Raw genomic sequence first — 144,179 nt, forward strand, 5'->3', positions numbered from 1 at the left:
GCTAAGTATTCAAGCTGGGTTTCTCTCTGATAACAATAGTGGTAAAGTATCAATGCCCCCAATATGCCATACAGTTTTCTTCACTGTATCTGAGTCCCTCTTTCCACTTACCACTTATTATGATGATATCTATTTGCAATAATCAAAGGGAAACATATAAGACTCTTCTAATACAGGGAACTCTTTCTAAATTTTGGGGCAGGAACAGCTTTTCATATCAAAAAATGACATGTTTCTTAAACCACCCTTAAGTTGTCTTGGACTAAAACCAGTAAGCTAATCTTAAACGACTGTTCTTGGAAGGATATATTTAGATGTCTCTTTCTCCTCCACTGAGGATTCTTCCACGACTGGAACTATGACTTAAACATCTCTGTAACCAGACCACCAGGAAGATCTGAATAGGCAGCCTCATTACCATTTTTCCCATCCAGCACTATCATTATATCAACCCTACCTTTGGGTGTTATCTCCTTATTACAGATGAGAAAACAGGCTAAAATTTTAAAAACTGTCACGTACAGGAAACATATTACTCTCTCACATTCACCTAACTGATGTCAGATCCAGGAATTGAACTCTGTTCTCTCCAATACCAGCATCATGCTGTTGCTACATTTTATCTAAAAAGGATTTAATTTTAAAGAATTGTGGAATGAACACATGCCCATGATTGTAGTCTATATCTGTGATAACTACCTTGAACATTAAATTGACATAATATGTGAATTTATTTAATATATAATGCTGGATTGTGGTCACCAATTTCCTCTGAATTATTCTAAACTATCTAAAGGTTACACATGCCTAGCATATTCATAGAAGTTTTTAATTCACTAGAAAATACTGACCTCATACACAGAAGAATTCTTGGGTCTGGAGAGTGATTTGATTCTGCTCCCTGCTCTTTGAAGGGTCATCATAGGCAGCAGTGAGTCAAAAAAGTGAATGAACTGCATTAACTTCACAAACCTACAGGCAAACAGATCCTTCTCCACTCAAGCTGGGGATCAGTCCCCGAATGGCTCTTCCCCCTCACGCCATATCCAGAGTCTCCCTTTTGCCAGGAGATCCCATAGGAAGAAATTTCAAGAATGAAAGAGCTATCAAATTAGAGAAAGATGGTCTTTATAAGGACCTCAGGAGCTGCCTGATGAGTGCCTTCTCCCAGCAGAAAAGCAAATTCCTATGAGATAACTCTAAACAGCTGTGTCCTGCTAACCCTTGGTGTTCCTATTAGATAATAAATGGCAATTTTTTACAATCTAGCTTCACTCTTACTTCCCCAAAGGAATATACTTTTTTTTCGAATTCCCAATTTTAATAGCTAATATGATAAAATCTATCAATCAATATAACCAAAAGCAGTTCTCTCTGGGGTCTCAATAACTTCTAAGGACATATGGGGATCCTAAAATCCAAGATTTTAATACATAAGTGTTGCTATAAACAATGTTATTACAGCCCATGCTACTAGATCAGTGATCAAGTATTATGTGAGATCCAATATAGACCTTTGGATACGGTTCATGGTGGTTCTAATCTCCCAACTAAATTTTTTTCATCACCAAACCTGCACAGTAAGAAAGAAGTCTTCAGGAACGGGCTATCAGTTGGAAGTACACAGGATGGGCAATAATTTCAGTCCTCATTCAAGAGCAATTGAACCCCTAAACAGCTGTGGGACAAATCTTTACATAGGGCCAGAGTAAGGGAGAAGTGCTGTTAATGAATCATCTATGAGTTTGTTCAGCTATCATTTGCCAGTTACACAAAAATCATAAGGCTCAGAATTCAGACAGGAAAGGGGTTTCTGAATAATTACATTCAACAAAGCTACCACAGTGGTTATCAGGTTCAGAGCACAAGACTTTCCCTGGGTAATCTCTCTTTGGAGTTGCTACTAACCTGTGTGTGTGGTCACAGAAAATAATAACTTAACAGTAAGTGACTAAAGAAATACTACAAACCTTTATGAGTCTCTTCTTTTTAAAAAAAAATTATATAAAGGGAACAAATTTCATGTATTTCATACATACAGTTATAAGAGCATAATGATACTTCCCACCTTACCCAACCTCTCCTCGTTCACTTCCACCTTTATTACTTGGTAGAGTATGAAGATATGAAGTTTCTCTGATAACTGGCCTAAAATTGCTACCAGTATATTTACTGGCAGGCAAACTGTGGACACTCATAAGTGACTTACAACTTTTCACAATTAGTAGTGAGGCGAGAGAGCTGGGTAGTTTCAAGAATAACTAATTAAACGTACTTCTTTGCCTAGGAAGCTGTGTCAAGAGGGTGTTTCCAGACAAAGGCCTGCTATATATAAGGGGGTAAGGGAAGAAGAGTTGACCCAAGCAGGTGTTGTAACTGTCCTGCTTCATTTTTTGTTTGTTTGTTTATTTTCTTCTTGTGTCGCAAGATTCTAAATCACAGGGGAAGTCTGCAAAGATGCATTTTTTCTCAGGAATTCATCAAGAAGTTAAGAAAATCTGGTCTCTTTTTTAAGTAACTTCTGGACTAATAGAAAGATAGTCTGCCCCCAGAAAATACTTCAATAGATTGGAGAGACATTTTTACCATCATAGAAAAATGTGCCACAAAATATATGAGATTCCACAGGGGAAGGGTACAATTCAAATAGAAGCCTCTAAGGTACAGAAGTATAAGAAGATGCTCAAGTTGTTACGAGATATAAATGTGAAAATCTTGCATCCATGCCAAAGATTCCCATCTGAAGGGAACTGGTCCATGAATATAGCTGCAAGATGCAACACAGTCAGCAGAAACCCAGGCTCTTTTTAGTGCAAACCCCAGAGATTTAAGCCATTCATCAAATAAAGTCCGATAATCAGTTGATAAGCAGAGTACAATAATCAATTTTGATTAGTTTACCAGTCCTAGAACATAAATATTTTGAATGCCTTCCCTGGATCTGCTTATCCATCAAGAGCCAACACAACTTTAATTCAACTCAAAATATTTGGAACCAGACAGTCTTGATTCAAAACACAATTCTGTCATCTGTTCTAAGACCTCAGGCTAATTAATAACTACCAAGCTACTGCTCTTTTATTTTAATAGGGGAAAATAGTTGTATCTACTTTATAAGTTTATTTTGTAAAAATAAATGAGAATACCAAATATTAATCCACAGAAAAGCCTTACCACAAATATACTCTGCACTCAGTTATTTATCATTATTATTACTTATTGTTATTATTTGCATGAATATTATTATTTTTCATTGATTTGGCAAATCAAGAAATTTATCATTTAGTACCTAGTATGTATGAGATACTATGTTCCAGACATTGAAATGAAAGTTCACGGTTCAGATTAGATAAGGTAATTGTTATAATGTGGTGGAATGAGCAGGCATTTTTGGTTTTGTAATGATAAGTGAAGAATCCTGATGGGAGCATATACAAAAAGACAGTGAGAGCAGAGAAGAGTAGGATAAATGGGAATAAAAGGAAAAACCAGAAGAAGTTCATAGGGAGAGGTAAAACACTTTAAAACTGAATGCTCTGTGATAGCCAAATCAACAGAGTAGGAAAACTGCTAGTAATTCCACACGGATGGAGCCAGAGAAAGAGAAGCAAGAGGCTTTCACCAGACCATCTCAAGGACTCATAAGTGATGTAGGGGTTTAATATTTCTTTGGAAATTATGGTCTAGTTGGAAGAGTTTTTGATGCAGCAACCAGGTTTTTTGTTTTGTTTTGGTGTGGTGTGGTGTTGTCATTATTTGCTTGCTTTTAAGTTTATTTCTACAATTTGGATGCATTAACTCTAGATTAGCTGATTTGCTTCAGGCCTCATGCTCCTATTTCAGAACGAATTATGTTCAGCCTTGTAAGGATCTCTGCCCTAGAACTTGCCTTCCTATTTCTCAATGCAATATGACTATCCACATGAAGTACTATATGCATGAATTTTAAAGGTTATATAACATCAAAGACCAGTTATAAATAGTTTATATGTTCCATATCATTGAGAATTTTTACCTATATTTTGGCTACTATAAATAATACTATAATAAATGTTCCTGTGCTTAAAATGTGACCTGCATTTATGATATTCCCCTTTCAATAAATTTTTAGAAATGACATATTATGGACATTTTAAGACAATAATACACTAGAAGATCCACTTCAGAAAGCTCGTGTAAACATTGTAAAATAATGCCTAGTCCACTGTAACACAGCAACACAGCACTGTGTATTAGAAGTTTTGAAAAACACCTGCTGATTTAATAGAGAAGAATGTTTTACTGTGCACTGTAGTAAAATGCTGACAGTCAATAAATAAGATTTATTGTAAGTCCCTGCAGCACAATTTTCTTGGGTCTAATTCTTCCCTTCCTGTTTGGATTGCCAAGTTTGGGAAATATTAATATGAAGTCCAGTGATATCACAGATTGTGTGTTTCTCAGATAAAATTGTGTCAATATTGACAACTAGTAAAGTATGTTGCTATATAATTTTTAAGGAACATTACACTTAGAATTTCAGAAAGTGTAATAAAGTGACCAGCTTCTGTTCTGTGAGACTGATGCAAGAGTGAGGCAGTGAGAAAGGCCACATTGTGAAGCCCTGTGTACCAATGTGTGTCAGTGATTTGGTCAGTTCAGACTCCAGGTCCATGAGAATGCACTAGACCGTGGCACAGAATTTCAGTGATGCCACTACAGTAACTCTATTGCTCTGAGAAGAGTAACACTCTGTCAGCCACAGGAAAAATAGATGTGACCATTCTCAAACAGTTCCCAAGTAGAGTAGTCACAGCCCTAGAATCTGCTCCACCTGGTGGAAGAGATGATTTTATCTTCTTGAGAAGTTCACTCTGATGTGATTCAACAATGAAAAAGCATACGTATGTGCAAACAATATGCACACACAATGACAGCCTGGTAACATCCAGTCTGGCACATAAGCATGTACACAAGCTGTTGGGTTTATATGACTTGAGCGGGAAGCACTGTTTGATGGACAGATGTTCATGTGAAGCCTCTTTAAAAAAAATGAGCTCTGAAAATTGCCTAAGTGTCAAATAGGACAGCCTTTGAATACTGATTACATCATATACTAACCGAGAGACCTAGTTAAGTTACTTGAACCCTTTCATCTCTGGTAATTGCATGAGTCAAATTAACAATGGGTGTTTCTTCAAAATGTACTGTCTCAATGTTGTATAGGTCAGAAGCTGACATGGGACTCACTGGGCTAAAATCAAGATCTCAAGGGACTGTACTGCTTTACAGAAGGTGTAGAGGAAATTCAGTATACTCTGTTCTTCTGCCTGCATCCCAGGCTTGGGGCTCCCTACTGCCATCCTCAAAGCCAGCAACAATGGATCAGGGATCAGGTTCTTCTACTGTCATGCTTTTGGTACCCATGTCCTCTAACTGGGCCACCCCGATAACCCAACAAACCCCCCAACTCCAAAATCCCTTTTGCCATTTGACATACTCCCAGGTTCTAGGTATTAGGGTGTAGATATCTTTATGGGTCTTTATTCTGTCTACTACAAATACTCAGCACATTTTGGACATAGAATTTACAATCAAATATTATTGTTGTTTTATTATTGCTTTTGTTATATCATAAATAATAAAATATCTCAAGTCAAGATATTCTCAGTAGTAAAATATACATGGTGGCATAGGGGAAATAAAGATGAAGCAGAGAGAATTGTTAGTAAACTACTGCAAGTATATAAGTGAGAGATAATTCTGACTTCAATAAAGGTGGATTGTTCAAGATGTTGAGTAATTAAATTCATTTAAAGCAATTGACAAGAGTTGCATTGGACTGAATACAGATATTCAAATATGACTCAGAGTAATAAGGGCAATCAGATGCATCAGATGACATCACTGGACAGATCCATAACCCACCTATCTCAATCTCTTGGTAAAATACAAAGTTCTCAAACTTGAACCCAAATAAAGAGAATCCCAAATTATTTTTAATTTTTGTTCATTTGGACTTTCAAAATAGAAAATAGGTCAAGTTATGAAAAAGTAAGACTGTACTTTGTGCACACCTAATTTGTAGATGAGATTTTATCCACTATATTCATTAAGCCCTTAGTTCATGCCTCTAAGACAAGTTTAACACTGATCAATATGTAATTTATTGATTAACCCATCTTCTATACTAAAACCCTCAGAGCAATTGCCAGTGGCTATGAGTTTCTTTTTGGGATGATGAAAATTTTCTAAAATTAATTTGTGATATAGCTGATGCACAGCTCTGTGACTTTGCTGAAAATTATGGACTTATACACTGTAAATCAGTGAAGTTTCTAGTATGTGAATTATACCTCAATAGAACTATTTTCAAAAGCTCTTCAATGAAATGGCACAAGGACAAAAACTTACATCAGCCTATAAAGGATGTGGCCACAAAAGTACTTGCATAATGGAACAGATATAAAAAGACTGTGTCAGGCAAAAGAAGTCTTCTGGGAACGCCTACACCCTGGAGACACAGTGCATTACCACCACTGCAGGAGCTCCTCACAGCTCTGTGCCTGTCTACAAACTGGCTGGAATTAGTCTCCTCATAAGCTCAGCCCTCCCTTGGAATCCAAAGCCTCCTCGGCCTTTTGAGTCAGTCTGAGAGGGACAGTCAGGACTGCTGTATGGGCTCTGTAAGTAAAATTGCTTTGTTTGATGAAAATGCTTGGCTTTAGATAAGCTGCACTTTCTTACCCAACAGAAAGAAATTCATCACAATGTGCAGAATTACATTAGTGGGATAATGGGCTGAGGAGGATGACAGAATCATGCAATTATTATTCCCAGGAAATCTGTAGAGAAATGGGAATTTTGCTTTGCCTGATGGGGCTTGGATATCCTGTTATTAGTCAAATGGTTTAATCAGTGTGCTAACATATTTATCATCATAAGTGAGCCTCATTTGTTACTAAAATCAAAAATTACCAATTTTGAGCACCTACTGCATGCTAGGAACTATATTAGACACCATATATATCCTATTTTGCAAATGAGGAAACTGGATCAAAGAAAGTTTACATTACTTACAGGTTTCAGGAAAAGAACTGTTTCATGAGCATTGGAGTTAAAAAGAACTGGAAAGAGAATCTGAGTTCTGACATTCTCCAGTTGTGTGTGATCCTAAACATGTCTGGTAACCTCTTGAATACTCAGTTTCTTTATCAGAAAAATGAGTTTAAAGTGAATCTAAAGATACCTGCCGCATGGTGTTGTAGTAAAAATTAAAAGAATCCTTATACACAATAATGTGCCCAGAAAAAGTACATAATAGATGGTATGTGTTGCTGTGAGAAAAGTTTTATTGCTGTACTAGGAACTCAAAACCAGTCACTGTTTGCACATGGATATGAAGCCATGCCAGTCATACACTACATCATGCCACTGGCAATGGTTTGGAAAGCACTGACAATGCCATATGATCTACCTAGTTCCGCAGCTAAAGACAGCCACAAGTTACAACTCATAGCAGTGAAATCAAAAAGGAGAATTTTTTGCTGTAAATGAACAGCATAATTGAGAGAATGTAACTTATTTCACATAAGGGAAAATGAAAATATAAGTGCATCAGAGAGGATGGATTGGACAGTGTCGAGAAAAACAGCAAGCAGAATAGCAGGAGGAAATTCAGTGCCTCCCTAAATACTCATTCATCCCCCTCGGTTCTTTGATGTAAGAAGTGTTTTCAATGTCAAGTCAGAGAATGATGGGTTCCACCAGCCGTTACCAACAGATTGCTCTTACTGACACCACTCAAGTAGTCTACCTGAGGTTTCAGTTTTTGATATTTCAAAAGTAGAATTAAAAAAAGATAATGTTTGTACTATAGTACTTCAAAAAGTTCATGGAAAAGGAAATTAAAGGTAAGTTTATTTGTTGGAAAATGTTTTTTTTGAAATCCATATAAAGTTGGTTGGAGTTTTTGTTGTTGTTTTCTGTTTTTGTTTTTTGTAGTACGCATTTTCACAAACTTTCTAAGGACTCCTCAGACATAGGGAATAAGAGCAAGAAGGAGTCTGATGGTAAGGCGATAATTCTAATTAGACGATTACTAGAATGTGAGGCCATTTGCTAATAAATGAAACATAGCAGGAAGGACCCGGTTTAGACTGAGGATTGGGGTTGGGGGTGAGCTGTCTTTGACTCACAACTGAAGTTGGAGTGTCCGAGGGAAGATGGGTGGAGACATCCCTCGGGGTTGATGAGGTACTTTCTTCACTTTTTATCAATCAAAGCCGAGAGCTTTGATTTGTCCTCCAAATGGCTGCCAGTTAATTTCCTAAACTGGAAATTTGATCACCTAACTCTTGCCATGTTTCATGACTATCTTCAAGTTCAAGCCCAGAAACGTTGCCCCACTTTCAAGATGTTACTAACTTTTGAAATGCAGAACTCAGGAGATGCTATAATTAGGTTGCAGATTTATGAGTCATCTGAATATGCGTGCTATTTAAAGCCATGGGAATAGCTACGGTATCTCCAGGAGAGCACATGGAGAGCAAGAAAAGGAGAGGGACTTCTGGAAAGAAAAGTAAACACTTCTGGAACACTACAATTTAGAAGGCAGAGAACAAAAACATTAGTAAACAAGAAAAAAACAAACAGATTAACTATGCTTGAAACTAATCAAGGGTAAGGATTCAGAGAGGAAGTGGTCAACATCATCAAAATGTGAGATGAGGAAAAGAAAAACAAATCTGAAATTCAACTTCTGGACTAGTTGTTTACAAACTCATTGGTAACATTTGTTGGAGGCATTTCTGAGAGAAAGAATCCTAATTGAAAGTAAACAAATGATAAACCAAAGTAGACTGATCTTCAAATAAATAAAAATTTTAAAATAGATAAATGATTTCATAAAATATTGTAGAACACAGCAACAAAAATTACAACTCAATAATCATGCATGAAATAAAAGTTACAGTAGCCAAAATTAGTTGGCATATTGCAAAGCCCCTGCACTCCCATAATCTTGCTTATTAGTCATCATTGTGTACTAGATATTAAAATTGTTGAAAAACAGTTCTGATCTTTTTACCTCACTTGATTATAAACTCCTCAAGAAGGATTTTATTCATGTTATCCCTTAGCTTCTGACACAGCATTATGTTTACAAAAACAGAAAAGTACTCAGTAAGTGCCCCTGACACTGAAAATCAAGATCAAGGAAAAAAATACCACAGCAGTATTCTTGCTCAATGCTCTCACACACGCCATTCTGAAAGCCTTGGATTCTTCATCTCAGCTTAAACACAGCAATCTCTAAAGCACTGCTTTTTCTAAAAAGATTTCTCTAAATATTATAAACTTACTGAATACCAACTTTTTGTTAATTCATTCTTTGATTTTAAATTATTTCAATTTTAATTAACCAATCATTTTTATGAGGTACCATGTGGTATTTTCATACATATATATTCTATAATGATAAATCAAGCTTATTAGCGTATTCATCACCTCATTCAGAGAGAACATTTAAAATCATCTCCTTCAGCATTAACTATTAGTTCTTATTTCCATTATGAGAACTGATCATACATTTCTTCTTTGTATAAAAAAAGATTTATTTATTTGAAAAGCAAAGTTACACAGAGAGAGGGAGATATAGAGAGAGAGAGGGAGAGAGAGAGAGAGAGAGAGAGAGAGAGAGAGAGATCTTCCATCCACTGGTTCACTGCCCAGATGGCCACACAGTTAAGGGTAAGCCAGGTCCAAGCCAGAACCCAGTAGCTTCATCCAGTTCTCCCTTGTGGGTGCAGGGCCCAAGCACTTGGATTGTTTTCTGATGCTTTCCGAGGCACATTAGCAGGGATCTGGGTTGGAAATGAAGCTGCCAGGACTTGAACCAGTGTCATATGGGATGCTAGCGTCACAGGCAGCAGCTTAACCCATTGAGCCACAGCACTGGCCCCAATCATACATTTCTGGTATTAACTCATCAATGTCTTGAGGACACTCTCATTACTTTAAATTCCAGAGTTTAAAGTTACAGTTTACTTTTTTGGTAAATTTATGTACTCAACATTTCCTTTATTTTCTCTAGTTTTCTCTTAATTTAGGTTACACTAACAAATATTTTCCCATTTTTTTAAACTATAATTTCCCTAAGTGATCTTAGCAGTGACACTTTATCTAATGAATGTATGTAGTCTGAAAATGTTTGAGTTTTTCTCCATTTCCTCTTTTATCCTATACTTCCAATCAGCTACTGAATACCTTTCTTTTCCCCTAATTAACAATTACCCTAAAATTGATTACCTCTCACTGATTGTACCTTCTCCAATAGAGTTCTAATCTTTGTTTTTCCCCAAGTCCCCCTACCCCCTTACCCACACACATACCCATTTACCCAGTCTTCAATTCCCCACTCAGTAGAAAAAGAAACATGATGTTGGGATCAAGTCATATCTTCCTCTCCAAACAAAGCAATAAAATCCCATTAGATGTCTCCAAAGAAATACATCTTAACAAAATGAAGAAAATCTGTTCTGACTAACTAGTCTTCAAGCACTGAAGGACATATAATTAAACATGGCAACACATTGTACCAGCTGGAGGGCAGCATACTCAGTCCTTTAAGCCTGTTGTACATCACTGTTCTAACTCCCCATGTCTCCCAAATGCAATGCCCTGGGCTGCAATGTCAGAGTTTCTTTAATGGTTAGATGAAGTCACTTGCCTATAACTGCACTGGTACCTAAGCCATTTATTTGTTACCCTATGCATGTTACTCTGTATTATAATTATCTCTTCCTCATTATTTTCTGGCCAAATTACCAAATTGTAAGCTTCTCTACTGCACACAGTTATGACCAATGTAATATTGTTGCTGCACATCCCCAATTCATTGTTCTCTGTTGCCAATGATACGGAAAAATGAACTTTCTACCTCTGTATCACAATTTAAAAATTCCTGGAAAGCATGAAGTATGATTGGGCTATGATAAAGTGTACATTCTTTGACCATTTGTGGCTGGAGGAAAAGTGGCATGGTGTAAATATAAGCTAGCAGCTAAGGACTCCAGAGAAAAAAGACTGTAGAGCTGAGAAAAATGTTTTGAAAACAGAAACCTATTACAACAGCTGATATCACATAACTTTTTCTATCAGTTTAAATGAGCCACTTGTATTTTCATATATTGCATAGATATTCATCTTTGGTCAGTTTTCTGAAGAATACAACTAATGTCATTGGCTTAACTCACAAACAAAAATAGCTTTTTGTTTCAGACTTTCATCTTATTCTGTATTTTTAATCCAGCATTTCAACTTTCCAGAATATCACAACCTCTTCCATCATTTTCCTGCTGACGGGGGTCCCTGGGCTGGAAGCTTTCCACAGCTGGATCTCCATTCCCTTCTGCTTCCTCTATGTCACTGCCCTCTCAGGAAACAGCCTGATTCTCTTCGCAATCATCACTCAGCCCAGCCTCCACGAACCTATGTATTATTTCCTCTCCATGCTGTCCACCACGGACCTCGGGCTGTCCATGTCCACTCTGGTCACAATGTTGGGTATATTTTGGTTCAATGCCAGGGAGATCACCTTTAATGCCTGCTTATTTCAGATGTTCTTTATTAAGCTCTTCACTGTCATGGAATCTTCAGTACTGTTGACTATGGCTTTTGATCGTTTTGTGGCCATCTCTAATCCCCTTAGATATGCCACCATTTTAACTGACTCCAGAATAGTGCAGATTGGAGTGGCAATTGTTATCAGAGGTACCCTAATGCTGACACCAATGGTAGCACTTCTTAAAAGACTATCCTACTGCAGTAGCCATGTGCTTCACCACTCCTACTGTTACCACCCTGATGTAATGAAGCTCTCCTGCACAGACACCAGGATCAACAGTGCTGTCGGGTTGACTGCCATGATCTCCACTGTTGGTGTGGACTCAGTCCTCATTCTCCTTTCTTATGTTTTGATCATTAAGACCATCCTCAGCATTGCATCCCCAGAAGAGAGGAAGAAAGCCTTCAGCACATGTATCTCCCATATTGGGGCTGTTGCTATATTTTATATCCCATTGATCAGTCTGTCCTTTGTTCACAGATTTGGACAGCAAGCCCCAGCCTATGTACATACTATGATTGCTAACACCTACCTGCTCATCCCTCCTGTAATGAACCCCATCATCTACAGTGTGAAAACCAAACAGATACGCAGAGCTGTGATAAAAATTCTCAACTCCAAAGAAGCATAGGATTGTTGACTTCTAGAACTAGGGAACATTTAAGTTTGCCTCCTCAAGGTCTTGTTATAAATTTAAAAAAATAAGTACCCATTGAAGCTATGTATTCAATCATTTCATGTTAAAGCAGGAATAGACCTAGCTCATTAACTCATTTGATCCCTTTATTTAACAAATGAGGGGGCAGAGGGATGAACTGCCTAAAGCCCGCATCATCACTGGTTTGTTCTAAACTTTACTCACTTATGATGCCTGCGATAGCCTCTCTGTTCTTAACTCAACCACCTCAAATCAATTACAATGATATTTTTAAAATTCACTCCTTTGTGAAAAATAGGTAGTGAATTTTAACCATAATAATGATTTAAATTAATATTTATTATTTTCTTTGTTCAAAATGTTTTCATGTGTGTATATACATGTAATATTATATATAATATATATTATATTATATTACATACAAGTAATATTATAAAGTAGTTACTTCTACTACCAATGAAGAAACTGAGACATGAAATGTTGAGTAGCTTGCTCAAACAGCTAGTAAGAGGCAGAGCACATCCATGCTAACTATCCCAGGATTTCACTTCTTAATTTTAATCCTATATTGCTGAAAATACATAGACATACATACATGTAATTTGTATTGGGAGACATAAAGAAGTAAAATTAACTAATTAATTAGAAAACCATCCTCCAGAAATTTTAAACCAAGATGGGGAGAAAAATCTCAAATCAAAACCTTCAAACCTCACATATATATTCTACCTAATGATCTCTTAATCATATTTTTCCTCAGGCCTCCATCAATGTTCTGCCTCAGTAGAAACTGAAAATGAATATGAATTACAAGTTAATTATAATTTTTTAAACTTCAGTGTCATGTAATAGCTTGATCCAGAAAGTTAATTAATGGGTATTAATTCTCAAAAGTTTGAATCAGACATTTAAATGATACTTTGATTTCGCTCAGTTTAGGTGGTCTCTATAGCTGGCATCAGGTCCAGAAAGGAATTAGAAGTCATGATTCATATCACAGGGGATTTATTAGGTGACTACAGTACTGCTATTTAATAATAAGGATGATGTCGAAAGCCTCGGTATGTTTGACAACATTTCCAATCTCTATTACTGTTAGTCTTCATCTCCATGTGTTAGAATGCCCCAAGGCATTGCTCTTAGATCCTTTTTCTTTGATTATCCATTTCATCAAGTGTTTAAATAGCATCAATTTGCTGACAAATTCTAAATCAATATTTATAGTCCAGTCTCAGTCAATCATCTATGTATCAGTGTCTCCCCTTGAATGTCTCATAATTATCTTGGACTCTTCATGTCCCCCAAAATTGTATTTTAATATTCCTGCCAAGGAAGAAACATATTCCCTACCCCCAGTCTTCCCTATGCAGAAACTGTACCTTTCAAGTTGCTGAGACAAAACACTTAAAGTTATACCAGGTGCCTTTCCATCACTCCTGTTCTACAACCAACAACCTTTCGGAAAATACTGATATCTCTTTCTTGTAAGTAACACAAACGCCTACATCTAGAATCCAAGAACTTTACAATGCCTCTAATGCTACCACCATGATTCAATTTGCCACCATGGATTTGAACTTCTATACTAGCCTGCTGGCAGATCTTCCTTCATCTACCTTTTATTTACAGTTTATTTCCCCCTTGAACTCTGCTCCCCACACACACAGCAATTATTTTATTACACAAGATAGATAACATCACTTTCTCTGTTCAATATGCTCCAGTGTCTTCCTGTATTAGCCAGGGAAAATTACAGTCATTGTAATGGTTTATAAGAATTTGTATGATCTTGCTTCCCTAGCCCAGCTTCATCTCCTACTACTTTCCCATTGATTCACTCTACTGCACACACACTAGCCTTCAAATACTTCCTCAACTCACCAAGGATGTCCCAACATCAGATTTCACACTTTCCACTCTTCCTACCTGGAATGTTCTTTTTCCAGAGATCCACATGGTTTAGCCCCTTCATGCAGGCCTCTGCTTAGCACAGAGCCCATAGTGTTATAAAAACAAGAGTAGCAACAACAACATCCCTCCCTCAATACTTGTTTGTATGCACATTCATCCTTACCTGTTTGGTTTTAAATTTCTAGATTTCACCCTGCTCCCTCATCAATGTATGATATTATATTTTTGTTTCTTTTGGTTTCAGATCACAAGGTAAGGTTTCTTGAGGATAAGGAAACTTTCAATCACACTGTCTCCCAGCCACTTTGATGGGGTCCTCTATGTAGTAGAGAAAAAAAAAAAGGGAAAATGTCTACGTGACCTGGCTCTATTTACTTCTCATGCTTCACCACATACCAGGCACAACAGTTTGCATTTCCTTAATCTTGAATGTCTTCTCTCACCATCCAGTTTTTACACAAGTTGTCATCGGCCTGCAGCACCTTCACTGTCTCCCTGCCCCTGACTTAGAGTAGAAGTGACTCTCCAGACTTTCCCTAAACCCTTCGGTCTATCTAGTGCTCTTTCTAAGTGCTTCTGAAGCACCGTGTGCTTATTTCTCATGACAACCCTTTTCTGACTCTTGCAACCATTCTGCCCACAATAGACTCTGAGTTCACTTCTCAAGACAAGGATCTGTGCCTTACACACTGCTATTTCCATATTTCTGTCCATAGTCTCTGGCGTCGTGTAACTTTCAACCTCAGTTGAATTAATAAGTAAATTGCATCATAAAGCATATTAAGTGTTCAGATGGCACACAAGAAGACAAAGTTCTCCTATACCACAAAGTTCTTCCTAGTGTTGACAAATGTATTTTCATAAAGGCCCATATTTTAAAGGATAATGTACCAAGGAGTGCTGATCCTTGGTGTGAAAGTTTCACTCTGTTATATGGTCTACTATAATGTTACTCTAATCTCATGAACTCCTATCTTTTTCCTCTCTCTTCCCATAATAAAACTTTTCCTATCTAGTCACTAACAATACACGTTAAAACAGAAACCTTAGGAGGTAATTTTGAAGAAGCAATTTATATTTTGAATACATTGTCAGTACTATTAGCATATTATTGTGTACTTATTTTCTTTTAGTTCCCTCCCAACCTGAACTACATGGATCATTCAATTTAACATACCTTTACTCACAATGAACCAAAACTGAAACCCAAAGTAGTACAGGTAGGTTCAAGATAAAAAGATAGAAAAGTTCAAATAATGTTAGCTATGTTTGTGTATTTGTATCCATACATTATTCAAGATGGGGTGTGGAGAAATGGAGAAGAGAAAGTAAAATAGAAATTTGGTCTGGATGAGAAGCATGCAGGCACTCAGAGACCTAAAAATTGGAAGAAGAAGGAGAAAGGAGAAGAGCAAGAGGAGGAGGCACCAGAGGGGGGAAGGAGGGAAGAAGAAAGGATTGCAAAGTCAAAAACCAGAAACCAAGAGGTCTGCACAGCCTCTACAGATTCTTTTCCCACTTCACTTTTCCCACTATCCATGTACAGCCACACTGTCAAACAATCCTGGAAATTTGCAAGCTTCATCACTGGGAAGTGGGTAACTTGGACATTTCGAAAGTGAGTGGGTTGCACAGCAGATTTTATGCCATGACAAACATGGACAAGCTTAACAGCGACTTTGAGACTTTTCAGAAAATCAGAGCAGTGGCAGTCACTGTGCTGTCCCCTTGAACATGGTGGTGGAGTTGAAGATGGAAAAAATAGGAAATATCAGGAAATGTTTAGAAGGAAAAATAGACAAGATTGGCTGAAGAACTGGATGTGAGGGGTGAGACAAAAACTAATATTATGCATTTCTGTCTTGTATCACTAAATTCATAAGTGTATCCAGTTTTATCCTCCAAGCAGCTCTAAAATAGCAATCTAAAACATATGTCTGGTTATGGTGGCCATGATAAAAGCTTATTCTATCCCCAGATCCACAGCCTATCGTGAACTCACATCCATTTACCTCTCCAACTTCTCTTTCCTTTCTGTGTTGCTTTTATGTGCCAGCCACATCACACTGCTAATAGCACCCTGTAGAGAATTCTGTTTCTTTCCTCCATGCTTTTATTTCTGCTGAAATACCCTCTTCATGGACCTCCTTCTGACTAAATAATCTGTGGCTTTCACCACTCTTCCATATTACATCAAGATTGTGGAGTTGTCTACAATTACCTTGAAGGAAAGGACTTGGTCTTATTCAGCTGTATGATCCCCAATTTCATCACAGTGCCTACACAAAACTGACAGTGGAGATATGTTTATTACACAAAGAATGAATCTGTGAGCTACATGGCCAGATATAGGTGACTAATAAACACTTAGAGGCTGATTGATAAGAGAATAATTATGTTCCTATTTTCAGAAACTACAGTGAAAATGATAAGGTAAACTCATGTGTGAGACATACTTAGGATGACAGACAGAGCTGGATAAAGAGCTGAATAATGAACAAACACAACCCTGATGGATTTGGTGCAGAGCACATGTTGCTGGGAGAGAATGATCAGGGGGCCTAGAAATACTGAGTATACTTCAAGGAGAAGGTTTACTTAAACTAAGTCTTGAAGGATGAAAAACTTGTGAAAGGGAAACATAAAGTCTAGAATGGTCTTGTTCCACATAGACGCAAACAGGTCTGTGGGCAGCTAGAGGCAAATCATTGTATGTGAGTCAGATCATATCCCTCCTATGTTTAAAGCTCTCCAGTAGATCCTCAGTCACTCAGAACGTAGATAAAGGTTCTTAAATGCCCTATAAGACACAGTATGGGGCCGGCGCCGCGGCTCAATAGGCTAATCCTCTGCCTTGCAGTGCCGGAACACCGGGTTCTAGTCCCGGTCGGGGCGCCGGATTCTGTCCCGGTTGCCCCTCTTCCAGGCCAGCTCTCTGCTGTGGCCAGGGAGTGCAGTGGAGGATGGCCCAAGTGCTTGGGCCCTGCACCCCATGGGAGACCAGGAAAAGCACCTGGCTCCTGCATTCGGATCAGCGCGGTGCACCAGCCACAGCGCGCCAGCCGTGGCGGCCATTGGAGGGTGAACCAACGGCAAAAGGAAGACCTTTCTCTCTGTCTCTCTCTCTCACTGTCCACTCTGCCTGTAAAAAAAAAAAAAAAAAAAAAAAAAAAAAGACCCAGTATGACCCAGTTCATAGAATTGCCCTAATTCTACCTCCCTACTACTCTCGCCCTTATTCTCTCTTCTCAGATACTCTGGTTACTCTGGTTTCCTTTTTGTTCCAATCCACTTCCTTCTCAGAAATTTTGTTTGTAGTCTGTTCTTTCTTCCTGGAATGATTTTCCCCAGGTATTACCATGGATGTGCCCCTCACTCGCTTAGGCCTCTTTTCAAATGTCTCAGAGATGGGAGGTCTTTCCAGGTACCTTCATCCAAAATTTCTTCTCACCTTTCCACCCCCAGTACCCTATACTTAGCCATTTCCTTCTCCCCTTTATATATTTCTCCTTATGACTACTTAACATCTTATTTGATTTGTATGTTAATTCTATTTATTGTCTTCCCCTCTCACAAAAATGTGTACTCCCTCAGAATAGGGATTTTTTTCTATTTTTTCTATGACATTGTAGGACCTTGACAAATATTTGTTGAATTGTGAATGTATAAAGACAGCATTGTTGGTTCTCCAGCCAATATTATCACTAATTAGCTTTGCAACTACAGCAGAGTCTTACCTGTTATTTATCTGTGACACAAGTGCAATACAGAGTAGCTTCACTGCCTCAAAGATTGTGTTTTTAACTGAAAGAAAAGCTGTAAAGAGACATGATGAAGATCATCCTCTTATTTGGAATTATGTGGCTACATTTTTGGATGCCCATCTTGTGAACGCTTAGAGCTCAGAGACTATGCCTGTATATCTCTTTCCCTGTTGGGTCTAGGAGAAGGGCTAATGAAACGCACTGACCCTAAGGCTTACTAGGGAGATGGAGCTTGTTTGGAAGAGGGGGCAGACTGTCCAGAGCCACATGTGGCGGGGTGGAGGTGGTGGGAAGCACCTAAACAGGAACAGTGGGAAGCCTGAGGGTGCAGCATACAAATGGGCATAGAGACGCCATTCCTTTTTCTGCTGAGTCCCCAGGGCCTCAGTTAACACTGCAGCCTGTTCCCCTAGGCCTTCTGAGTAGCTTAATAAAAAAGGCCTGCTGCAGAAAGGAAAAGCCAGCTCCAGCTCCCTCGATCAGAGGACATCATTCTCAGGTGAGTGCACCATCACCCAGGTTGGGCACACAAACTCATGCCATCCTGAGGGACTTTCCAAGACCCCTCACAAGCTGCCTCATGTGGGGTTAGGGAAAGCCTTTGTGTCCCACTCACTTCTGTCAACTGGAAAGAAATGTCGCAGAGCTATAGCCAGATGAGAATGAATGTAGCAGCCACATTCAGACCCAAGGAGAGGCTGAAATTGGGTCTAGCAAGGAGTCACTTTAGGCAGGAGGCCAGGCAACATAGGAGGGAGACATGAGGTTTCCTGGGAAAATTACTTTGGGAAATGAAAGAATGACCCAAAAGTCTTAGAGTTCTGTAAAGAAGCACAGATAGCAGCAAAACAGAAAAAGTGGTCTGCAGACAGAGGGACAAGAACATACCCAATTCTGGACCAACAGAGACCCTTGTATCTGTCACCATTGAATGCAGCTTGGGGAATGGGCTTGTGGGAATGGAAAACATCACTATGCTCCCCAGGGTGCCTCTTCATGCTTGCCCTTTTCTTTATGTATCTCTTAGATCCATGGTCTAGTGACCTGGTCTTTCTCCAGGGGATATTTTAGTTCTCTGTCTCATACTTTTCAGCACAATGTCTGAATCCTCCTGAAGCTCTCTATGATGAATGGGTGGAAACAGATATAAGCTCACTGAGTGATGCCATTATCTGCTTATTACGAGGGCTTTTAATGTTCTAACAGCAGTTAGGGGACAAATTTTAGATTTGACGTTCATCAAGGAGGATAGTTGTTAGGTCTATGCATGAAAAGAAGTCAAAGACATGACGTTTGTAGTCTTTGAACCCTGCATCTGTTTTTCCTGGCTTATCCAAGTTGGGAAGACCAATCCAATCTCTTCATGCTCAATTTTCTCATTTTAAAATCACTGGTCTCTAACCCTTCACAATTAAGACCAAATTTAAGGGCATCTTCCAATTGTAAAAAGGACCCAGGTTATAAGCAAAGAATCCTGGTAAAGGTAAAAGGTAACTAAATGCCACTAATGACAACAACTATGGTTTATTTCCAAGAGTCATACCTTCTACTTCGCACAGAGAATTCCTTGGATAATTAGAGACAATTAGCTCCAAAGAACAGGGCTCTTAGAGAACATAGCAGAGGAAGAGTTTGATAAAATTAGAATCCAGGTGTTTTGGATACGGAAGCATCTTGGGGAAAAACAACATTGGACTCAAAAAAATAGTCTCTTTTGTGAAGGATTTGTTGGCATATGTTCTTCAAAAGACACGGATCTCAGAATTAGAATGTAAAATCAGTAATATTCCTCCCAAAATTAAGATACAACCCAGCACCCTTTGTAGCAATAGGGGTGGCCTTGTAGGCAGTTTTCAAGTGTGGTGGTACCCACCAGCCCACGGCAGAGGGAAGATCCTTATCAGGGATCATGCCAGGCATCTAGGATCAGCTGGGCACCACATACCAGTCAGCACCTTCACCTCTGAAGAATTTATTGGAAGGAGCAGCTACCTTTGATTTCATGATCTCAGATGAGTTTCCTTTAATCCTTGAAATACTGGATTTTCATCATTTTCCTCGGTTTGTGTTAATTTCATTTCCTTTTTAGTGTCTTTTTTTAGTTGCTGTTGTATTTCTGCCTCTTTCTGATCCTAGAACTAAGGACCTGGCATCCTAAAAGTCTGCACAGTATTTCTTATTCTCATTGCCTTCAAACACCATTTATTCTTTTTTCTGTTATTCTAGTTTCTACTCATGTTTCAAGACTGACAGAAGGATTATTCTTTCCAGGAAGGCTCCCCAAAATGCCTCTCCCACTCTGATGCATTAAATGCACACCTTATACTAGCACTTTTCACAATATACTTTTATATTGGTAACTTGTCAATCTTCTAACTTGTCTATCTTCTAGGCAAGCCATGTGAAGGCAAGGGGAAAGTCTTTCATATCGCAGTCAAGAGCACTAGCAAATTGCTTGTACATAGTAGGTCACATAAGAAAAAGCCATGGGATATGAATAAGAGAGAGAGATAGAATGAGAGAAACATCCATACCTACCTGGAAGAAGTTTCCAGTATGTTATCTATTTACAGCTATCTGAGAAAAGGTCCAAGCTGGCGCCAGCAAATGAAGATGTGGGCCAAGAGGAAGTCGGAGGCAATCTGGGAAGGCTACATTTTAGGATAAGCACTGCTCTCCTTAGTTTCACTTTTAAAAATTTAAATGGGCCTTGAGAGTAGTGATTGATAAATGAATTTCAGCTGTAACATTCCCCACTTTGGAAGAGGGCCTGAAAGCTTACAAAGGAACTTAAGTGGACATGGAAGGAGTCGGGAAGGGGAAGGGAGGAAAAGCTAAGATGCCAGGATGCTCTCTGATTGTGCTCCATATCCTAGCAGGCTGCCAGTGTGACCTCACCTTCTCCAGTCCCCTCTCCTCAGTGCCAGCTATGAGTTCCTGCAACTTCACTCATGCCACCTTTGTGCTTATCGGTATCCCAGGACTAGAGGAAGCCCATTTCTGGTTCGGCTTTCCACTGCTTTCAATGTATGTGGTGGCACTGCTTGGAAACTGCGTCGTGGTCTTCATCGTAAGGACAGAGCGCAGCCTGCATGCTCCCATGTACCTCTTTCTCTGCATGCTGGCAGCCATTGACCTGGCCTTGTCCACATCCACCATGCCCAAGATCCTCGCTCTCTTCTGGTTTGACTCACGGGAGATTACCTTTGACGCCTGCCTTGCCCAGATGTTCTTTATTCATGCCCTGTCAGCCATTGAATCCACCATCCTGCTGGCTATGGCCTTTGATCGATATGTGGCCATCTGCCACCCACTGCGTCATGCTGCAGTGCTCAACAATACAGTCACAGCTCAGATTGGCATGGTGGCCCTGGTCCGTGGATCCCTCTTCTTTTTCCCACTGCCTCTGCTCATCAAACGGCTGGCCTTCTGCCACTCCAATGTGCTCTCACACTCCTATTGTGTGCACCAGGATGTGATGAAGTTGGCCTCTGCAGACACTTTGCCCAATGTGGTCTATGGTCTCACTGCCATTCTGCTGGTCATGGGTGTGGATGTCACATTCATCTCCTTGTCCTATTTTCTCATTATACGAACAGTTCTACAACTGCCTTCCAAGTCTGAGCGGGCCAAGGCCTTTGGGACCTGTGTGTCACACATTGGTGTGGTCCTGGCTTTCTATGTGCCACTCATTGGTCTCTCGGTTGTTCACCGCTTTGGAAAAAGCCTTGATCCCATTGTGCATGTTCTCATGGGGGATGTCTACTTACTGCTGCCTCCTGTGATCAATCCTATCATCTATGGTGCCAAGACCAAACAGATCAGAACACGAGTGATGGCTATGTTCAAGATCAGCTGTGACAAGGACCTTCAGTCTGTGGGACAGAGGTGACGCTTACCACACTAGTTTCTCTGATCCTTACTACACTGGCAGTGCTTTTCTCTGACTGGATTAGTAAAATAAAATATAATCTTGTCTACTTCATGGAATTTTATGTTAATCCATATCAATGGAATATTATGCGGCTTGAAGTTCCTACCATAAAACAAAACATGCTTACAATATTGAGAAAGACAATAAGAATAAATTTTGAAACTAACTTGAAAAAACTATATACATTAGAGGAAGTATAGTCAACTTATGATTTGCTTTTATCCCTATTTTCTGAGTTGATTTATTATGTAATTATTGTTTAGCTGGTATATGCGACTTTTAAAATGGGTCAACTGATAATATATGGAAGCTATGACTTGCCACTATCATTACTGTTGGTGTATTAGGCATTACCTGAGAATTTATCTAAGCCCTGAATACTTATGAACATATCATGTGTGCTTACAATGTCCCAGGCACTATAATAAGGGCTGTGCTGGTTTGTTGTGATCTTCATAACTTTGCAGGATAAATACTGTTCTCATCCCTTCATTACAAGTGACAAGGAAGCTTAGAGTAACAATATGACCTCACTAAGTGATACAGCTTGTGGGCACTGTGCCAAGATTTGAAATTAAATTTGATAATAGAATACAGTTACTTAACTACCATGTTATATTGTTTCCTGTTCAGCATCTGTCATTGTATTTCCTCAAGCTATACAAACACTATGTTTTCTCTGCTGTGTGCTGAAATGGATGTCCTTGTATATGAACTGAGAGATAACCCTGCCCTAATTGTGGGCAGCAAATCCAACTGTTCTTCATGTTTGCTTGCTACCTTCATGGTCTTACAGCCCACTTATTTCCAGATTAAGGGAGAATGTTTCTGCCTATTTATCTCTTTCATATTTCCTTTTTTAAGTGTGTTCTCTGTCAAATATTTTGAATGTGCAGTACATGATATTGTCTGAGTTTCAACTTGGGCATAAGATACAATAAATTTTTATTTTAAATTTTGCTAAGTGCTATGTGTGTTGTGTTTACATTTGCAGATGGGACAGGTTCCCTAGTCTTCTTTCCCATCAGTGCAGGGGTCCTGACAAGTATTGTTTGAACAATCATAAAGACACTAAATGTATTTTCTACTCAGGTGGGATATTCTCATTCTATTGCTGAGCAGCTCTGATTAGCAACTGAAATCTGAACACAGTCATTGGGAGTGTGAGGGTTTGGGTAGGAGACATCAGTGGATAAAACCATCCAGGAGAAGCATATTATGCAGTATTTCCTTGGAAGAGGGAATCTCAGACACTGGGCCTCTCTAATGGTAATGGACTTTCCTACCGTACAAATATGTTATCATCCCATTATGATTCCTCGCTCAGAGACAGTAAATTGGCCTACAAATACATGCAGCTAATCAATGCAGACAGACCAGGGTTAAAGGAAGGACATAGAATGGAAGAAATAGATGTCTTCTCTAAAGAAATAAAAGTGTGCCCATGCTCTATAACAGTGAGTATTCTAATATTGTTCCCCATCTTCAATTAAATAAGGCAAAGCCCTCAGTTTATGAGGTTGAATACCCTATGTTTCTCCCCACAACTAAATCCTCTTATATCTCCCTGTCCACTACTTTACCTCATACCATGTCCTCCAGGCTACTTCCATATGCCCAAGACTACACCTACATTGACAATTTAAAAATAGTATATCTTTCTCTAAAATTCTTTACCGTCTCCCACCAAAGCCCAAGTTCTTCAAATTCTATTGCTGTTTTACTTCCCCTCCATTTTCCTAAGACTTTTAACTTTTAAAAGTAACCCAAAGACTTTTATGCCAATGATGATAGCCACATTATGCACAATAGCCAAAAGGTATACACAACCCAAATGTACTTTAGCAAATGGATGGATTAAAAAAAATTGTAGTATGCATACAATGGAATATTATTCAGCTGTAACTAAGAATAAAATTATTATGTGTTACAACATAGTTGAACTTTGGAAATATTATGCTAAATAAAGTAAACCAGACACAAAAAGGTAAATATCATGTGATTCCTCTAATATAAGGGATCTAGAGTGGAAAATCAATAGAGACAGAAGATAGAATACAGGTTACCAGAAACCAGGGCAAAGGGATTATGGGGAGCTATTGTTTATTGGGTACAGTTCTACTGGCGATGATGAAAACATTCTGGGAATAAATAGTGGTGATGCCTGAACAGCAATGTGGATATACTTAGTGACACTGAATTGTACATTTAACATTTAAAATAATAAATTTTGTTATGTACATTTTATCACAATAAAAGTATCAAAATAATATATTTAATTACCAATTTCATATCAAGAATATGTATAAATTATTGTATTATGGATAAGATTGGATTTAAAGACTATATTTTTAAGGGTTTTTTAAAATAGCTCAAAGAGGATATATTTAGAGCAAAGCAAAAATGCTTTAACAGTAGGACTATTAAGGTTGTGAAGGCCCATGATATTTTGAGGTAATAATTGCAACCTTCAAGTTGCTTCATGAAAGACATGAACTATTTCTCTTTGGTCACATAACCTAATTATGAGCAAATAGAATGGATGATAAGGGTTCAAGCCAAACCCAATAGGCTAAATCACACACATTCTCAGCTTGTTTTTTCATTCTATGACCTTAAAATAGTTTTCACTTCCCAAGCAAAAACAAGGAAAAGAAAACAACTCCCTTGAGTATGCTTTATAGATCCTTCTGCGACTATCAGGTAACAATTTAATAGCTTGTGACTGGAACCATAAAGTCATGACCATGTGGATGAGAAAAAAATTGTGCAACCATGTAATGGCTAATATCCTCAGTCAGCTTGACCAGGTCAGATATTTGATCAGTTTTAGGTGGTTCTGTGAGTTTGCTTTCTGGATGAGATTAACAATGACATTGGTAGACTTTGTGTAATGCAGTTTGCCCTCTCCACGTAGGGGAGCTTCATCCAATGTTGAGGATCATAATGGAACAGACTGAACTCCCCTGGGCAAGAAAGCATTGTGCTCACAGTTGTGGCCTTTGGGCTTAAAGTGCACTTGTCTACTCTTCCCTGGCCTCTAGTCTACAGCACCCCTGCTGATTTTGCACTTACCAGACTTCATAATCATGTGAGTCAACTCATTAACGTACATCAGTCTTTCTCACTCCTGGCTCCATCTTTTCCTCCCTCCCTGCCTCCTAGTGGTTCTGTTTCTCTGGAAAACCTAACACAGGCCTAAAAATTGAAAATAGGGAAAATAAATCCCTATGAGAAGCTAATCTATGAAGGGAGAACTTAGAATTTAAAGAGAAACCATAAAACAGTAATATACAAAACAGAAACTATGCCAGGTTAATCTATGATAGACATTACAAACTGTCCAAGTTCAAAAAAAAGTTAACCCATTTTTCAGACCAAGTGTTTTAACACCAAGAACAGATTGTTCTTATGTAACTCTGGACTCATGTTCTAAAGATAAGACCAATGAGCAATCCCTGCCAAAAACCATCCTACAACTGACCCCAGGGCCCCAAACTCTTATACTTCCTACCTCTCTATTTTTAAAACACTTAATGATTCCCCTGATATGATCTCCTTAGTTGCCACAAGTTCATAAATTTAACATTTTTTTACTACAGTTGTATCCCTGGTGGTCTTTAGCTGGTATATTTTAGCAAAATTTATAAACATGAGAACCACCTAAACATGAGGCAGATAACCTGCCTCATGGTATCCTGGTATCTTGATTTGGGTGGCCCCATAGGATAACCTGGGATAGGAACTGGGTGAAGGTAGTATAGTTAATAAATGCTTCTTTTTTTAAGATTTATATATTTATTTGAAAGGCAGAGTTACAGAGAGGCAGAGGCAGAGACAGAGGTCTTCCATCTGCTGGTTCACTCCCCAGATAGCCACACTGGCCGGAGCTGCGCCAGTCTGAAGCCAGAAGCCAGGAGCCAGGAGCTTTTTCTGGGTTTCCCACATGAGTGCAGGGGCCCGAGGGCTTGGGCCATCTTCTACTGCTTTCCTAGGCCATACCAGAGATCTGTATCAGAAATGGAGCAGCAGAGACTTGAACTGGCACCCATATGCCTTGTGGCATTCTGTTGAAGTGGCCCGTTGCATCATTTGTCCAACAATTCTTACCTTTGCTTGAAGGCTGATCCTGGGACTTCAACTCTTTTCAACATTCAATGTGTGCTTTAAAGAAAGCTTCAAAGTGTAAAAGCAAAAAGAAATGGCATCCACTTGAGGTTGGAAATAGAATGAATGAAAATGTGGGGGCCAGTGCCACGGCGCAGTAGGTTAATCCTCTGCCTGTGGTTCCGGCATCCCATATGGGAACCGATTCATGTCCTGGGTTCTCCTCTTCTGATCTAACTCTCTGTTATGGCCTTGGAAAGTAGTAGAAGATGGCCCAAGTCCTTGGGTCCCTGCACCCACATGGGAGACTGGGAGGATGCACCTGGCACCTGGCTTCGGATTGGCACAACTCTGGCCATTACGGCCATCTGGGGAGTGAACCAGCAACGGAAGACCTTTCTCTCTGTCTCTCCCTCTCACTGTCTGTAACTCTACCTCTCAAATAAATAAATAAAATCTTTAAAAAAAAGAAAAAGAAAATGTGTCACAGCTACAGTGAAGCCAGAGGTGAGCCAAGGAAATATAAAGCATATGCTCTACCCGAGTTAAGGGGAAAGAATAAGGTTGAGAAATCTTGGATTTGGTAGCTGTCTATTATATATTTTTTGGTTTTTTAACTTTTATTTAATAAATATAAATTTCCAAAGTACAACTTTTGGATTATAGCGGCTTTTTCCCTCCATAACCTCCCTCCCACCCACAACCATCCCATCTCCCGCTCCCTCTCCCATCCCATTCAGATCAAGATTCATTTTCAATTATCTTTATATACAGAAGATCAATTTAGTATATACTAAGTAAAGATTTCAACAGTTTGCACCCACACAGAAACACAAAGTATAAAGTACTGTTTGAGTACTAGTTATACCGTTAATTCACATAGTGCAACACATTAAGGACAGATATCCTACATGGGGAGTAAGTGCACAGTGACTCCGGTCATTGATTTAACAATTGACACTCTTATTTATGGTGTCAGTAATCACCCGAGGCTCTTGTCATGAGTTGCCAAGGCTATGAAAGCCTCTTGAGTTCGCCAATTCCAATCTTATTTAGACAAGGTCATAGTCAAAGTGGAAGTGCTCTCCTCCCTTCAGAGAAAGGTACCTCCTTCTTTGATGGCCCGTTCTTTCCACTGGGATCTCACTCACAGAGATCTTTCATTTAGGTCATTTTTTTTGTTGCCAGTGTCTTGTCTATTATATTAAAACCATGATTTATTGAGGGCTAACTATCCATTCTCTACTATAATAATATTTTAGTTATATGATCCTCAAAACAAACATTTGAGTTGATGACCATAGTACAGACAAGGAAACCGAAGCATGAAAGGGTTATATATTTTCTCTAAGTCATTTAATAGCAAAGGGGGTAGTCCACACTGGAACACAGGTCTTTCTGATTTTTTGAATCTTCTCTTTTAGAGTTCATTATACTGCCATTGATGAGAGCTGTAGGCATACATGGACTGGTCCAATAAGTGAAGAAAATCCTGGAAAATGATCTCCTGTGCAGGAAATAACTTCAGACAAGTAACTCTGCCATACACACTTCCATATTTCTACATGAAATATGCAGACAGGGTAACATCTGCCCTTTAGAGCTCAAGGATGGGACAGTCACAGGCACAGGATCATTTGCTTTCTAAGTTTCTACATCTCTTCTTAAATGAAAAAAAAATAGTAGAAAATCAAGCCCATCTGTCCCAACTCTCAGATTCCAACTTGTGGAATGATGTGAGGTATTTTTCTGAAAACTGCTTTATTGACGTTTTGTTAACATACAAATAGATGTAGATATTTAATACAACCAGATGTGTTTGTGTATAGAAACATACCTGTTAACTATCACAACAACCAATGCAAGAAACTTCTCTATCACCTCCAAAATTTCCTCCCCACTTAGTTGTTGTGTTGTTATTTTCCTTTTTTGGTAAGAGCATTTAACATAAAATCTGCCCTCCTAAAAATTTTAGGTATACAATACATCTCATTAATCAAATGTCCTGTCTGTGTTGCTTTTAAAGAGATGTCTATTCCCTAACCCATGCTATGTGCACATGGATCACATCTAGAGGGAACCTGGGGAGAACACAAGCTAAGCCTGTCCACACTGAGGGCAGAATGGAGCTGTGGGGTGGCATTTAGGAGCTATGAGCTATATTTCTTATTCTGCCATCAGGTGGGTGATGTGTTTGGATTAACATGGAGATTGAATTAGATACTCTATAAATCCCTCCCCATTCTAAATACTGTGTTCTCTGAACACCATTAGGAACAAGGAACAATCTCAAAGTGCATGGAGGTTGACACCCCTGGGTTCCCCTTGAGAACTGGCCCCTGACCCAAATGATAGAAACAGCCCCCTTCCATGTGGGCAACCTGCTGTTGGCCCAAACATGGCATTTATCAAGTTGTTCTCCCACCCTCTATTCCTTCCAATTATGATTCTTTGCAGAAATCAAACCCACTCACAAAAATCGGGTTATTCCCACATCAGAAGGCATTCATGGACTATCTGAAATGAAACCTTATGCAATAGCAAAAGCAGATGTTCTATTGGGCTGACACTGCAGTATAGTGGGTTAAGCCATCGCCTGCAACACTGGCATCTCATATGGACACTGGTTCAAGTCCTGGCTGCACCACTTCTGATCCAGTTCCCTGCTAATGCACCTGGGAAGGCAGCAGCAGAAGGCCCAAGTACTTGGGCCCCTGCTCCCACATGAGTGATCTGGACGAAGGTTTTGGCTCCTGGCTTCAGCCTGGCCCAGCCCTGGCCATTATGGCCATCAGGGAATAAAACAGCAGATGGATGATCTCTCTCTCTCTCTCTCTCTCTCTCTCTCCCCGTTTCTTCTTCCTTTCTCTGTAACTTGCTTTCAAATAAATAAATAAATCATTTTAAAAGAGAAAACAGATGTTCTATGACTCAAGTCAGTTCACTCCCTATGTGGCATGTTTCCCTCATACGTTTATAATAGATAATAATCTTGTCTGCCTCCTCAGTGTTGTTGCAAGACTAATGTGCAATAATCCATGGGCAATATTTAATATAATGTTTAGTATGGGATCAATAAATACCCATTATTATTAGTAACATGGAAGAGTGTTGGTAAAAATCCATGCCTCACAGCTGCCTGAGACAAGCAAGCCACACAAGTTTTCTTGCAGCACTCACCTGGTCCCATTAGCCTAGGAGCTTGGAGTTCAGGAACTAAACTAGAGCTCACATTGTTTCTCTTTCACTCTCTACCAAAACTAAGGTGAGAGAGGGAGTATGGGAGGTGGGGGAGAGGGGAATCAAATGGGATTCAAATGACTCATCTATGCGCTGACGGAAGAAGGCCAACAGAAAGGCTAATTTCCAAAGTTGTCCCAGGAAAACATGATTGAATTTGTAATGTAGCAAACCAAAGGGGCTTGCTCATTCACAGGGACCCAGATCTCGGAGGGGTGTTTGCCCGTTCCCATTGATCTGGACGGGCTTTCTGGAGGAGGCCTGCTGGTTGCCTGTGCAGCTCACAGAGCAGGGTGCCAGTTGCCACTGCTGTGAGAGGCCTCTGGAAACTAGGAGTCTCAGGCTAGTGATTGCTGGACTGAGTGTATCTTTCCCAGTGAAATGGAATCTCCAGGGACTGAGGACCATAAAAACACTGCCCTATTCCCAACCATGTTTATGTTGGCCTGGCCTGTGGAGGGCATCAGTTTAGGTGACCAGCACCCCTGGAGAGCCACAGTCTGAAGTTGCCCGGTGGACAGGACAGCTCCCATCCCCCAGTGACTTATCTTGTCCCCATCTCCATGCAGCATAGCATTCATCCAAGACTGAATTGATAAGAAATAAGAAAAGATCATAAATTTGTTTGTTTCTGAAGACAGAGCTTTCCCTAGACCTTTTTATTCTTAGAATAAAAGATTTACACTCAATACATATTTATGACCAGAGATTACCAGCATCACATATTTGAGATTCTTTCCCACAATGATCACAGCCAGTTCTCCCAGCTGGTGCCCAAATTCATGCCAGTGTCTACTTCTTAATATCATTTGATGAATCACTCACAATGTCCCAGGCCCTGGGACGTGAAAGAAATACAAAAACAAACAGTAGCAGATACTATAGTAGGTATCAGACAAAAAGTTAGCTCTATTCACATAGAGTCTTCAGTGTCTCAAAAAAAGAATTTATAAGGTGCAGTGGCCACAAGAAGACATAACACAGCTTTGCTATGGGGTTGAGGGAAAAATTCATGAACATGTGATGCTTTAACTAAGGCCAGATTGGGATGGAGGGGGAAAAATGTACCAAAGCAGAGGGAAGACTTAGAAAGATGAGATAATGAGATGATTTTTGACATGCCAAATGTCTTTATTACTAGATCTAGGCTGTTTCTTCCCTGGGTGCCCCAGAGACAAAAGCCTCGATGTGGCGACTCTCTTGGGGATCAGATCCAAAGGAGTGCAAGTGAGGGACAGCAGAACTGAAGCAGGGAAAAGGAAAAGCCAAATCAAAGATGCATTCTAGAGCTATCCACCCAATAGGCAGCTATTGCTGGATCTTGCAAGACTGCCTGAAATTTGTCTAAGACAAGGTTATTTCTAAAAATTTCCACCCTCCTCCTCCCTTGCCACCCAGGCATTAACTAACAGCACCTCTAGGTTGCCAATGCATCTATATTTAGAGGGTGTCAGTGGGCTGTCATCTCATAGCATCTGAGGGGAAGCCCCAGCTAAGGAGGACAAAGTGCACAACACAGGCCTGTGGTTATGCTTTTACATGTTACAACTTGCTAAGCTGACCAAAGCCTGTGCAGAATTGTTAGCCATCACAGTGGCTTGAATAAGAAATATATTTGCAGGAATTTTAAATGGGTTACAACTGTATCTGGAGCTGGGACTGAAAGGGCAAATTAAAACCTTTAAAGAGGACTTCCACTTTGGGGAAGTGGAATAGACATTCTCTCCATTTCTATTTAATTATACTGAAACCAGCTAAGTACCTTGGGCATGTACATGAAACATAGTAAGATTATGAATTGTAAGCAGAGCCAGCTAAGGATGTTGAGAAATGATGAATGACATAACATAGTGGTGAGTTCCTAGGTTTTCTCCCACCTCATATATCCCAGACTTAGAGGTGAAAAAAACTCGCAACTGACAAGTGCCAATGGACATAGATAGTAGAAGTCCTATCAAAAGCCTGCCCTCTCCACCAAAGCACCAGAAAAGAGGCATTATAAAAAGAAGACAGGAAGAATCCACTTTACTTCAGTCAAACATCCTCAAAAAAATCATGATCCTTCCACCCCCACCCCCACCCCACCCCCACCCCCACCCCCGCCATTCATGCCAGCAAAGGCAAAATGGATAATCTAGACTTCCAAACTGGACCAGACCAAAGCCAGGAGGCAGGAGCTTCATTCAGGTCTCCTTCATGAGTGCAGAGGCTCAAGGATTTGGGCCATTGTCTGCTGCTTTCCCAAGCACATTAGCAGGGATCTAGATAAGAAATAAGGCAGCCAGGATTTGAACCAGCATCAGTATGAGATGTCAGCATCACAGGAAGTGGCATTACCAGCTATGTCACAACACTGGCCATGGATCACGTGAATATCTGCAACAGCCGGGGCTCAGCCAGGCCAAAGCCAGGAGCCAAGAACTCAGTCTGGGTCTCCCATACAGATGAATGTCAGGGACTCAAATACATCACCATCAGCCAGAAGCTAGAATCAGAAGTGAAGCCTGACTCAACCTCAGGCACTCTAACCTGGGGTGGGAGCATCCCAGCTGGTGGCTCAACTACTGCACCAAATGCCTGCCCCCCAATTTGTTGTGTGAAGCTAGATTTATGCTGATATGAAAGACAGTGCAAACAAAACTGCAGTGCAATATGCCTCAGGTAGGTAAACAAAAATCCATTACAGTGTCCAACATTCATTAGGATGACTACTAGGAAGGAAGAGGAGTGGGGAGAGAATGGAGTAAGAAAGATAATTATAAAATAACAAGTATTGTGGTTATGCAAACTACAGGAGTTAAAAACAAGTATTGGTATGGATGCAGAAATTAGAAGCCTTGCACACTAGTTATGGGAATATAAAATGATTTATAAAAAGCTGCGAAAACTCAAGTGGAAAAAAATTCAATGTCCTCTCCCTCTCTCTGTGTGTTTAACTTCGTCTTTCAAATAAATAAATAAATCTTTATAAAAAAGAAAATAGACAAGACAGGAAAAGATATTTCGTGGAAAAAGATGTACAGTTCGCAAATGAACTAATGAGAAGATGTTCAAATCTAAGGACTGACAGAAAATGGATATTAAACCACAGTGAGGCCGGCACCACGGCTCAATAGGCTAATCCTCCACCTGTGGCGCCGGCACACAGGGTTCTAGTCCCGGTCAGGATGCTGGTTTCTGTCCCGATTGCCCCTCTTCCAGTCCAGCTCTCTGCTGTGGCCCGGGATGTGGCAGTGGAGGATGGCCCAAGTGCTTGAGCCCTGCACCCTCATGGGAGACCAGGAGAAGCACTTGGCTCCTGCCATCGGATCAGCGTGATGCGCCGGCCACAGTGCACTGGCCGCAGCAGCCATTGGAGGGTGAACCAACAGTAAAGGAAGACCTTTCTCTCTGTCACTCTCTCTCACTGTATACTCTGCTTGTCAAAAAACTAAAAATGAATTTAAAAAACACAGTGAGATATCACTCTTTACCAATCAGAATGCCTTACCTTTTAAAGATGAAACATCTAATGCTGGAAAGGATATGGGAAAACTGGATCACTCAGCATTGCTGATGAGAACATCAAATGATATAACCACTCAGGAAGTATTCTACATGTTTCTATAGACACAAAACAGGCACATAGCATATGGCAGAGCACTTTGCACTCCTGGGAATTTATCCCAGAAAAATGAAGAGTTATGTTTGTTAAAACCTATGACAAATGTTTGTAGCAGTCTTTCTTTTTTTTTATCTTTTATTTAGTAAATATAGATTTCCAAAGTACAGCTTATGGATTACAATGGCTTTTCCCCCCATAACTTCCCTCCCGCCCACAACCCTCCCCTTTCCCGCTCCCTCTCCCATTCCATTCACATCAAGATTCATTTTCAATTACCTTAATATACAGAAGATTAATTTAGTATATATTAAGTAAAGATTTCAACAGTCTGCACCCACATAGAAACACAAAGTGAAAAATACTGTTTGAGTACTAGTTATACCATTAATTCACATTGAACAACACATTAAGGACAGAGATCCTACATGAGGATTAAGTGCACAGTGACTCCTGTTGTTGACTTAACAAATTGACACTCTTGTTTATGGCATCAGTAATCTCCCTAGGCTCTAGTCATGAGTTGCCAAGGCTATGGAAGCCTTTTGAGTTCACCGACTTCAATCTTATTTAGACAAGGTCATAGTCAAAGTGGAGGTTCACTCCTCCCTTCAGAGAAAGGTACCTCCTTCTTCGATGGCCCATTCTTTCCACAAAGATCTCACTCATGGAGATCTTTCATTTGATTTTTTTTTTTTTTTTTGCTAGACTGTCTTGGCTTTCCATGCCTAAAATACTCTCATGGGCTCTTCAGCCAGATCCGAATGCTTTAAGGGATGGTTCTGAGGCCAGAGTGCTGTTTAGGACATCTGCCATTCTATGAGTCCACTGTGTATCCCGCTTCCCATTTTGGATTGTTCTCTCCTTTTTAATTCTATCAGATAATATTAACAGACAATGGTCTTGTTTATGTGATCCCTTTGACTCTTAGACCTATCAGTGTGATCAATTGTGAACTGAAATTGATCACTGCGACTAGTGAGATGGCGTTGGTACATGCCACTTTGATGGGATTGAATTGGAATCCCCTGGCACATTTCTAACTCTACTATTTGGGGCAAGTCAGCTTGAGCATGTCCCAAATTGTACATCTCTTCCCTCTCTTATTCCCACTTTTATATTTAACAGAGATCACTTTTCAGTTAAATTTAAAACCTGCTGAAATGAAATGGACACTATGAGAAAGAGTGACTTGATCAGCCCTTGTCCTGACTGTTGATGTACAACCTAATACTGTATCCCTTTTAGTGCTTTTTTATTCTATTTAATACTATTGGTTGAACTCTGTAATTTGTAATTAACACACAATTATTCTTGGGTGTAGCAGTCTTATTCATAATAGCCAAAAACTGATAGTTGTGATGTTTTTCAGCAAGTAAATGGTTAACAAGTCTGATGTACATACAACCTATGAGCACAAGTATTTTAAATGAATGAACTATTTATACAGGAAATAATCTGGGTAAATCTCCAGAGAATTATGCTTAATTGAAAAATCACAAAATATTATATACCAAATAATTTCATTTATTTAACATTCTTGAAATCACAAAATTATTGAGATAAAGAACACATTATCTTCATTCTAGGATTTAAAAACAGGGAGCAAGGAAGGAGGGAAGTGGTATGGCCATAAAAGGGCAACAAGAGAGATCTTTGCAGTGGCTATGGAAATGTTCTGAATCTTGACTGTATCAGTCAAAATCCTGTCTTCATAATTTTATTTGTTTTTTTTTCTTCTACAAGTACCTTTGTTTTATCCAGCCCCTTTGAGTTACACTTAGTTTTTTTGTGTTTTGTTTTGTTTTGTTTTGTTTTTGACAGGCAGAGTTAGACAGTGAGAGAGAGAAAGGTCTTCCTTTTTCCCTTGGTTCACCTTCCAAATGGCTGCTATGGCTGGTGCGCTGTGCCAATCCGAAGCCAGGAGCCAGGTGCTTCCTCCTGGTCTCCCTTGCGAGTACAGGGCCCAAGCACTGGGGCCATCCTCCACTGCACTCCCAGGCCACAGCAGAGAGTTGGACTGGAAGAGGAGCAACCGGGACAGAATCCGGTGCCCCAACCGGGACTAGAACCCAGGGTCCCGGCACCGCAGGCGGAGGATTAGCCAAGAGAGCCAAGGCACCAGCCACGTTACATGTAATTTCAAATAAAATTTTATACACTTATAAGATATAATATGGAATTTTGATATATGTATACATTGAGTAATGATTACCACAATCAAGCTAATTAAAGTAACCATCACGGTGGGTGCCACGGCTCACTAGGCTAATCCTCCGCCTGTGGCGCCTGTACCCGGGGTTCTAGTCCCGGTAGAGCGCCGGATTCTGTCCCGGTTGCTCTTCTTCCAGTCCAGAACTCTGCTGTGGCCCAGGAAGGCAGTGAAGGATGGCCCAAGTCTTTGAGCCCTGCACCCGCATGGGAGACCAGGAGGAAGCTCCTGGTTCCTGGCTTCATTCAGATCGGCACAGCTCACCGGTAGCGGCCATTTGGGAGGTGAACCAATAAAAGGAAGACCTTTCTCTCTCTCACTGTCTAACTCTGCCTGTCAAAAAAAAAAAAGTACCCATCACCTCATATAGTTATCATTTTGCATGTGTGTGATGACAGCATTGACGATCTACTTTCTTAGCAAATTCCAAGAACATAATACAAAATAATTACTATAGTAACCATACATACATTAGATCTACATAATTTATGCTTCCCACATATCTAAAACTATGCATAACATCTCCCCCTTTCCCCGTACCCTCCTAAACTTGGCATCCATCACTGTACTTTATGCTTCTGTCAGTCCAAACCTTTTTAGATTTCACATGTATATTATGTGATTAGGCAGCGTTTGTTTCTCCATACCTTGCTTATTTCCCACAACTTAATGTCTTCCAGGTTCATCCATGTTTTCACAAACAGCTAGATCTCATTTTTCTTAAGGCTGTATAATATTCATGTGTGTGTGTGTGTGTGTGCGTGTGTGGGAGAGAGAGAAAGAGAAAGAGAGAGAGAGAGATAAACTCAAATATATCACATTTTCACTATCCATTCACCTGTTGATGAAAACTTAGGTTAATTCCATATCTTGGCTATTGTGAATAATGCTGCAATGAACATGGACATGAAGGCATCTCTTCAAGATACAGATTTCAATTCCTTCAGATGTGTAACTAGATATGTACGTAGAAGCAGAATCAATGGATAACATAGTTTTTCTGGTTTTTTTTAACTTTTATTTAATGAATATAAATTTCCAAAGTACAGCTTATGGATTACAATGGCTTCCCCCCCCCCCATAACGTCCCTCCCACCCGCAACCGCCGCAGGGTGCCAAGGGCCCAAGTATTTGGCCTATCCTCCATTGCTTCCCTAAGCACATCAGCAGGAAACTGGATCAGGAATAGAGTAGCCAGGACTCGAACCAGTGCTTTAACACGGGATACCAGAATAAAGTCACAGCTTAACTGCTACATCAAAACACTGGCCTCAGTTTTAATTTCTGTGGAAATTCCATATTACTTTCCACAATGACTATACCAATTTATATTTTCACAACAGCTTACAAGTTCCCTTCTTCTCCACATCCTTGCCAAAACTTGTTATCTTTTTTTAATAATAACTATTTTAACAGGTGTGAGAAATTATCTTATTGTGGTTTTAATTTCCACTTCCTGGTTGTTAGTGATAATGAGCATCTTTTCATATATCTATTGGCCATCCATGTGTCTTCTTTTGAGAGATGTCTATTCAGGTCCTTTGCCCATTTTTAAATCCAGTTGTTTCCTTGCTACTTATTTGTTTCTTTGATATTTATTATGTTAATCCCTTATCTAATATACAATTTGTATTTTCTCCTATCCCTTAGGGGTATCTCTTCCTTCAGTTGCTTATTTTGTGCATAAACCAGCTAGTTTGATGTATTCCCATTTGTCTATTTTGCTCTTACTATTTATATTTTTGTCAAGTTCAAATAAATAATGCTCAAATCAATTTCCAAAAACATTTCCTCTATTTTTCCATAGTTTTACAATATCAGGACTTAAATTTAAGATTTCAATCCATTTTGAGTTGATTTCTGCATAGAGGGTGATATGAGCATCCGGGTTCATTCTTCTGCTCGTGAATATCTGGTCTTTGAGACTGTCATTTCCTCATTGCTTATCCTTCAATTAATTATCCATTGAAAGTCAGTGCATGTATTTACTTCTGGGCCTTCTAGTCTGTGCCATTTGTTTATATGCCAGTTTTATGTCAGTACCATGCTGTTTGGATTACTATGCTAGCTTTATGTGATGCATCCAACTTTGTTCTACTCACTATTGCTTTGATTAATCAGAGTCTTTTGTGTTGCCATAGAAATTTTGATTTTTTTTCTATCTGTGAAAAAATCTCATTGGAATTTTCACAAGGATTTCATTGAGTCTATAGATTGGTTTGGATAGTACAGACATTTTAACAATATTAATTCTTCACTGACTGTAATATTTTCCTATTTATTTTTGTCTTCAGTTTCATCAATATGTTGTTTTGGAGTGAAGTTCTGTCACCTTGGGGCTGGTGCTGTGGTGCAGTAGGCTGAACCCTAGCCTGTGGTGCCGGCATCCCATAAGGCGCTGGTTCATGTCCCAGCTGCTCTTCTTCCAACCCAGCTCTCTGCTTTGGCCTAGGAAATCAGTGAAAATGGCCCAAGTGCTTTGGCCCCTGCACTCACATGGGAGACTCAGAAGTTCCTGGCTTTGGATATGCCCAGCTCCTGATATCACAGCCACGTGGGGAATGAACCAGCAGATGGAAAACCTCTCTCTGTCTCCCTCTCTGTCTGTCACTCTGCCTCTCAAATAAATAGATACAATCTTTAAAAGAAAAAAAGTTTTTCACCTCCTTGGTTGAATTTGTTTTCTTTTTTTACTGATGGTATTATAAATAGGATTATTTTCTTTATTTTTCAGATCATTCGTTGTAATTATATAGGAATTCAACTGACTGAGTTTATATCTTGGAACTTTATTTGATTTGTTTGCTACTTCTAAAAGTGTTTTGGTGACATCTTTGGAATTCTCTGTACTTTGATCATGTCATCTGTACAAGGAAACAATTTTACTTTTTTCTTTTCATTTGGATGGCTTTTCTTTTTTATCTAAATGTTCTCGCTAAAATTTCCAATAGTTTATTAAATATAAATGGTGGGAATGGGCATCTCAGTCTCATTTCTAATATTAGAGAAAATATCTTTGACTATTCACCATTGAGAATGATAGAAGCTGTGAACCTGCCATATACGCCCCTCATTATGTTGATAACCCTTCTTTCTGCACCTCTAGCAGCTTTATTTTGATATTGCATTATTGTTCTCATGATGTTACCACTGGGGGAACAGGGTAAAGTGTATACCACCACATCTCTGAATTGTCTCTTAGAACTGCATGAGAATCTGCAAACATCTCAAAATGAAAAGCTGGACTTTTAAAAAGTCTTAAATAGTTTTAGGTGGCATAAGATGACATCCAGATTTTGTTTTTCTGTAAGCAATAGCAGGCAACCAAGTAGTTAAAGGGGTGGAGATGGACTTAACAAGTAACAACAGGTTCCTTAGAATGGTCTCTCTGGCTGGGTGTTGATATGGGAGAGAAAATAGGTAAGAGCTCCTATAGGACTCACTTTGTGGCCTGTCCCAGAGGAGGCTTTGGGAATATTGTCCTGGAAGGATTTCAAATTCAGATGAGTGACAAAGCTGCTAGTCCCTGAAGATAACAATTTCAGTTTATTCAGATATTTTAAAATCTATGATTCTCCCTTTCCCTCTTATAGTTTAATTCCTCCAAACAGTTTCCTTGATTCCAAAACCAACCCCAGCATTCCCATTCCCCAGGAACAATCCTGGCCTTCCCTGAGGGATAGGCACTGCTGCCAAGGTGCACAGTGCAGTGGAATAAAACCTGATCTCTCTGTCATGCACACCCTGAGATCCTGCAGGATACAAGTGGAACAGCCAGGCTGAGCAACCTGGGGCCCCAGTACATCTCCTTCTTTACCTGCCAGATGAGTTGCCAGCACCTCAACTCAGAAGTTTCCATCAGTGGGGTGGGACTGAACCACAGAGCAGAAGAAGAAGAAACGCTCAACCTGGGACCCCGAGAGACAGCAGTGTTACTGTCTGCTTGAAAAAGACTGACGGAAAGAAGCTTCCTTTGTGAGGTGCTGAAGTGTACAAGTCAGAGACTCTCGTATTTCCAGTAGAGACTTCTGGAAATGTCAGAGCCTCTTGGCTGTAAGTTTTTATTTTCTTTTCTAGCCGAGCAATATTCTAGATATACGAAGCATGCTTAGAGTAAATCCATTTTCAACAACTCCCTGTACACATTAATGGGGGAGAAAGCTGTTTGTGGGTCTTAAGATTGCTGAGAGGAGTTTGAAATTGTTCCTTGTTGAGATGTGTTGCTTCTATCAGCATGCTGCTGTGATTTTTCCTTATCTTTTTGTTTATCCTTGCAACACAATACTACAGCTTTGTATATCTGTAAATATCTGCATGTATATTTATCTGTTCATTAGTGTTTATTTCCTGCTGCATAATATCTTTGACATAAAGATTCAGTTTGGGATTTCTCTTTCATGTTTCATAAAAAGCATTTTATTATATATTTGAATATTTTTAGTTTCTCACTTTTATTTTATTCCACTGTTTATTCAGCACATCTACTTTATTCTCCCTAATTTTATCAGTTTTTTGACTTAATTTTGCTTGACTGTTCTCAGTCCTATCATCTCCATTTTTCAATGCTTTAAGAAACATATGATTTTAGAATAAGAATGTTTTCAAATGTTCTATTTTATAATGGTTTTATTTACTTGCCTTGAGTTATTACCCTTGGTCTACTATTTTCATTGTCTCATATCATGAATTTCAATTGTTTCATGTTTTATCTAATGTTATGTATTTAAAATAATTTTTATAGAATTTTCTCCTATCCTGCAGTAGTTCCTTTTCTCACAGACTATTTTCACATATATTCAACTTGATTTATCACTTTTAATTTTCATAACATATCAAAAGTACTTCAAAAAACTAGAAAATAGAATTTAAAAATGAGTTTATTTTGGTGCAAAATAAGTTTGAAATCCATGGATCTATCCGGCCTGCCAAAAAATTCATAATATAAAGAAAAAGAAACTTTTCAAACACTTTAATTTTTTTAAACAAAAAAAAACCTTGATCTTTTAACTAATCCTATTTGTTTCATGGATTTTGAAGTGCTCACATATATCTGTACAAATTCTATGTTGGAAATTCTCTTACTCATCTTAAATTGACGAAGATCAATCAAGGCTTGCTATTTGCTCAAAAGCAATATATGAGAGAGAAAGTGTGATGACTGAACAGACACCCAAAGAAATCTTAACTCATTCTGTATTTTTTATTGTGCATCGCCAAAACATGCAAAATCCTCTCCACAATGCTTATCAATGCTTCCTCCCTACCCCAATCTCTCAATCCCCACATCAAACTCTGGTCATGCGTACCTTCAGAGTGAGCTTGCTAAATTGCTTGCATTTAGCAAAACTGTAGACTATAGCTCTTATAGTAAAATCTACTTGAGGTCACATAGCTATTTTTGGTAGATTTTTAAATCTCTGCTAAAAGAGGATTGGGAGGCTGTTTCACTTCTATTCTTTTATCGACCTACCCTTGGGCTATTTTTGCTTTTCCATTTGTTTCTTAGTTGTGAGATCTAGAAAATGAATCCAAGTAAAAAGATAACAATTCTTTACTGTCTCCCTTCAGATTTATCCAGTGTTTGAAATTTATTTCCATGAAAACACTATTTATTCTTTTTTTTTTTTTAAACTTTTATTTAATGCATATAAATTTCCAAAGTACGACTTATGGATTACAATGGCTTTCCCCCCATACCGTCCCTCCCACCCACAACCCTCCCCTTTCCCACTCCCTCTCCCCTTCCATTCACATCAAGATTCATTTTCGAATATCTTTATATACAGAAGATCAGCTTAGTATACATTAAGTATGGATTTCAACAGTTTGCTCCCACACAGAAACATAAAGTGAAAAATAATAGATGATTTTTTAAAATGATGATGAAATCAGAGCAGACCTATTGTCATGTTTAATCCCAGTGAGAGTCAAGTTGGGAATTGATAATTTCTTTTTTTTTTTTTTTTTTTTTTTTTTTACAGAGGATCAGTTTAGTATGCATTAAGTAAGGATTTCAACAGTTTGCACCCCCATAGAAACACAAAGTGAAATATATTGTTTGAGTACTCGTTATAGCATTAAATCTCAATGTACAGCACATTAAGGATAGAGATCCTACATGAGGAGTAAGTGCACAGTGACTCCTGTTGTTGACTTTACCAATTGACACTCCTGTCTATGGCATCAGTAATCTCCCTATGCTCCAGTCATGAGTTTCCAAGGCTATGGAAGCCCTCTGAGTTCTCCGATTCTTATCTTGTTTAGACAAGCTCATAGTCAAAGTGGAGGTTCTCTCCTCCCTTCAGAGAAAGGTACCTCCTTCTTTGATGGCCTGTTCTTTCCACTGGGATCTCACTCGCAGAGATCTTTTGCCAGAGTGTCTTGGCTTTCCATGCCTGAAATACTCTCATGGGCTTTTCAGCCACCTCCGAATGCCTTTAGGGCTGATTCTGAGGCCAGAGTGCTATTTAGGACATCTGCCATTCTATGAGTCTGCTGAGATTCTCACTTCCCATGTTGGATCACTCTCCCCTTTATTTACTCCATCAGTTAGCGTTAGCAGGTACTAGACTTGTCTATGTGCTCCCTTTGACTCCCAGTCCCTTCACCATGACCAACTGTGAACTGAAACTGATCACCTGGAACAGTGAGATGGCATTGGTACATGCCACCTCGATGGGATTGAATTGGAATCCCCTGGTATGCTTCCAACTCCACCACTTGGGGCAAGTCAGCCCGAGCATGTCCCAAATTATACATCTCTTCCCTCTCCCATTCCCACCACCATGTTCAACAGGGATCACATTTCAGTTAATTTTCAACACTTAAGAATAACTGTGCATCAATTACAGATCTAAACCAGTCATATTAAGTAGAACAGATAAAAAAAACTACTAAGAGGGATAATGTATTTAGTTGTTCATTAACAGTCAGGGCTATGCTGATCAAGCCACCATTTCCCATAGTGTCCACCTCACTCCAACAGGTTTCCCTCTTGGTGTTCAGTCAGTCGTCACCGATCAGGGAGAACATATGGTATTTGTCCCTTTGGGACTGGCTTATTTCACTCAGCATGATGTGTTCCAGATTCCTCCATTTTCTTGCAAATGACTGGAAGTAGAATATATTGCATTAGCCTTCAAGGACCTTCTCCAATATTTCAAAGAAACAATATTTTTATTCAATGTGTGAAGAACAGTGTGCCACAATGTATGTAGTGAGAAGCTTTAAGTCACTGTTAGTCCCCACTGCCATTGTAGGTGGAGATGCATGTTTAAATCTACTACACACTTGTCCTATTTGCTATTGTGTGCAAATATCACACAATATCCCTGATATCGCAGCTACATTTTTTCAATTTTGTCTTTTCTTCTTAATCTTCTGCCCATAATGAAGAGGTCACTTTTCTGAAGCTCTCAGCTGCCTTCCAGGATGCTCTTGTCCAAGTCCTTTGCCAACATCTCCTTCTTCCAGCCACCTGCTTTCCTCATGATTGGCATCCCAGGTATGGAAGCTGTTCATGGCTGGATCTCCATCCCCTTCTCATCCATGTACATGATGGCCCTCACTGGAAACTGCCTGATCCTCCAGGCTATAAGGAAGACCCCAAATCTACACCAGCCCATGTACTACTTCCTCTCCATGCTGGCCCTCACTGATGTGGGCCTCACCTTGTCCACATTGCCCACCACCCTGGCTGTGCTCTGGTTTGACCATCGACTCATTGGCTTCAATGCATGCCTGGTCCAGATGTTCTTCTTGCACTCTTTCTCTGTGGTGGAGTCCTCAGTGCTCCTGGCCATGTCATTTGACCGCTTTGTGGCCATCTCCAGCCCCTTGCACTATTCAACTATCCTCACAGATAATGTCATCATCAAGATGGGGCTGGCCATAGTGGCTCGAGCCACTGTGTCCCTCTTCCCTGTGCCATTTTTGCTGAAGCGACTGAACTATTGCCCTGGCAAGATCCTCTTGTCACATTCATTCTGCTTCCATGCAGATGTCATGAAACGGGCCTGTGCTGACATTACTGTCAACATCCTTTATGGGCTATACGTGGTCTTGTCCACAGTGGGTGTAGACTCCTTGCTTATTGTGCTGTCCTATATCCTTATTCTTCATACAGTGATGGGTCTGGCCTCTCCCAAGGAACGTTTACGGGCCCTCAACACCTGTGTATCTCATTTCTTAGCCGTCCTGGTTTTCTACATCCCAGTCATAGGTGTGTCCATGATCCACCGATTTGGGAGGCACCTTCCACACATTGTGCATGCTCTTGTTGCCTATGTGTACCTGGTGGTGCCTCCTGTGCTCAACCCCATCATCTACAGCGTGAAATCCAAGCCCATCAGGAGGGCCATGCTCAGAGTGCTGAGAAGGAAAGGCCAAGGTTGACAACTCAAAGCGTACCCACAAAATCTATAGGAAGTATGGTCAAATGTTCATATCTTATACCCAGATGACCTTTTTTTGAAGCTCTGACCCAGAAATATTATGTAAAAAAATAAATTTGGATGAGGAACTGTCTGGATTCTTTCAAGCCTTCATTACTTCAAGTATTTTATTTTGGTTAAATTGTGCAAACATCTGTGCTTATCACTAGAGTTATTAAAAGAATACATATATGGACAGGTGGTTGGCATAGTGGTGATGACATTTACTTGGGACACCTTTATTCCATTTTGGTGTTTCTGGGTTCAAATCCCATTTCCACTCCTGATTCTACCTCTTCCTAATGCATATTCTGGGAGGCAGCAGTAATGGCTCAAGTGACTGGGTCCCTGCCACCTCTGTGGGAGATTCAAATTGAATTTCTGATTGCTGGCTTTGGCATGTCCCAGACCCAGCTGTTGGGCCATTTGGGGAGTGAACAAGTGGATGAGAGATTTCTGATTCTCTCTCTCTCTCTCTCTCTCTCACTCTCGCTCTCGCTCTCGCTCTTGCTCTCACTCTCACTTTTTCTCTCTTTCCCTCTCTCAAATATATTTTTAAAATTTTAATGCACCATAGATAGCCTTTTCTTTCCATTTGCATACAGAAGAATACAATTAAGTAAAGTGTGATTGGTGCAATGGACTTATATGAGGTATTATAGAAATTTTTGTCTGTTTATTCATGATGTCTATTTATTAAATAAGCATATATCAGCTTTTAAGGCATTCTGGTCTGGTTGTGAAGCCCATGAGAGCATTTCAGCCATGGAAAGCCAAGACACTGTGGCAAAAATAATGTCTTACATGAAGGATCTCTGTGATTGAGACCACAGTGGAATAAAGTGGCCATCAAAGAAGGAGGTAATTTTCTCTGAAGGGACGAGAGAAATTCCACTTTGTTGATGGTCTTTTCTAAATACTGATGGAGATTCTGAATGCAAAAGTCTTCCATAGCCTTGGCAGCTCATGTCAGGAGCCTCAGGTGATTACTGACATTATACATAAGAGTGTTAATTGTTAAATTAACAATAGGAGTCACTGCGCACTCACTTCCCATGCAGGACTTCTGTCCTCAACGAGTTATATTATGAGAATTAAATGTAAAACTTGTTCCCAAACAGTTTTGTGTGTGTGTGTGTGTGTGTGTGTTCAAATTGTTGAAATCTTTACTTAGTATAGAGTCAGTCTTCTGTTTATGAAGTTAATAGAAAATGAATCTTAATGGAGAATGGGACTGTGAATGGGACAGGGAGTGTGGGGAGCTACTCGGAATAGACTAAGTTACTGGAATTAAGACTTATTCTATGTATCTGCTCTCCCACCATATGGCGCTGGGAGAGGAGTAAACAACTTTTACACAGCTGCCTCCAGTTCGACCAATAACCTGCAGGAGCTGATCCTGCTCCTGATTGGAGGAGAGCGTGCTCGGCGTGTGGGTAGCAGAGTTGGGATTGGTGGAAGAGGACTATAAAGGAGGAGAGAGACAACATGCACCAGGAACATCTAAGGAGAACATCTATCTGAAGGAACATCTGAGCAGCCCCCGAGAGAGCCGGCTGGCAGTGTGCCGCTCCCCCTCGGAAGTGGGGAAAGTGGCAGGGGGAACCGCCCTTCCACAGAGGTGGAGGGACGGCAGCCAACCCGGGAAGAACCAGCAGCAAACCCGGGGAGGGCCGAGCAGGCAAAAGAACAGCGCAGGGTCCTGTGTCGTTCCTCCACGAAGACGGGGAGCGACAGGGAGGAGGAAGTAGGGAAAGAGTGGGGGTGGGAGGGCAGTATGTTGGAAAGAATCACTATATTCCTAAAGTTTTACTTATGAAATTTGTACTCACTAAATAAAAGGTTTCTTTGGGAAAAACAAACAAACAAATAAGCATATAACTCTAGGACTCAAAAAATAATTTCTTTTATCTGTGAGAGAATTGCTAAACATTTAAAAATTTTATAATTGGAAAAGCTTACTGGAGCCAGCGCTGTGGCGTAATGGGTAAAGCTGCCTCCTGCAGTGCCAGCATCCTATATGGGCGCCAGTTTAGTCCCGGCTGCTACACTTCTGATCCAGCTCTCTGCTATGACCTGGGAAAGCACTAGAAGATGGTCCAAGTCCCTGGGCCCCTGCATCCACGTGGGAGACCAGGAAGAAGCTCCTGGCTCCTGGCTTTGGAAAGGCACAGCTCCGGCCATTGCAGCCAATTGGAGAGTGAACCCGCAGATGGAAGATTCTCTCTCTCTCTCTCTCTCTCTCCCTCTCCTTCTCTCTGTGTGTGTAACTCTGACTTTCAAATAAATAAATAAATCTTTTTTAAAAATACAATTTAAAAATTTATACCATATTTTAAATTTTAACAATTAAATTTTAAAATTTAACAATTTAAAAAAAATTGTTAAGAAAAAAAATCTAAAAATTTTAAAAAAGAACAGTCCCATTCACAGTAGCTATAAAAAAGCTTTTAATCTTAGGAAAAATTTAATTAGGGATGTCAAAGATCTCTACAACAAAAATTAAAAAACATTAATGAAAGAAATAGAAGACGACACCAAAAAATGGAAAATCTTCCATGTTCATGGATTGGAAGAACTAATAGCAAAATGCTCAGAACAATTTACAGATTCAGCGTGATCCCAATCAAAATTCCAAGGACATTCTTCACAGTACTAAAAAAAAAACAATCTTAAAATTCATATGGGAACACAAAGATCCCTATAGCCAAAGCAATCTTTTTTTAAAAAATAGAATTTATTTATTTAATTTGAAAGTAAGAGTTACAGAGAGAGAGGGAGAAACAGAGAGAGAGTGTGTGTGTGCATGCTTCCATCTGCTAGTTCACTCCTCAGATGGCTGCAACAGCCAACACTGTGCCAGGCCAAAGCCAGGAGCTTCATCCTCATCTCCCATGTGGGTGGCAGGGACCCACACACTTTGGCCATCTTCTACTTCCATCTTCTTGGGCCATGCTTTTTTCAGGCCATTAGCAGGGAGCTAGATAGGAAGTGAAGCAGCCAGGACAGAAAACGACGCCCATGTGGGTACCAGGGTGGCTGGTTTTGCTTTATTCACTATATCAAAACAATCTAATAAAATAAAGGCCAGAGGCATCACAATATCAGATTTCAAGATATACTATAGGGCTATAATAATGAAAATGCTTGGTACTGGCAAAAAATATATACCTGTAGATCAATGGAACAGAAAAAAAAAAAAAGAAAGAAAATCACCCATATATCTAAAAGCAACTAAACTTTACAAAGGAACTAAAATAATTCTCAGGAAAAAAGACAGTCTCTTCAAAAAATGGTGTTTAAAAATTGAATTTCCACATGCAGAAGTTTGAAACGAGATCCCTATCTTACAGCTTATACAAAAGTCAACTCAAGTTAGATCAACTATCTAACCTATTGAGTAAAAAAAAACATAAAAGTACCACAGGAAAACACAGGGGAAACACTGAAAGAAAGACATTGGCATAGGCAGACTTCCTGGGTAGGATCCCAAAAGCATTGGCAATAAAAACAAAAACAGACAAACAGTATTACATCACGCTAAGAAGCTCCTGCACATCACAGGAAGCAATTATCAAAGTGAAGAGACAGCCAACAGACTAGAAGAAAATATTTGCAAACTACACCTCTGATAAAGGGTTAAAATACAGAATATATAAGGAGCTCAAGAAACTTAGCAACAACAAAACAAACAATCCAGTTAAGAAATGGACAGAGGATATTATAGATATTTTTCAAAGGAATAAATACATATGGGCAAGAGTTACGTGAAAAAGTGTTCAGTACCATTAGCCATCAGGGAAATACAAATAAAAAATACAATGAAGTATCATTTCATTCCAGTTAGAATGACTATTATCCCAAAATAAAAAAAAAATGCTGGCAAGGTTGTGAAGAAAAGGGTATCCTAACACACTATGATAGGAATGCAATTGGTATAACCATTATGGAAAACAGCACAGAGATCCCTAGGAAAATTAAAAATAGAACTACCATAGGACCAGCTATCTCACTTCTGGGAATGCATCCAAAGAAACTGAAATCAGCATATAAAAAAGGTACCTGCACACCCATGTTTACAGCAACTCAACTTGTAAAAGCAAAAACATGGAATAAACCTAGATGTTCTGATGATTGCACAAAGATATTGTGTCATGTATACACAAAGGAATATTACTCAGCCATAGAAAGAATGAAATCCTGCCATTTACAACAAAATGGATGGAAATGGAGATCATTATACTAAGTAAAGTTAGCCACACCAGATACTTAGCCAGAAATTAGCTAAGACAAAGGTCACATTTTTCTATTGTTAGTGGAAGTTACTATATAGAAACTCTAAAAATTCTGTGGAGGTCATATCACCTGGTATATTATGGTATAGTATTATAAATATTGCTATACTCTATTATACCATGTGCATGGCAATATACTATTTTCCCCATGTTATGATCATTATCATGAATCTCTCATTTTTTGATACTAATATTTCTGTTTCAAGAAAAAACAGTATCTATGTGTATGTTTATAATGTCTACATATGAATTGAATGTGGCAAAAATGTTAATTGTTAAATTTTAAAGCTAAAAATACTTATTTAATTTTTTAAAATTTTAAGTTATACAAGTTTCATGTATTTCATGTATAGAGATTTAGAAACACAGTGATACTTCTCCCTCTACCTTCCCTCCTGCCCATGCTCCAACCCTTCTTCCTCCTCCCTCCCCTATTCTCACTCTTAATTTTTACAAAAATTTATTCTCAGTTTACTTAATGATCATAAAGTTAAGCCTACATTAAGTAAAAGAGTTCAACAAATAGGATGACAAGAAAAGCAAAACTGTTCCTAGCAGGCGACAAGAGCTGTAAATAATCAACCAATCTCAAAATATCCATTTCACTCCAATAGGTATTCTATTAGTTGCCTCTGATCAGGGAAAACATGTGGTATCAGTCTTTTTGGGACTGGCTTATTTAAGTAAGTATAATGATTTCTAAATACATCCATTTTGTTGCAAAAGACAGGATTTCATTTTTTACTTTTTACAACTGAGTAGTACTCCATAGCGTACATGTATCACACTCTCTTTATCCAGTCCACAGTTGACAGACATCTGGCTTGACTCCCTGTCTTAGGTATGGACACTCAGCATAACCTGTGCATGTCTGGGGTGGAGAGAAAACATCATGAGATGAGATAGAAATGACAGACCTTTAACCTAATTGAAACATTTGGATGCAGTCGGTTTGTTTTTAACAAGTCATGGAAGACCATTGTGCCGTAGAAGGCACCTGATGCTTACTGCATTCTGGAACAGAAAAATGAAGCAGAAGATAAAAGAAGGCAAGGAAATCATTTAGGAGGTTTTTAAAACAGTTCAAAAAAAAGGATAATGGATATTTCTATTAAGACAATATCATGAAATTTGAAAAAATACATGTTTTTTAAAACATTGAATCTATATGTGTTTTATTTCTATTCACTGTACAGATGTTATGATACTGGTAGCAGTGACCAGAGCTAGCATCCACCTGTTAACTTCTTAAATACAATTTCCCATCAGAATCCTCAAAAAAATGGTAAATTATGACATAGGTTTGTTGTGGGCATCTGGGAACAGGTATTAGACTGTTGGATTTTGTTTGTTTGTTTGTTTGAAGAAAGAAACTTTATTTTTGCAACTTAAGTACAGTTTTTATGCTTTAGATATTTCAATATGTTATGTATATTGGAACTGCAGCTTAATGCCTCCTGCTTTTTTAGCAGTGTATGGTGAGCACATGAAAGAGAGGGTGTGTATGTGTAAATTTTTTTTTGCTTTCAAACTTTTATTTAACGAATATAAATTTCCAAAGTACAGCTTATGGATTACAATGGCTTCCCCCCCATAACGTCCCTCCCACCCGCAACCCTCCCCTTTCCTACTCCCTCTCCCCTTCCATTCACATCAAGATTCATTTTCGTTTCTCTTTATACACAGAAGATCAGTTTAGCATACATTAAGTAAAGATTTCAACAGTTTGCTCCCAGAGTTAGAAACATACCAGGGGATTCCAATTCAATCCCATCAAGGTGGCATGTACCAATGCCATCTCACTAGTCCCAGTGATCAATTTCTGTTCACAATTGATCATAATGATAGGACCAAGAACCAAAGGGATCACAGAAACAAGAATAGACTGTTGGATTTTAATGAAAGTTTGTTTTCAGCTTCACTTTTTATTCACTCATTTATTTCACATGTATTTTCTAAAAACCAACTTTTCTCAGGCTGTATTCTAAGTATCAGAAGGACAAAATTATTCACCCATGGCCTTGCTCTTTGAAAGCTCACACTGGAGTATATACACACATACAAAGCATTTAAACAGGAAAATGTTTAATATGGCTTTATAAGATGATTATTAAAAGTATAAACAGAGCAATGAGTAAGCAGAAAGACAACTTATTCACCTGTATATTCTTTGGTGACCTCTATAATTAATTGAGAATATTTATAGTCCCAGTTTTTAATATTGTGAAGATCAATAGACATAAAGCAACATGTTATAATATACAGAAACTTCTTACTGTATTAATCCTTCATTCATTAATTAGAACAAATATCTATGATATGTGACTCTTAAGAGATCTGGGACTCAGAAATGAGTAAGGCCCAGTTTTTGCCTTTGAAAATCTCATATTCCATTGGAGTAGAGAGAAAAATAAAAAGAAAAAACAATGACAAATATTAAGTTACTGAAATAGCTTAAGAATAAGAAAATAAGAAAAAACAATAATAAAAACAATAGGGAAAACAGGGGGTTTAGTGATCTGGGGGCTCTGTGCTATGTCTTCTAAAATTTCTATTTTTTTACTTATTTATTTGAAAGATAAAAAGACAAAGATATATATATATGTATATATATATAATTCAGGATATTTTATTAGGGATCCAAGACTAACATTACAATGAGATTCATCTGGAAAACTGTATATAATAATCATATATCCTGAGAAAATAAAGTAACTCAGAGAGGTCATAGATACGAGCCAAAACATTTTGCTTAACATGAAAGAACAAATTGTAGAAGCCAAGGTAAGGAAAGGCATGACTGGAAACACTCTATATAAGGCACACACATAAAACTAGTGGGTAGGTATTTTGGGGGTTAATATCCCTCCTCCATTTTTGACTGCAGTTTCCTCATAATGTGTGAGGCGGCATGTGGATGTTGGCATGCCAACCATTGTTGTAACCAATAGGCCAAATGCCAACCCTGGGGTTTCTTAAAGAATGAAGTAGAAAGAGAAAGTATTTACCCTAGTGTTTAAGATGTACTCATCTCGGCCGGCGCCGCGGCTCACTAGGCTAATCCTCCACCTTGCAGCGCCAGCACACCGGGTTCTAGTCCCGGTCGGGGCGCCGGATTCTTTCCCGGTTGCCCCTCTTCCAGGCCAGCTCTCTGCTGTGGCCAGGGAGTGCAGTGGAGGATGGCCCAAGTACTTGGGCCCTGCACCCCATGGGAGACCAGGGTAAGTACCTGGCTCCTGCCATTGGGTCAGCGCGGTGCGCCGGCCGCAGCGCGCCAGCCGCAGCAGCCATTGGAGGGTGAGCCAATGGCAAAAGGAAGACCTTTCTCTCTGTCTCTCTCTCTCTCACTGGCCACTCTGCCTGTCCAAAAAAAAAAAAAAGATGTACTCATCTCATATCAGAGTGCTTGGGTTCAGTTTTCAGACCCAGAAACTAACTCCAGCCTCCTATTAATGTAGACTCTGCTAAATCACTAAAAGGCTTAAGTTCCTGCAACTAGCTTGAGCAACTTGGATTATGTTCCTGGCTTCCAGTTTCAGCATTGTCCATCTTTGGTCATTGCAGGCATTTGAGGAATGAATCAGGAGATGGGAGCTCTTCTTCGCCTGAGAGAGACTGAACAATTTTTTTTTATTTTTTAAGGAATATAAACTTCATAAGTACAACTTTAGCAATATAGTTATTCTTCCCATGATACCTGCCCTCCCACGCCTCCACCTCCTCCCTCTCCCCTTGCCAGTCCCAGTCTCCATTAAGATTCATGTTCAATTAACTTTGTACACAGAAGAACAACTCTATATTAAGTAAAGATTTCAACGATTTGCACACACAAATTGTTTGTGAACTGGTCTTGCAGTTAACTCTCAATAAATCTATTTTTAAAATACATATAATGCAAACAAAGGGAATGAAGCAGGGAAATAAGAGGAATGATAGTGAGAGGGGACATTGCAACTTGATCAATGAGTAGATGGCTTTCATGGGAGAATGAATAGTTAAGTGAGGCTAGAGAAAGAATGAGGTGGTAGAGGGTAAGACACAGCTCATTCAACAAGAATATTTTAAAATTCATGCCAAGATACTGGATCTGTTCCTGAGCATGAGTATGGCCCCTCTTCCATTCATCATACTGCAATCTGAAATGCAAGTGAGATTCTCAAAGAGCCTGTATGCTGTTATACAGCACTTTCATCTTCTGCTCTGGAATCTAATGATGATGAATTTGGGATCATGCCCATATTCAGGGGTTATTTTATTTGTGTACACATTCCTGGAAGGTGTTTTATTAGTGCATAATAGATACTCCAAAAAATATCTTTGTGTACAACAGATACAACTCGAACCATGAATTTAACAGGATATATGGCCCAAATGCCAAAGCTGTTTTCACCTGAAACTGAACTTGCTACACACCCCTGCACACCCCTGTCTTTCTCTAGGCCATCTCAAAACTGGCAGTCCATTAGGTTGTATTATAAATGGCTCAAGGCATTATATCTAAGCACATTATGTTCTGTTTCTAAAATCCAAACTAGACTACTAGACTGGACCATGGCAATTTTTTTTATGGTGGAAGGTAGAAGGAGAAAGCTTGCTGGCAAAACATAGACCCACCAACCTGTGAGAACTTGGCTGATGTGGCAGGCTGCTGAATGTCTGAGGAATTTAACTCCCATTCTGCACTGTGTGTAAGTCTTACTGGAAATGAGACTCAGAATACCAGCCACTTCCTAACTTCTAATACTTTGGCCATCAAACGCAATATCTAGGTTCAATATTACATTTCACTGGATGATATTTTTCCTTCTGTGGCATTTAAATTAATCCTTATCTCAGCATCTACTGAATCTTTAACCCAGTCATTAGTCCCAAGAAGTCTGACTCCACTGTTGGCTAACTCTGTCCCTCCCCAGTAAATACAAAGATGTTCTTTCTTAAAGTGAGGTAAGCAACCACAGGAGAACCAAGGGAGCATCCTCGCTCTGGGAGGCATGTCTTAGAGAGAGCTACATTGCGGAATTCAGGCTGCTCATTTTGCTAATCTCTCTGGACTTCTCTTTATCCCCACCACTCCTCACCTCCTATAACAGGAGTAGAGCTAAACAGAGAGTTTTGTTTTTGTTTTTGTTTTTTTTTTGCAATTTAAAGTGTAGTGCCCCTGGAGATTGGGTGCATTTTCTGGCAGCAGCATAAAAGCAGATGATCTCAGCTGTAAGGGAACCCTGGGCTTCTTTAGGATGCAGAACCACAACAGTGCAGGCTGGGATCACAGGCAAGGTGAGCTACCATGGTCCAGACTCCTACCTTTCTCCCTGTCCAGGCACTGAAGGGCTTCTATGTTACCCCTTCCTCTTCTCCACCAAGAAAAGGATCACAGGAAAAGAAATGACAGGAATCAGAGGTAGCAGAGAAATAAATAAATCTGAGTATTGGGTACCCCCAGCATTCAGTTTCTTACTGTGCATAAGACAGAAGAGATGAAGACTCCTTTTCTGTGTCCCACTGGTCAAGTAGGTCAGCATGTTTTCAGAAATGCAGACTATTTCAAAGCAATATGTCTATACTGGACTTAATTCCTAGGAAAAATATAAACATTGCTTGGCAAAATAGAAGCTTGCTCCACAGATTTTTCCAGTGAATGTTTCACTAATTCATTAAAATGACTGAACTCCTACTACAGATTGTGTATTAGTTAAGTCTCTTAAAAGAAAGGGAACCAATAGGAAATATATACTCATATATCTATATCTATCAATGTATCTATATTTGTGTGTGTGTGTGTGTGTGTAGGCAGAAAGAGAGAGAGAGAGAGAGAGAGAGAGAGAGAGATTAAGAGACATTAAGAAATTGTCTTATGCAATTGCTGGGGCTGACATATCTGAAATCTGCAAGGCAGGCTAGAGATTGAGAGAAGAGTTGATAATGAGTCTAAAGACAATTTGCAGCACAATTCTTTCTTTCCTTGGGTGACCGGCAGTCTTTCAATTAATTGGAGGAGACCTAACCCACCTTGTAGAGAAAAATTGCCTCAGTTCAAAGTCCACTAATTTATATGTTAATAACATGTTTAAAAATATCTTCACAACAGCTTGTACACTGGTATTTGACCAAAATATAGGTACCTTGGCTTAGCCAAATAGACATTAAAATTAGTATCATATATACTAATACATATATACATATATGGAGCTTTATCAGTAAGTATAAGTATTACTATTTGAGGGAATATGTGAGTGAACACTGTCTTGAAAAGATGAGACTAAATAAAGAAAAATATGGGGTTGAAGTACAAAGACAAAAAATTGAATAGAATAAAACTATATGGAAAGATATTCAGATGGGTAAAAAAGCAACAAAATGAAGAGGTAGAAAAGTAAGAAAAAATTGTAAATAGAAACATCAGATTGGAAGTATAAAATGCACAGTTCAAAACACAGAAAATCTAGTCCAATTCCCAGATTTTACAGATGAGAAATTCAAGACCATGAGAAGAAAGTGAGTTTGACACCTGATACAAGCTGGAACAAACAGTGTAGTCTATTGTGACAAACAGAACCAAGATTGAATTCTTCTACCATGTCTCCTGGATAGTTCTTTATCTCTCTTTGCCTCAGTGTCTTCACATTTATAAGTGGAGAGAATCAATCTGTAGCACAATGTTGCTTCAGAGCTGAGGACAGTGTATTAAATTAATTGCTGCAGTAAGTAGTGCATGGACATTACTCAAAAGTAGTAGTGTTGTTGAGTTCATTGTGCATCAAAACTGGCTGAATTCCTAATATGTGCCATATAAACCTGGAATAATAAAATGATATGGTAGCATAGCTGAATCTAGAAACCTCTTTTCTAAACCTCTACAATAAAAAATATCAAAATTCATTTCATCTGCTTCATGTTGTGTGTCAGTATTACTCCAACAATTACAAGATATGGAAAGGAAACCCGAAGGTCTCTCTCACTGCAGTTATCTCAGATATCCTAGTTCTAGAGCCTTGCAAAAATATCTACTGATGGTTAGCATAGAAATGATTATGAATTTCAGTGGGACAAGGGTATGGCAATTTAAATATGTGCCAAATTAAAAATGGTAACTTAGAAAAATTAAACTCCACTTTGACCATGGCCTTGTCTAAATATGATCAGAGTCAGTGAACTCAGGGGGCTTCCATAGCCTTGGCAGCTCATGATAAGAGCCTAGGGTGATTACTGATGCCATAAACAAGAGTGTCAATTTGTTAAGTCAACAACAGGAGTCACTGTGCACTTACTCCTCATGTAGGAGCTCTGTCCTTAGTGTGCTGTACATTGAGATTTAATGCTATAACTAGTACTCAAACAGTATTGTTCACTTTATGTTTCTGTGTGGGAGCAAAATGTTGAAATCTTTACTTAATGTATGCTAAACTGATCTTCTATATATAAAGAGAAACGAAAATGATTTTTGATGTGAATGGAAGGGGAGAGGGAGTGGGAAAGGGGAGGGTTGCAGGTGGGAGGGACGTTATGGGGGGGAAGCCATTGTAATCCATAAGCTGTACTTTGGAAATTTATATTCATTAAAAAAAAGAAAAAGAAAAATTAAACTGATTGAGATGGCTTAAGAACTTTGGGAAGATAGTGGGAGAGGAGGAGAGGTATAAGTTGAAGGCATGGATGCCAGTTTCCCTAAGATATGGTAAGAGATTGTAAGAAACTTACTCAGGGATTGAATGATGGGAAGGAGAACATAGAGGTTTAGGTATATTAGGCATAAAATGGATCAATGAAAGACGTCCATCAGCCTTACCCCTACATAAATCATCAAATGGCAAGGCTATAATGACACATTTGTCTCTAGGCATCCCCATTAGACTTCTTAAAGCAGGATAAGTATAGATCCAAATACTTGGGATTCCTTGTTGACATAGTAAAAATCTATTATTTTTTAAAGATTTATTTATTTATTTGAAAGTCAGAGTTACAGAGAGATAGAGAGACAAAGAGAGAAATCTTCTATTCACTGGTTTGCTCCCAAGTGGCCACAATGGCTGGAGCTGGGCCAATCAGAAGTCAGGAGCCAGGACCCTCTTCCAGGCTTTCCACATGGGTGTGGATTCCTAAGCACTTGGGCCATCTTCCACTGCTTTCCCAGGAACATTAGAAGGGAAGTGGAGCAGCTAGGGCTTTAACCAGCACCCATGTGGGATGTAAGAGCCACAGGTGGCCGCTTTACTCACTACACCACAGTACTAGCCCCAAAATCTATTGTTAAGACACCTAACCATGCCATTCTTGGAAATTTAATTTATTAACAGTCACCTATAAGTTAATCTGTCAAATACACCCCAATTGTGTAATGCATAATTGCTTGGGATAGGGTCTCATTCCCCTTTCCCTTCCAAACCAGTCACTGGTTCTATTATTTGGAACCCAGGGGAACACAAGTTATCTTTTTATCTCTATAGATGTTATCATTCAATATGTTATGTATTCATTCAACAAAGCAAATGTTGACTAAAAATTTACTCTGTTCTAGGTATTGCATAATGCAAGTTATGTATCATCAAGAAGAGCAATATAGCTGCTATATTCGTGGATTTTTGTAGTAATGAGAAAGATAGAAAAACAACAAGAAGCTATTATAAAATTATTAGATGCATTGAGTTGTGTAAAAAAAATACTAAGAAAGTGTGATTTGCAAGCAATGATTGGGTTGTGTGACTCAGGACACCTACTTGGTGCCTCCATGAGAAGATGATGTTGAAAATCCAAAAGAATGAAGAGAAAGCCATGTGAAAAGCAAAGAGACAAGCACAACCAGAGTACAAAGCCCTAAGTTTAAGAAGAACTCGGTCTATTTAAGAAACAAACAATATTGGGATGGCAATAATATCAGGCAATAAGAGCACCACAGAGACTAGATCAATGGAGGATACAGGGCATATCACAAGCATTTTATTAGAGTAAATGAGGGTTGAAGGAATTTAAGCAGAGTAATAACATGAACAAGTCACTTCCTTGGACCCAATTACATCATTCTTAGAGTTGTAGTAGTGGTTTCTTCAGGGCCTATGATACAGAATTGCTGTTAAGATCAATAGATAATAAACTAGAATATTTCAACATGTTCATTGAACTAAAAAATAAGTCTATTTTGTGCAAAAATTTAAACCTATGTATCATTTTTCATAACACACATTTCCAATAAATTGTTGAAGACTCATTCTGTACTGAAAGATTTTGAAAAACATAAAATGTTAGCCAACACAATAATACCAAAAATAATGCTTGTGATGTTTTGTATCTTCTCAAATATTTTGTTTCATCTAAAGAGCAGGCTACAGGAGAGAGTATTGGATTTGGTACCAGACAGACATACATGCAAACAGCAGAACAGTAATATATGAGACATTTACTCAATGGTCAGCTACTATACTTTCCAATTCTCAGTTTCCTCATCTGTACAATAGAAGGCAAAATATGGCCTTTTCCAAAGTCTGGTTGACTCTGAGTGTGGCAAAATACCATGCTTAATCATATATCATAAAATTGATTGCATGTAAAAATTAACAGAAATATCATGGGAAGATAAGTAGAAGACTTCAAGAATAAATAATGTCATGAATGCAAAAACAAGAAAGACACAGCAACTGCTCTTTTATACCACACCCACTTTATAGAGCTGAAAATCTTCTAATCCTTACTTCTCCATTCCAACCTGATTTGGTTGACATAATAACTTTCTAAACAGTCATTCTTCAATTTCCACTAAGCATATGGAAGTCATACTTCCTAAATTTGAACTAAAAGTTGACACTAACTGGGTTTTCTGAACTCAAATTGCTCTTTTCAGGAAAGAGAATCTAATTCTACCAGGAAGACAAACACCAACCTGAAGTAAGATAAATTTGTGAAAGACAGTTAAATGTAGCACTGACATAGCTCTAAGGGACCAGACTTTATATTCAATTTTAGAGTGCTTGTTTCTGTTATTCTGGATCTCCTACCTGTCTGTATAGACTAAAAAGGGCACATCTCTGGAGCCCTCAGCTGTCTTCCAAATATGCCCCTATCCCAGTCCTTTGTCAACATCTCCTTATTCCAGCCACCTGCTTTCCTCATGATTGGCATCCCAGGCATGGAAGCTGTTCATGGCTGGATCTCCATCCCCTTCTCATCCATGTACATGATGGCCCTCACTGGAAACTGCCTGATCCTCCTGGCTGTGAAGAGGACCACAAACCTACACCAGCCCATGTACTACTTCCTCTCCATGCTGGCCCTCACTGATGTGGGTCTCACCTTGTCCACACTGCCCACCACCCTGGCTGTGCTCTGGTTTGACCATCGACTCATTGGCTTCAATGCATGCCTGGTCCAGATGTTCTTCTTGCACTTCTTCTCTGTGGTGGAGTCCTCAGTGCTCCTGGCCATGTCATTTGACCGCTTTGTGGCCATCTCCAGCCCCTTGCACTATGTGTCTGTCCTCACAGATAATGTCATCATCAAGATGGGGCTGGCCATAGTGGCTCGAGCCACTGTGTCCCTCTTCCCTTTGCCATTTTTGCTGAAGCGACTGAACTATTGCCCTGGCAAGATCCTCTTGTCGCATTCATTCTGCTTCCATGCAGATGTCATGAAACGGGCCTGTGCTGACATTACTGTCAACATCCTTTATGGGCTATACGTGGTCTTGTCCACAGTGGGTGTAGACTCCTTGCTTATTGTGCTGTCCTATATCCTTATTTTTCATACAGTGATGGGTCTGGCCTCTCCCAAGGAACGTTTACGGGCCCTCAACACCTGTGTATCTCATTTCTTAGCCGTCCTGGTTTTCTACATCCCAGTCATAGGTGTGTCCATGATCCACCGATTTGGGAGGCACCTTCCACACATTGTGCATGCTCTTGTTGCCTATGTGTACCTGGTGGTGCCTCCTGTGCTCAACCCCATCATCTACAGCGTGAAATCCAAGCCCATCAGGAGGGCCATGCTCAGAGTGCTGAGAAGGAAAGGCCAAGGTTGACAACTCAAAGCGTACCCACAAAATCTATAGGAAGTATGGTCAAATGTTCATATCTTATACCCAGATGACCTTTTTTAAAGCTCTGACCCAGAAATATTATGTAAAAAAATAAATTTGGATGAGGAACTGTCTGGATTCTTTCAAGCCTTCATTACTTCAAGTATTTTATTTTGGTTAAATTGTGCAAAAATCTGTGCTTATCACTAGAGTTATTGAAAGGAATAGTGGCAGGTAGTTGACATAGTAGTGAAGACACCACTCTGAACACCTGCATTCCATATTTTGTGTCTGGGTTCAAATTTCGGTTGATCTCCTTTTCCATCTTCCTGCTAAAGCACATCTGGGGAAGCACCTGTGATGGCACATATGAGTGGGTCCTGCCACCTACATGGGACATCCGGATTGGACTCTTAGCTTTTGGCTTTGGCCTGACTCAACCCCAGCTCTTGTGACATTTGAGAAGTAAACAAGTAGATGATTTCTCAGTTTCTCAATCTCTTTTGCTTGCTTGCTCTTGCTCTTTCTCAAATAAATAAAAAATGTTTTAAGTTAAATATAGATAGTCTCTTCTTTCCATTGTAGTACAGAGGCCTTTATGTATACAATTAGACAAAGTGTAATGGATATATATACACATATGTATGTATACATACACACATATATTTTATATATAATACACATATGTTATACATACATACACACATACACACATTATTATAATATATATAATACACACTATATATATAATACACACAAACCCCTACATACATATATATATTGGTAGACCTGGAAGAAGCTCCTGGCTCCTGGCTTTGGATTGGCACAGCTCCAGCCATTGGGGCCATATGGGGAGTGAACCAGCGGATGGAAGACCTCTCTGTCTCTACCTCTCTCTGCAACTCTGTCTTTCAAATAAATAAAAAAGTATTCACCTGTATATTCTTTGGTGACATCTACAATTAAATGGGAATAACTATAGTCCCTAGTTTATAATGTTATAAGGATGAATGGACATAAAGTAATGTAATACATAGAGTAAACATCAATAAAGATTTTTCTATTCTTGTTATTGTAGTAGTCATTCATTCATTAGAACAGATATTTAATTTGTGGCCACTTAAAGTTCTGAGCCTGTGGCCAGTATTGTGGTGTAAAAGGTTAAGCCACTTCCTACAGTGCTGGCATCCCATATGGGCACTGGTTTGAGTCCTGGCTGCTCCACTTCTGATCCAGCTCCCGTTAATGAGCCTGAGAAAACAGCAGAAGATATCCCAAGTGCTTAGGCCCCTTCATCCCCATGGGAGACCTGGAAAAAGCTCCTGGCTCCTAGCTTCAGTCCTATCTGTTGTGGCCATCTGGGGATTGAACAGCAAATGAAAGATCTCTCTCTCTCTCTCTCTCTCTCTCTCTCTCTCTGTGTGTGTGTGTGTGTGTGTGTGTAACCCTGCCTGTCAAATAAAAATAAATAAATCTTAAAAAGAAGTCCTGAGTTTTCAGAAATGAATAAGGCCCAATTTTTTGCTTTTGAAAATCTCATATTCCATTGGAATAAAGAGGAAAAATAAATAAGAAAGTACAGTGACAAGTAAAAAGTTACTGACATAGGGTAAGGACAGAGAAATCAGCAAAACAATAATAATAATGATAGGAAAAACAGGAAGTTCAGTCATCTGAAGGCTCTGTCTTGGCTGTGTCTTCTTCAAATTTTTATTTATTTATTTCAGAGGTAGAGAGATGGGGGTGGGGGGGAGAGCTAGCTCCCATCCATTGATTCACTTTCCAAATGCCTGCACAGAACAGAAATTGGCAAAGCTGAACCCAGGAGCAGGGAACTCAGTCCTAGTCTCCTACGTGGGTTACAGGGACCCAAGCAATTGAGTCATCACCTGCTGCATCTCAGAATCCTCATTAGCAGAAAGTGGGAATCAGGAGGACAGCCAGGATTTGAATCCAGGAATTCTGACTTGGATGTTGATATCCCAACCATTGTCTTAATTAGCAGGCCAAATGCCAACACTGTGAATTCTTAAAAGAAAAAAAAAAAGAGGGAGCAATTTTTACTCTAGTGGTTAAGATGCCACCATCCCTCATTGGAGTGCCTGGGTTCAGTTTCCAGGTCCAGTTCCTGACTCCAGCTTCCTGCTAATGGGGAACCTAGGAAGTACTGGTGAACTCTCAAATGCTTGGGTTCCTGCCATTCACATGGGAGACTTGGATTGCGAAGCTCCCAGCTTCAGCTCACTCTAGTTACAGCCATTGCAGGCATTTGAGGAGTGAATCAGCGGATGGGTGCTCTCCATCTGCCTGAGACATCTCAAACAATTTTGAAACTATTTTTAAAAGTTTTATGATATATATAAGGGAATATGGAGTGGTGTGGGGAAATTAGAAAAATAACAGTAGAAGGGAGCATTATATTTTATAAACTTTTTCAAAATAAGGTACATACCTATACAGAACTTAACATTTTGCACAGAATATATCAAATATATTTTGAGAAAAAAAAAGTACGGCATGAGTTCTGTTAGGAGTAAAAGATGAAATTATTGTATCTCACACACAAAAAAAAACTTATTTCAGAATGGAAATATTTTTGAGAAAAGTAGTTGAGTATAATGATTTAGGAAAATGCTTGTTCCAGGTTGAACTTCAATTTAACATAAAGTTGGGAATTGATTTATTAAGTACAGTGTACATGTCAACAGCATGTAACATATTGAATTATGGTCACTTATGTGGGCAGCAGCAGAATACTAAAAGGACAAAGTTGTCATTTCAAGGAATCTCAGAACATTAACAAAACTGTTTTCAAAGGAAAAAAAATCGGCACTGCTGCCTTAAGAATACCATGAATGTAAGAAATGGTAGCACATCACATAAAATAGAAAAGGCAGTTCAAAGATAGAATTGTGGCAGATACTGTGTGTTAACTGTTGTTTCTTTGCCACATGTGTTGTATTTGAAAGTTTGAACAGCAAGTTTAAAATAAAGCATTCTATGACTGACAAAAAAAAATTGAGCAATGAGTAGGGCTTTCAAGGAAGAGTGAATGGACACGGGTGGCTAGAGGAGAGAGTGAGGTGGCAGAGGAAAAGGTTGGACTGGGAGGCTCAGCTCACAAAACTAGAACCTTTCAAAATCCATGCTGAGGGCACTGGATCTGTCCTTGAGCATAAGGTATGGTCAACTTCCATGGGTCATGCTCCAATCGGAAATGCAAATGAGACACTAAAGGAGCCCTTGAACTGTTGTACAGCATTTATTTTCTTCTGCTTTGTAACCTAAGGATGGTGAATTTGTGACCACTCTCATATCTTCTGGACACTATATTCTTATCTGTGTCCTCATTCTTTTTTTTTTTTTTTTTTTTTGACAGGCAGAGTGGATAGTGAGAGAGAGAGAGACAGAGAGAAAGGTCTTCCTTTTGCCATTGGTTCACCCTCCAATGGCCGCCACAGCCAGCGCACTGCGGCCGGTGCACCGCGCCGATCCGATGGCAGGAGCCAGGTACTTCTCCTGGTCTCCCATGGGGTGCAGGGCCCAAGGACTTGGGCCATCCTCCACTGCACTCCCTGGCCACAGCAGAGAGCTGGCCTGAAGAGGGGCAACCGGGACAGAATCCGGCACCCCGACCGGGACTAGAACCTGGTGTGCCGGCACCTTAGCCTAGTGAGCCACGGTGCTGGCCCTGAAACCATAGTTTTACCAGGTTATATGGCCCACATGCTAAAGCTGCTTACACCTGAGACTGAACATGCTACACACCCCTGTCTTTCTCTAGGCCATGTTGGTTAGGTAATAAACAGTTCAGATAATTATTCAAAAATCTTTTATGTTCTACCTCTAAAATCCAAAGCAGACAAGCAAGTATTGAGGATCTTTCTTGATGGTGGAAGGTAGAAGGAGAAATCATTTGTCTTACTTTGGAGAAAGCTTGCTGGCAAAACATAGACCCACCAACCTGTGAGAACTTGGCTGATGTGGCAGGCTGCTGAATGTCTGAGGAATTTAACTCCCATTCTGCACTGTGTGTAAGTCTTACTGGAAATGAGACTCAGAATACCAGCCACTTCCTAACTTCTAATACTTTGGCCATCAAACGCAATATCTAGGTTCAATATTACATTTCATTGGATGATATTTTTCCTTCTGTGGCATTTAAATTAATCCTTATCTCAGCATCTACTGAATCTTTAACCCAGTCATTAGTCCCAAGAAGTCTGACTCTACTGTTGGCTAACTCTGTCCCTCCCCAGTAAATACAAAGATGTTCTTTCTTAAAGTGAGGTAAGCAACCACAGGAGAACCAAGGGAGCATCCTCGCTCTGGGAGGCCTGTCTTAGAGAGAGCTACATTGCGGAATTCAGGCTGCTCATTTTGCTAATCTCTCTGGACTTCTCTTTATCCCCACCACTCCTCACCTCCTATAACAGGAACAGAGAGGTGTGTTTTGTTTTTTTGTTTTTTGCTTTTGGTTTTTTGTTTTTTGTTTTGTTTTGTTTTGTTTTGTTTTGTTTTGTTTTGTTTTTGCAATTCAAAGCGTAGTGTCCCTGGAGATTGGGTGCATTTTCTGGCAGCAGCATAAAAGCAGATGATCTCAGCTGTAAGGGAACCCTGAGCTTCTTTAGGATGCAGAACCACAACAGTGCAGGCTGGGATCACAGGCAAGGTGAGCTACCATGGTCCAGACTCAGACCTTTCTCCCTGTCCAGGTATTGAAGGGAGACAGAGATAGCAAAGAAATAACTAAATGTGGGTTTCATACTGTGCATAAGAGAGAATAGGTGAAGACTCCCTTGATATGGCTCACAGGTGTTGTATCTCATCATGTGCCTGCACTGGTATTTCAAAGTGGGTCCCCCCTTGACTGGCACCCTAGATAAAATATAAGTAGTCATGGTTTGCAAAAGTCCACAGTTTGCTCCAGTGAGCTTTTCACTAATTCATCAAAATTGACTGAATTCCTAGTAACAAAAATACAACTATGTATTAGTCAAGGTTACCCAGATAAACAGAACCAATTGGAAATATATACCTATATATCTGTATCTATCAATCAATCTACGTGTGTGTGTGTGTGTGTGTGAATGTGTGTGTATGTATAGTGTGAGAGTGTGATATAAAGAGAGAGAGAGACACACACACAGAGAGAATAAAGGAGAGAGAGAGAGAGGGATTAAGGAATTGTTTCATGCAATTGTTGGAGCTGACATTTTGAAATCTGCCTCAGAGGCTGGAGATTCAGAGTAGAGTTGACATTGAGTTTAAAGCAATTTGGTGCAGAATTCTTTTTTCCTTCCTTTCATTTCCCTCTTTTAACTAATTAGATGAAGCCCAACAGCATTTTAGATAGCAATTACCTTTAAAAAAATTTAGTAATTTAAATGTTGATGACATGTTTTAAAAATATGTTACCAGTAACACACATACTCGCATTTGACCCAAAATGGTATGCCCTGACTTAGCCAAGTGGACCTGTAAAATCATATATACCACAGGCTTGAGTAGTTTTATCAGTAAGTATAAGGTTTACTGTTTGTGGGAAGTTCAAACTAATAGAGAAGAGAGATAAATGAGAAATTATGGAATAAATGAGTAAACTGTTTTCAAAATATGTGAATCTGTAAAAAATGAAAAAGAAAAAATTATTGGCAATTAACATACAAAAGTGAAAATTGGAGAGCAAGAACAACTTACAAGATGGAGATTCAGAGGGGAAAAAGCTTAGCAAAGTGGAGAGGTGGGAAAATAAGAGAAAATTGTATATAGAAACACCATCTTGGAACCATAGAATGACACAGTTCAAAATATAGAAAATCGAATGTAAGTCAATGATTTTGCAGATGAGAAAATTCAGGACCATGAGGAAAAAGTGAGCTTGGCATCTATTACAATCTAGGACAAACAGTGTAGACCATTGTGACAAACCACCAAGACTGAGTTGTTCTACCAAGTCTCCTGCAGAGTCCTTTGATCTCTCTCTACCTCAGTGTGTTCACATGTATAAGTAAAGAGAGTTAAATCTGTTGCACAAAATTGTTACAGAGTAGAGGGGCAGTATACTAAAGTATAATAGCATAGATGAATCCAGAAATGTCTTCTCATTTAATGTGCTTTGTTCTGCCTGTCAGTATTACTCCAACAATTTCAAGACATGGAGAGGCAACCCCAGGGTCTCTCTCACTGCAGTTATCTCAGATACTCTAGTTCTGGAATCTTGCAAAGATGTCCACCGATGGACTGGCATGGAAATGATTATGAAATTCAGTGGGGCAATGGTATGGCAAGTAAAATGTGCCAATTTAAACATGGTAACTTATAAAGATTAAACTGACTGAGATGGCTTAAGAACTCCGGGGGCTTGTGGGGAGAGGAGGAGAGGTGGTGGTGTAAGTTGAAAGCAAGGATACCAGTCTGCATTTATCTGCAGCTTACCTAAGATACAATAAATGATGATGAGAGTAGAAGCAATTTACTCAGGGATTGAACAAAGCACAGAACATAGTGGTTAAGGTATATTAGGCAGATAAAATGGATCCGTGCAGGTAATCTAATGGCAAGGCTATCAGAATCATTTTTCTCTAGGTATCTCCATTATATTTCTTTTTAAAAAATATTTATTAATTTATTTTTAAAAGATTTATTTATTTACTTATTTATTTATTATTTAGAGTTAACAAGAGAGAAAGAGGCAGAGAGAGAGGTCTTCCATCCACTGGTTCACTCCCCAATTGGCTGCAACTGTTGGAGCTGCGCCAATCCGAAGGCAGGAGCCAGGAGCTTCTTCTGGGTCTCCCACGTGAGTGCAGGGGCCAAAGGACTTGGGCCATCCTCCACTGCTTTCCCAGGCCATAGCAGAGAGCTGTATCAGAAGTGGAGCAGCCAGGACTTGAACCAGTGCCCATATGGGACGCTGGCACTGTAGGTGGTGGCCTTACCCGCTACGCCACAGTGCCAAACCCTCTCCATTATACTTCTTAAAGTAGGGTATGGATTGATCCAAATATTAAGATTTCTTGTTGATATGGTAAGAAAACATTGTTAAGAAACTTAACCAAACCCGTTTTCGAAATTTCTTTTCTGCACAGACACCTATAAATCAACCTGTGACAAATTGCCAAATTATGTAATGAATGCATGGTTGCCTGAGATAGGCCTCATTTACTTCCTCTTCCAAAATTAGACACTGATTCTTTTATCTGGAAGCTAGGGGAACATATTAGCTTTTATTTCATTTTTCTTCATGAAATTTTATACTTTACTATTTATCCTTTTTTAAGGAATTTATTAATACATTAGGGTCTCAGGGTCACAGCAAATTCATGGTATTACTACAGCACAATTCTCATCACTTCTCATAGTAATAAGATTTTTTTAAAAAACTTTTATTATATAAGGTGAACAAGTTTCATGTATTTCAATAACACAGATTTGGGAGCACTTCCCACTCTACCCTCCCTCCCACTCATGTTCCCACCCATCTTCCTCCTTCCATTCTTACTTTTGCTTTCAATTTTTACAATGACATATTTTCATATATTTTATAATCAGAAGCTGAACCTTCCACTAAGTAAAGAATTCAACAAATAGTAAGTAGAAAAGACTATACTTTCAAGGATCAATTATGTAGTTCATTAATGTGATATTAATACAAATAGAATAGATCCAATGTAGTTTAGAGGTACAATACTAACAATATAATGATACTTGTGTATTCATTTAAAGAAGAAAATGTTGACTGCAAATATACTCTGTTCCAGGCACTGCATAAGGCAAAAGTTGTCTGTTATCAAGAAAAATAATATGACTACTGTACTCCTGGATTTGAAAGTAAGAGAACAATAAAGAAACATCAAGAAAAGAGCAATTACTTCTTTTTTATTTATTTTTTTATTTGACAGGTAGAGTTATAGACAGTGAGAGAGAGAGAGAGAAAGAAAGGTCTTCCTTCCATTGGTTCACTCTGTAAATGGTCGCTACGGCTGGCGCTGTGCCGATCCGAAGCCAGGAGCCAGGTGCCTCTTCCTGGTCTCCCAGGCAAGTGCAGGGGCCCAAGAACTTGGGCCGTCCTCCTCTGCCCTCCTGGCCCACAGCAGAGAGCTGGACTGGAAGAGGAGCAACCAGGACTAGAACCCGGCGCCCATATGGGATGCCAGCACCACAGGTGAAGGATTAACCAAGGGAGCCACGGTGCCAGCCAGCAATTACTTCTTTTTTTTTTTTTTTTTTTTTTTTTTTTTTTTTTTGACAGGCAGAGTGGACAGTGAGAGAGAGAGAGAGAAAGGTCTTCCTTTAGCCGTTGGTTCACCCTCCAATGGCCGCCGCGGCCGGCGCGCTGTGGCCGGCGCACCGCGCTGATCCGATGGCAGGAGCCAGGAGCCAGGTGCTTTTCCTGGTCTCCCATGGGGTGCAGGGCCCAAGCACCTGGGCCATCCTCCACTGCACTCCCTGGCCACAGCAGAGGGCTGGCCTGGAAGAGGGGCAACCGGGACAGAATCCGGCGCCCCGACCGGGACTAGAACCCGGTGTGCCGGCACCGCTAGGCGGAGGATTAGCCTAGTGAGCCGCGGCGCCGGCCCAGCAATTACTTCTTGATTCTCAGTTTTCCTATCTAGACAATGGAGGAAAAAAAACATGGCTTTGTCCAAGATGTGGTTGATTCTAAATATGGCAAAAATTCAGTAAAAGATATTTAAGCACATCTCATTAAACTTATTACAAATTGAAGTTCATAGAAGTACCATGGGCAAGATAAATGGATGACATCAGGAAGAATTGATGTCACAAAGTACATAACCAGAGGAGATAGAACAGTACCTGCTTATTCTCTCAGACTCATTACTGCTACAAATATTCTCATTCTTGTTTCTCTGTTCCTACCCGATTAAGACAACATTATCATTTTCCACACAGGTATTCCTAACTTCCCGCTATACACATGGAAGGAATACATCCTCACTTTGGACTAACAGTAGACACTGACTAGATTTTTCTGGACTTCACTTGTTATTTTCCAGGAGAGAGAAACTCATTCCACCAGGAAGACAAATAACAACCTTAAGAAAGATAAATTTTTGAAAGATAGCTATGATTATGTAGCACTGACATAGCTCTAAAGGATCAGTACTTTGGATTCAATACAAGATTACTCTTTTCTACCATACTGGACCTTCCACCTTTCTGTCCATATAGAAGCTCTCAGATGCCAACCAGGATGCTGTCATCCCCATCCTTTGTCAACATCTCTTTCTTCCAGCCACCTGCTTTCCTCATGATTGGCATCCCAGGCATGGAGGCTGTTCATGGCTGGATCTCCATCCCCTTCTCATCCATGTACATGATGGCCCTCACTGGAAACTGCCTGATCCTCCTGGCTGTGAAGAGGACCACAAACCTACACCAGCCCATGTACTACTTCCTCTCCATGCTGGCCCTCACTGATGTGGGCCTCACCTTGTCTACACTGCCCACCACCCTGGCTGTGCTCTGGTTTGACCATCGACTCATTGGCTTCAATGCATGCTTGGTCCAGATGTTCTTCTTGCACTTCTTCTCTGTGGTGGAGTCCTCAGTGCTCCTGGCCATGTCATTTGACCGCTTTGTGGCCATCTCCAGCCCCTTGCACTATGTGTCTGTCCTCACAGATAATGTCATCATCAAGATGGGGCTGGCCATAGTGGCTCGAGCCACTGTGTCCCTCTTCCCTTTGCCATTTTTGCTGAAGCGACTGAACTATTGCCCTGGCAAGATCCTCTTGTCACATTCATTCTGCTTCCATGCAGATGTCATGAAACGGGCCTGTGCTGACATTACTGTCAACATCCTTTATGGGCTATACGTGGTCTTGTCCACAGTGGGTGTAGACTCCTTGCTTATTGTACTGTCCTATATCCTTATTCTTCATACAGTGATGGGTCTGGCCTCTCCCAAGGAACGTTTACGGGCCCTCAACACCTGTGTATCTCATTTCTTAGCCGTCCTGGTTTTCTACATCCCAGTCATAGGTGTGTCCATGATCCACCGATTTGGGAGGCACCTTCCACACATTGTGCATGCTCTTGTTGCCTATGTGTACCTGGTGGTGCCTCCTGTGCTCAACCCCATCATCTACAGCGTGAAATCCAAGCCCATCAGGAGGGCCATGCTCAGAGTGATGAGACTCAAATGCCAACAGTGATGAAACTGTACTATTATAAATTTTGTTGTCCTGGCCGGCGCCGCGGCTCACTAGGCTAATCCTCTGCCTAGCGGCGCCGGCACACTGGGTTCTAGTCCCAGTCGGGGCGCCAGATTCTATCCCGGTTGCCCCTCTTCCAGGCCAGCTCTCTGCTGTGGCCAGGGAGTGCAGTGGAGGATGGCCCAAGTGCTTCGTCCCTGCACCCCATGGGAGACCAGGAAAAGTACCTGGCTCCTGGCTCCTGCCATCGAATCAGCGCGGTGCGCCGGCCGCAGCGCGCCGGCCGTGGCGGCCATTGGAGGGTGAACCAACGGCAAAGGAAGACCTTTCTCTCTGTCTCTGTCTCTCACTGTCCACTCTGCCTGTCAAAAAAATAAATAAATAAATAAATTTTGTTGTCCTAAACAGCACTCTGGCCTCAGAATCAGACTTTAAGGCATTTGGATCCAGCATTTGGATCTCAGGCATGGAAAGCCAAGACCCTGTGGCAAAAAATGGCCTAAATGTAAGAGTTCTATGAATGAGATCGTGGTAGAAAGAATGGGCCATCAAAGAAGGAGTTATCTTTTTATGAAGGGAGGAGAGAACTTCCACTTTTATTATGGTCTTGTCTAAATAATGTCAGAGTTTGTGAACTCAAGAGGCTTCCATAGCCTTGGCAGCTCATGACAAGAGCCTCGGGTGATTACAAATGTCATAAATAAGAGCAATTTTTAAATCAACAACAGAAGTCACTGTGCACTTACTTCCCTTGTAGGATCTCTTTCCTTAGTGTATTGTACTATGAGGATTAATGGTAAAGCTAATCTTCAAACAGTACTTTATACTTTATGTGTCTGTGTGGGTGCAATATGCTGAAATCTTTACTTAGTATATACTAAGTTGATCTTCTGTATATAAAGATAGTTGAAAATGAATCTTAATGAAGAATGGGATGGGAGAGGGAGTAGGAGATGGCATGGTTTGTGGGTGGGAGGGTGGTTATGGGGGAAAAACTGCTATAATCCAAAAGTTGTACTTTTGAAATTTATATTTATTAAGTAAAAGTTTTCTAAAAAATATTTGAAAATTTGTACATCGTAAAATAGACTACTCTTGCGTTGCTGGAACCTGATAGACACAGCAAGCCATGAAACTTCATAGACCATACTAAAGCAGTAGGAAGACCATCTGGTTTTTCATGTTGCAAATTTAAGTAATAGAGTTGTATTGAGAACTAAAGATTTTGAAGTATATTAAACATAGTCATTTATCTCTCAAGCTTCTAATCTCAGGCTATGTAAAATGCTTGTTAGAGTCAGGCAGGCTATAGACTAATGAGTGCCATATATAACTCTGAATGAGATTGCTAGGTATTACCAAAACTTGCATTTGGAGATTTGCAAGTTTCTGCAAAGGAGAGAAATCTTTTGATTTCTCTTGAAAATTAGATACAGGCCAAATAGGAATTGAGCAAGAATGAGAACAGTCCAGTACAAAAGAAGCAATTTGAATAAAAGGCACTATATTTGGAAGAATTAAATATTTTTCCAGAAATATTTGTGTTCTTGCATTTCATTAAGCCTCCACCACTTGTCATATCTCCATTGGTATGGCTGTGGAATAGGATTTGAAGAGGGAATGAAAAAGGATGAAGGCAAAAAGGTAGATGACCAAATTGTTCATGACTGCATACACAATACTAGGAATTTTCATTCATATCTAATATATAAAATTTATTTAATGTTTTACTCTAAAATAAGTTAATAGTTTGAATTGAAGATTAGAAATATATTAGACACATGAGCAAAACTGGAGCCAAGAAAATTAATGTTTAAGTTATCATCTATTTTCAGTGTCATTCTAGACACATTTTCCTCCTCCAGAGTCATTCTCATCCCCATACCTACCCATATCTCATTTCTAGTTATCCATATCACCCTATAAGCCTAATTTCTCAGAAAACCCTAATTAATTCTCATTTCAATATTTTTCATATAACTTTGCTTGTGTCTTGCATGTGTACAACAGTCTGTCACTCAACTAGACTGCAAGCCCATAGGTTTCAGCACACAACTCGCTGTCTAATGGTGTTAATGGAATAGAGAAACTCAAATGTCAATTAGGTAATTTTGAAGTATTTAATTATAAATTATTCTGAGTAGGAGATAAAGCAATGAATTAAAATCTTTTATTTTTAATATTTTTATTTTTATCTTTATTTTTATACAAGTTTCATGTATTTCATATATGTAGATATAGGAACAAAGTGTAAGAGATCATTTGGAGATGTTTTCCCTCCAGTGAGCCTCTAATTTTTCAGAGGAAAAAATACTTATAAACGCTGCAACAATTTGTGGAAAAGTTTCAACTTGGATAGATGCCCTGCATATATAGAGACAGCACAACTGATTGAACTATGCCATCTCATTTAGTTAAGGCTCCTTGCCTTTTCACCCTGGGATGAAATCACTGGAATTGATTGCAATCACTGGAAGTGATTTCATTCACACCTCACCAAAATACTCTGGCCTAGTAAAGAGGTCTTCCAGGAAAAAAGAAAGGGAAAAGGAGTTTTAGAGAATATACTAAGATGTGTAAATATATGTCTGGTTGAATGCACCATCTTAGAAAGTGAAGTTATGGACATTGTGTGTCTTTCTCCTCACCTCCCTTACAAACTCCTCCAAGTATGAGGTCAATTTCACAAGATCTTGTATATAGGGCCTGAACCAAGAAAGCAGGGTTATATGTCAGAGTCCTTAAGAATTCAAGTTTTATCTTTTAAAAGCTTTATTAATAATAGTTATATACTCTTATAGGCTACATTGTAACATTTCAGTACAGGTTTAAAATGTGTGCTGATCAAATCATGCTCAATATCTCCCTTTCTTTTAGAATACTTTATGATTGAGGCTTGGAGTTTCTTATGTTGTTCATTAAATATATGACAGTTTATTGAGAACTATAGTCTCCTCATTATGCTGTGTGACACTGGGAACTTATTCCTTCAACAAAACTATAAAACTCGGTTTGGTACCCATTATCCAAGCTCCCTACTCAAATCCTGCCAAAACTGTCTCCTAAGTATCAGCTATCTGCTGAGGAGCATGTGAGCCTCTAAACAAACAGATTTTTTCCCCTAAATGCCCACAATGAACTAGGCACTCTGTTAGATGATAAAAATACAATTGTACCAAAACCAGACTTGATTCTCGTGGCAAGAGTGCACATTAATATGTCTACAAATAAATGTAAATTTGTACTGGCATTATATACCATCCATTTAGGCTTCCTTTCCTCCGACAGACTATATACTCCATGAGGAGAGAGTCTAAGCCATTTGTTCAGCTTTGCTTTCTCAGTGCAGGAATCACACTCACTGGAGTAACACTAATGTTAACAGCATTAAAAATGTATTTGGTGACTGCATCAGTTATACAGCCCTGCATAATAAATTATTTTAAAACTTTGCAGCTATACACAAAACACATAGAGCTGGTGTGGCACAGCGGGTTAAACTGCTGCACTTGTGATACTGTATCCCAAATTGGAGTGCCAATTCATGTTTCATCTCCTCCACTTCTGATCCAGCTCCCTGCTCAAGCATATGGGGAACCCCAGCAGAGTTTCATAAGTATGGACGGGTTTGGGTGCATTATCTGCTGAGGGTCTCATCAGGCTAAAATCACTTACCTGGCATGGTAAAATCTGATAATTACAATTTCACATCATTCTATGTCCCCATTTCAAATCCTCGTTTTACATCCTCTACTTTATTTTCTTAGCGTGAAAACCCTGCATCCTCTTTGGCTTCTTTAGCAGCATAAAGACAAGATTACAATCTGATTTTGTATGTTTCCCACCTTTGATCAAGTCTCAGATAAAAAGCTGTAAGATTCCAGGGAAGAACTTTTCAGGTTCCATGTCTAGGAGATAAATAGCTAATATTGACTCTAAAACTTTAACCCAATGTTATAATAAGGTCCTTTCCCAGATTCTGGTCTCCCTATCTCCAAAACCCAAACATAGGATGAACCTCTGGCAGGTTTGTTCATTGCATCCAAGGCAGTCTTATCTCAACTTAAGGAGTGACTTAAGATAACATTAACTTGATTAGATATCAGCTGGAAGTACCAAACTCTTTGAAACAGAAACAATCCACTTCTATAGTTGTTTGGGAATAATGAAGAGAGAACACATTTTGGGCCTGATATTAAGAAAAAGCCTTTTTTGTGAAATTTTATAAACAAAAAAAATGGCAACATATAATTCAGACTAAGGAAAGAAAGAAACAGGGACTTAAAAGTATTGAAGTCATTAAAAGATGAGTATTAGAAGGTAGATGACCAGATGGTATATGGAAAAATTAGAGATATTATAGTGGAAAAATTAGAGATATTATACTGGAAAAATAAAAGGGGAGAAGAACAACCTACTGGAGAAAATCTGCTATTCTAAGAAGTTTGGATTCTACCTGAAAGCCCATAAAAGATCTTTCTTGGATTTTAAGCAGGGGAATAAGCTTATGGGATTTAGGACTGGTGGAAAAGGTGTGTAAGACAAGGATATCAGTGTGGATGTAGTTTCAATTTCAATGTGGGAAGTAAGCATCTGGACCAGAGCACTGATATTCAGAATAGGGAACACAAGACATGTTTAAAACACATTCCTGTCCTTAATGTGTTGTACTATGTGAATTAACGGTATAACTAGTACTCAAACAGTACTTTACACTTTGTGTTTCTGTGTGGGTGCAAACTGTTAAAATCTTTACTTAGTATATACTAAATTGATCTTCTGTATATAAAGATAATTGAAAACGAATCTTGATGTGAATGGGATGAGAGAGGGAGTGGGAGATGGGATGGTTGCTGGTGGGAGGGAGGTTATGGGGGAAAAAGCTGCTATAATCCAAAAGTTGTACTTTGGAAATTTATATTTATTAAATAAAAGTTAAAAAACCACATTTCTAGAAAAAACTCATAAAATAAGCAGGTGACTTAGAGACAGATTTAACATTATTCAGATTTCTCCAGGACCCACCAGTGGTTCAAATGACTAAATGTTAGGACCAAAGGAAGGAGGTTCCAAACAAAGGAAATTGAAGCATGAAATAATGTTAATGTGAAAGGCACATAAGAAGGTCTTTGTGTAAAACATGGTCCAGCTTTCCTTCAAATTCTCTTAAAAGAGAAAGAAACATGCTAATCCCTAGCTCCAGGCCCTTCTAGAGGACTACACTGGTTCCTCATGAAGTAAATCATCAAAAGGCTGGTCTAGAAGTTAACAGATTTTTGTGATGGTTCTGCTGCTGTTTCTGGTATTCATTGCTTATTTAAACACAAAGATGCATATTTATATTCACAAAATAGTTAAATCATTCAGGATCAAATCCATGAAAACTTGTCTTGGGCACACTCACTATCATAGACAGAACTCCTTTCTAAACTTAGGATATGATTGCATTCCTAGAAGAATTTAAAACGAGTCTATCTGATTTATTTATTATCTATGTCTCCAAAAGGATTTCAAATGTAAGAGAAACTCACAATATGCCCATATAGAAACATGCACATAAATGCATATTAAAAATATGGAACAGCAAACACCAAAATCTTAATAATGTTTTTAAATCTTTTAAGACCACAGTTTTATTTGATATTTTCATTATATTTTTATTAATTTTATAGATTCAAGGTGTCAACATTTTTGTTTACAGTAATCATACATTGCTTTCCTAATTAAAAAAAAAGTCTACCTCTTCTCTTTCATTTCGCATTCTCCCAAGCCCAGTGTCAGGACCCTTTTGGGTACTGGCTTGATCCTCCACAGATCAACAGGACCAAAGCCTACACTGACCCAAGGTTATGCTCCTAGTTCTGTTGGCCACCACTCACCATTTGGCCTCAACTTCTGGATTATGGCCCAAGAGATCAGATATGCACCTGTGTCCTCTCCACTGGAATAGCCTCTGTGCTACTAGCTATGGCCAGAAAGTCCCATGTACTATGAGGCCATGTGCTATGCTCCCCACTATGCTGGCTACTTCTTTTACTCAGCTGACTTACTCTGGGTCTAACCAGGACAATCCCTGTGGTTGGTTATCTCAATTTTTGCCCAGTCTCCTCCCACTGCACTCTTCTATATCCAGCTGCCTGATTCCTATTTTGCTTTTTCTGGAAAGTACTGGGATTAACTTATAGGATTCCCAGGTGGAACCATTTGGTGATAACACAATGCTAAGCATGGGTGACAGGAATGAAATAATGCTGCCTCTTCTGTGGTCTTATTATCCAATCATTGATGCTGCCATCTTCCCCTCAGAGCAGCTCAGTTCCACGGACACATGTGGCATGCAGCGATGTGCTCTCCTCACTTTCTCACTTATCCTTACCCTAGCTTGCTTGCTAGCCAGCCACATATGCCACTGGACATATTCAGTCTCCTGGAACCTGTTTTTCTTGACTCCCAGGTCTGTGGTCCTTTGTCTTATGGGATGCTAGATGCTAGATGTTCTCAGCTGCTTCTCTTCCTAAAGTGCCTCTCAGGTATCCCAGTCACTCCACTGCTAACCACATTTTATTTCCCAAATAAGGCACTGTTTGGGAAATCTCCAAACACTCTTGCTTCCACTACACAGGCAAAATGACAATTTGGACCAGCAAAAAGAGCAAAACATATTGGGATTAAAGCCATAAACTCTGTTGACAGGAAATTCCTAAATACAACACCAATAAGTGAGAGTGAAAATTAATATCTTCTCTGGAAAATGCAAGACTCTGGAAATGCCTAACTGTCTTACTGGTCTCTTAACAATATTTCCACATAGTTAGGGATTGGACCATTAAAAGGCGTTTTCTTGGCTTAGCTTATGAGAATCCATGCAATTCACTGATTTCCAATGAACATCAGTTTTCCCACTGGTACAATGAAGGTACTAATAATATTGCCTCCTAAATCAAAAGGTCAATAAGAAAGTTAAGTAGGCAAAAGGGTGTACATAGGCTTTGAAAACTCTCAGAACAAAGTGTAGTCTTTCATTAATGTAGTGAATGAAGTCTTCTAAGTTTTGCTTCCAATCTTCTCCTTCAGGACTACTGCTATGGGAAAAAATTTCTTTCCTTCTTCATGGAGGTCATTTTGAAGAAGTATATCACTTTGCCCAATATCCTATATGGTTGACAATTGGAAGATAAAGTCATAGCTTTAAGCCAGATTATCTGATTCTGTTGTATTCTTCTGTTTCTTTTTTGTCATGCTTAAGCCTTTGGCAAATGTTTCTCAAACATGCATATCACCCCTATCACATACTACTCTGAAAAATGAGTAGAAGCAATTTAAATTTGGACTGGATAAAGAAGCTGGAAATTATAACCCCCAACCAAAACACTTCAGGTGTCTTAAGAATTGCAAAAAAAGAGGAAATAATATTGAAAATGGGTATTGGGAGCATATGGTCCTACCGTCTCTTTCCCCACAGAAATTCCCAAACCTGATTCATTTTTGAAGAATCTAAATTGTGCATTTTCCTCTTAATACTGTCTTCCAAAATATTGACATTAAAATCAAGTGGAGGACTTTAAATAGACAAGAAGTTTGACTGATGACACCCTAGGCATCTGAAGAATGTGTGATCATGTGGAAGAGACGAAGGATGCGCTGCCGGATCTCTTTTGTCTTGACTCCATAGACGATGGGGTTGAGCACAGGAGGAACCAGCAGATAGATGTTGGCCATAATGACAGGCAATAGAGAATCACGTCGCTTACTAAAGCGGTGCACCATAGACAATCCAATGAAAGGTACATAGAATATGAAAACAGCACATACATGAGAGACACAAGTGCCAAATGCCTTTGCCTGGGCTTCACGTGTCAACCCCAACACAGTCTTAAGGATAAGTAGATATGAGAAGGAGATGAGAAGTGAATCCAGGCCAATGGCAGAGATGATGACAATGAGGCCATAGATGACATTGACATGGATGTCAGCACAGGCCAGCTTCATGACATCTTGATGAAGGCAGTAGGAATGTGAAAGTATATTGGATCTGCAGAAAGGCAGTCGCTTTATGAAGACAGGAAGAGGCGCCATTAGTGCAGCACCTCGTACCACAGCAGCCATGCCAATCTTGGCAACACGAGGCAACGTGAGTACAGTGGCGTGGCGTAGTGGGTGACAGATGGCCACATAGCGGTCAAAGGCCATAGCCAGTAGCACTGTAGACTCCATACCAGATAAGGAATGGATGGCAAACATTTGTATCAAACAAGCATCAAACTGGATGGTAGTGGAATTGAACCAGAAGATGGCCATCATTTTGGGCATTGATGAGGTGGAAATGAGGATGTCAAGGCCAGAAAGCATGCAAAGAAAAATATACATCGGCTCATGTAGGCTGTGCTCAGTCCGCACAATGTAGATGATCAGCAAGTTACCTATCACAGCAATAAGGTAGAGGGAGCACAGTGGGAAGGCCAGCCAAAACTGAGCCTCTTCTAAGCCTGGGAGGCCTATTAGTATGAAATAGGTGGCACTGGATTCATTGCCACTGGAGCCCACCATAATGAAGAAGCCAAGTTGTTTCCTGTACCAGGCAGGTAGAGGCTGGAATGAAAAAACACAAAAAAGTCATTGTCAAATCCTCCAGAATCCTAACACCAAACCTTCCTCTACCCAAATGTCCTATTATATAACCCAAATTCTAATTCCATTGCCCATCCAAACTCTGAGACTGTTCTAAGCTAAATCTAACTGTAACTCAAGCACCAAATGCAAATTTTCCCAATTCTACTTTCTACCAAATCCTCCTGTATACTCAATCCTGATAGTAAGAAAAATATTAATACAATGTTTTAAATCATTTAGTTGTCCAAATAAAGGCTACTGAGTATGCATATGTCTTGAAAAATAAAAAAAAAAAAATCACAGCACTTTGTCTAACCTATCCTACCTGTATGATCTCTGATGCTGAATATTAATTATAATTCTAACCATATTATTAGACATCTTAAATAATAAATAATAAATTCCAGTCCAACTGTAGCAATTCTACTAGTAATACAGATTAACAATGAAACATAGCATAACCCAATTCTACTCTTAACCCTGACTTTAACATTAATAAAGACATGTTAATAGGCTTTTTAATCAATAAAAATTTATAACATCTATTTTATTATGATAAACCCAAATCAATACAAACCTGACATTGACTTCATCCTGATCTTTTACTCTACATTTTACTCTATTCCAAATGCACATTCAACATTTTATACTTGTCCCGATTACTCCATTTTTATCCAAAAAAGGAATGGATACCATCTATGTCCAACCAGATCTCACTCACAAGTCAAAATACCTCCCATCTGCAGGGGGTATTGAGTGCTAAAGTCCCATGATTCCCTTTTTCACCAGAGTTTTCTTCAGTTAAATGGGAGGCACCTCACCCAGCAGGTTATACCATACCCAGATGAGACACTTCTAGAAGTCAGTGATTGCCTAACAAAGGGGTAGAAAGGCTGGCCTGTGTGCCTGCATGCAGCAAGAATAGTGATGCTAGAAACTACAAAATGCTTCCTATAAGCAAAAAAAAAAAAAGAAATTTTATCATAGGTATGAAGGTATTTTTATGGGAAAATGGAATTGAAATGTAAGTCTATTTTGTTGCAGAGGAATTTCAAGATCCATGCATAGGGTTTTTTTTTATCACAATATACATTTTCCATGATTTTTTAAGCTCCCTGGTGTGTATAGGAAAAAACATTGTAAGAAATGTTCCATTTCAGGCATCCACTGGGGATCTTAAAACTTCTCCCCAAAGATAAGGGAAGACCATTGTACACCATTTGAGCAAGGATTCCCATCCCAGCTCTGCTTCTAGGAGACCCACCCAGCCTAATGGAAAGGCATTGACCCAATTACAATAGTAACTCTGAGACAATGGCATTAGAAGCACTGAGGGAACAATCAGTCTTATAGCAAGGTTCAGGCTGAATCTGATGTGAATCTGATGATAAAAGTAATCTATATGGGGACATATTGCGGAGGTGGGAAAGACCAGATCTGGGTTATCTCAGTTTAAATCTCTTTGTTAAAAAAGTTAATTAACTCCCCTCATCCCCCCTTCCTTTGTTCCTTGCAAAAATACTCACTACACTAGTCTTGTTTGTGTGTAATGAGTATCACACAAACAAGACTAGTGTCTGCTAATACTAGCTGATAGAATCAAAAAGGGAGAGAATGATCCATCATCGGAAGCGGGATACACAGCAGACTCATAGAATGGCAGATGCCCTAAACAGCACTCTGGCCTCAGAATCAGCCCTTAAGGCATTCGGATCTGGCTGAAGAGCCCATGAGAGTATTTTAGGCATGGAAAGCCAAGACACTCTGGAAAAAAAAAAAAAAGAAAGAAGACCTAAATGAAAGATCTCTGTGAGTGAGATCCCAGTGGAAAGAACGGGGCCACCAAAGAAGGAGGTACCTTTCTCTGAAGGGAGGAGAGAACTTCCACTTTGACTATGACCCTGTCGGAATAAGATCAAAGTCGTTGAATTCAACAGGCTTCCATAGCCTTGGCAACTCATGACTAGAGCCTAGGGAGATTACTGACGCCATAAACAAGAGTGTCAAATTGTTAAGTCAACAACAGGAATCACTGTGTACTTACTTCTCATGTGGGATCTGTCCTTAATGTGTTGTCCAATGTGAAGTAATGCTATAACTAGTACTGAAACAGTATTTTACACTTTGTGTTTTTGTGTGGGTGCAAACTGATGCAATCTTAACTTAATATATACTAAATCGATCTTCTGTATATAAAGATAATTGAAAATGAATCTTGATGTGAATGGAATGGGAGAGGGAGCGGGAGATTGGAGGGGTGCGAGTGGGAGGGAAATTATGGGGGGGGAGCCATTGTATTCCATAAACTGACTTTGGAAATTTATATTTACTAAATAAAAAAAAGAAAAAATATTAACCAATGTAATCATCAGTATTATTGTGATACAAAATTTAGATTTTTGTGACTAAATAAATCATTCTGAAATAGCCAAAAAAACTCATTATACTTACAATTTATTAATAAATTTTATACATTATAGTTTTCAAATAGTTTTACGCATACTATACATTCCCACATTATATTAATACAAACACACAGAATTATGTGGCTACCCTTGGTATGCAAGAAGATTGGTTCCAAGACCCCCCACAAATATCCAAACCCATAAATATCCAAGTCCCTTATGTGAAATGGTGTCATATTTGCATTTGACCTAGCACACACTCTCATATACTGTGAACCATCTCTAGATTATGTATAACAAGCAATACAATGAAAATGTTATATAAATAGCTGTTTAAAATTACATAATAAAAACTATATAACATTTGTCCTTCAAAGCTTCCTAAAGAATGAGGCTAAGGCTCCTTTCCAGCTGAGACCACAGACTTTCTTAGGTTTCTTGCCCTACCCTAGCCTGCTTCCCTCACTCTTCACATGACAGCATTCCCTCAATATAAAGTAGCCCCCCCTTATCTGCAGATTCACTTTCTGTTATTTCAGTTAATATTTTTCTAGTGCAAAAACATCAAATAGAAAATTTCAGAAATAAACATTAACTTTACACTGCATGCCATTCTGAGTATTGTGATAAAATTGCACATTATCCCACTCCATCCATCCCAGGATGTGATTCATCCCTTTGTCCAGCATATTCATATCATATATGAATATGCATTATTCATATATGATTAATACACTCTACTAATCACATAGTAGTCACCTCAGTTGTCAGATCCACTGATGCAGGAGCATAATCACCATTATTTTACTTAATAATGACCATAAATCTCAATTTTCGATCCACGGTTGGTTGAATCTGCAAATGCAAAACCCGCAGATACAAAGGACCAAATGCATATAGCTTTCATATATAAGATTGGATTCCTGGGACTTGATCCTTGAGAACCAGAGCACTACAGTAGGGGCTTCCCACATGGATTACCATAAAATCATTGAGTATGAGGCAGAGCTCATGACCAGCATCAGGAGATATTTAGACCATTCACTGGATCAGGATGCATCAGTAATGTTTGTTCCACCATTGAGTTTTCATCCAGAGGTCCCTTCAGAACAGACATGGAGTTCAGTGGGAAAACAACAGTGGGAGCGGGACTTTTGTAACAGAGGTTGACACAATTTAATTCAATATAATGGAGGAGAAGGTAGAGGAACCACACTTAACCTGATCTTCAGGCAAAGAAGGCAAAGCCATCTATGCCCTCCACTCTTTTGAGGCTTCTCTGTGAGAAATTCACTCCTTAAAATTGCTCCCTCTCCCATCTGCTGCGCCTCATCACTCTAATCACTACTTCTTGGCCTCCTTTCTGGATCTCCACCATCTGATTGACTTGTTAACTTACTGTTAAGTGATCATGCTCTCCCAAATTCTACCTCCAGTGCTCTTCCTGTACTCTACGCTCTGCCCAGGTCATCTCTCACCTCCCTCAGTAAATCCATTTTTATGAATAAACTATTGATTCCAGCTTCTATTTAGTGAGCCATGAATTTTCTTTTTGTGATCAAAATTCATAGTTCCAAAGTCTAACTGAAAGGGTCTGCCTGGTTTCCTCTCAGGCACATCAAACTCTCCATGTCCATTAAAGGAGATCTTCCAGAGGCTATATTGTGGAGCTTTTAAGAATATGACCTTTGAAATTGATCCTGCATTCAAATCCCAGTCAAACTTTGTGAGCTGTGTTATCTAAGGCAAGTCATTAAACCTTCCTAAGCCTGAGTTTCTTCATCTTTAAAATGATACTGGTCCCTCCCTTGAAGGTGTCAATGTGAGGATTAAATGAGACAATTATTGTAAAACATTTAACACATAGTTTGTATGCAAAAAATTATAAGCGTTTTTGTTAATCATTTTCCTCTGGTATCTCTTTTTTTCTGTTACAGCATTTTAACCACTCACACAAGATACATATTCTGATCTCACTGTCATGCTGCTAGTTAACCTTCCTCACTGGCACAATCCAAATAACCTAACTCAATGAAATGCATCACTGTAAAGGCTAGTGTGGCACCGTAGGATTCCTGCATCCCATCCTGGAGTGTCAGTTTGAGTTCAGGTTACTATATGCTTCCAATTTATCTTCCTGCTAACACAGCTGGAAGGCAGCAAATTATGACCCAAGTACTTCTGTCACCCATGTGGGAGACCATCAAGATGGAGTTCCTGGCTCCTGGCTCCTGGCTCCTGGCTCCTGGCTCCTGGCTCCTGGCTCCTGGCTCCTGGCTCCTGGCTCTGGCCTGGCCCAACCCCAGCTATTGTGGGCATTTGGGAATTGAATCAGAAAATGAAAAAATCAATATCTCTCTCTTCCCCTCTAACTCTCACTCTATCTCCCTTTCAAATAAATTTTTAAATAATTTTTAAAAAGCATCACGTCACTGCCTATTATATCAGAAAAACACCCTTAAAACTCCAAATTGCTTCCAGAATAAACAATAAACTTAAGACATGACCGTGGGTCTGCCTCAGTGTTTGTTCTAAGTTTTCCCCCACCAGGCTTCCTCCCCATGGGCCTTTGCCCCATGCTGTTTCACAAATGTGGCATAGATTCTCCTGACTCTGGGTCTTTTTGTCTTCTGCATGTAGCATCCCTTTGTCAAGAAAAGCTGTTTCTATCAGACCTCTCTCCTCGACTCCCACACTCATTTTTTTTTCAAGTCCTGGCTTACTGTCTCTCTCCAAAGCTACTTTTCCTAAGCCTATTTCCCCTGAGTGTAATTAAATATTTCCTGCTCTGCACTTCCAAAGAACTCTATTTAGGTCTCTTTTTATACATTTACCCTCCTGACTATAATAGCTACAAGTTCTGTTGTATTTGAAGTCCCCTGAATTATAAACTCCGTAATACCAAAAACCCTACTATATTTACTAGTTAGTGTTTAGTTTATGTTTGTGGAAGATGAAAGTAACTTTTGTCCATAGATGATGCCTCAATAAGCATCTAATGAGGCTAATGCAGCTAAAGGGGTATGTGAGATTTCCAGTTGTCTGAACTATAGAGATTTGAAAAGGATAAAACAAAGTTGGTAAGGTCAATACAGGGTGATCTTAAGTTCAGAATAGGAACCTTGGGGGACCAGCATGTGGCATAATGGGTAAAGCCTGCAACACTGGCATCCCATATGGGCACCAGTTCAAGTCCTGAATGCTCCATTTTCAATCCAATTCCCTGCTAATATGCCTGGGAAAAGCTGTGGGAAATGGCCCAAGTGCTTGGGCCCCTGCACCCATGTGGGAGACCCAGATGAATCTCCTGGCTCCTGGTTTCAGCCTGGCCCAGTCTTGGCTGTTGCAGCTATTTGGGGAGTGAATCATAGAAGATTCTCTCTCTCTCTTTCTCTCTCTCTCTCTCTCCCTGTCTCTCTCTCTCTCTCTCTCTCTCTCTCTCTCTCCTCCTGTAACTCTGCCTTCAAATAAATGAAAATTAAAAAAAAAAAAAAACAGGAATCTTTAGCGTCAAACAGAAAAGCCCCTTTTTTATAGAGAGCCAGAGGGCATGAGAGGATATACAAAAAAGAGGTCAGCTACAAAGTCTTGAATCTTAAAAATGCAAACAGGGGTGAAGTATAGCTTTTCTGAGGGAAGGGTGACCTGGGATCCCTTACAAGGAGACATCAGAAGGCGGCTCTTGCACTCCAGAGGGCCAAACATCGTGTGATCCAACAATTTTACATGAACAAATGTGATAGAGCAGGTCAATCCCAGGATACAAATGTTTTCCCTAGGAAACAAATTGGGAAAGGATCATGGATTGTCAGGTGCAACACTATTGCCTCTAAGAGTAATGCGGTGTGCAGAATCCTGAAGCATTAGGAAGGCAGCAGATGATAGCCCAAGTATTTAAGCCTCTGATACCCACACTAGAGACCTGGATAGAGTTCTTGGTTCCTGACTTCAGCCTGGCCCAGCCCTGGCCATTGAAGCCATTAGGGGAATGAACCTGTACTTGGAAGGAAGCATATTCTCTCTCTCTCTCTCTCTCTCTCTCTCTCTCTCTCTCTCTCTCTTCTTCCTCTTCCTCTGACTCTCAACCTTTCAAGTAAATAAATCTTAAAAAACAAAAAAGAATCCTGGGGCAATCCTTGGCTCTAAACAAACACGTAGAATAATAACAACCCCACAGTGTCACTGTGAAATTATATGAGTCAAGACATGTCAAAGGGCATTGTAAAAAAGGAATCACAATGCACACTTCTCTTTTCCCCCATAAAAATGAGGAACCAGTTCTCTGAAAACATATGAAATTTCCAAGCACTTTTTATTTCCACTCACTCTCAATGCCCATACTCATACCCAACACACACTGACTAGCAGTGAATCTTTAACAATAGCAAGACTGGCACTGGCATACCAGAATTCAAAACAGAGAAGTTTTAGCTGGCCCGGAGCGTTGGTGCCTAGACAGCACAAAGTAGATAGCTGTTGCTGAAGGTAAATATCAGGCTAGATCACAGAAGACTGCAGCAATGGAGAAATGAAGAAAGAGGAAGCCAGTCAGGGCCTATGTGTCATCATTCAATGTCCAGCCCCAAAGCAATCCCTCCTTCAGTCCCTCCAAGAGGGAGGAGAGGTACCAATAACTCTCAGGTTGCTGCCCAGTCTTAGCAGCTGCTAGTCATTAGAACCACTTGCATGCACTCAGAAAGATAATTTTGGGCTCTGAAAGAAGTTGGAACTAAATAATTTTATTTCAAAAATGTAAAAAAAATCAAGGAAAAATAAACTAAGTATATTTTTCTCTTCTTTTTGTCTTTATAAAGTGCACATACTGCCCTAATCCTCAGGAAGTAACCTTATGCATGAGATCTCCCTAAAAAAGTAGAATTATCTTAGCAAGTCCCATGAATGTTTCTTGGAGAACTATGATGAACACCTCAGTCCTTTCTCACAAACAAGGGAGCAGGTGCCCCCAGATTTACAGAATGGAAATCCACTTTGGAACCCTCAAGCCTCTTCTGCCCTTCCCCCTGACCATCAAGATTTTATTGCCAGTGTCAGTTCAGCTCCCATCATTACCCCAAAATCACACTCTTCCCCAGAACTCTAAATTCACTCCTTCTCACAGGCCCACAGAAATCCACTGGGTAGGAAGACTGGGAGCCATGAACCCTAACTCTTATGGCCCAAGAGAACACTGAGGTCACCTTCACCCCTGATTTTGTTGTTTTTGTTATACTAACAGAGATTATTCTATGCTACAAAATGCCAGATACTATGTAAATATGATAAGTATTATCTCAAAACTGACAAAAGCCCGTAAGGACAGGAGTTCTATGCATCCTTTCTATGGTTGGGATAAGAAAACCAAGGCTCTGAGAAGTTAAATAACATTTCCAGGATTTATCAGTTGACTGGTAAAGCAGAAATTTAACTGATCTTGTGTAACACCAAGTCTTATATACTTGCTCCTATATTGGGCTGTCTATAATCATGCTGCAACTTCTGAAAGCTCATAAAATATGACCAAGAGGCAAGGTTAAAAAGGGGTGTGACAAGTTGACACTTGGCCTGGGAATACTCGTAGAAGGGAAATCAATCCAGCAATAAAGATAACCCTCATGGATGGATCTTAGGACACATTCCTTTCCTTCCAGCCCCAACTCTCCTGTCTATTACATGGGCAGACTTCACAGTGGAGATTAGAAAGCTTTATCTCTTCCTTTTTATTTAATGAGAACCTCTCATCAACTTTTCATATGGGCCTTATTTATCCCATTTGACAAATAAAGAGTTAAAGCCTTAATGCCAAATCCATGTGCTTTCCAAATGCCAGCTACTTCTCTGCCCTTCTCCCAGGATCCTTAAGAAACGACTGGTGCTTTGCAAAGACTATTCTCCAAGGAATCCAAAATTGAGGACTTGTGGATCCAGCGCCTCTCTAGGACTCAGGACATGTGACTGGCTCTGCCCACTTAAGTTCAGTGTAGGAGGGAAACAAGATGGAATGAAAGAGGAGAGTTATGATATTTGTGGTCATCTGAGCAAATGCATAAAACGCTCCACTCCAAGAGCAGTGGAGTGGGGGATGCTAGTGCAAGATTCTACAGGATTATTTTCAAAACAATGTCCTTGAAGGGAAGCACAGATGTACTCAGGAGCCTCTAGCTCTTACCTCCAGGCCCACAGAGGAAAAGCAGATGTCAAGGGACATGGTGTGGCTGGCAAGGACTGTAGGAACCCATCACTCAATTCTTGGAAAGTGAGCCCTTTTCCTAACACCCCATAAGGGTAGTAGCCCCAGAATCACTTCTACCCAAATTTCTACATCTGCTGTCTCCCGTACCTTGCTCGGATTTGACAAAGCAGAGGAACTTTTGTAGGGAACTGGACACTCTTTTTAGAAAGCTAGTATGAGAATAGAAAGATGAGAGTTCCATTTATAATTCCAACAAGTAGAATAAGAAGACACCAACCCCACCCTATTCAAGTCAACCTGGTACCTTAAAATCACCCCCAGACAGGACTCCTAAAGTTCAAGTCCCCACTCCTCCACTTCCCAGGTTGGGTCTGTTAGGTGTCCTAGAGACCAGAAAAGTTTGACCTAGTTATAGTCACTTCACAGCAATTCTGGCTGGCATACTCACACAAGTAAATGTGAGGAAAGTTGGACACCTAATGCAGGACATTAATCAGTGGATTCATTTTTCAACAGTTACTGAATGATTAACCATTGTGTGCCATACCCCATGCAAACCAATGGGGACACTGAAAGACAGAGTAAAACAAGGCACAGTTCTAGCCACCCAAGTTGGACAGAAATTGTGGCAAAGATGCAACCATAACAGCATACTGTGACAAGTGCTAAGACAAAGGGAACCACAAGGGCACGGGAAGCAAACGTAACACTGGCTCACCAAGCTGTTTAGGTTCAGAGGGCTTCCTTGAGGAAGTGACATCTGAGCTATGACTTGCATCACCAGCTGCAATAAATCAGGCAGTTAAGGGGACATGGGACAGCAGAGTTCAGTTAATGAAAATGAATCAAGGGTCAAAACTGGATATCAAAAAGTAATAAAAGAGACAAGGTCAGTGCTCTGCTGGAGCTCAAGTACTAGGAGGACAATGACAGAAAGTGAACAAAGAAGTGGTTAAGAAAAGTTCAGAAAAGCAAACTAAACACAGGATAGAGTGATGGGATAGAGAAGGAGGGGAGCAGAGCTCCGATATTCAAAATCAGGTTCAGAGAATGTCTGAAGAGGTGACATGAGAGCTGAGAACTGCATGATGAGAAACAGCCAGCATTCTAACGTCTGAGGAAAGAGAATTCCAGGCATGGGCAATGACAAAAGAAAAATGTATGTTTCAGAGTTTATTTATTCTTTATTTGAAAGGGAGAAAGAGGCCGGCGCCGCGGCTCAACAGGCTAATCCTCCGCCTAGCGGTGCCGGCACACCGAGTTCTAGTCCCAGTCAGGGCGCTGGATTCTGTCCCGGTTGCCCCTCTTCCAGGCCAGCTCTCTGCTGTGGCCCGGGAGTGCAGTGGAGGATGGCCCAAGTGCTTGGGCCCTGCACCCCATGGGAGACCAGGAGAAGCACCTGGCTCCTGCCTTCGGATCAGCGCAGTGCGCCGGCCACAGCGCACCGGCTGCGGCGGCCATTGGAGGGTGAACCAACGGCAAAGGAAGACCTTTTTCTCTGTCTCTCTCTCACTGTCCACTCTGCCTGTCAAAAAAAGAAAGAAAGAAAGAAAGAAAGAAAGAAAGAAAGAAAGAAAGAAAGAAAGAAAGAAAGAAAGAAAGAAAGAAAGAAAGAAAGAAAGAAAGAAAAGAAAGGGAGAGAGAGAGAGAGAGAAAGAAAAGAAAGGGAGAGAGAGAGAGAGAGAGAAAGAGAGAGAGATCTTCCATCATCATTTCACTCACCAAATACCCTCAACACTCAACAACTGTAACTGGGCCAACTCAAAGCCAGGAGACTGGAAATCCATCCAGACCTCCCATGTGGGTGGTAGGGATCCAAGTTCTTGAACCAATACCTGCTGTCTCCCAGCATGCACATTAGCAGGAACCTGGATTGGAAACAAGTAGGGACTCAAAGCTTGCACTCTGATACAGGATATGGGCATCCCAAGCAGCCTCTTAACTGCTGTGTAAAACGCCACCTTAAGAAAAAGTTCTTAAGACAAGAAGTTTAGAGGTTCATGGAACAGACAGAAAGATAAGTGGGCCAGAAAGCCAAGAGCACAGGAGAGTTTTAGAAAGTGAAATCAGAGGAGGACCAGGAAGAGAACATGTGAAGGTGGGTTGCAGGACACAGCAAGGAACTTTGCTCTAATTCTGAATGATTTGGGGGAATTTAAGCAATAGATTTAATCTTATTTGTTTTCAATGCACGTTGGCAAATGCAAAGACTAAGAGAGAATACGAGCAAGGCTTATTTGGAAAGCTGCAAATAAATTTAACATCACTAGGGGTAGAGAGGACAAGACAGAATGCAAGTTGCAGTATTGATAATAATCTGCTTTTGAAATGAACTGAAGGCTGAACTCTGATCCCAAGCACAGATTGAGCCAGGACTGGAACCCCAAGAAGATTGCTAGGTCCTAAGCTCATCCACAGCTTGACTCCTAATACACTTACACAGTAAGCCCCAACCCACCCACAGCCTCCACCTCTGCCCTAACTGTAGCCTGATCCCTGATCTCAGGCTGAGCTTCAATCACACTATTAAGCTGGGCCCTCACCCCTGCTACACACTGAATCTCAACTCAACCTCACTTTAACTCTTGTTTAACCCCAACCCAGTCTGTTCTCTGTCCCCATTCATATTCTTTGATGTCAGCCCCAGAAACCTCTAGATGGGCACATCAGGAAACTGGCCACTGAAAAACTGCTTGCAAAGTATCCTTTGGCATCAGCTAAAACCAACATATATCCCTTCTTTGCACAAACAGTAATTGTTAAGGCTGCCTACCCTTTGAGTCTGATTCTTCCTCCACATCCTCCAGCCCCAGCCTTGCACTTCTGATTCTTTCCAGACTGACTACTCATTCACTCAGCAGGTCCAGTAGAAGATCTATAGCTACAAGAAACTCACACACCCAGATGTACCTGCAATTTGCACTCACCTCACTGGAGCTGAAACAACAAACGTGTGCCCCTTTTCCCCAGCACTCTTCCCTTAGAGGTCTGGCAGGCAGCACTGAAACACAGCCCTCCCTGTCTCCGCCTCCTGCTTTGGACCTCCCCCGTCAGGGTTATTTATTCTCTTTCTTACCTCCTCCCTCCTTCTGCTCCTCCCTGCAGGGGAGACAGGGTGCTGTCCAGAGGGTCCATCAGCAGCAACCCCTCACCAGCTAACTGCGGCTTTGGTTTCACGTGTCCCAGGAGCATGTGCCTGGGCCTATGGGGAAAGCAGAGACTGGGAAGAGCAGGTCTCAAGAGTCCTCCCCAAAATGATCCTGTGCCAGCTGGGATACCTTTGCCAGCTCCCAGCGTGAAGATGCTGTAAGAAAAGGCTTAGTAAACCTGTGTGTGGCTATAGTCTTTGTGAAGGCCTCTTTCCACATTTATTTATAGGCTGGTTGTACTGAGTCAGAGGAAAGGCAAAGTCAATTGGCAGGGAAACTCAAGAGTTAAATGTTAGCCAGTCTCCATCCTGGTTCCTGGTGCTTTCTTTCTCCCCTGCCTTCTTGGTGGATGCTGCTTAGGTTCTTATTGAGCCTGGAACCTAATGGGAACATCCTCTCTTCCCCAAAGTCCTAGAGCTATACCTTCTTTTTCTCCCAGGCTCTGGCGTCTGTGTCTGGTTAACTCATAACAAGGGTCCCTAGGGACAGTGTCTCTGCCTTCCACTCTCAGCCTTAGGTTACTGAACTTCTGGCTGAGGGAGCAATGTGATTGCTTAACCCTCCCCAGTCTCCAACAGCAGCCATGTAAGACCAATGCCATCTGGTTTCTCTCTTAAGGGAAAAAATAGTGTGAGAACATTTTAGAGAATTAGAGGATAATTTGAATGTGAAACTAAGTACCTTACATTTTGATATAAGTTTAAACTATGTGTATAAATAAAACAACATGATTCTGGTTTGGTTTCTCAGTTTTTAATTGATCAATTTCACAGATATATGCCTTAAATTCATTTAGAGTGAATATCAGGGTGAATATAATTAATAATATTGCTTTATTATATCTCAAAATAAAAGGGAAGATTTTGAATGTACTCATCATAAAAAAATCATGAGGAATCCATGGACTACACCCCAACCTGAAAAATATTCAATCCAAATGTCAAGGCAGTGAAAGTTAAGGGACTCCTGAGGAGCTGTCATGGATGGGAGATGAAGGAGACATGAAAACTGAATCCACCGTGAGATCCCGTTTTAGATGCTGGGATGTAAAACATATGAGAAAAAAAAGATGGTATTCAAATAACATCTATAGTTTAGCTTACACAGCCCTGTGTCACTTTGATATGTTCTGAGAAATGATCAGTTAGTGGGTAGTAGGCTAAGCCTCTGCCTGGGGTGCTGGGCATCCCATATGGGAACCAATTCATGTCCCAGCTGCTCCACTTCTGATCCAGCTCTCTGCTGTGGCCTGGGAGAGCTGTGGAAGATGGCCCAAGTGCTTGGGCCCCTGCACCTATGTGGGAGACCTGGAAGAAGCTCCTGGCTCCTGGCTTCAGATGGGCCCAGCTCTGGCTGTTGCAGCATTTTGGGGAGTGAACCAGCAGATGGAAGAACTTTCTCTCTGTCTCTTCTCTCTCTATATCTGTAACTCTACCTCTCAAATAAATAAATAAAATCGTGTTAAAAAAAAAAAAAGAAATGAGCAGTTAGGTGAGTACCTCATTATACGAACATCACAGAGTGTACTTCCAGAAACCTAGGCGTACAGCCTAGTATACACCTAGGCCATGTGATGCGTGTGTGTGTGACCTATTGTTCTGGGGTCATGATGAACCAAACATGAAATTAAACTAAGCACAAGAAAAAAGACATCCAAGACATGCATGTCCATCATAACACACAGTAAACTTTATTTTACAGTAAACTTTTTTTTATAAAGAGAAGGGGTACATTCTAAAATAAAGCTAAAATGTTTAGTATAGTAAATATAGAAATGGGGAGCATGGTCATTTGCTATCATTATCAAGTATTTCAAGTATTATGCACTGGATGAAACTGTTTGTGTGATACTTTATGTGACTGGAGAAGTCGCAGGCCTAATTATAACAGCATCAGTACGAACGTGTGAGCAATTTCGTGTGCTATAACTTTGCTAAGTGATAGGAATTTTTCAACTTCATTTTAACCTTACTGTATATATGGCTTGTACCTAACCCAAACGTCACCATGCAACACTGAGCTATTGTACTAATGTTGATTTCAATGTTTTGATAATTATACTGCCATTGCCTCAGTAGTGGGCAAGTTCACCTAAAAAATCTTAAAAACAAGCCCTAAAATGATCAAATTATTTCCAAGTGGCTTACCTGTCTTTTTGAACAAAGTGCAAGAATATCTATAAGGACATAAAAATCTTACCAAAGTAATATTTACAGTGTCTGACAGGTAATCAAATTGCCAGGCATGCAAAGAAACAAGGAAAACAAATCAAAAGTTGATCAAGAATTGATTCAGATTTAAAAAAAAAAAACAGAGGACACAGATGTTAAAATTATTATTATAATACTGTATTAAATGGGTTCAAAAATTTGGGAAGAGCCATGAAAGGCATTTTTAACCCCAAACTTCTAGAGAAAAAAAAATTATAATGTGTCAGATGTACAACTCACTGGATGAGATTAAGGACAGGTTAGATACTGCAGAAGAAAATATTAGTAAATTTGAAAACATAGCATTAGAAATTATTTGTGTGGCTGGCACTGTGAAATAGAGGGTAAGACTGCCACCTGTAGTGCTGGCATCCCATATGGGCTCCAGTTCGAGTCCCGGCTGCTCCAATTCTGATCCAGCTCTCTGCTATGGCCTGGGAAAGCAGTAGAAGATGGCCCAATTACTTGGACCCCCTACCCATGTGGGAGACTCAAAAGAAGCTCCTGGCTCCTGGTTTCAAATCAGTGCAGTTCCAGCCATTGCGGCCAATTGGAGAGTGAACCAGCGGGTGGAAGACCTCTCTCTCTCTGCCTCTCCTTCTCTCTCTGTGTAACTCTTTCAAATAAATTTTTAAAAAGCTTTAAAAAATTATCTGAAATTAAACAGTGATTTTTAAAAAGACTATTTTGAAACTGAACACAGCATTCATTAATAGTGTGGCAACTTCAAACAGATATAAATATGGAGTCCCAAAGGGAGGAAGGCAAAAAATAATAGCCAGAAATTCACAAATTTGATGTAAATTTTTAAACCCACATACAAAATTAATGAATTCCAAACACTACAATCATAAAAATTAAAGCAAGATGTGTTGTAATAAAGTTGAACAACTCCAGGGATAAACAGAATGGTGTGGAGTTAACATACAGGTTAAAATATCAATCGGGGTGTCCACATCCCATACAAGAATGCCTAGTTTGAGTCTCAGTTACTTCACTTCCAATCCAGCTTATTATTCATGCACTTTTTGGAAATGCAACAGATGACGGCTCAAGTACCCGGGTCCCTGCTACCCACATGGGAGACATGAATTGGGTTCTGTGTTCCTTGCTTCATCCTGGTCCAGTCCTGGATGTTGCAGGCATTTGGAAAGTGAACCAGCAGGTGGAAGACCTGTCTCCAACTGTCTTTTTTCATAGACAACATGACCATGTATATAGACAATCTTATGGAAAACATAATAAAACTTCTATAAATTATAAATGAGTTTAGCAAGGCTTAAGGTTCAAGGGCAACATAGAGAAATCAATTACAGTTTTCTATTTTAGCAATAGACAATTATAAATTTAATTATGCCATACTATTTATGTTGTCATCAGAATATAAAACATTTTTTTATTATTTTTTGACAGCAGAGTGGACAGTGAGAGAAAGAGAGAGACAGAGAGAAAGGTCTTCCTTTTGCTGTTGGTTCACCCTCCAATGGCCGCTGAGGCCGGCTCGTTGTGGCCAGTGCACCGCGCTGATCCGAGGCCAGGAGCCAGGTGCTTCCTCCTGGTCTCCCATGCAGGTGCAGGGCCCAAGCACTTGGGCCATCCTCCACTGCTTTCCTGGGCCACAGCAGAGAGCTAGACTGGAAGAGGAGCAACCGGGACTAGAACCCGGGGTGCTGGCGCCGGATTAGCCTAGTGAGTGGTGGCACCGGCCTCAAAATTCTTTTTTAAAGTAAAAGATAACTCACAGATAGAGGGAGAAAGGAATGTAAAGTGTACAACTGACAAAATACTTGTACGTAAAAATATATTTTAAATATGCCTATCCTTGCAATTAAGATGCTGTTTCAGGTGCCCACATCCCACACTGGAGTATTTGGATTCTATTCCTGGCTTTGGCTCCCAATTCTGGCTTCTTGTTAATATGGACCTTGGGAGGCAGAAGTGATAGCAAAGGTGATTAGGTTAATGACACCTAAGTGGGAGACCGTTTGAGATTCTAGCTCTCAACTTTGGCCTGGCCCAGTTCTGGCCATTGTAGGCATTTGCTGGAGTGAATCAGTGTGCGAGAACACTCTGTTTATCTATTTATGTGTCTGTCTGTCTGTCTAATTGTCTTTTTCTCTCTGTCTCTCCAATAAATAAGCAAGTTTTTATTAAATCCAAACTCTATGCAAAACAAAACAAAAATGAAAGAGTTACATACAGCTAACAGCACATGAAAAGATGTCCAGTATTGGCTGGCGCCGCGGCTCACTAGGCTAATCCTCCGCCTTTCAGTGCCAGCACACCAGGTTCTAGTTCCGGTCAGGGCGCCGGATTCTGTCCCGGTTGCCCCTCTTCCAGGCCAGCTCTCTGCTGTGGCCAGGGAGTGCAGTGGAGGATGGCCCAAGTGCTTGGGCCCTGCACCCCATGGGAGACCAGGAGAAGTACCTGGCTCCTGCCTTCGGATCAGCGCGGTGTGCCGGCCACAGCACGCAGGCCGCAGCGGCCATTGAAGGGTGAACCAACAGCAAAAGGAAGACCTTTCTCTCTGTCTCTCTCTCTCACTGTCCACTCTGCCTGTCAAAAAAAAAAAAAAAAAGATGTCCAGTATCACTATTCCTTAGAGAATTACGAATTAAAACCACAATAGCATGCCACTTCACCCCTGCTAAAATACCAAAAAATAAAAGATGTCTAAACCATTCAAACATTGGTAAGAATGTTGATGAATTGTAAGTCTCATATAATGCTGGGAGTATAAAATGAGACAAGCATGTTGGAAAACAGTCTGTTAAAAAATTAAATACAAACTATAATACTACAGCCATTCTGCTCCCAGGTGTTTACTTGAAAAAATAAATAAATAAAAATATATGTCCATAAAAAGACCAGTACACAAATGTTCACATCAACTTCATTTGTATTACTCAACCCTGGAAACTTCCTAAATGTTCCCCAAGAAGGCAAAGGCTGAACAAATTATGACATAATCACACAATGGAATGTTGCTCAGCAATAAAAGGGCTGAGCTCCTTATACACACAGATGCGTTTCAGAGCAATTGTGCTGAATAAAAGAAACCAGACCCAAAATTAGTTCCTACTGAATAATTCTAAGAAATTCATACTAAACATAGAGCAGCAAAGCAGTCCAGTGGTTACTTGTGTACTGGACTGGAGGGTGATGAGCAGACATGGGAATCAGGAATCTCAAAGGCACACAAGGAAACTTTTGGGGGTGATAGATATGTTGATTGCCTGATTTTGGTGACAGATTTGTGGGTATGCACCTCTGTCAGAACGTCTATGGTACATTTTTAATGTGTACAATTTGTTGTATATTAATTATACATTAGTAAGCTATTAAAATTTAAATAAAATTAAATATCCTCCAGAGCTGGAGGCATGAAATACCCCGTCCCCATATTACAGGTTTTACCTGAATGAAAACACTCAGGTGCAGATGCCATGACAGCCATGAAAGTATAATTGTCATAGCAGTCTGTTGTCTGGGAGCACAACCGACTGAGACCCCAATTGCTCCTTTTTTGGTTATCACCAGTTAGCCTGGGAGCCACACTTCCTCCAAGCTGCTCCCAGGAAATGACTTCGTGCTGACCCATTTCTGCCAACCTGGGACTGTTCCAGTGAGCAGCCTTTGCTTGGGGACTATCATTCAGCCTGGCTGAAACTTTCTCAGAATCATACTGCGGTCTGGGTCTGACTCTTTCCACCCAATTTTTCCTTTCTCCTTTGACATGTGTCAGCTTGTACCATAATCTGAAGGATTTACCAATCTATTTCTATTCCTTCTTCCAGTTATATGCCATAAGCCTTTTCCAAGAGAAAATATATTAAAAAAAAAAAACTCTTGTATATTTAATTCCATTAATTCTATCTTGTTGATTGCTTGGAAGATCGGAACCCACACAGATGCTAGCCTGTCAGGAAGGCAGCTTTCAGGTAATCACTCTCAGCTGTGCTGGAGCCCAGGCCCCTATTTATATTTCATGTCCCAAAAGTAGTTTTCAGAAGCAGTAGAGAGCCTGGGGGGGGGGGACAGCGCTTACTTGTGAAACAATGGGAGGTGCCCTGCGGCATCAAAGAAGCACCCAGTGAGCCCTCCAACACCCAGAAGCCACTGGTTAAGACATGGTTATCAGCCCATCATCAGATCATCTCACTCATTCAAAGTTCATAGATGTGCTGTGACAACAATGATAACCCTGAGCCTCTACAGGAGCCACAGGGGAGAAACGGGGCTCTCTGCTTGGGTCTCTGACACTTGTCAGTGATGCTTTTCCTAGACTGAGTGCGCCATCCTCTAAGCTGAGATGGGTAAAGTGGAAGGCCATAGGGAATGAGGATGGACCTCCTTTTCCACTAATGTTGGCAACAGAGAATTTGTAGACATTACCTGAAGAATTACCTAGCATAAGAAGATGGCTGTGGGGCAGACTCATAGAATGACAAATGCCTTAAACAGCACTCTGGGCTCAGAATCAGCCCTTAACTCATTTGGATATGGCTAAAAAGCCCATGAGAGTATCTCTGGCATGGTAAGCCAAGACACTGTGGCGAAAAAATAACCTAAATGAAAGATCTCTGTGAGTGATATCTCAGTAGAAAGAAGAGGCTATCAAAGAAGGAGGTATCTTTCTCTGAAGGGAGGAGAGAACCACTTTGATTATGATTATGGCCTTGTCAGAGTTTGTGAACTCAAGAGGCTTCCATAGCCTTGGCAGCTCATGACAAGAGCCTCGGGTGATTGCTGATGTCATAAATAAGAGTGCCAATTGTTAAATCAACAATGGGAGTCAATGTGCACTTACTCCCCATGTAGGATCTCTGTCCTTAATGTGTTGTACTATGAGAATTAACAGTAAAAACTCATCTTCAAACAGTACTTTGTACTTTGTGTTTCTGTGTGGGTACAAACTGTTGAAATCTTTACTTAGTATGGAGTTGATCTTCTGTATATAAAGATAATTAAAATGATCTTCTGTATATAAAGATAATTAAAATGAATCTTAATGAAGAATGGGATGGGAGAGGGAGTAGGAGATGGGATGGTTTGTGGGTAGGAGGGTGGTTATGGGAGGAAGAACTGCTATAATCCAAAAGTTGTACTTTCAAAATTTATATTTATTAAATAAAGTTTTCTATAAAAAATTAAGATGGCAGTGGGAAGCTGTATCCTTCAAACTGTCTAATTACCATGATAAAATCAATGTACTGAAGGCTCAATAACACTCTTGTAGGCCAAGCATGGTAAGAGTGAATGCTGACATGCAGCACACAACTAAAGTATGATTTTGAGTAGAAAGACTATTAGAAGTTTTTCATAACTCTGACTACTTTTTATCAGAATCTTAAATCTGAGACTTAAGTGTCTGATCTTGGGAAAGAAATTTCTAGAAGTGACATTATCCTAGTGTCAGCTGTCACTGAACTTCTTCGAGCATAGGTTTCTTTATCTGTAAATTGGTAGTGAAAATATTATCTGAGATCTAATTTTTTTTATCAAAATTGATCATTAATAGCTGGGGAAAGTACTTTTGTGAACCTCATAATATATAATCAATAGCAAAAAAAGAACAGGAGATGGGATAGATGGTGGAACAAGAGTGAATTTGTTTATTTAAAATGAACCAGAACTCTTTCTGCCTCTCCCCCACTCTAAGCAGACTCAGCCTAACAGCCACTGAGCACCGCATATGCCAGGCTCAGAAAACACGCACATAGTAAGACCTGCTCCCTATCCTAAAGGAAGACAGAAAACTGTCATATAGGTAACTGGGTTCCAGGATACAGGACAACAGTTATCATACAATCATTTAACTCCAAACAGAGGACTAAACATCCAGTTGGATTACAGAGGCTTCTGTTTTATGATAGAAGTGCAGAGACTGTGGGAGCCTAGAGAAAGCCACTACTCTGGTCTGGCAGTCAGCCAAGTTTTCCAGCATTGCAACAATCATTGTAGGAGTCACCCATCATCCAATAAACAGTTCCTAGGGAATTCAGAGATGGCCCAAGATCTTCTGAGAAGGAAGACACCAGTTAGTCTAAAGACAATGACCTTTCAGTATGGACGAGGGAATGCCTTCTGGCCTTGGCACAGAAGTTGTTCATGAAAGGTGAAGGCTGCTGTACTTTGAATACTATCCCCTAAGGTAGAATAAACATGTCTTATTTCAGCAGATTTATTACTTAAAATTATTTTCATCAACTTTTATCAATAATTGTATTTTCCATGTGCATTCACATCTATTATCCTATCTAATTAGTCCCCACACCCATAGCAGAGGTTCTATAATCCACTCCTATTTTACATTGTTCATACCTTCCAAAATTACTAAGGTTAGTAGATTAAGCAACTGGCCCCTAAAAGAGCTAGTGATCCCCGCACCACAGTGTGTTTTTTCCTGATGCAGATGTAGACCACATCTAAAGGAACCTCTTGACAAGGTCTGGATTTCATTTTCAATTCACAGCCCAGTACAAGGAGAATGAATTTCAACTTCTCTGAAGCTTTGTGAAAACAATTTATTGGGAGATAAAGAGTTGTCTTGATTAATTAGTAACAATGAGCACCATTCATATAGGCCATGATGTGAATAATATTTCTTAATCTTGTACAACAAAGCAACCATATGAAAATAACCATTCCAAACATGTTTACAAAGGATGTTCACAGCATTTGAGCTTCACAGCATCACTGCTGTTGAGTTTCTCATTATACAAAAGAGGGAATTATTTCTAGAGATATTATGAGGTATGTTGCTGTACCTTTCCTTAAAAGTCCTATTTCAGTGTTCTTTCCTCTGCTCAAATTAATCTATACTGTTCCACACCTACAGTTCTACAGGGTGAATGTTTTTGACCTAGCAGATTCCAAGAGCTGAGGGTCAAGTGAGTCACTTATAGTGAGATGAACCCTAGCAGATGCTGGCAGCTTTACAAGTACCACCTACTCATCCTCACAGTCAAGGACTTGAAAACATGCTTGGCAGAGCAGCAGGAAAGAGAAGGGAGAAAAGAAGATAATGTAACCTGGTATTGAGAATAAAGCTAGTGCCTCAGATAAAGCAGACAGGGAAGACAGGCAGAGGCACCTGAAATCCTTGTGGTCAAGGTGAAGGAAAGATAGAGGCAGAAGCAATGTTCTTACCAGACACACATAAAGATAATTCTCACCATATATATGCAGACATAGAAAAATGTACAGGGAGTCCGGCAAGATGGCGGAATAGGAAGGGAGCACACTGATAGTCTGGGGAGAGATAGTTTAATAAAAGTGGAGATACTGCAGGTTCAAGGAAGAGTAGGGGAGGAAACAGCACAAGAAACTCTTCCGGAACGCGTGACTCACAGCGGACCTGCGTGGAGAGCGTGGGAGCCCACAGTTCGGGACATCAGCGGCAGACTCAACACACCAGCGCTGGAACGCGAGGTGAGCCGAACCTCAATAGCCCGAGACACCGGCAGGCAAGCGGAGAGAGGAGACTAGAGGGAACGACCCCCGGGGGGGGGGGGGGAAGTTCACAAGGCTAACTGGAAGAGAGAGAGAGAGAGAAAAAAGGGTGACTAGTACGGACACGGGTTTCTCTCTCTCCGCTCACCTCTCAAGGGCGAGCAAGACAAAGAGCAGGCGCCATCTTGGACATACGTCATAAGCAGAGCGACCTCAGGTCTGAACCGGCCCTGAGCCTAGCAGAAAAACCTGACTCTGGGTGGGGCGAATTAACAGGAGATTAGGAGCTAGTAAATTTGTGGTGCTACTGAACTGAGACTGTGAAAAAAGAGACGGTGGGGGAGAGAACTCACGGAATTCACATGAGCACTCTCCAGAGACGCTACAATTCCGTAACTTTGGCAACCCAGTGGGAGGCTGAAGGAGAATTTGAGCCCACTCTGAGGGCCGAACAGATTCCCTGTGGGGATCTTGGGAAAGAGCTTCCGATCTCTGGCTCCTGTGGGTATATCATTTGCCTGCTAACTACCTCCAACTTCGTTCAGCTGTGCAGAATTACTTCCCTTTTGAATCAAAAAAAAAAAAAAAAAAAGAGAGAGAGAGAGAGATTTACCACGCCTAACCTGGGAGTGTCACCTTTGGCACACCAAACAGAGCTCTCAGGCCACACCCATCTCAAGCCCTAAGGCTCCATCAAAAACAGATAGTCCACTTAATCTAGAGTCATAGTATAACAAGAAAAAGCACCACAGTGAAGAAACCAAATATCTCCAATATGCCAAATAACAAACGCAAAAACCGAGGTAATAAAAACAAGGAAGTCACCATGACGCCCTCAAATGAAAAAGACACCCCAATTCAAGATTATGAAGATGATGACATAGAAGAAATGCAAGAAGCAGATCTCAAAAAATTGATAAGAACATTAAGAAGTTCTCAAAAACAAATTCTGGAACTACACAAATCCTTAATGGACAAGATAGAAAATCTCTCTCGTGAAAATGAAATATTAAGGAGGAATCAAAATGAAACGAAACAACTAGTACAACCGGAAACTGTGATAGTGACTGAAGTGAAGAATTCAATAGATCAAATGAAAAACACAATAGAGAGCCTTACAAACAGAATGGGTGAAGCAGAAGAGAGAATATCGGACTTAGAAGACAGAGAACAGGAAAGGATACAGTCAGACCAAAGAAAAGAAGAGGAAATTAGAAATCTGAAACATATTGTCGGGAATCTTCAGGATACTATTAAAAAACCCAACATTCGGGTTCTAGGAGTTCCTGAAGGCATGGAGAGGGAAAAAGGATTAGAAGGCCTTTTTAGTGAGATATTAGCAGAAAATTTCCCAGGTTTGGAGAAGGACAGAGAAATCCTAGTACAGGAAGCCCACAGAACCCCTAATAAACACGACCAAAAGAGATCCTCACCACGACACGTTGTAATTAAACTCTCCACAGTGAAACATAAAGAAAAGATCCTGAAATGTGCAAGAGAGAAACGTCAGATTACTCTCAGAGGATCTCCAATCAGACTCACAGCTGACTTCTCATCAGAAACTCTAAAAGCTAGGAGGGAATGGCGAGATATAGCCCAGGTACTAAGAGAGAACAACTGCCAGCCCAGAATATTATATCCTGCAAAGCTATCATTTGTGAATGAAGGTGAAATAAAGACTTTTCATTGCAAACAGAAATTGAAAGAATTTGTTGCCACTCGTCCAGCCCTGCAAAAGATGCTTAAAGATGTGTTACACACAGAAACACAGAAACACGGTCATCAATATGAAAGAAGGTAAAGGAAGGAAACCAAGGAAGGAAACCTCACAGCAAAAGATCACAGGGAATTCAAAGCATATATTAGAACTTATCTTTGGCAAATGGCAGGGCAAAGTTACCACTTATCATTAGTCACTTTGAACGTGAATGGCCTGAACTGTCCAGTTAAAAGACACCGATTGGCTGATTGGGTTAGGGAACAAAACCCATCTATTTGCTGCTTACAAGAAACACATCTTTCCAACAAAGATCCATACAGACTGAAAGTGAAAGGCTGGAAAAAGATATACCATGCCAACAGAAATGAAAAAAGAGCGGGCGTAGCCATCTTAATATCGGACAACATAAACTTTACCACAAAAACTGTTAAGAGAGACAAAGAGGGACACTATATCATGATTAAGGGATCAATTCAACAGGAAGATATAACAATTATCAATGTATATGCACCTAACTACAGGGCACCAGTTTATCTAAAAGATTTATTAACGGACTTAAAGGGAGACTTAGACCCCAATACAGTAGTACTGGGGGACTTCAATACTCCACTCTCAGAAATAGACAGATCATCCGGTCAGAAGATCAACAAGGATACAGTAGATTTAAACGACACTATAGCCCAAATGGATCTAACAGATATATACAGAACTCTCAATCCTACAGCTAAAGATTTTACATTCTTCTCAGCAGTACATGGAAGCTTCTCTAGGATTGACCACATACTAGGCCATAAAGCGAGTCTCAGCAAATTCAAAAGAATTAGAATCATACCATGCAGCTTCTCAGACCATAAAGGAATGAAGTTGGAAATTACCAACTCAGGAATCCCTAGAGCATACACAAACACATGGAGATTGAACAACATGCTCCTGAATCAACAATGGGTCATAGAAGAAATCAAAAGAGAAATCAAAAACTTTCTGGAAGTAAATGAGGATAACAGCACAACATACCAAAACTTATGGGACACAGCAAAAGCAGTGTTAAGAGGAAAGTTTATATCAATAGGTGCCTACATCAAGAAATTGGAAAGACACCAAATAGATGAGCTTTCCATTCACCTCAAGGATCTAGAAAACCTACAGCAAATCAGACCCAAATCTAGTAGGAGAAGAGAAATAATTAAAATCAGAGAAGAAATCAACAGGATTGAATCAAGAAAAACATTACAAAAAATCAGCCAAACGAAGAGCTGGTTTTTTGAAAAAATAAACAAAATTGACACCCCATTGGCCCAACTAACTAAAAAAAGAAGAGAAAAGACCCAAATCAATAAAATCAGAGATGAAAAAGGAAATGTAACAACAGACACCACAGAAATAAAAAGAATCATCAGAAATTACTACAAGGACTTGTATGCCAGCAAACAGGGAAACCTATCAGAAATGGATAGATTCCTGGACACATGCAACCTGCCTAAATTGAACCAGGAAGACATCGAAAAACTAAATAGACCCATAACTGAGACAGAAATTGAAACAGTAATAAAGGCCCTCCCAACAAAGAAAAGCCCAGGACCAGATGGATTCACTGCTGAATTCTACCAGACGTTTAAAGAAGAACTAACTCCAATTCTTCTCAAACTATTCAGAACAATCGAAGAAGAGGGAGTCCTCCCAAATTCTTTCTATGAAGCCAGCATCACCTTAATTCCTAAGCCGGAAAAAGATGCAGCATTGAAAGAGAATTACAGACCAATATCCCTGATGAACATAGATGCAAAAATCCTCAATAAAATTCTCGCCAATAGAATGCAACAACACATCAGAAAGATCATCCACCCAGACCAAGTGGGATTCATCCCTGGTATGCAGGGATGGTTTAATGTGCGCAAGACAATCAATGTGATACACCACATTAACAGACTGCAGAAGAAAAACCATATGATTATCTCAATAGATGCCGAGAAAGCATTTGATAAAATACAACACCCGTTCATGATGAAAACTCTAAGCAAACTGGCTTTGGAAGGAACATTCCTCAATACAATCAAAGCAATCTATGAAAAACCCACAGCCAACATCCTATTGAATGGGGAAAAGTTGGAAGCATTTCCACTGAGATCTGGAACCAGACAGGGATGCCCACTCTCACCACTGCTATTCAATATAGTTCTGGAGGTTCTAGCCAGAGCTATTAGGCAAGAAAAAGAAATTAAAGGGATACAAATTGGGAAGGAAGAGCTCAAACTATCCCTCTTTGCAGATGACATGATTCTTTATTTAGAGGACCCAAAGAATTCTACTAAGAGACTATTGGAACTCATAGAAGAGTTTGGCAAAGTAGCAGGGTATAAAATCAATGCACAAAAATCAACAGCCTTTGTATACACAGACAATGCCATGGCTGAGGAAGAACTTCTAAGATCAATCCCATTCACAATAGCTACAAAAACAATCAAATACCTTGGAATAAACTTAACCAAAGACGTTAAAGATCTCTACGATGAAAATTACAAAACCTTAAAGAAAGAAATAGAAGAGGATACCAAGAAATGGAAAAATCTTCCATGCTCATGGATTGGAAGAATCAACATCATCAAAATGTCCATTCTCCCAAAAGCAATTTACAGATTCAATGCAATACCAATCAAGATACCGAAGACATTCTTCGCAGATCTAGAAAAAATGATGCTGAAATTCATATGGAGGCACAAGAGACCTCGAATAGCTAAAGCAATCTTGTACAACAAAAACAAAGCCGGAGGCATCACAATACCAGACTTCAGGACATACTACAGGGCAGTTGTAATTAAAACAGCATGGTACTGGTACAGAAACAGATGGATAGACCAATGGAACAGAATTGAAACACCAGAAATCAACCCAAACATCTACAGCCAACTTATATTTGATCAAGGATCTAAAACTAATTCCTGGAGCAAGGACAGTCTATTCAATAAATGGTGCTGGGAAAATTGGATTTCCACATGCAGAATCATGAAGCAAGACCCCTACCTTACACCTTACACAAAAATCCACTCCACATGGATTAAAGACCTAAATCTACGACCTGACACCATCAAGTTACTAGAGAACATTGGAGAAACCCTTCAAGATATTGGCACAGGCAAAGAATTTCTGGAAAAGACCCGGGAGGCACAGGCAGTCAAAGCCAAAATCAACTATTGGGATTGCATCAAATTGAGAAGTTTCTGTACTGCAAAAGAAACAGTGAGGAGAGTGAAAAGACAACCGACAGAATGGGAAAAAATATTTGCAAACTATGCAACAGACAAAGGGTTAATAACCAGAATCTACAAAGAGATCAAGAAACTCCACAAAAACAAAACCAACAACCCACTTAAGAGATGGGCCAAGGACCTCAATAGACATTTTTCAAAAGAGGAAATCCAAATGGCCAACAGGCACATGAAAAAATGTTCAAGGTCATTAGCAATCAGGGAAATGCAAATCAAAACCACAATGAGGTTTCACCTCACCCCGGTTAGAATGGCTCACATGCAGAAATCTACCAACAACAGATGCTGGCGAGGATGTGGGGAAAAAGGGACACTAACCCACTGTTGGTGGGAATGCAAACTGGTCAAGCCACTATGGAAGTCAGTCTGGAGATTCCTCAGAAACCTGAAGATAACCCTACCGTTCGACCCAGCCATCCCACTCCTTGGAATTTACCCAAAGGAATTTAAATTGGCAAACAAAAAAGAGGTCTGCACCCTAATGTTTATTGCAGCTCAATTCACAATAGCTAAGACCTGGAACCAACCTAAATGCCCATCAACGGTAGACTGGATAAAGAAATTATGGGATATGTACTCTTTAGAATACTATACCGCAGTAAGAAACAATGAAATCCAGTCATTTGCAACAAAATGGAGGAATCTGGAACACATCATGCTGAGTGAAATAAGCCAGTCCCAAAGGGACAAATACCATATGTTCTCCCTGATCGGTGACAACTGACTGAACACCAAGAGGGAAACCTGTTGGAGTGAGGTGGACACTATGGGAAATGGTGGCTTGATCAACATAGCCCTGACTGTTAATGAACAACTAAATACATTATCCCTCTTAGTAGTTTTTTTTGTCTGTTCTACTTAATATGACTGGTTTAGATCTGTAATTGATGCACAGTTATTCTTAAGTGTTGAAAATTAACTGAAATGTGATCCCTGTTGAACATGGTGGTGGGAATGGGAGAGGGAAGAGATGTATAATTTGGGACATGCTCAGGCTGACTTGCCCCAAGTGGTGGAGTTGGAAGCATACCAGGGGATTCCAATTCAATCCCATCGAGGTGGCATGTACCAATGCCATCTCACTGTTCCAGGTGATCAGTTTCAGTTCACAGTTGGTCATGGTGAAGGGACTGGGAGTCAAAGGGAGCACATAGACAAGTCTAGTACCTGCTAACGCTAACTGATGGAGTAAATAAAGGGGAGAGTGATCCAACATGAGAAGTGAGATACTCAGCAGACTCATAGAATGGCAGATGTCCTAAATAGCACTCTGGCCTCAGAATCAGCCCTAAAGGCATTCGGAGCTAGCTGAAAAGCTCATGAGAGTATTTCAGGCATGGAAAGCCAAGACACTCTGGCAAAAGATCTCTGCGAGTGAGATCCCAGTGGAAAGAACAGGCCATCAAAGAAGGAGGTACCTTTCTCTGAAGGGAGGAGAGAACCTCCACTTTGACTATGAGCTTGTCTAAACAAGATAAGAATCGGAGAACTCAGAGGGCTTCCATAGCCTTGGAAACTCATGACTGGAGCATAGGGAGATTACTGATGCCATAGACAGGAGTGTCAATTGGTAAAGTCAATAACAGGAGTCACTGTGCACTTACTCCTCATGTAGGATCTCTATCCTTAATGTGCTGTACATTGAGATTTAATGCTATAACGAGTACTCAAACAATATATTTCACTTTGTGTTTCTATGGGGGTGCAAACTGTTGAAATCCTTACTTAATGCATACTAAACTGATCCTCTGTAAAAAAAAAAAAAAAAAAAAAAAGAAATTATCAATTCCCAACTTGACTCTCACTGGGATTAAACATGACAATAGGTCTGCTCTGATTTCATCATCATTTTTAAAAATCATCTATTATTTTTCACTTTATGTTTCTGTGTGGGAGCAAACTGTTGAAATCCATACTTAATGTATACTAAGCTGATCTTCTGTATATTAAGATAATCGAAAATGAATCTTGATGTGAATGGAAGGGGAGGGGGAGTGGGAAAGGGGAGGGTTGTGGGTGGGAGGGACGGTATGGGGGGAAAGCCATTGTAATCCATAAGTCGTACTTTGGAAATTTACATTCATTAAATAAAAGTTTAAAAAAAAAAAAAAAAAAAAGAAAAAAAGAAAAATGTACAAAGATATCACCCATGAAACATATACTGGAATATGTCAGAACACCACTACTACACTCACCAAACACAATAGGCACATTTTCTCTCTTGCATATGAGCACACTTGCTTTCACACAGCACACACAGATACACATTGGCAGATAAATACACCCAGATACATACAGAAACTTGAGTACTTCATGTGAACTACCCCCTCTCCTGTCTCCATTTCCTTTCCACCACTATCCTCCAAATACCTTCAGTAACCCATAATTATGACTGTGTAACCACTTTGGGGTATGAGTAGTAAGTTTCATAATCAACACAGATTTACTGACCTAAATGCATGAGGGAAATCATAATTTAAATCATACATGAAGACTGAAATAAACCATGAGGTGTGATATTATAGCCTTCCCATGTCAAAATCATGTGTATATTTACTTGAGAGAGAGGGACCATGTAAGGCCATTATAGCACAGAGACTAGGTAAATCCTTCTCCAGGATGGTCTGCCCTTGCATAATGGCACATTCCTGGAGAGAGAAATACAAATCTATTTAGATAAACAGAAGTAGAAAAGAGTGTTGGCTCCTCAAACAAGACATTCAACATAATCTAATCCTCCCATCTTTGGCATTACTGAGGACACTGTGGTAGGGACTCTTCTCACCTGCTATCCTGTGAGAATATATGGAGGACCCTTGAACGAATCTCCTTGGTCTTGGCCCCATAGACAATGGGATTGACCACAGGTGGCAGCAATAGATAGATGTTAGCCATAACCACATGGAGCAGGGAGGTATGCCCACCCAGCCTGTGCACCACTGAGAGCCCAATGAGAGGCACATAGAAGACCAGCACAGCACAAAGATGTGAGATGCAGGTGTTAAAAGCTTTGAGTGCAGCTCCCCTGGAGGACAGCTCCAACACAGCTCGCAGGATAAGGATGTAGGAGAATCCAATAAAAAGGGAGTCCACACCCATGACTGAAAGAATGATGAAGAGTCCATAGATCACATTGACTGTGGTATCGGTACAAGACAACTTCATGATATCTTGATGCAGACAGAAGGAATGTGTGACAGTATGTGTCTTACAATAGGACAACCGCTTCAGGATGAAGGGCAGAGGGAAAAAGAAAACAAATCCCCTGGTCAGGGCAGCTAGTCCAATCTTGGCCACAGTAGGCCCTGTAAGCACAGAAGCATGGCGTAGTGGGTGGCAGATGGCCACAAAGCGGTCAAAAGCCATGGCCAGCAAAACCGCCGACTCCATGGCTGACAAAGCATGGATAAGGAACATCTGTGCCAGGCAAACATTGAACTCAATCTCCTGGATGCCTGTCAGAAAAAGGCTGGCCATCTTAGGCATGGTGATGGAGGAGAGAACTAGGTCAATGGTGGAGAGCATGGCCAGGAAAAGATACATGGGCTCATGCAAACATCTCTCCATGCGAATAATGAGGACAATGGCCAGATTGCCCAAGGTGGCCACAGCATACATAAAACACAGTGGAAAAGCCAGCCAGAAGTGTATGCCAGGCCCCAGACCAGGGATACCCACCAGCAAGAAGTATGTTGGGTGGACCAGAGTTCCATTTGGAGTAGCCACGACAGGGACCAAGAGCTGGGGCTTCTGCATCCCAAATTCAGTGCCTAGGAAAGGAAAAAGAAAAAAAATCATTCAGTCATGGCTCAGAGGAAAGATATAAGAAAGAGGCATTGGAAGAGTGACTGTAACAAATACAAGGATTTAGTCCTTCTAATAATTCTGAACCTCAGCCTCTCTCTGCTCTCATTCTCTTCAAATCCACTCATTCTTTTCACATCCACCTCCATGAACACCATGAATGTTGCCCTAGTCTTCCAAGGCCCCAGAACCATGCAGCGGATTCTACTAGTATCTTACTCATCTCAGTGTGTCAATGTTCACACATAAAACATGTAAGAGTCCCTCGTTTTCAGAGCTGCCATTGCTGACAAGGACACTTCTCCTGGCCACTCTCCAACAGAGTGGAATGCTTGCATGGCCATCCACACTGACCCCAGATTATTGGGGTTAGGGTGGACATAAATCCAGAGTTGAGAGATTCATTCCACAGTTGTCTTAAAGACCCACTATAAGCTGACTTAAGGTGGGAAGCAGCGGCTCAGTGTGGGAGAGGATTTCAAGAGAGGTTTGTGTGTGAGTCTGTGTAGCATTTCTCAGCCTTCCTTGGTGGAATCATGTGGAGAAGCTGAAAATGCCATCCTCTCCCCCAGGTTCTGCCTAGGCCCGGTGAATCAAAATTTCTAGGAAAAGTGCCCAGAAATCTATTCTAAAAACAGTAAATCCCTTTCCCCTAGCCTAGATGATTTCATTTTAAATCAGAGAAAACAGGGAAAGTCATTCCAGTGTTCTCAAGAGTGGGAAGGGAGGGGTGAAGAGGAACTGTCATTTCTAGCCCCAACAAAGAAGAGAACAGCATGTGCCTTCAGGATTCCTCAAGGCCCACGTGAGAGTCTGTCCCAGACTGCGCTCGCCGTGGGTGCATCATGGAAACCAGATGCAGCCAAGACATTGGATTAAAATGAGCCAGCGCTTCTGCTGTTACCATTCAGTGCGCGCACACCCTCCATCTACTGTTCCTGGGGATCACAACCACCCCAGGCTTAACTTCTTTCAGTGCACAGACCACTCTGTTCCAAACCTCTGTCCTGAAATCCAGGCACAGAGCCTTCTGCCTCCTTTATGTATCTCCCCGAATAACCTGCAGACCTCACATTCATCCTGCCCGGAATAGGGCCACTTCCAAGCTTGAGCCTCCACTCTGTTCCGATCTCAGTGAACAGTATCGCCTGGCATGCAGGCAAGTCATCCAGGTTGGGGCAGGGGGCTCTAGCTTGATTTCTCTGTTCTTTTACCCCTCATTGTTGATTTTGTTTTTGCAATCAATCTATCAGGGCCTTTTCACTATCTGACACACCCTGCTTCCCTCCCAGCCTCACTGTATAATCCACTTACCCATTCCTGATTATGAAAAATAACGCTCCATCTGAAATGTTCTGTCTGCCTCCAAACCCAATCTGTCCCAACCATCCTTCCACACCACCACCATCCAACAGCACAACTAGACCTGCAGTCTCCTCCTGAGCGAGTTACAAGTGATACCCACCTCCCAGAGTCCACAGTCTTCACACTAGGGGCTGCACAGTGTGACTCCAACTGAATTACACACACACACACACACACACACACGCTTCCCCTGGGTAAATTAATCCCCCATGACTAAGGGGGCTGGAACTGGGTTCTGCCCTGGCACCCGGGATAGGCAAAGCTTGGAATGGGCCTCACAGAGGTTTGCAGAAGTTTCTCTTTGAGTAGATCACTGAATAAAGTCTGGGATCCAGGCTATTGCAATCTGGGGCAGGTGCCAGCTGGCAGATCCCTCCAAGCGACCAGGCTGTCTGAGCAAATTCCAGGCTTCTTACGCAGCAGTGCGCCTCTCTTTTAAAAAGTTCTCAGAGCCCGGACAAACCTCCTAGGCCTCCCTCCCTGGGAGACAGCATGGCGCAGCCTTCACCAGTAGTGCCTCTGCGGAAGGCCACTGCCCATATATACCTTCTCTGGAAGTCCCAAGGGATCAGGGGATATGAGGAGGAAACAGAGACTTGGGATGCAGGCTCCGCCCAGGCTCCCTAGGAAGGCTGAGTCCTGACTCCTACCCAAAGGGGCTGAGCTCAGGGACTATTTTTCTGACGCCTGCTGAGAGGACTGGGGGGGGGGGGGTGTCAAGGCAGGGTGGGGGGGCGAGAGAAGAGAAATGACTGGGAAGACAAAGAGGAGTTAGGGGAACGGGGCGCACCCTGGGAAGCACGCAGGCAGAGATACAGTGCCTGTGCTGGGAACGCACGTTCTAAGGGGACCTAGAGCAGCGTCAGGACTTGTCTCCTAGCCTCTTGATGCTGCCACCTTGTGGTCGTATAGGGGCGGTGATTCTGAGGATGAAGCCTCAAGGATCAACGACCTGTCATACTCTTCTGTTCCTGCAAAACAGACAGCGTAGTGTAGTTGATTAAATGTGGGCGTCTGGCAGCAAACAAGCTGGATTCCAACCATTACTAATGGTATGACCACCCTAAGCCTCAGCGAGCTGTGGAAAATAAAGTACTGGCACCTCTCCCGTGAATGTTGGTGTTTATTATTAGTCAAAACAACTGAAAGAGTCAATAAAGTAGGAGGAAACCCAGTTGAGACAGTGCTACCACAGCCAGAGGAAGAAAATGCTTTGAGCAGAACTACTGGACGGCAGCTCCGAAGGTCGCTGAGAGATCAAGCTGTGAAACGACCAAAGATAAAACGCTGCTGGCAACCTGAGACCTATGGGGCAGGGTGGTGAGGACGGAATCTTAAATGTAGCAAGAATAAGGCATGAGTGGGTTGGGAAGAAGTGGAGAAAGTGGATGTCAAGAACTCTTTCAAGACATTTGTATGTGAACAGGAGTGAAATGAGTAGTACTTGAAGAATTGATAGCTCAATAGTTTTTAAAGTGTGAGTTTTGAAGCTGGAGGAGGCTGAACACAAGTTAATGTCAAGAGGATAGAGGATAGGACTAATAGAAAGGCTCCCTGTCCTGTAGTCCTCACATACCTGATGATGTAGATGACATGCAGGCAATAACCCACGGAGAACTTCTGCCTTCCCCTCCTTCTGGTAGCTATGAAGTATCTTGCTTGCTCCCATACCTTCCACAATCTAAAGTAGCCAGACCAATCCCCAGAACTCCAGACATGGCCATGTCTGTTGCACATAAACATCACTCAGGCACCTCAAACTCAACTTCTCACTCATTATTTCTAAGCTGCTTCATCTCATTAACCACGTAGCTCATCATCTCTGGTCCCAATCTGTATCCTGTTTTTCGTCTATTTTCTCTTCCCTGTCATAGAAATGACTCTGTTGTCCAAGCCAGAAACATAGAAGCCATCGTCCCTGCCCTCTCCCTTTTGCTTACTCTCTCTCTCTCCTCCTTCTTCCAACAATATCTAATTGTTCAGCAGGTCTGCTATCTGCTAGATATGTTATGAATCAGATGATCTTTCTCCATCTCCTTTGCCTTTTCTCCAGCCTGCACCAAGATAACCCCTGCCTAAATCATCAGAATAGCTTGTCCCTGGCTCAGCCTGATAAACTGATCAACTTTCCTACCAATCCACTGTTTACACTGTGGCCAGCATGATCTTCCAAACACAAATATGTTCATAGCAACTTTCCACTGCCCTTATAATGAAAGCCTGAAGTTCCAACTCCATAACCCAGTTCATAAAGTCGTCCCTGAGCCATCTTACAATAACTCTCCCATCCCCATCTCTAACATTCTGTCTTTTTACAGCATCTCAGATGTACCAAAATATCCTCACATCCTCAATGTACCATGTTCTTTCAATCTCTTTTACATAGATTCTTCCCCAATGAAAGAAAACCCAACCCACTTCCTGTTCTGATCAACTCAGTCTTCAAGTATCTCTTTAAACAGCTTTCCTTATAAGGACCTTCATGACCAATAATCTTGAGGGAACAAGTTGACTCTTTCGGCCCCTCTTTCACTAACAGCATTTAGCATTGTGAGTGTAATTATTTTTAATGCTTCTGAACAGAACTTATCTTTCTAGATTTTGAGGGGAAGGACACTGACAACTATGTGTCTTTAAAGGAGGATATCTATAGAGCATCCTCTTTCATTCACTCTTATGGAAGAAATTACTTATTTTCTTGCTAATTTTCACTCACAACTCTATTAGCACTATTGAGGTATGGCTAATGGGTAGGTGCCCTAAGTTCTTGGTGGCATCATGAAGTGTTGGCAAAATTTTTTTAATGTAGATTTTTACAGAAATTTTCAAGCATTCATTTTCCCCTTGGCACAGTAAAATGAATATTACCTTGCTGAATGAAGTGGACCATGGTATGACTTTAAAATTAATAACTATCCTCATATTTTTATTTTAATATCTGTCACAAAAAAGAAGGAATAAAACATTCAGCATAAACAGAATGCTAGATGGTCCAAACGATAATGGAGAGCTCTTGCCAACCATATGTTCAATCACTTGGGTTAGGAATCCTACATAAGAACCTACCCAATTCTCCAGCAGTAATCATTACACCCCAGCTTTCACTCACTGTGGTCCCACACAACATTCTTTCAGTTCCTCAAGTGAAAGTCCTTCTCCTTGCACTTCTGAACATGGCTCAAAGTCTTGCTTTGTCTGGAATGATCAACCTCTTTGTTTCCTTCTTCTAAATACAAGTTATTTTTTTAGAGTCCTTTGTAGGTGCTGCTTCTACAAGGAAATCTTTTATGTAAAATATGTTTTATTTCTGTAAGCATCCAAATTCCATTCGCAGCTAATGCCATTTTTTAAAAAATTATTGGAATACAGTATACATACAAATGCATGAAAATGACAAGTAAATGTTTTTTGTCATCTGATCACACTCATAACCAACATCCAAATTAAGAACAAAGCATTACTAGTACCCCAGGAGCCTTCACGACCACCTCATCTCCATTTTTTAACATTTGGATGAAGAGTATATTGTCATTTAGATGGTATAAGTCAATGAAGCACTCTTTATACCTTTACACCAAGGACATAACATCCACATATTTTATTCTCTCTATAGATATTAACTAAAATAAATTTTTAGACAGGTCTTCAAAGAGGGAGGTGCCTTTCTCTGAAGGGAGGAGAGAACCTCCACTTTGACTATGACCGTGTCTAAACAAGATAAGAGTCGGAGAACTCAAGGGGCTTCCATAGCCTTGGAAACTCATGACTGGTGCATAGGGAGATTACTGATGCCATAAACAGGAGTGTCAATTTGTAAAGTCAACAACAGGAGTCACTGTGCACTTACTCCTCATGTAGGATCTCTGTCCTTAATGTGCTGTACACTGAGGCTTAATGCTATAACGAGTACTCAAACAGTATATTTCACTTTGTGTTTCTATGGGGGTGCAAACGATTGAAATCTTTACTTAATGTACACTAAATTGATCCTCTGTAAAAAAAAAAAAAAAAAGAAAAGAAAAGAAACTATCAACTCCCAACTTGACTCTCACTGGGATTAAACATGACAATAGGTCTGATCTGATTTCATCATCATTTAAAAAAAATCATCTATTATTTTTCACTTTATGTTTCTGTGTGGGAGCAAACTGTTGAAATCCTTACTTAATGTATACTAAGCTGATCTTCTGTATATTAAGATAATCGAAAATGAATCTTGATGTGAATGGAAGGGGAGAGGGAGTGGGAAAGGGGAGGGTTGTGGATGGGAGGGACGGTATGTGGGGGGAAGCCATTGTAACCTATGAGTCGTACTTTGGAAATTTATATTCATTAAATAAAAGATAAAAAAAAAAGAAAGATCAACTAAAAAAAATAAATAAAATAAATTTTTAAAAAAATGATATTTGTCTTTTGGGGTCTGGCTTGTTTCACCTAGCATAATGATCTCCAGTTGCATCCATTTTGTTGTAAATGCCAGGATTTCATTCTTTTTATGGCTAATATTCCATTGTGTATATATACTACATTTGCTTTATCCTATCATCAGTGTATAGACATCTAGGCTGATTCCTTTTGTCAGCTATTATGAATTGAACTGCTATAAACATGAGAGTGCAGGTATCTCTTTCATGATAAAATTCCTTTTTTTGTGTTGGAGACACTAACATACATATATGTGTCATAAAAGGCCCACATCCTCCCATGAAAAGATATAGTGCTCACATGTAATGTTCATGTCAGGATGAACATGTCTCCTCGAACAATTTTCATTTATTTATGATTAAAACATTAAAATCTCTTCTTCTAGATTTTTTAAAAATATCCAGTACATTATCAGTGGCTGTAGTCAACAGAGTATAACACAACAGTGTCTGTAATGAAACAGAGCAACAGAACATCTAACTATGACACAGTCCACTTAAATAAACCTTTTTCCATCTCTCCCATACCACCACCGTTGCCAGCCTCTGATAACCACCATTCTACTCTGACCTTCTATGAGATCAACTTCTTTAGATTCCACATATGAATAAGATTATGTACTATTTGCCTTTCCATACCTGGCTTGTTGACTTAACATAATGATCTTCAATTTCACAGACTGATTTTATTTCCTTTGGATACATACCCAGTAGTGGGGTTCCTGAATCATTTGGTGGTTCTAATTTTTTTTAGAAGCCTTCATACTGTTTTCTATAATGATTGTACTATTTTACATTCCCACCAACAGTGTATAAGTGCGGCCTTTCCTCCACATCTTTGCCAGCACTTGCTATCTTTAGCCTTTTTTTAGGCAAACTAACTGGACTGAGGAGATACCTCACAGTGGTTTTGATTTCCATTGCCTTCATAATCAGAGATTTTGAGTGTTTTTCTTTTCATGTACCTATTGTCCAGTTGTATGTCTTCCTTTGAAATATGTCAGGCTGATTCAGAGGCTAGAAGCACCAAAACGGCAAATGCCACATTGTATCATTGTGGTCAAGAGTATTGATAAAAGAATCCATTTTCAATAGAGCACAAAGATTCTAGTATCAGTTTTTATTGCCCAGGTTTGGGACCAAGAACTAAGCTGACGTGCTCAATGGGGCAATAGTGGTATGCCCACCACAGTGAGCCTCCAGAGCAAAATGATGCTATGCCTGCCTGCCATCAATGAGCTACCAGACATCCTTTAATAATTTTATTTTCTATTTAAAGTAGGTTTCTGGAGTTTTTACCTCTCATTATTAGGCAATATTTTGTTTGGCTGGCTCCTGGCTCAGTCTTCTCCTGTCTGTGTCCCTGGCATTGTGAGGTCAGGTCCCTGTAAACACATATTATACACTGAAAAGGAGACCATATAATTTAATCTTTTCTACTATAGAGAATATGATTTCTTTTCCAGAACCTCCTGAATAATTACATAATGCAATTATATAACTGACCACAAAACATTTTCCCAAATTACAGGTTACAATGGCTCTGAGTCATAAAATAATAGCAAATCTTTAAAAATCACTTACATATTTAGAAATGTAATTAAGTCATTTCTGGAGGAAACCAAATTCAAAACCATAGTTATAACAATAACATGCCAATCAACACACCATTGTGATTTTGGGGATACAGCCTGGCTTTATACTCCCCAATGAAGAAACTAAAAACCAATGTAAGAAGAAAGAAAAATAAGGTAATGAACACAAGTGAAATAAACCAAGGAAAAATTATTATAAAGCTATTTTTTAAAATTTAATCGAATATAGCATTTATATCAAAACCAGTAGCAGTGTTTGCTTTGTTGGGCAGCCAACCATCTAAACATCTTGCTATTAGTTGTATGTAATTATTAATAGTTGCTGCTGTAATATATGACAATGTTCTGGTTACAGTCATCCCTTGGTTCTCATGAGGGATTGGTTTCAGGATCCCTGTAAACACCAAAATCTGCAGGTACTCATGTTTCTTATAGAAAATGCCATAATATTTGCATATTGCTACACACATTCTCCCATATACTCAAATTATTTCTAGATTACCAATATCTAATAAAACATAAATGCTGCATATAAAGTTATACTTTATTATTTTGACAATGAGGGCAAGGAAACAGGTTATGCATGTTCAGAACAAATTTTTTTAGAAGTTTTTTTCTTTATATTTTTACATTTATTTTGTTTGAAGTCAGAGAGAGAGAGAGAGAGAGAGAGAGACTTCAATCCACTATCTCACTCCCTAAATGCCTGGAACAGCCAAAGCTGGACCAGGACAAAACAGGAGTCCAAAATTCTATCTGGGTCTCCTATGTGAGTGATAGGGACCCAAGTTCTTGAGCCACTATCTGCTGCCTCCTACACTGCATATTATCAGGAAGCTGGTTAGAAGCTGAGGCAGGACTCAATTCTAGGCACTCCTGAATGGCAAGAGGCAGTTTAACGTAATGTACCATAACATCCGCTCCTCAAATATTTTCAAATCCACAAATGTGGAGCCCACAGATCCAAAGGGCCGGCTGTGTATCTTTTTTGTTTATTTACTTTATAAATCCCACCTACGCACATGCTGCTATATTCCCATCTTGTCCTCTCATTCTAAAACCACCCCCACCACATTCTTGTGAGGTCTTCTCCCTATTTGAAGTCTTTCCTCTGCCTCTGAAGTTGCTCCCTCTTTTCTACTCCATGCTACTCAGTCTCTCTGGATACATTTACCCTAATAAACAATTAGAGTTTTTAAACTCTATTAATTGGCATCTATAGTTTATTTTTACCTAGAAATGTCATGGATTGGTCCATAATGCACATTTTTTTTTAAATCTTTTCTTTATGTTTTACTGTGGAGAGTTTTACTACAATGTGTCATGGTGAAGGTGTTTTCTGGCCATGTCTATTGGGAGTTCTGTGTACTTCCTATACTTGGATGTCTTTCTTTCTCCAGATTGGGGAAGGTTTCTGTTACTATTTCATTAAGAAGGCCTTATAATCCTTTCTCTCTTTCTACACCTTCTGGAACTCCTAGGATCCATATGTTGGTCATTTGATAGTATCTTGTAGATCTTGTAGATCTACAACCATGTTTTTTTTTTTAAGGTTTATTTATTTATTTGAAAGAGCTACACAGAGAGAGGAGAGGCAGAGAGAGAGAGAGAGAGAGAGAGAGACGTCTTCCATCCGATGGTTCACTCCAATTGGCCGCAATGGCCAGAGTTGCACTGATATGAAGCCAAGAGTCAGGAGCTTCTTCAGGGTCTCCCACATGGGTTCAGGGGCCCAAGGACTTCAGCCATCTTCCACTGTTTTCCCAGGCCATAGCAGAGAGCTGGATCAGAAGTGGAGCAGCCAGGTCTCAAACTGGTACCCATATGAGACGCCAGCTCTTCAGGCGAGGGCGTTAACCCACTGCGCCACAGCACCGGCCCCTACAACCATGATTTTAGTTTTATAATTTCTTCTTCTTCTTCTTCTTTTCTTTTTTTATCTAATATTTCCAGAAATTTGTCTTCTAGTTCTAATATTCTTTCTTCTGTCTTACCTAGTCTGTTATTAAGGGTTTCCACTGTATTTTTTATTTGATCTATTGAATTCTTCATTTCTAGTATTTCATTCTGACTTCTCTTTAATATCTGAATTTCTTGGGAGAACTTTTCATTTAGATCATGAATTTGCTTCTGCTTCTAAGTAATCTGATGATTAATTTTTTGAATTCCATTTCTGGCACATCTTCAGTCTCTTCATCTTTACCTTCTATTATTGAAGAGTTGTAGTGTTCCTTTGGGAGGCTCATAGTGTCTTCCATATTCTTATTTAGGTTTGTTTTTTTTTTCCTCTTTTTTGTCATTTGTGTATTTTTTCTTTTTTTGTCTGGTTGCTTTTCTCTTTTTTTGTGTATTTGTGAGTTAGAGGGACATCTATACTTTTAGTGAGTTCCTAGAGGGACATCTATACTTTTAGTGAGTTCCAAGAGGTGTGTGCTGGAAGTGGCCTGGGTGCTCTGTTCAGAATCCCAGGGTGGAGGAGGTATCCAGTGTAAGGCCCCTGTAGGGCTCTGTATCTTTCCTCTGGTTTTTCAGTTAGAGGAAGTTGTTCACTTCTATTGATGTGACCCACCCCTCTCCTCACAGTTGTGGGATGCCCCGGTGTTAGTCTCTGGTGTGTTCAGGGTTATATTGCCTTGCTTAATAAACTGCACCTCTAATCTGTGGAGGTTTTCTGATAGTGAGGTGTCCCTCTGTTATGAGCTGCTATATGTCTGTGCATTGCAAGTGAAAGCACGGAGCCCCACCTCCTGGGTCCATCTCACTTCTCCATTGTGGTGGAGGTAAGTACAAGCTCCTGTGCACAGGGCCCTGCCTACTGGGGCCCAGCTCGCTTCTCAATTGTGGTGGAGGTGGTACAGACTCTGGTGCATGGGGCCCTACCTACTGGGACCCAGCTCGAATCTCAATGGAACAGGCTTGAGTTTTCAATTCTCAGGACTTCTTGTACAGCTTATGCAGTAGGGAAGAAATTCTGAAATGTTGTGGTCCTCATTTCTGGGATGGGGGTGTGGTGAGGTGGCCCCCGCAATTAATGGGTGTGTGCATGGGAGGCAAAGATGGCAGTCCTCTGCTTACATTCAAAAATGTAAACAACAAGATGGCTTCTCCCAGCCAGCTGCAGGTCTGGCTGGGAAGGGGGAAGGGAGATGAGCATGGGGATGCCCAATCTCGTGTTTTTTCCTCTATACCTTTTCTTTTTTTTTTTAACTTTTATTTAATGAATATAAATTTCCAAAGTACGGCTTATGGATTACAATGACTTCCCCCCCATAATGTCCCTCCCACCCGCAACCCTCCCCTTTCCCACTCCCTCTCCCCTTCCATTCACATCAAGATTCATTTTTGATTCTCTTTATATACAGAAGATCAGTTTAGCATACATTAAGTAAAGATTTCAACAGTTTGCTCCCACACAGAAACATAAAGTGAAAAATAATAGATGATTTTTTAAATGATGATGAAATCAGATCAGACCTATTGTCATGTTTAATCCCAGTGAGAGTCAAGTTGGGAATTGATAATTTCTTCTTCTTCTTCTTTTTTTTTTTTACAGAAGATTAGTTTAGTATACATTAAGTAAAGATTTCAACAGTTTGCACCCCCATAGAAACACAAAGTGAAATATACTGTTTGAGTACTCGTTATAGCATTAAGTCTCAATGTACAGCACATTCAGGACAGAGATCCTACATGAGGAGTAAGTGCACAGTGACTCCTGTTGTTGACTTTACAAATTAACACTCCTGTTTATGGCATCAGTAATCTCCCTATGCACCAGTCATGAGTTTCCCAGGCTATGGAAGCCCCTTGAGTTCTCCGACTCTTATCTTGTTTAGACAAGGTCATAGTCAAAGTGGAGGTTCTCTCCTCCCTTCAGAGAAAGGTACCTCCTTCTTTGAAGACCTGTTCTTTCCACTGGGATCTCATTCACAGAGATCTTTCATTTAGGGTGTTTTGTTGTTGTGTTTTTTTGTTTTGTTTTGTTTTGGTTCTGGTTTTGGTTTTTTTTTTTTTGCCAGAGTGTCTTGGCTTTCCATGCCTGAAATACTCTCATGGGCTTTTCAGCCAGATCCGAATGCCTTTAGGGCTGATTCTGAGGCCAGAGTGCTGTTTAGGACATCCGCCATTCTATGAGTCTGCTGAGTATCTCACTTCCCATGTTGGATCACTCTCCCCTTTATTTATTCCATCGGTTAGTGTTAGCAGGTACTAGACTTGTTTATGTGCTCCCTTTGACTCTTAGTCCTTTCATTATGATCAATTGTGAACTGAAATTGATCACTGGGACTAGTGAGATGGCATTGGTACATGCCACCTTGATGGGATTAAATTGGAGTCCCCTGGTATGTTTCTAACCCTACCATTTGGGGCAAGTCAGCTTGAGCATGTCCCAAATTGTACATCTCTTCCCTCTCTTATCCCCACTCTAATGTTTAACAGGGATCACATTTCAGTTAAATTTCAACACTTAAGAGTAACTGTGTATTAATTACAGAATTAAACCAGTCATATTAAGTAGAACAGACAAAAAAAATACTAAGAGGGATAATGTATTAAGTTGTTAACAGTCAGGGTTATGCTGATCAAGTCACCGTTTCTCATAGTATCGATTTCACTTCAACAGGTTTCCTTTTTGGTGTTCAGTCAGTTGTCACCGATCAGGGAGAACATATGGTATTTGTCCCTTTGGGACTGACTTATTTCACTCAGCATGATGTGTTCCAGATTCCTCCATTTTGTTGCAAATGACTGGATTTTGTTGTTTCTTACTGCGGTATAGTATTCTAAAGAATACATATCCCATAATTTCTTTATCCAGTCTACCGTTGATGGGCATTTAGGTTGGTTCCAGGTCTTGGCTATTGTGAATTGTGCTGCAATAAACATTAGGGTGCAGACCGCTTTTGTGTTTGCCAATTTAAATTCCTTTGGGTAAATCCCAAGGAGTGGGATGGCTGGGTCGAACGGTAGGGTTATCTTCAGGTTTCTGAGGAATCTCCAGACTGACTTCCATAGTGGCTTAACCAGTTTGCATTCCCACCAACAGTGGGTTAGTGTCCCTTTTTCCCCACATCCTCACCAGCATCTGTTGTTGGTAGATTCCTGTATGTGAGCCATTCTAACCGGGGTGAGGTGAAACCTCATTGTGGTTTTGATTTGCATTTCCCTGATTGCTAGTGACCTTGAACATTTTTTCATGTGCCTGTTGGCCATTTGGATTTCCTCTTTTGAAAAATGTCTATTGAGGTCCTTGGCCCATCTCTTAAATGGGTTGTTGGTTTTGTTTTTGTGGAGTTTCTTGATCTCTTTGTAGATTCTGGTTATTAACCCTTTATCTGTTGCATAGTTTGCAAATATTTTTTCCCATTCTGTCGGTTGTCTCTTCACTCTCCTGACTGTTTCTTTGGCAGTACAGAAACTTCTCAATTTGATGCAATCCCAATAGTTGATTTTGGCTTTGACTGCCTGTGCCTCCCGGGTCTTTTCCAGAAACTCTTTGCCTGTGCCAATATCTGGAAGGGTTTCTCCAATGTTCTCTAATAACTTGATGGGGTCAGGACGTAGATTTAGGTCTTTAATCCACGTTGAGTGGATTTTTGTGTAAGGTGTAAGGTAGGGGTCTTGCTTCATGCTTCTGCACGTGGAAATCCAGTTTTCCCAGCACCATTTATTGAATAGACTGTCCTTGCTCCAGGAATTGGTTTTAGATCCTTGATCAAATATAAGTTGGGTGTAGATGTTTGGGTTGATTTCTGGTGTTTCTATTCTGTTCCATTGGTCTATCCATCTGTTTCTGTACCAGTACCATGCTGTTTTGATTACAACTGTCCTGTAGTATGTCCTGAAGTCTGGTATTGTGATGCCTCCGGCTTTGTTTTTGTTGTACAAGATTGCTTTAGCTATTCGAGGTCTCTTGTGCCTCCATATGAATTTCAGCATCATTTTTTCTAGATCTGCGAAGAATGTCTTTGGTATCTTGATTGGGATTGCATTGAATCTATAAATTGCTTTTGGGAGAATGGACATTTTGATGATGTTGATTCTTCCAATCCATGAGCATGGAAGATTTTTCCATTTTTTGGTATCCTCTTCTATTTCTTTCTTTAAGATTTTGTAATTCTCATCGTAGATATCTTTAACATCCTTGGTTAAGTTTATTCCAAGGTATTTGATTGTTTTTGTAGCTATTGTGAATGGGATTGATCTTAGCAGTTCTTTCTCAGCCATGGCATTGCTTGTGTATACAAAGGCTGTTGATTTTTGTGCATTGATTTTATATCCTGCCACTTTGCCAAACTCCTCTATGAGTTCCAATAGTCTCTTAGTAGAGTTCTTTGGATCCCCTAAGTAAAGAATCATATCGTCTGCAAAGAGGGATAGTTTGACTTCTTCCTTCTCAATTTCTATTCCTTTAATTTCTTTTTCTTGTATGATGGCTCTGGCTAAAACTTCCAGAACTATGTTAAATAGAAGTGGTGAGAGTGGGCATCCCTGTCTGGTGCCAGATCTCAGTGGAAATGCTTCCAACTTTTCTCCATTCAATAGGATGCTGGCTATGGGCTTTTCATAAATTGCTTTGATTGTATTGAGGAATGTTCCTTCTATACCCAATTTGCTTAGAGTTTTCATCATGAAAGGGTGTTGAATCTTATCAAATGCTTTCTCTGCATCTATTGAGATAATCATATGGTTTTTCTTCTGCAGTCTGTTAATGTGGTGAATCACATTGATTGATTTGCGAATGTTGAACCATCCCTTCATACCAGGGATGAATCCCACTTGGTCTGGGTGGATGATTTTCCTGATGTGTTCTTGTATTTTATTGGCGAGAATTTTATTGAGGATTTTTGCATCTATGTTCATCAGGGATATTGGTCTATAATTTTCTTTCAGTGCTGCATCTTTCTCTGGCTTAGGGATTAAGGTGATGCTGGCTTCATAGAAAGAATTTGGGAGGATTCCATCTTTTTCGATTGCTCTGAATAGTTTGAGAAGAAATGGAATTAGTTCTTCTTTAAATGTCTGGTAGAATTCAGCAGTGAATCCATCTGGTCCTGGGCTTTTCTTTGTTGGGAGGGCCTTTATTACTGTTTCAATTTCTGTCTCAGTTATGGGTCTGTTTAGGCTTTCGATGTCTTCCTGGTTCAATTTAGGCAGGTTGCATGTGTCCAGGAATCTATCCATTTCTGATAGGTTTCCCTGTTTGCTGGCATACAAGTCCTTGTAGTAATTTCTGATGATTCTTTTTATTTCTGTGGTGTCTGTTGTTACATTTCCTTTTTCATCTCTGATTTTATTGATTTGGGTCTTTTCTCTTCTTTTTTTAGTTAGTTGGGCCAATGGGGTGTCAATTTTGTTTATTTTTTCAAAAAACCAGCTCCTCGTTTGGCTGATTTTTTGTAATGTTTTTTTGGATTCAATCCTGTTGATTTCTCCTCTGATTTTAATTATTTCTCTTCTCCTACTAGATTTGGGTCTGATTTGCTGTAGGTTTTCTAGATCCTTGAGGTGAATTGAAAGCTCATCTATTTGGTGCCTTTCCAATATCTTGATGTAGGCACCTATTGATATAAACTTTCCTCTTAACACTGCTTTTGCTGCGTCCCATAAGTTTTGGTATGTTGTGCTGTTATCCTCATTTACTTCCAGAAAATTTTTGATTTCTCGTTTAATTTCTTCTATGACCCATTGTTCATTCAGGAGCATGTTGTTCAATCTCCATGTGTTTGTGTATGCTCTAGGGATTCCTGAGTTGCTAATTTCCAACTTCATTCCTTTATGGTCTGAGAAGCTGCATGGTATGATTCTAATTCTTTTGAATTTGCTGAGACTTGCTTTATGGCCTAGTATGAGGTCAATCCTAGAGAAGGTTCCATGTACTGCTGAGAAGAATGTGAAATCTTTAGCTGTAGGATTGAAAGTTCTGTATATATCTGTTAGATCCATTTGGGCTATAGTGTCATTTAAATCTACTGTATCCTTGTTGATCTTCTGTCCTGTTGATCTGTCTATTTCTGAGAGTGGAATATTGAAGTCCCCCAGTACTATTATATTGGGGTCTAAGTCTCCCTTTAAGTCCGTTAACAAATCTTTTAGATAAACCGGTGCCCTGTAGTTAGGTGCATATACATTGATAATTGTTATATCTTCTTGTTGTATTGATCCCTTAATCATTATATAGTGTCCCTCTTTGTCTCTCTTAACAGTTTTTGTGGTAAAGTTTATGTTGTCCGATATTAAGATGGCTACGCCCGCTCTTTTTTCATTTCTGTTGGCATGGTATATCTTTTTCCAGCCTTTCACTTTCAGTCTGTATGGATCTTTGTTGGAAAGATGTGTTTCTTGTAAGCAGCAAATAGATGGGTTTTGTTCCTTAACCCAATCAGCCAATCGGTGTCTTTTAACTGGACAGTTCAGGCCATTAACGTTCAATGTGACTAATGATAAGTGGTAACTTTGCCCTGCCATTTGCCAAAGATAAGTTCTAATATATGCTTTGAATTCCCTGTGATCTTTTGCTGTGAGGTTTCCTTCCTTTACCTTCTTTCATACTGATGACCATGTTTCTGTGTTTCTGTGTGTAACACATCTTTAAGCATCTTTTGCAGGGCTGGACGAGTGGCGACAAATTCTTTCAATTTCCATTTGCTATGAAAAGTCTTTATTTCACCTTCATTCACAAATGATAGCTTTGCAGGATATAATATTCTGGGCTGGCAGTTGTTCTCTCTTAGTACCTGGGCTATATCTCGCCATTCCCTCCTAGCTTGTAGGGTTTCTGATGAGAAGTCAGCTGTGAGTCTGATCGGAGATCCTCTGAGAGTAATTTGACGTTTCTCTCTTGCTCATTTTAGGATCTTTTCTTTGTGTTTCACTGTGGAGAGTTTAATTACAATGTGCCATGGTGAGGATCTCTTTTGGTCGTGTTTATTAGGGGTTCTGTGAGCTTCCTGTACTAGGATTTCTCTGTCCTTCTCCAAACCTGGGAAATTTTCTGCTAATATCTCACTAAAAAGGCCTTCTAATCCTTTCTCCCTCTCCATGCCTTCAGGTACTCCTAGAACCCGAATGTTGGGTTTTTTAATAGTATCCTGAAGATTCCCGACAATATGTTTTAGATTTCTAATTTCCTCTTCTTTTCTTTGGTCTGACTGTATCCTTTCCTGTTCTCTGTCTTCTAAGTTCGATATTCTCTCTTCTGCTTCACCCATTCTGTTTGTAAGGCTCTCTATTGTGTTTTTCATTTGATCTATTGAATTCTTCACTTCATTATGATTTCTCGTCACTATCACAGTTTCCTGTTGTACTAGTTGTTTTGTTTCATTTTGATTCCTCCTTAATATTTCATTTTCATGAGAGAGATTTTCTATCTTGTCCATTAAGGATTTCTGTAGTTCAAGAATTTGTTTTTGAGAACTTCTTAATGTTCTTATCAATTTTTTGAGATCTGCTTCTTGCATTTCTTCTATCTCATCATCTTCATAATCTTGAATTGGGGTGTCTTTTTCATTTGGGGGCGTCATGGTGACTTCCTTGTTTTTATTACCTCAGTTTTTGCGTTTGTTATTTGGCATATTGGAGATATTTGGTTTCTTCACTGTGGTGCTTTTTCTTGTTATACTATGACTCTAGATTAAGTGGACTGTCTGTTTTTGATGGAGCCTTAGTGGCTTGAGATGGGTGTGGCCTGAGAGCTCTGTTTGGTGTGTCAAAGGTGACACTCCCAGGTTAGGCGTGGTCGATCTCTCTCTCTCTCTTTCTTCCTTTTTTTATTCAAAAGGGAAGTAATTCTGCACAGCTCACGTTCCAGTGCTGGTGTGTTGAGTCTGCCACTGTTGTCCTGAACCGTGGGCTCCCACGCTCTCCACGCAGGTCCACTGTGAATCACACGTTCCGGAAGAGTTTCTTCTGCTGTTTCCTCCCCTATTCTTCCTTGAACCTGCAGTATCTCCACTTTTATTAAACTGTCTCTCCCCGGACTATCAGTGTGCTCCCTTCCTAGTCCGCCATCTTGCCTCCTCCCCCCTCTATACCTTTTCTTTTTTTTTTTTTCCTGCATGGAACTTTAAAAGCAGTTCACCAAGCTCTCCCTCCCACTGCTATTTGCAGCTCCATGGACCTGTGATTTCCCATCTCAGCTGGTCTGCTGGGGGCTGGCGCTAGCCTCCCCAATCCACACCTCTGCCACACCTCCACCTCTTCCCTTTCTTATTTTCTTTCAGTGCAGACCTGCCCAGTCTCTGTTGGTCTCCTGGGCTTTCCATCACGAATTTCCCATAGCTCTGTCTCCGGATGTATCTTTTCTCCTTTTTATCTATCTATTTTTCCCCATGTGACTTGGAACATCCTGTTGTTATATCGCCATCTTGGGACCAAGAAGCTTTTTTTTTTTTTCACAACATACAATCTTGCTGACCCTTCAATGCAGGAGCATATTCAGAAAGGTTTTCCAGCTCCTCTAGGCAGAATTCTCCACCTTTACTCCTAAACTCACTGCCCCATCCACCTCTGACCTCCTTCTTGTGCCTGATTCAGAGTGGTAAAAAGTCCTGGAGCTGTGCTACTCTCAGCTGAGATTTTTTTCTCTTTTGTCTAGGGCCAGCATTGAGTGGATAGGGGAGGGGGACCCTAACTCCCCTACTCGAACACTTCCAAGGTGCCAGCCTTACCTTCTGGAAACAGAAGTCCCTGAAAAAATTAGGCAAAAACAAAAAGTTCCAACTCATTCTTAAGGGATGCAGAAGGAGCCCTTCAGGGTGGAATGGGGTGACTTTCTGAGCTTCTCCCTTCTGAGCCTCCCCTCCTCTCCTAGAAGGTCCTGCTGACTGTTATTCTACTACCACAGACAGCAATCTCCTCCTGTTTAATGTTCACGCCCTAGACTGTAAAGAACTTGATGGGGCTGTGGTGATTCTTCCTCAGAATTGTGAGAGGAAAATCAATCAAGGGTTTCACATTAAGTCAGGTTGGCTGGCATGAAATATAGGCAGTCTCTGGTGTTCCAGAAAGTCAGGCCCAAGGCTTTATACCGGCTCCCACCCTACTTTAGATGCACTTTGCCAGTGTCTGTACCTCTTGCCCTGCCTCTCACCCAGTTCTCTGCCATTGCTTCTCCTTTGGTTCCACTGATACCCTAGCTATGCACCATCCCACACATAGCCACTTGCCTGTTGTCCTGGTCAATCTTGGATTCAGGGCAGAAAGTTGGATTCTGCAGATCCTCACCTAGACACATCAGTCTGCCACTCACAGCAAAAGTAGGCGCAATGAAGGAAGCTTAGGAGAGCTTCTCTGCCTTCCAAATCCCCCTATCAAGCCTTCCCTTGTGAACACAAACCCCCTCACCAGCTACCTGAAGGTACCCTGTTGCCAGGACCCAAGAGTCAGCCACAGTTACAAATTGCCAAGTTACATGTGAAAAGTATCTTGCCAATAATGATTATAACTTCACAAAAACTCCAGAGAAGCACAGCCAACTTGACCTTACTATTTTTGAGGGCAGAGACCATGTAACTAAAATTAAAGTACTCAGTGTTGCCAAAAATTGGTGCTCAAAACATCTTAGGAAGTAGTGTCTGGTTAGAATCCTGGCTATTCAGCTTCCAAACCAGATTTCTGATAATGTGCATTCTGGGAAGCAGCAGATGATGGATCAAGTACTTTGGTCCCTACCTCTCACCTGGGAGAACTAGAAGGAGTTCCAGGTTCCTGGCTTTGGCCTGGCTCAGCCCCATTGTTGTGGGCATTTGAGGATTGAGCCAGCAGATGGAAGATATCATCTTCTCTCTCCATGTCTCTCATTCTCTTTCATTCAACCTTCCAAAGAAATGAAGTTTTAAAATAATAATAAAGAGTACAGACTCCCTGAAAATAAATTCTTAAAATGGTTTGTTTCAGTTAATCCATTTGATATAGAACAACCCTTAAAATTGGGTCTGTTCTCTTGATGTGGCCGATCACTGATATCTGGGTGGTAGAAGAAAGGAGGCATCTATTGCAGAGGACAGAACAAGGAATCCCATAGGTAGCAGTTAATTCCAGGGCTTGCTGAGTGGGCTGTGTAGGTTCTTATGGATTGAAGTTGGGATGAGAGGTACATGTTCAGCATATGTGCAGGTTACTTCCTTATTGGCCAGGGGTGCTCATGGTCTTCCTTTAACAGGTCAGAATGCCGTGTTCCTTTCTTTTTTTAAGATTTGTTAATTAATTTGGAAGTCAAAGCTACAAAGAGAGAAAGAGATCATCTATCCATTGGTCACTCCCCAGATGGCCACAATGGCCAGGGCTGAGCCAGGCCAAAGCCAGGAGCCAGGAGCTTCTTCCAGGTCTCCCACATGAATGGCAGAGGCCCAACCACTTGGGCCATCTTCCACTGCTTTTCCCAGACAAGTAGCATGGAGCTGGATTAAAGTGGAGCACCCAGGACACAAACCTGGTGCCCATGTGGGATACCAGTGCTGCAGGCAGCAGCTTTACCCACCATACCACAACAGAGGCCCCAGGATACAGTGTTCTTGAGGGAATTTTTGGATGGCCAAGTGGGCTTTAGTCAGTGTGGGGTCTATATGCAGGTGGTGGTTGCTTTCTGCCCTGAACCTGGAATTCCCTGAAAAACAAACCCCTTGAGACAACAGTGACCATCAGGACATTATCTGCTGGAGAAGCAAATGGCCTCATGACTCTGGAGATTACAACTTTGTAGGGCCAAATGTATCACTTCCTCAATTCAGTGAGCTAAGTCCAATAAGTGGTGAGCATTTCTAAGGGCAGAGTGAGGCCACTGTAAACAGGGTCTACATCCAAAGAGCTGTACCAGGACTTGGTTTCTCCTTCACTGTTCTAGTAGAGCAGCCAGCTCTCCAGATTCAGGGGAAGCAGAGGGTACAGCTCAGACCTCAGGCACTTCCTCATGCACACACTTCTTCTCTTCCTCCCCCTCTGGTCTGTCCTCCACACAATCCATTTGTTTCAGAAATTTTCTGGGCCACACCTCTCAGATTTTCAACCATGGCTTGTACGTGACATTGGCGAGAGGATTCAAAGAGCATCCAACCTAACAAGAAGCAGCTCATCTTCAATTGGAGAATTTCCTGGCTATTTTCCATGCAGGCAGGATGTGTCTTCACTTGTTTATTCAACAAACATCAAACATCGAAGTACTCGGGAAAGGTTTAGGTCCTGGGAGTACAAAAAAAAAAAAAAAATCAGAGTCGAGTCTTAAGCAGCAGTTTGCATGTGCGCCTGTGTGCCTGTGTATTTGGGTAAGGGAAGGGTACCAGTTTGTTTTGTTTTTAATTATTTTAATGACAGTTTGTGACCAGGGACTCCACTTCTGCTCCAACATTCCCCAATATCTGCCTCTAAATCCAAAGGCAGGCTGTCGCAGTATTGATGTGAAGTTGCCCACAGAAGCATTTCAGGGTGACTAAGTCAAGCAAACTCAGGAGGGACTTCTGTTTTGCTGCTGTTGTTCATGAAAACGCAGTATATGAAGCCTGACGCAGTAAAGGGCGCACACCTTGCAAAGAACCGCGGAGTCACTGCATGTACATGCCCAGTTCCATGCTAAATTAGGTCACAGAACCAGACCTGATCTCATAAACTGCTGAGTTAAACACGGAAAACTGGCAAATACATAGCAACCGACCTTAGCACCTGGGCGGCTTCATCCAGGAGCCTCAGCCATTCGATCCTTCCAGGAATTGTTTAGGCGCTCTGGGTCAGGGTTGAAGCCAGAAAATCTTGGAGGTACAGGAAATACACTCACACCCTTGGAGGCATCCCCTATCTCCAATTGGCTGGAGTTGTCCTACTTGCTGTCTGTGATTGGCTGCTCCCACCCAGACTCCGCCAGCTGGGAGGCCCCTGGGCTCTACCTGACGCTGATTGGCTTTGGTCTTGTGGGCAGGACCTGGAATCCTGGTAGAGATGGTGAGATGTCAGCCGCAGACTGACAGCCCTGAAGTCTGGGATCTTGCAGGCTCACCTTAGCCATCACAGACCCTCGCGCTGCCTGTGGGACCTGCCCAGCACTCAGGGCCCAGGAGGTGACTGTCCCCCTCCTTCCTCCTTGGTCTTTCCTGAAGAATCTTTTCCAGGCCCCAACCCCTCCCTTAAATGCCTTTTCCAGACTGGGCCTCCACCCTGCCAAAGGCACGTTGGAAAAACTAAACAAGTAATTAAGTTTTGTCAAAGAAAGTTACAGGTGACAAAAAGTAAAGCATTCTACCAGGTACTCTACTGAAGAGCGAGATAATTACTCATGCCCAGATCCTCTTTGCAGAAGACACCATTTCTAACTTTCTCATGTTTGGATCTTTTCATGGCTCTGAATCAAAATCATAAACTTCCTTCGCATTTTTTTTATTTATCATTTGGGTTGGTTTTTTTGTTTTGTTTGCCTCACTTTCCTACTGTCACGGTCTTCTCAATTTTCTTTCTTCTTTCTTCTTTTTTAAAAAGATTTATTCATTTGGGCCGGCGCCGTGGCTCACTAGGCTAATCCTCCGCCTTGCGGCGCCGGCACACCGGGTTCTAGTCCCAGTCGGGGCGCCGGATTCTGTCCCGGTTGCCCCTCTTCCAGGCCAGCTCTCTGCTGTGGCCCGGGAGTGCAGTGGAGGATGGCCCAAGTCCTTGGGCCCTGCACCCCATGGGAGACCAGGATAAGTACCTGGCTCCTGCCATCGGATCAGTGCGGTGCGCCGGCCGCAGCGCGCCAACCGCGGCAGCCATTGGAGGGTGAACCAACGGCAAAAGGAAGACCTTTCTCTCTGTCTCTCTCTCTCACTGTCCACTCTGCCTGTCCAAAAAATAATAATAATAATAATAATAATAAAAGATTTATTCATTTGAAAGGCAGAGTTAACAGAGAGAGAGAGATCTTCCATCTGTTGGTTCACTCCCCAAATGGCCTCAGTGGCCAGGGCTGGGCCATGCAGGAGCTGGGAGCCAGGAGCTGCTTCTGGGTCTCCCACTTCGGGGACCCCCATGTGTGGGTACAGGGCCCAAGTATTTGGGCCATCTTAACTACTTTCTCAGACAAATTAGCAGAGACAGATTGTAAGTAGAGCAGCTGGGATGCAAACTGGGGCCCATATGGGATGCTGGACAGTGCGTTAACCCACTGCACCACAGCACCAGCCCTCTTGTCAATGTTCAATTGCTATTTTGGGTGTTCTGTTGATCTTTATAGCTTTAAATGTAGAGATCAAGCTCTCTGTACTGCTCTGAAAGCTTTACACAGTAGTTCTTGGTGCCCCCACTGCCATAGATGAGGGCATTATTATTTCTTATACATCCAACCTATTTTCACCTATATCTCAACATTTATATTTGGTTCTGATGTAAACAAATGTTTGAGGCACTCTTCTTGGTGTAGAGGAAATTTCAGTTAATAAAATAAACAATGTCCCTATCCACATAAAACTTCTAGTGTGAGAACTAAGACCATAAATGCATGGCAAGTGATGCCAAGTGTGATCGTAGAGGAGCCAGTATTTAGCTTAAAGGTTGGGATACCCACATCCTGTATCAGTACCTAGCTCTGAGTCCAGGCTTTATCTCCTGACCCCAGTCCCTGCTAATTCCTGGGAGTCAGTGGTGATAGCTCAAGTGATTGGATCCCTGCCGAGCTCCCAGCTCCTGCCTTGGCTTCTGTGAGCCTTTGGGAAGTGCCAGAGCATGGCAGCCTTCTCTATCTTTCTCTCCTCCTCTCAATTTTTAAAACGGCAAGAGAGAATATAGGAACACTTATGAGGCCAGAACTGCAGGAACCCAAGTAAGGCAGAATGAATGTACATGGGACCTGCGGTTTGGGCACACTTGCTGTTTCAAGAGTGAAGAAAGATTTATATAGGATGCCTGTGATACAGCTAGGATGGGGGTTGGACAGGGGTGCTGGAGAGCCAGGCCAGGCTCTGCAGTTGGTTAGTGGTTTGGCAAAACTGGGTTGTGGGATACTGGATCCAGAGTTTTGTACTGATAACAGAAAGAAGAAAAGCAGGAGGCAGGGAGGCAAGTGAGAAGGCATGACCTGTGGTACCCTGTAATAGAGCCCTGTAAGATTTACTGCCCTGTTTCCTCCAGGAAGCCCTACAGGACTATCCTAAACCAAAGTAATGTCTCTCTTGCATTTATATTATATCTTGAAGCTAGAGAGGTCAAGTAATTTGTTCAATACAGAATGATGGATCCACAAGCCAAGTATCTATAAAAAGAAAACGATAATGATTTATACCCAGGTTTGTGAAATAAGTTAATTAATGTAAATTAATTAATGTAAATTAATTAATGTAAAAATCACAGAACAATGACTGGCATGTGGTATAAGTTCTCAAGTAGTGTTTGCTATTGACGTGTGCTGTCAATCACTTAAATTACGAAAGCACCTAGGGCTTAGGAACTATTTCCTACGTCTAGCTGGCTTATTCGTTCAACAAATGTTTATTCAGCAACAATTGCAAGGCAGGCACTGTTTAGTGGCTAAAGAAACAGCAGTTCCCAATACAGCTCTTTGCTTTACAGAGTTTTGCTAGTAACACACTGTGGCAACATGCGTGAAAAAATATTGCCGACTCAGCAATATTTTGCCCTTAACAATTCAACCTGCATAACCATATGTGGCCCTGGGAAAAATCTCAGCTGTCTTGCGGGAGTAATGACTTCATTAACATGGGTTTGATTATCCTCAGATGAGCTTTGCTTTTATCGTCCCTGGGCGTGCTGTTTCATCTCTGCTTCTACCACACCTCTGAAAGCTGAGGAGAATGGCTGTTTGGTGAAGAGTAATTAGGTTAGTACTAGAGAAGTGGGCAGGGGCTTACAGGGCATGGGAAAGAACTGCTATTTCCCTGATATTTTCTGTTTTAGTGGACAGCATAAAAAAGTAACTGAGCATATAGGCAACGGACTTCAGGCATATTATCTTTTCTATCTTCAAGTATGCAAACATACAGTTGTCCCTCAGTATCCACAGGGGATTGCTTCTGAGGCCCCTGCAGGTACCAAAATCCACGAATGCTCAAATCCTTTTTAGAAATGACCTTACATTACATACCAAGATATCAAATTTTATATAACCTTGCCCGAGTTCAAGAGGAACATTACTGATTCATAGAGCAAGACTGGAGTGAGAATGATCTGGTAGAACAAACCCAGAGGAGTTGACCAACTGAGTGAAACCTGAGAACCACATGTTCACCTCCTGTGGTTTGAGTCATAGGGCCCAGTCAGGGCTTCAGTTAGGAAAGACAATGCCTATTATACAAAATCAATGAAGGATCCAAGAAAGAAATGTGTTTCAGCCTCTAGTTACTTTAATTATTCTTTTTTGATCTCTCTGTCCTGTTAGTTTTTCCTCTTACTTGTTTTTCTTTTCTTTTCCTCAGGCATTGTATGAAGTAGATCACCCAAGAAGGGCAAAGACTACCTCGAGGTTCTCAGCTCTGAGTGTCAGCCTTTCTCCCTGTGGTACACCTCTTCCTTTCCTGCTGCAAAACACATGCCTGCCCCTAATATGTGCCACAAACAGTTTGCGGCTCAACCAAATAATACCCCACATCTCTTCTCGGTGCGGAGGGGCACCTCACTATGTCCCTGGCCAATCTCATCATCCCTAAGATAAGGTCCATGTGGCAGAACCAGGACTCCTGACCCCAAGGTTCACCCTCCTCCACCAAAAGCAAATCTTGGAGCCCACAGAGGCCAGAAGCGGTCTATGAGCTAAAGGTGGTTTGCAGTGTGCCAGGACTCAGAGATCTACTGAAGACACATGCAGGGAGTGGATGCTGGGGGAGATTGTGATGGGGAGTGGGGAGGACCCCTTCCAGTGAAATAAAATATTCCAGTTCCCTCGGGATGCCCTGTGCACCCCCCCCCACCTCCCACCACTTAAGAATTTGGTGGTGGTTTGTCAGACAGACCTCACTCCTGTCCCTGGCTCTATTACGGATGCGGCCAATTGAGGCTTTTTTTTTTTTTAAGAGATTTATTCGAAAGTCAGAGTTACACAGAGAGAGGAGAGTTAGAAAGAGAGATGTCTTCCATCCGCTGGTTCACTCCCCAGTTGGCCGCAATGGTGGGGGCCAGGAGCTTCTTCCAGGTCTCCCTCACAGGTGCAGGGCCCAAGGACTTGGGCCATCTTCTACTGTTTTCCCAGGCCATAGCAGAGAGCTGTATTAGAAGTGGAGCAGCCAGGACTTGAACCAGCGCCCATATGGAATGCCGGCACCTCAGGACAGGGCATTAACCCACTGCACCACAGAGCCAGCCCCCCAGTCAGGGCTTTTTGCCTGAGCTGATTTGCTCCTGGATCCAGATACTGCTCACTCCCACCTCGTCATGCCTGAGGACAGAAGTGTGCGTGTGTGTGTGTGTGTGTGTGTGTGTACTATGGAGACACCAAGCAAAATCTGCCTGACAATTCGGAGAGATTTTACCACTACAGTGTTGTCCTGGGCAGCCAGTGTGTCTCTTCCGGCCAGCCCTACTGGGAGGTGGAGGTGGGACCCCAGTTGGAATGAGGCCTGGGAGTCTATAAGGGAAATATAGACTGTAAAGGGGTGGTCTACTTATCCCCCAACTATGGGTTCTGGGTGATAAGGCTGAGGAATGGAAATGCATGCCAGGCAGGCACTGACGAACCCACACTCCTCTCCTTGCCAGTCCCTCCACGCAGGGTTGGAGTCTTCCTGGATTATGAGGTCCATGATACAACATGAGTGACAAGGTTCCCACATTTTCACTTTCCCCCATGCTTCCTTCACTGGATACTACCTTCCCTATGTTAGTCCTTGCTACAGCAATGGAGCCAACAACACTGCTGCCCTGGTTATCTGCTCCCTGGACACAGAAGAGTAAGGGAGCTGCTATCCTGAGCAACACCCTGGGAACTTGGCCTGGCCTGCAGAGGTCCAGGAGGAGCCTGCCACTGAACAGTGTCCCCTTGAACCAAGCTGAGCCCAGAATCCAGGGATCTCTCTGCTTCAACCAGTGCTCTCTTGCTTCCAGACTCCAGTGGAGCACTAAACCACTCGCATAAAGAATCCAAGGCTAAATGAGCATGATAGCCCATCAGGGAAATGTGACAGGGCTGGTGGTGGGGAGAAGAGCAGTTTTTGGATAATGTGTTGGTGTGAGAATCAGGACTCTGTCCCTTCTGTAGCTCATGCCTCACTTCCCAAATTCCTTTCTGTGTTCATAATTAAGTCAAGGAGGATGGTGCAGTGGACACAACCCTGAGGAAACCTTGAGTAGGGTTAACCAGCCAGAGGAGTGCTATCCCTGTTCAGAGCTGGCAGCTCTGCTGAGGCCAGTCTGGGGCTGCCACACCTTACGTCAGATTCCACTTCTGGGCAACCTGCAGTGGACCCTACTTAGCTCTCTGTCCTCCTGACTGGGGAAGTTCAGCGCAGCATAGGACACAGGATTTGCCCAGACCACTGACTGTCATCCTCTCCCTGAGCATGAGCTGGGCAAGTCACCATGTCCTAGATAGAAGGGCAGGGCTAAGGGTCAGGTTCAGAAAACTTGTGAGTCTTAGATATTATTTTCACTTTATAGATGAGGAAATGGAATTGGCTTTGATGAAGCAAGTTTTTTTTCCTGCATATTTCATATTGAAATGAAGCAAAATGGACAAACTCACTTTCCAGGTCACATATCTGCATATCATTCATGCCATCTGGGTCTGAAACATCTCATGTTGGGCCAGTCCTAAGTGTCTCCATTGGGGATTTAGGTCTAACTGGTTCAGTATAAAATGGCACAATCACTTGCCTCATAGAGTTGTGAGGACCCCAGGTCCATGCCATCCTTTTGATTTTCTCTCAGGGATAAAAGAACGCAAACCACGGATTCTGCACATGGTAAACTTCCCCACACACAGCAGTGCAGCCAGTCTTCAGTGGTGCCTGTTTCTTTGGGCCTCTTAGTCCCAAGCCTTTCCATAGAAAGGTGCCTGCCAGTGGCAAACTGTGGACTACAGTAGCATATTGTGCTCATGATTTTATATATATTTGCTTTGGTTTAGAATAGGGACTGTGACCCCACTGTAGAAAATAGAGATAATAAAAACAAAAAAAATGTAAAGCAAGTGAATAGGAGGGAGAATCCCTCTTCCTGCTGCTAGTTGGACTAAAATTTAAATCTTCTGATGTCACCAATGGAAGCTTCATGGTTCTTGTTAACTACCTAACATTCTCCCTGCCTTCCATTCTCTGAATCTATGACAGGAGGAACTAGAGAGCAAGTGCAGGGAGAAAGAATATGCTTACACACAGAAAGCCAGTTTGGAAGCTATGTACTCTAAAATGAAAGGGAGTTAAGACAGCCAGGTGTGGTTCATTGATTGTGACAAATATATCATTCTAATGATGTTAATAATAGGGGACGCTTGGTGTGGGGTATATGGAACTACTTCATAAGGTTTTTTTTTTTTTTTTGGTAAATCTAAAATTATTCTGAAATAAAAAGTTGAAAAAAACAAGACAGTCTAGCAGGACTACTGACCGTGAAGTGATTGCTGTGTGTGGCAGGGAAGGTTGCACAAAATAATTCACTACACGTCTAAAGAGTATGATAGGGGAGTGATTGTGTCTGGAACAAATTGCAATACAAGCATATAAAAACCACTTGCTCAGTCTCTTGCAATGGTCTGCAGTCTATTTGAGTTGCATATTATCACAATGATGCTATATGACACACCTCAAGCAGTTACTGTTTGAAGATAGGGTTGTCGAATTAGGACTGAGAAGCAAAACAGATACCAGGTCAGTTATGAATAGATGCAAAGTAGCCTCCAGTGGGCTGAGGTAAAAAAAATATTTAAAATTGTCTTTCTACTTTAAATATATTGATTGATTATATGAGTAGATAGCAAAATAGGCCAAAATGGAGAAATAAGCTCACTTTGCCCACCGTGCCTACAAGTTGCTCCTTGAGAATTGGCAGCAGAAGGGGAGAAGTCCCAGGTGGAGGACAACAAGCTGGTGAGAGGGTCCTGGCAAAGGATTGAGCTGATCTATCTTAGAGGGACCACACATCTTTACATGTGGGGACTCCCTGGAGAATGAAATGGAAAACAGGTCCTTAGGAAGTGCTTCCAGTCATATCCATGGGCACTTGGTGGAGGAGAGTGGGGGCAAGTTAATGTTGCTCTTTTACTATGCTCTTCTTAGGGCAAATCATGGATGTGTCTCAGAAAAGGAGAATTATTAGGTGATTAATTCACTTAAGCCTAGAATTAAGTAATAAAATGAATTAAGTAATAAATGGCCTTGTTTGTAATTCACTTTCTTGGGTTTCTTTATATATATAGTTATAAGTTTATTAGGGTGTTACAGTTTTTTGTTAGAATTGTGAAATTAAATGATGCTAAATTGTTTTTTCCTATTTTACTTTTTTCAACTTTTATTTAATAAATATAAATCTCCAAAGTACAACTTTTGAATTATACCAGCTTTTCCCCCCATAACCTCCCTCCCACCCACAACCATCCCATCTCCCGCTCCCTCTCCCATCCCATTCTTCATCAAGATTCATTTTAATTATCTTTATATACAGAAGATCAACTTAGTATACACTAAGTAAAGATTTCAACAGATTGCACCCACACAGAAACACAAAGTATAGAGTACTGTTTGGGTAGTAGTTTTACCCTTAATTTGCATAGTAAGATCATGCCAAAAGATTGATCTGGCAGACATTCTTGCTGACACCAAGCCAAGTTACTGTTAGGTAAAGACAGTATTCTCTGTGCAGCTCTGAACAAGACTGGCCAGTGATCACCCCCACACCCAAAAGGAGGAAGGGAGTGTAACATCTGGGCCAACTTATCTTGAGAACAACATCCCTGGAGGCAAAAGGACTCTGTGCCCTGCGGGTTTGCCAAGCTGCAACACCTCAGGTAAGACTGTGCCCATATCTCCCAACAGCATTCCTCACAGGACTGTAGTGACCTTCTCCACCTGGTCTCAGCCAAGTGAGCTCTTCAGTGCACACGAATGCTATTCAACATGAGTAAAGCTTCCCTTCCCCTGTGCTTTCCCTTGAAGACAAGGGCCTCATTTGTTTGGTTCACCATTGTAGCCCAGCCTAGCACTCACTTGCTATCTTTCTCCCTCCCTACCTCCCGTACCTCCCTTCCTGTGTGTGTGTGTGTGTGTGTGTGTGTGTGTGTGTGTGTGACAGAGAGAGAGAGAGAGAGAGAGATTAAAAAAATTAAATTCAAATCCAGTTTTCAGTTGATGGGCATTTGGGTTGATTCCATGCCTTAGCTATTGTGAATTGAGCTGCAATAAACATGGCGGGGTGGGGAGGGTACAGACAACCCTTTCATATGCGGATTTCATTTCCTTTGGGTAAATTCTCAGAAGTGGGATGGCTGGGTATATGGTAGGTCTATATTCAGTTTCTGAGGTGTCGCTCCCCCTCTTCGTGGAGGAACGACACAGGACCCTGCACTGTTCTTTTGTCTGCTCGGCCCTCCCCGGGTTTGCTGCTGGTTCTTCCCGGGTTGGCTACCGACCCTTCCACCTCCGTGGAAGGGCGATTCCCCCTGCCACTTTCCCCACTTCCGCGGGGGAGCAGCACACCGCCGGCCGGCTCTCTCGGGGGCTGCACAGGTGTTCCTTCAGATAGATGTTCCCGGTGCATGTTGTCTCTCTCCTCCTTTATAGTCCTCTTCACCAATCCCAACTCTGCTACCCACACGCCGAGTACGCTGCTCTCCTCCAATCAGGAGCAGGTCCTGCTGTTTATTGGTTGAACTGGAGGCAGCTGTGTAGAAGCTGTTTCCTCCCTTCTCAGCGCCATATTGTGGGAGAGCAGATGCATAGAATAAGTCTTAATTCCAGTAACTTAGTCTAGTCCAAGTTGCTCCCAGTTGCTCCCCACATGAGGTATCTTCATACTGTTTTCCACAGTGGCTGTACCAGTTTATATTCCCACCAACAATGAATTTGGGCACCTTTTCCCCCACATCCTCACCAGCATTTGTTGTTTGTTGATTTCTGTATGAAAGCCATTCTAATTGGGGTGAGGCAAAACCTCATTGTGGTTTTGATTTGCATTTCCCTGATGGCTAGTGATCCTGAGCATTTTTTCATGTGTCTGTTGTCTGGGTGTCTGCTGTTCAGCTCGGCACAGAACACCAGCCATAGCAGCCATTTGGGGGGTGAACCAACGGAAAAAGAAGACCTTTCTTTCTGTCTCTCTTTCTCTCACTGTCTAAATCTGCCTGTCAAAAAAAAAAAAAGAAAGAAAAATGTGTTTAAGTCCTTTGCCCATTTAACAACTGGGTAGTTTGTTTTGTTGTTGTTGAGTTTCTAGATCTCTTTATATATTCTGGTTATAAATCTTTTATCAGTTGCATAGTTTGCAAATAGTTTCTCCCATTCTGTCAGTGCCTCTTCACTTTGCTGAGTGTTTCTTTTGTTGTACAGAAGCTTCTCAACTTGATGTAATCCCATTTGTCAACTTTGGCTTTGATTGCCTGTGCCTCTGGGGTCTTTTCTAGGAACTCTGACTATGCCAATGTCTTGCAGGGTAATTGGTCATAGATTTAGATCTTCAATCCATTTTGAGTGGATTTTAGTAAAAGGCATAAGGTAGGAGTCTTGCTTCATGCTTCTGCATGTGGTGATACAGTTTTCCCAGCACCATTTGTTGAAGAGACTGTCTTTGTTCCAGGGATTGATTTTAGCTCCTTTGCTGAAGATAAATTGTTTGCAAATGCATGAGTTGATTTCTGGCATTTCTATTCTATTCTACTGGTCTATCCATCTGTTTTTATACCAGCACCAGGCTGTTTTGATTATAACTTCCCTGTAGTATGTCTTGAAATCCTGTATTGTGATGCTTCGGACTTTGTTTTTGTTGTATAAGTTTGCTTTAGCTACCCAGGGTCTCCTCTATTTCCATTTTAATTTCAGCATCATTTTTTCTATATCTGAGAAGAATGTTCTTGGTATTTTGATTGGTGTCACACTGAATCTGTAAATTGCTTTCAGTAGTATGGACATTTTGATGATACTGATTCTTCCAATCCTGGACCATTTGGGGACTGGGCCAGTGGATAGAGATTCTCTCTCCCTCCCTCCCTTTCTCTCTCTCACCCTCCCTCCCTCCCTCCACCCTGTAACCTTGACTTTCAAATTACTTTTTATTAAAGGAGGATGATTAGTTCTTGACACCTTAATGATAATTCAGATGAATATTTGCATACTTAGCATTAATGCTCTTAAGTAAAATAGCCTGCGTAAAACACTTGGTAAGATTCTTTTTTCTTTAAACAACCTTCTATATAAGATTTTAGAGAGAAATGCTGCTCTTAAGCCTATCCTTTCCCAAAAATCGTTTTTTTTTAATTTATTTTATATACTTGGAGGGTATAGTTGTGGGGCAGGAAGTTTTCCATCTGCTGGTTCATTCCCTAAATGGCTGCAACATCTAGGGTTGTGCCAAGCCTAAGCTAGGATCCAATAGCTTCTTCAAGGTCCCCCACGTGGGTGCAGTGGCCCAGTGACTAGGGTCATCCTCTGTTGCTTTCCCAGGCACATTAGCAGAGAGTTGGAAGTGAAGAAGCCAGGACTGCAACCAGCATGCACATGGGATGCCCTTGCTGCAGGCCATGACTTTAACCCACCAGCTCCCCAAAAAATCTTAGATTTTCCTTAAGTAAGGATTTGTCACTTAAGAATTTTTTTGTTTATATAAAGGGAACAAATTTCATATAGATATATGAAAAGAGTGACTTCCCTCCCTATATTCCTTTCCTCCCTCACTCCTACCCTCCCTCCTCTTTCCTTTCTTATTTTCTTTTCTTTATAAGATTTATTTGTTTATTTGAAAGAGTTACACGGAGAGAGGCAGAGAGGCAGAGAGAGAGAGGTCTTCCATCCACTGGTTCACTCCCCAATTGGCCACAACATCTGTAGCTGTGCTGATCTGAAGCAAGGAGCCAGGAGCTTCTTCCAGGTCTCCCACATGGGTGCAGGTCTTCTACTGCTTTCCCAGGCCATAGCAGAGAGCTGGATCAGAAGTGGAGCAGCCAAGACTTGAACCAGCACTCATATGGGATGCTGGCACTGCAGGCAGCAGCTTTACCCGCTATGCCATAGTGCCAGCCCCTCTTATTTTCTTTTAATTTTTACAATGATCCACTTCCAATTTACTTTATAATCCCAAGCTTATCGCTCTATCAAATAAATAATTCAACAAGTAGTAAGTAGAAAAACCACTGTTCCACAAGAGCATAAAGAAGGGATAGAAACAATATCCAAACTTTTATGAGCAATGCACCAGCAACTTCTACAATGACTCTCAAGGACCCCTGCTTCCTGTCATGTATTCCCTTGTCTGTTTCCCTCTCTTTGAGTGTGAACTGAATCTAGTGACCACCTTCTAATGAAAAGATCTTGGCAGAAGTGATTTAAAAAGATTAAATTACAAAAGAAAAAATTTAATTGAAGAAAATTTGATTCATAATCCTAATATAAAACAAAAATAAGCTCTTCCTGACTCAAAGTGGCAGTAAAAATGAGATATGAGATAACTGATTTTTTTACTGTGATTTTCAAAAAGCAGTCCAGAAGAAGAGTCATGAAGCCACTCAGAGGGGAGAGTGCCTGCCTTGCTCCTGTAGAGCCTGGCACCTCCAACAAGCTGTCAGCAGTCCCTACAAGATTAGCAGTCCTTGTTTTACTAAGCACAAGGACAGTGCTATAATACCTGAGACAGAGAAGAGAGGCTGCTAAAAGGGTAAACATGGTTGGGTCTTGTATAAGAAGACAGAGAGGCAAATCACTAGATTCCAACCTCCCTACAAGAAAGCCAGTCTCCCTCTTCACAAACAAAATTGGTCACAGTTGGTCACAATCTCTTAAAATCCAGAAATTGAGGGTCAACTGTGGATCAGCAGCAGCAGATAAATGAATACATATTACTCCCTGTGGTGAAGCAGGGGCTGCATCTGAATGTATTGTTAGAATGCAGTAGCCATGGCAAATTAGAACCAGTACATCTTGGGAAGTATATAGTTGAATACATATTTGAGTACCAACAGTGGGTCCCACAAGTTTCAGGGAAAAACAGTGTGAAGGAAATGCAAAGTTTCTGGGGCAGTCATTTAGATAGAAATGCTGGGAAAGAATTTCTGTCTGAGATTCAAGCTGGACTATAAGTTGTTACTTTACATCATATTTTTTTAATGAATCTAGTGTTCTTTTTTTCTTTTTTATTTAGTAAATATAAATTTTCAAAGTACAGTTAATGGATTACAATGGCTCCCCCCCATAATTACTTCCCACTCACACCCCTCCCATCTCCTGCTTCTTCTCCCATTCCATTCACAGCAAGATTCATTTTCAATTATCTTTATATACAGAATATCAATTCAGTATATATTAAGGAAAAATTTCATCCATTTGCACCCACACAGAAACACAAAGTGTAAAATACTGTTTCAGTACTAGTTATAGCATTAATTCACATTGGACAACACACTAAGGACAGATCCCACATGAGGAGTAAGTACACAGTGACTCCTGTTGTTGACTTAACAATTTGACACTCTTGTTTATGGCGTCAGTAATCACCTGAGGCTCTAGTCATGAGTTGCCAAGGCTATGGAAGCCTTTTGAGTTCGCTGACTTTGATCTTACTCAGACAGGGTCATAGTCAAAGTGGAAGTTCTCTCCTCCCTTTAGAGAAAGGTACCTCCTTCTTTGAAGACCTGTTCTTTCCACTGGGATCTCACAGAGATCTTCCATTTAGGTCTTCCTTTTTTTTTTTTTTTTTTTTTCCAGGGTGTCTTGGCTTTCCATGCCTAAAATACTCTCATGGGCTCTTCAGCCAGATCTGAATGCCTTAAGGGCTGATTCTGAGGCCAGAGTGCTGCTTAGGACATCTGCCATTCTATGAGTCTGCTGTGTATCCTGCTTCCCATGATGGATCGTTCTCTCCCTTTTTGATTCTATCAGCTAGTATTAGCAGACACTAGACTTGTTTGTGTGATCCCTTTGACTCTTAGACCTATCAGTGTGATCAACTGTGAACTGAAATTGATTATTGGGACTAGTGAGATGGCATTGGTACATGCCACCTTGATGGGATTGTATTGGAATCCCCTGGCATGATTCTAACTCCACCATATAGTTAGTTCAAGTTGCTCATGGAAATGATTGGTGAGAATTTTAAAAATTAAAATCTTTTCAAATGAATCTGTATTTAGGCATCTTGTGATCATGGTTTTTCGTGTTTGTTTTGGAAGGTTGCAAGAGGAAGAAGTTTTCCTTTTCCTCCTCTTTGGGACCTCAGTGCATCATTATCAGATTTTAAGAGTCTGACTCCTGGGCCGGCTCTGTGGCACAGAGGGTTAACACCCTGGCCTGAAGTGCCAGCATCCCATATGGGCACTGGTTCTAGTCTTGGCTGCTCCTCTTTCGATCCAGCTCTCTGCTATGGCCTGGGATAGCAGTAGCAGATGGCCCAAGTCCTTGGGCCCCTGTACTCACATGGGAGACCCAGAAGAAGCTCCTGGGTCCTGGCTTTGGATCAGCACAGCTCCAGCCATTGAGACCATCTGGGGAGTGAACCAGTGGATGGAAGACCTCTCTCTGTCTCTACCTCTCTCTGTAACTCTGTCTTTCAAATAAATAAAATAAATCTTTTAAAAAAATACCCTGACTCCTCTTCTACTGGCATTCAAAAGTAGAATAGGTAAACAACTCTGATATTACCAAAATCCATGGATAGTAGGTTGAAAAGCTAGGTAGGACTACAGTTTCAATAGTACATAGAACAATATGTTACAATTATAGAGTTAAAAACCAAGGGTGTGTATTTTTACTAAGAATATACAATACAGCAGACGTTGAGTTCTGAGCTTTCTGTTAATTATTTCACTTAGTCTTCAGTACAATCCATAAGAAAACACTGTCTCCCCATCAAAAGAAAGGAAATGGCAAAACTCAGATGTAATAACATGTAGCCAGAATAAACTCTCCTTGCACTTTGAGTTTTAAGTAACAGGTAAGGCTGCTCCCTGAGGCACTGGCATCCCACATGAGCACCCATTCAAGTTCCGGTTGCTGCACTTCAGATCCAGTTCCCTGCTAATGTGCCTGGGAAAGAAGATGGCCCAAGTACTTGGGCCCTTGCACCTATGTGGGAGACCCAAAAGCAGTTCCTGTTTCCTGGATTCAGATCAGCCTGGCTCTAACAATTGCAGCTATTTGGGGAGTGAACCAGTGGATGGAAGATTCTATTTCTCTCTCTTTCTCCCTCTCTCTCTTCTTTTAAATAAATAAATCTTTAAAAATAATGGGGAAATTATGTTTTATGAATATTTTCAGATGTACCAGAATCCAGAATCAAATTTGTGTGTCTTATATATATGAGATTATTATCTTCTAACACATACAGGTTATTCAATTTAAGACTTTCTAAAAGGGAGGGGAAAATACTGTGAAAGTGGATGGAGCCACAGAGAAGAGTAGTAACTTTTCAACTCCTTTATTGATATCATTTCCTATTAACCATAAAGTGTCAGGGCACACATTCTGAGGGGTTCTCACAAGAAGAAAGACTTTGTTACACCTGATGCCTCTTTTACGTCTTAATGTTGAATTGCACAATACAAAACTAGGAAACAAAAAGATCTCAAAAACTAAACTTAAATTCACTTAACTTCTGTTGCTTGAAAATGAAAATCTGGTAATTGGTACACCAACTCCAACTAGCTTAAACAAGAAAGTATAAATTAAAGAACTTAGCCATAAAAAAAATGAAATTCTCTCTTTTGCAACAATGGATGCAACTGGAAACCATTATGCTTAGTGAAATAGGCCCATCCCAAAAAGATAAATATCATGTTTTCTCATATTTGTGGTAATAATATATAGAGTACAAAACTGTAATATATATGAGTGAAATTGATATTTTGAGATTTAATTATTATTTAGAGCACTTGTCTATACTCTCAAGGAACAGTGGTCTTTCTACTTACAACTTGTTGAATTCTTTATTTTATAATCACGAGCTTAACCCTC

At 40.6% G+C, this 144,179-nt stretch overlaps 7 protein-coding genes and 1 pseudogene across 18 annotated transcripts; 6 read left to right on the forward strand and 2 right to left on the reverse strand.

Moving 5' to 3' along the window:
• Nucleotides 1-6,470: 6,470 nt before the first annotated feature.
• OR51E2 (olfactory receptor, family 51, subfamily E, member 2) lies at nt 6,471-22,831 on the forward strand. Of its 9 annotated transcripts, none has more exons than XM_070074500.1 (4): nt 6,539-6,665; nt 7,062-7,892; nt 7,984-8,051; nt 20,815-22,831. In XM_070074500.1, the coding sequence occupies exon 4, from the start codon at nt 20,868-20,870 to the stop codon at nt 21,828-21,830; it is 963 nt and encodes a 320-aa protein (XP_069930601.1). In that variant the 5' UTR covers nt 6,539-6,665; nt 7,062-7,892; nt 7,984-8,051; nt 20,815-20,867; the 3' UTR covers nt 21,831-22,831. The 9 variants fall into 9 exon arrangements, with proteins under 9 accessions (XP_017197562.1, XP_017197527.1, XP_069930582.1 ...); XM_070074510.1 differs by having other exon boundaries at nt 6,623-6,665; nt 20,818-22,831; XM_070074481.1 differs by lacking the exon at nt 7,062-7,892 and having other exon boundaries at nt 6,496-6,665.
• On the forward strand, nt 6,496-15,004 carry LOC108178258 (olfactory receptor 51F2). 2 transcript variants are annotated; one of them, XM_070074454.1, is made up of 3 exons: nt 6,628-6,665; nt 7,984-8,051; nt 11,307-15,004. In XM_070074454.1, exons 2-3 carry the CDS (start codon nt 8,049-8,051, stop codon nt 12,234-12,236), a joined length of 933 nt encoding a protein of 310 aa, XP_069930555.1. In that variant the 5' UTR covers nt 6,628-6,665; nt 7,984-8,048; the 3' UTR covers nt 12,237-15,004. The 2 variants fall into 2 exon arrangements, with proteins under 2 accessions (XP_069930548.1, XP_069930555.1); XM_070074447.1 differs by lacking the exon at nt 7,984-8,051 and having other exon boundaries at nt 6,496-6,665.
• Nucleotides 22,832-38,778: 15,947 nt separating the features above from the next.
• On the forward strand, nt 38,779-43,553 carry OLR60 (olfactory receptor Olr60). Of its 2 annotated transcripts, XM_070074340.1 has the most exons (2): nt 38,779-39,085; nt 42,428-43,553. In XM_070074340.1, the coding sequence occupies exon 2, from the start codon at nt 42,464-42,466 to the stop codon at nt 43,424-43,426; it is 963 nt and encodes a 320-aa protein (XP_069930441.1). In that variant the 5' UTR covers nt 38,779-39,085; nt 42,428-42,463; the 3' UTR covers nt 43,427-43,553. The 2 variants fall into 2 exon arrangements, with proteins under 2 accessions (XP_069930441.1, NP_001164895.1); NM_001171424.1 differs by lacking the exon at nt 38,779-39,085 and having other exon boundaries at nt 42,464-43,426.
• On the forward strand, nt 38,779-59,148 carry LOC100347377 (olfactory receptor 51I2-like). Its single transcript, XM_051823128.2, has 3 exons — nt 38,779-39,085; nt 42,428-42,536; nt 56,275-59,148. The coding sequence occupies exon 3, from the start codon at nt 57,802-57,804 to the stop codon at nt 58,762-58,764; it is 963 nt and encodes a 320-aa protein (XP_051679088.2). The 5' UTR covers nt 38,779-39,085; nt 42,428-42,536; nt 56,275-57,801; the 3' UTR covers nt 58,765-59,148.
• An 8,535-nt stretch (nt 59,149-67,683) lies between these two features.
• LOC100348120 (olfactory receptor 51I2-like) lies at nt 67,684-69,341 on the forward strand. The gene has a single exon (XM_002708550.4). It carries the CDS (start codon nt 67,967-67,969, stop codon nt 68,939-68,941), a length of 975 nt encoding a protein of 324 aa, XP_002708596.3. The 5' UTR covers nt 67,684-67,966; the 3' UTR covers nt 68,942-69,341.
• A 4,500-nt stretch (nt 69,342-73,841) lies between these two features.
• Nucleotides 73,842-89,173, reverse strand: OR51E1 (olfactory receptor, family 51, subfamily E, member 1). 2 transcript variants are annotated; one of them, XM_008258676.4, is made up of 2 exons: nt 89,074-89,173; nt 73,842-77,530 (listed from the first exon to the last, which is right to left on the reverse strand). In XM_008258676.4, exon 2 carries the CDS (start codon nt 77,486-77,488, stop codon nt 76,535-76,537), a length of 954 nt encoding a protein of 317 aa, XP_008256898.1. In that variant the 5' UTR covers nt 77,489-77,530; nt 89,074-89,173; the 3' UTR covers nt 73,842-76,534. The 2 variants fall into 2 exon arrangements, with proteins under 2 accessions (XP_008256898.1, NP_001164894.1); NM_001171423.1 differs by lacking the exon at nt 89,074-89,173 and having other exon boundaries at nt 76,535-77,488.
• Nucleotides 89,174-106,073: 16,900 nt separating this feature from the next.
• OR51D1 (olfactory receptor family 51 subfamily D member 1) lies at nt 106,074-107,744 on the reverse strand. Its single transcript, XM_002708549.3, has one exon. It carries the CDS (start codon nt 107,739-107,741, stop codon nt 106,725-106,727), a length of 1,017 nt encoding a protein of 338 aa, XP_002708595.2. The 5' UTR covers nt 107,742-107,744; the 3' UTR covers nt 106,074-106,724.
• A 25,243-nt stretch (nt 107,745-132,987) lies between these two features.
• Nucleotides 132,988-134,106, forward strand: LOC138846034 (E3 ubiquitin-protein ligase TRIM68-like; annotated as a pseudogene).
• The last annotated feature ends 10,073 nt before the right edge of the window (nt 134,107-144,179 follow it).

This window comes from Oryctolagus cuniculus, chromosome 1, assembly GCF_964237555.1.
Source record: "Oryctolagus cuniculus chromosome 1, mOryCun1.1, whole genome shotgun sequence".
Lineage (NCBI taxonomy): Eukaryota > Metazoa > Chordata > Mammalia > Lagomorpha > Leporidae > Oryctolagus > Oryctolagus cuniculus.

Excerpts from the sequence above, each read along its gene's own strand:
- OR51D1 (XM_002708549.3), bottom strand. The coding sequence starts at position 107,741 with ATGATTTTTTTTCTTTTTCCTTTCCTAGGCACTGAATTTGGGATGCAG.
- OR51E1 (XM_008258676.4), bottom strand. The coding sequence starts at position 77,488 with ATGGTGGGCTCCAGTGGCAATGAATCCAGTGCCACCTATTTCATACTA.
- OR51E2 (XM_017342073.3), top strand. The coding sequence starts at position 20,868 with ATGAGTTCCTGCAACTTCACTCATGCCACCTTTGTGCTTATCGGTATC.
- LOC100347377 (XM_051823128.2), top strand. The coding sequence starts at position 57,802 with ATGCCCCTATCCCAGTCCTTTGTCAACATCTCCTTATTCCAGCCACCT.
- LOC100348120 (XM_002708550.4), top strand. The coding sequence starts at position 67,967 with ATGCCAACCAGGATGCTGTCATCCCCATCCTTTGTCAACATCTCTTTC.
- OLR60 (XM_070074340.1), top strand. The coding sequence starts at position 42,464 with ATGCTCTTGTCCAAGTCCTTTGCCAACATCTCCTTCTTCCAGCCACCT.